The sequence below is a fragment of the Heteronotia binoei genome, chromosome 8 (assembly GCF_032191835.1).
Source record: "Heteronotia binoei isolate CCM8104 ecotype False Entrance Well chromosome 8, APGP_CSIRO_Hbin_v1, whole genome shotgun sequence".
NCBI lineage: Eukaryota > Metazoa > Chordata > Lepidosauria > Squamata > Gekkonidae > Heteronotia > Heteronotia binoei.
Genome location: NC_083230.1, coordinates 68,128,872 through 68,273,050, shown reverse-complemented (window position 1 = coordinate 68,273,050; position 144,179 = coordinate 68,128,872). Strand labels below are relative to the sequence as shown.

General features: G+C 44.3%; 1 protein-coding gene and 1 non-coding gene across 2 annotated transcripts; one reads left to right on the top strand and one right to left on the bottom strand.

The window, feature by feature from the left end:
• Positions 1-21,162: 21,162 nt before the first annotated feature.
• TRNAF-GAA (transfer RNA phenylalanine (anticodon GAA)) lies at positions 21,163-21,229 on the bottom strand. The gene has a single exon. It is a non-coding gene; the product is annotated as a tRNA-Phe (tRNA).
• A 19,840-nt stretch (positions 21,230-41,069) lies between these two features.
• DCN (decorin) lies at positions 41,070-126,953 on the top strand. The gene is made up of 8 exons (XM_060245178.1): positions 41,070-41,352; positions 60,411-60,645; positions 92,474-92,586; positions 113,834-114,047; positions 117,153-117,266; positions 118,659-118,752; positions 124,010-124,148; positions 125,530-126,953. Exons 2-8 carry the CDS (start codon positions 60,447-60,449, stop codon positions 125,722-125,724), a joined length of 1,068 nt encoding a protein of 355 aa, XP_060101161.1. The 5' UTR covers positions 41,070-41,352; positions 60,411-60,446; the 3' UTR covers positions 125,725-126,953.
• The last annotated feature ends 17,226 nt before the right edge of the window (positions 126,954-144,179 follow it).

Genomic DNA, 144,179 nt, shown 5'->3' with positions numbered 1-144,179 from the left:
TCCCACCAGTGGGTGGTGACACAGAGGTAGCCATGCTACTGGTCATTCTAGAGGTCTGCTGTGAAGTGCATGGTTTTGTCTTGTGCTTTGGAGAGCTCAGCCTTTAGCATGGTAACCAAGGCTTGTTAGCTCATGGTCCTTCATCAGGGATGGAGTACCAGGGACCTAGATTTTGCAGCAGCTGATGAAAGGCTACATCCTCCACAAAAAAGAAAGGTTGGCCATCCTGGGTCCTCCATGTAGTCTTTCTGGATGGCACTTTCAGCATCTTCATGGGAATGACCTCGAGGAGGAGGAGATGATATTGGATTTATATGTCACCCTCCACTACCTGAAGGAGTTTCAGAGCAGCTTCTAATCTCCTTTTCCCTCCCTACAACAAACACCCTGTGAGATAGGTGGAACTGAGATAGCTCTCCCATAGCTGTCCTTGAGCAGAACAGCTCTGTGAGAACTTATGACTGACTCAAGGTCACATTAGCAGGTGCATGTGGAAGAGTGGGGAATCAAATCCAGTTCTCCCAGATAAGAGTCTGTGCGCTTAACCACCACGCCAAACTGGCTTTCCCTGACTTGATGTCCCACCTCCCATGGTACCCTTAGCATGGGAAGCCTTTCTTGTAGGGACCTCCTGCTACCCCCCCCCCCAACATCTCTCTGTTGAGGGGGAGTGGGCCTCTTCCTCCCACTGGTCACCAGTCTTAGTCCAGTGGCAACATACTGGGGTGCACCCTTTACAGGTGCCTAAGGAGGATGGAAGAAGACAAGTGTCATGGGCCAGCCAGCTGGTACCTCCTCTTTCTTGGAAGAATTGGGCCCTCCACCAGTAGAACTTGTGCAGTTGGGCCTAGAAACAGATCCAACAGAGGAATGAGCCATGGCCAAGCAGCTCATTCTGGCAGGATTCAAAAGAAAGGACACAGAGGTCAGAGCCTTAATCCTCACTGGGGTCTCCTGAAGCAACAGAGCCTAGAAGAAGGAAGGAACATTTGACAGCTTTAGAGAAAAGATAGCTGACTTGCCTAACCATGCAGCAGTGATCAGTGTTGTTTCCTAGAGTGAAGTTTTTGTAGGATCAGGATTGACATGCTGATAGGAAGCAACAAGGACCTACAACTGGAGGATGGGAAATCCACCAGGAAGAAGCAATGCCTGGACTTTGGGGATGAGTTAAAAGGAATATGCTGAGCAAGGCTTGTTGTGGAAGCAACTTTGTTTGCAACTTGCTTCAACCCACATGTGAACTGACCTGCTTAGCAAACAGAACACTATGCTGCCTTGCACCCTGTTCTGCTTAACCTATGCTTGCTTTTACAGCTAGAGACCTGGGCCCTGAATCCTGCCCTGGTTTCCAAGCCTTGGACCCTGAACTCTGGACCCTCCTTCCCCCAACCTTTGGACTGATCCTTTGGCCCTCTGTCTCCGGACTGGTTTGTACACTGTGTCCTTGCATTTTGTTCTACTGGTTATTGTTGTATTTGTGCATCCCAGAATCTCTGGGTAGAGAAAAAGCACCTGGTTCTGCCCTAAATGTGACAAATTTTGGGGGTTTGTGCTAGTCTGGATGTGGTTGTGGCACATCTGGCTCTCTGATACATAGGGGTCATTGGGGAGGGTGTGGAAATGTTTCCGAAGTGTGGGCTGGAAATGATGCCCTGGGATTGGAGAAAGTTGTTTTTTGGCACTAGACTGGGAGGATCCATGGAAGGTAGGCTTGCCAATCCCCAGATCCCAGCGGGGGTTCTTCCGCTTTCTCAGACTCCTTCCCACCCCCTGTCAGCTGGCCGGCAGGGGGAAGCCCCACCCCCAGAGGACCATTCGACCTCCGGAGGCGTCAGTCTCCAATTGAAAGGCTTCCTCTTGGGATGGTGTGTCTGTGTTGCTGTGAAGAAGTTGGCAGCAACTCGTGAGTAGAGAGGCCAATCCCCCTTCAGAGTCACCAGAAATGGGGTGGGGGGGGAGGGAAACGTCTGCTGAGCACTTCATCATAGGGTATAATGGGGAATTGATCTGGAGGTTTCAGGGGCTCTGGGGGAGCTGTTTTTGGTAGTGGCACCAAATTTTCAGTATAGTATCTAGGGCCTCTCCCCAAAGTACTCCCCAAATTTCAAAACGATTGGACCAGGGGGTCCAATTCTATGAGCCCCAAAAGAAGATGCCCCTAGCCATTATTTCCTATGGAAGGAAGACATTTAAAAAGGTGTGCTGTCCCTTTAAAGGTGATGACCAGAACTCTCTTGGAGTTCAATTATGCTTGTCACACCCTTGTTCCTGGCTCCGCCCCAATGTCTCCTGGCTCCACCCCCAAAGTCCCCAGATATTTCTTGACTTGGACTTGGCAACCCTAATGGAAGGGGTGTACTGGTGGCAGGAACAGCAACAGGAGTTGTATGGAAGGGGAGGAAGCTTTACTCCCTCTGGATCAACATCAGAAAATTCTCCGAAGAGTGTTATCAATTGCTTGTCTTTGGGCAATGCTAACAACTTGTTGTCCTCTGTGGAGAGCCCCAGAGAGCCCCATGGCTGAGCCATCCCAATGTGAGGACAGAGCACATTCCCTTTGCCAGTGAGGCAACTGGATTACCACCCTCCCCCAGTAGCCAGCTGCCCTTCCTCTCCACTGATGTCATGTGGCCTAGGTTACATGATGGGTCCTATGATTCTAGCAGAGAGATCCTCCCATGCTGCCTGGCACAGTGCAGTGCTAGGGAGGGAGTGCTTACGTTGTGCCAGAGTTGGGGTAAGGCAAAAAAATCCAGCCCCTGGACAGCTTGGCCATCCTGCTGATTGTTTGTGGGGCTGCAAGCCCAATACATGGCAATGAGATCTAAGCCATTGGTTATGGATACAATACAGCAGGGCTTTTTTGTTAGAAAAAGCCCAGCAGGAACTCATTTGCATATTAGACCACATCCCCTGGCATCACAATTGTTTCACACAGGGCTTTTCTGTAGGAAAAGCCCATCAGGAACACATTTACATACTAGGTCACACCCCTTAACACCAAGCCAGCTGCAACTGCGTTCCTGTGCATTACTGCTCAAAAAAAGCTCTGGAGTACAGTATTGTAATTATTACCCCTGGCACCCCCTCAAAAAATATTTCTGGCTTCAACAGAATGGGAACCATTGTATTGGCAGCCAGCAGTGCCTGTTAAGCTTTGGAGAGCTCCTATTGGTGTTTCTAAGGCTGGAGAATTCAGCCCCTCTGTGGCACTTGAGATTTGTAAACAGTTAATTTGACCAGTGACAGTCTGTTTGGAAAATGTTGTCATTCACAAACTGCCATGAACAGCACCATAGTTTATGAAATGTTTGTGCCAGGCACTCTTCCACAAACACCCTTTGGTAAAGCACAAACCAGCCAAAATTCATTGTGAACTTTAGTTCATGAGCTGGCTCATGCCTATCCCTAAGTGAGACAGGCTGGGGATTTTTAAAAAAATGCTGTAAGAAACTAAACAAAGAGAGGTGAGGAATGATAGGATGCAAGCTTAGCTCCTTTTGTCCATATGTTTCATCTTTGCTTTAAAATTACCTCTTAAACCCTTGCTTTCATTATGGATAAAGAATCTTATGCATACACAAAGATGCTATTGTCATCTCTTTTTGTCCTTTGTTTTGTTAACTAAAAACGTCCCTCTCTTTCTTTACTGCAATGCCTAATAGTAGTTGGGGAGATGAGGTTTGTAATGGGGAACCAAGTGAGGGAGGAAGACCATACATATGAATAGCTAGCTGCTTATAAAGAAATTTAAAAATATCAATATATCAATCCCTTCTCAACATAGATCACATTATTTTTTTAATATATTAATTTTATTCAGCTTAATAAAGTATTTCTTCATTCATCTTGCCTTGATTCGGCTGAAGTTTTTCTGTCTTTGGTGTTACTGATAGCAATGCTTTCACATTATGGAAAGAGTATGGTAGTGGCTGTCTGGGAAAGAGAGTGTAATATTTGCCATTCTTCTCTTTCCCAGGGACTGCAAGCAAAACATTTATATCAGCTGTCTAAATCTTGTTCCCTAATATTTTTATAATATAGGTCTTTACTTTTCAAGCATTGTCTTTGACTTGCCAACTGTCTGCATGCTATAAATATTTGAAATAAAAGCACACAAAAATGCTGATGTACTTTGCACCTGCTTTCTCAGTCCATACTATTTCCTTTTATGGCTGTATAACATAAATGGTGACCAGATGGGTTTCTTGCCATTTGATACCAAATCAATAGCAGTCTTTGAAAGGAAGGTTTAAATGGTGGTGGTGGGGGGACTTTGTAATGCTTTGAATTCTTCATTTAACCATATGTGATATTTTTATTAAAATATTCTCTTCCATACTGCCCATTCATTTCAATGGAACTTGCTCAGGAGAACTGCCAGTGGATGGTATCTTTGGCATTGGGGCATATTCTTACTCAGGGCTTTTTTGTAGCAGAAACTCCTTTGCATATTAGGCCACACACCCCTGATGTAGCTGATCATCCAAGAGCTTACAGTAGGCCCTGTAATAAGAGCCCTATAAACTCTTGAAAGATTGGCTACATCAGGGGTGTGTGGCCTAATATGCAAAGGAGTTCGTGCTACAAAAAAGGCCAGTTCTTACCTAACAGTTTTCTGAACTCTAGATTACATATTTGTGTGAAGTTTATCAGAACTGCAAGACATATTCCAGGCTCTTCTGTTAGAACAATCCACTACAAAGCTGTAATACGAAATGCAGTTGGAAGCCTCTGGTACATGAGGATTGCAAGACTTGGACATTCTGAATGCAACACAGTAAACCTCTGAAAGTTTTTTGCAAACAAACAGTGATTACTCACATGCCCTCACAGACAGCCTAAAGGGGCTGGCATGAGAGAAAGTGATTGGCAAGTTGCATCCTCAAGTTGAAAGTCTTGGAACCAGCTATGAATGTGCAGGAGCCTAAACTTTGTCTCAAGTTCTGGCCGGGTAAAATGAAAAACACCAAATGCTCTCCCCCCAAAATTCCTTTTTAGAAATGCTTTATTGAATTGAATAAAATTAATACATTTGCACATGTATATAGCCTAGTGGTTGTTAACTGAAGTCATCCTCTTTTTCTTCCAATAGTACAAAGCATTTTGCCTCACACTATTGTCTAGGAAAGGAAATGATGCTGGATCATGCCTCAGTTTTCATATTTCTTGAAGTCTGGAAGCCAATTGGACAATTGCTTGTGGAGACCCTAAAGATCATAAAATATCACAAGAACAGTTACCATCTTAACTAAATCAGTCAGTACACTGTACATGTCTACAAAAGTAGTGCTCATGTACTCCTATGATACGCAATACTTTAATGAACTCTTTATTTCGGACATTATATGAGCCTTTGTAGCTCTGCATCATTGTTAGGTATGTAATTGAAAATGCCACAAAAGACATCTGTCTTTGTTTTATCTTAATAACATACCTAACAATGATTTCTTGCCTTTAGAAGGCCCAGTGTAGTTTAAGAAACTTAAGGGAAAGGATGACTACATTAAAGTCAAAAGAACATGTAGAATTAACAAAGAGTAGCACCTTTAAGACTAACAAATTTTATTGTAGCATAGATTAGAATTAACAGAATCAACCAGCATTTCTGTGAGTATTGTGTATAATAATGTGTGTATAAATATATAGTACATATAAATAGCACATTAAATTGCATGTAAAAGTGGTACCACATGCATATGCAAATAAAAACTAAAGTAAACAACTGTTGAGAACAATATGAGAAAATATAACAGGAAACAAAATAGAGAACATTCGTTTGTTACTAGAACCATCTATTCATGGCAATAGCAAGAAATTTCTAAATACTAGTGATAGGCTGAAGGCAATATGAGGGCAACTGGTTGGTTTTGGTATGAAGAAGCATGTTACTAGACTAAATAGACTTGCTGGCTTGATACAGCAAGGTTCTTATGGAATTATATGTGTTAAACTCAACACACATAGGGCTTTTTCACACAGTCTATGTATTCTGGTATGGAAGCTGGTCAGTTACTGAACAGTAACGGGTTTCTGCTGGCATTTCAGACAGACCCGATTCAGTAACTGGCTGCTACCGGAATACTCTCACCTTTTCACACACTCCCACGGCTGTCCCGGTAGTGAGGCGTGCCTGAGTCGTTACAAACAAAGAGCAGCTTCTTCCACTTTTCAACCCCTCCTTCCGGGTTGAAATCTCTATGGGGTGCTGTGTGAAATGTCCAGTATCTAACCCGGGAGCAGTTTTCGCGCCCTTTTTCGCCCGCCGGCGCGCGCGATCTCCGGCTTTTTTTTTTTTTGGAACGTCGGGCTAAGATCGCTATAGCGTTATAGCGACGTATCACAATAGCATCACCATAGGGATGCCTGGGCTCCATTAAGATGCCAGATATCGCCACCGCTGAAACCTGGTAACTTATCTCAATAGAGCCTAGCCATCTCTATGGTGTTGCTGTTGTGATACGTCGCTATAGCGATCTTAGCCCGACGTTCCCCCCCCCAAAAAAAAATAAGCTGGAGATCGCGAGCCGGCAGGCAAAAACAGCTGGTGCTGGTGGAAGCGAGATAAGAGCGGAACAGTGTGAAATGGCTCGCTTCAATCACGGTACCCTACCGGAAAAAAAAATGTGTCTGAAAACTCCCATCCCTGTCTCGGATTACTGCAAGCGGCACAATACCGACTCCCTTCCGGTTTGCACTGGTAAGTGTGAAAAGGGCCATAGAGGGGAAGCAGGCAAGCTCCATCCCCTGTCTACGTGCAAAACATTTGGAAGTTGTGAGCACAGAGTTTACACACATAAGAAGGGTATATACAGTATGTAGGTTCCCTCTGTGTGATCAGAAAAACTGTTTCTTTGACTATTCCTGATTATGGGAAGAAAGCAGGGATTCCAGGCTGCCCAGCAATTCCCTTTGACTGGCAGAAGGAATTGGGGGGATGGAAGCCTGGTGCACCAGTGTCTCACTTAGGGTTGCCAGCTTCAAGTTGGGAAATACTGGAGATTTTGTGGAGTGGATGCTGAGTGAGGAGGGCAGGGTTTAGGGTAGAGAAGGACTTCCATGGGTGAGCCATAGAGCTCACCTTCCAAAGCGGCCATTTTCTCCAGGTGAACTAATCTTTGTTGCTGGAGATCAGTTGTAATAGCATGAGATCTCCAATCACCACCTCAAGACTGACAACCCTAGACCCACTGGTATGCCTAGGTCACTTCTGGTTGAAACCAAAAGTGACATGGGACTCTTTGGCATTCTGCAAAAAGTCTATGATAAATGTGCTTCTTTGTCACTTCTGGTTTAAATCAGAAGGAGCAGGCCTCACCCCCAATTGCTGCTGGAATCTTCAAACTGTGGCCTGGCAACCCTAGGAGGAAGTGTACATACATTTTTTTTTACATGTGTAGAATCCATGCTGATGAGCCAATAATCATAGATTGGTAGAGAGGCAGGGCAGTGTACTTGTGCGCCCTCAGTATGCATTGATTTTCAGCGCATGCAATGTTATGTGCATAGGAACAGGTTTCAATGGCATTAAAGGGAATTGTACTGAGAATTCTGAAACGTTATCATTCTATTCATGCTGCCATCCTGTGATACTGTGAATGCTTTTTTATTGTTCAAAAAGATTATAGATTTGCTAAGTCAGGAGGCCTGTATCCTTTGCTTTAAAAGAACCTTTTCAGTGCTGCATATGTAATAATTTTTTCTGACCTTTCTCATGATTGTCTCTAAATGGCACCATTTGGACCTGGTAGGAAATGTCAGTGCTAAGAAGCCAAAGGAGCAGCCAACTGCAGCTTTATGGCAAAATCCTTTTTGATGTAGTAAGTATTTTTCTTCGCTGTCTTCTTAAAAACTAAAATATTATTCCAAGGAAGAGTTTTTCCCTTGCTCTCACACTCTTAACACTTACTAAGATGGAGCATAAATCTATGAACATACGTACAGAAAATATTCTGAGTAGTGTTTATCTTGGTTGGTTCAGTTTCTGTAATTGAAAATATAGCTGTTAATTCAGTTTTTCTTTCAACCTGATAAGAAAACATGAAGCAGTAAACTATAATAATACCATAGAGCATAAACTGACATGCTGACATCATGTCCATGTTTTTGCCTGGGCATGAGGTTGACATATGACATAAGATCACAACTCCTTGCCCCTCCCCCAAAGGCCCTGGTGGTCCCAGGCAGTGGCCTGTCATCCCTATGCTTGAGTTAGAACATAAGAACATAAGAGAAGCCATGTTGGATCAGGCCAACGGCCCATCCAGTCCAACACTCTGTGTCACACAGTGGCAAAAAATTTTATATATACACACACACTGTGGCTAATAGCCACTGATGGACCTGTGCTCCATATTTTTATCTAAACCCCTCTTGAAGATGGCTATACTTGTGGCCGCCACCACCTCCTGTGGCAGTGAATTCCACATGTTAATCACCCTTTGGGTGAAGAAGTACTTCCTTTTATCCATTTTAACCTGTCTGCTCAGCAATTTCATCGAATGCCCACGAGTTCTTATATTGTGAGAAAGGGAGAAAAGTATTTCTTTCTCTACTTTCTCCATCCCATGCATTATCTTGTAAACCTCTATCATGTCACCCCACAGTTGACATTTCTCCAAGCTAAAGAGTCCCAAGCGTTTCAACCATTCTTCATAGGGAAAGTGCTCCAGCCCTTTAATCATTCTAGTTGCCCTTTTCAGAGTTACTTCTCTGGGCACTGACAAGCCTGGTGGGGTTGCCAATTCCAATTCAAGAAATATCTGGGGACTTTTGTGGTGGAGCCAGGAGACTTTGGGGGTAGAGCCAGGAGCAGGGTTGAGACAGGCATAATTGAACTCCAAAGGGAGTTCATGTAAGGTTGCTAAGTCTGTCTCAGAAAATAAGAACATAAGAGAAGCCATGTTGGATCAGGACAATGGACTATCCAGTCCAACACTCTGTGTCACACAGTGGCCAATACACACACACACACTGTGGCTAATAGCCACTGATGGATCTCTGCTCCATATTTTTATCCAATCCTCTCTTGAAGCTGGCTATGCTTGTAGCTGCCACCACTTCCTGTGGCAGTGAATTCCACATGTTAATTACCCTTTGGGTGAAGAAGTACTTCCTTTTATCCGTTTTAACCTGACTGCTCAGCAATTTCATTGAATGCCCACGAGTTCTTGTATTGTGAGCAAGGGAGAAAAGAACTTCTTTCTCTACTTTCTCCATCCCATGCATAATCTTGTAAACCTCTATCATGTCACCCCACAGTTGACGTTTCTCCAAGCTAAAGTTTGTAATCCAACACTTGTGTGGTCTCACTAGGGCAATTTATTCACGAGTTGCTGAAGTTCCAAGTTCTAAAGAATAACACAAAGAAACTAAAGGTTCTAGTTTACCCTTTCCTGCACAAATGGTTTCTGAGACTATTATAAAACCAACACCTTCTGGACTCCTTCCCTTCCACCAGGCAAGCTGTTCTGCAGGTTGCCCCACCCACACTCTGGTCTAAGATTTAAAGTCACAGAGCACCTTTCTAGGAAAAAAAGCTGTTCCCAGGGTCTTCTTAAGCCTTCAAGATTTGAAGGCACATGAGGGCTGTAGGGGCAGGGCTTCCCCCTGCTGACCAGCTGGCTGGCGGTGGGAAGGAGCCTGCGAAAGTATGGGAACCCCCACTGGGACCTGGGGACTGGCAAGCCTAAAGCCTGTGCCTTACTGGGCCTGTTCAGAAAAATAACAAATTTGCTAAGTCTGGGGGCCTGTATTATTTGCTTTAAAAGAATCTTTTAAGTGCTGAATATGTAATAATTTTTCTGACCTTTCTCATGATTGTATCTAAATGGCACCATTTGGACCTGGTAAGAAATATCAGAACTAAGGAAAAACATATTTGAAGCCAAAGAGCAGCCACCTGCAACTTTATGGCAAAATCCTTTTTGATTTAGTAAGTAAGGAGTTGTGACAGCTCCAAATTGTCCAGGACCTCAAGTGTCCATGTGTGACCACACACAGTTTCATTAATGCTGAGGTAGCTCTACCTTCATCTTTATAGGCCATTACAGTAAGTGCCTGTAATATCCATGGATTTATGAAACTATGCGGGGAGGGGGGAGAATAAGTGCAGGTCCTACCAGAGCAGAGTAAAGTGATACCATCACTTCACGTGATCTGGACGCTATACTTCTGTTGATACAGCCCAAAATTGCATTTGCCTTTTTAGCCACCATATCACACTGCTAACTCATGTTCAGCATTTGGTCCACTAAGACCCCTGGACCCTTTTCGCATATACTGCTGCTAAGACACGTCTTCCCCATCCAATAACTATGCATTGGATTTTTCCTACCTAAATGCAGAACTTTAAATTTATCCCTGTTAAAATTCATTTTATTGGTTTTAGCCCAGTTTTCCAGCCTGTCAAGGTCATCCTATATCCTGTCTTCTACTGTATTTGCAACCCCTCCCTATTTAGTATCATCTGCAAATTTAATAAGCATTCCCTCTATTCCTTCATCCAAATCATTTATAAAGATGTTGTGAACAAAACAGGTGCCAGGACAGATCCTTGAGGGACTCCACTTGTCACTCCTCTCCAAGAGAATGAGGAACCATTCACAAGCATTCTTTGGATGTGATCAGTCAACCAGTTGCAGATCCACCTAACAGTAACAGGATCCAAACCACATTTTAGCAACTTGTCAACAAGAATAGTATGTGGAACCTTATCAAAAGCCTTATTGAAATCAAAATAAAGAATGTCTACAGCATTCCCCTGATCCAGAAAGGTAGTCACTTTCTCAAAGAAAGAGATCAGGTTAGTCTGACATGACTTGTTCTTGAGGAACCCATGCTGGCTCTTAGTAATCAGAGCCTTCCTTTCTAAATGTTCCAGGACTGACTGACTGATGATTTGTTCTAACACCCTCTACTCCAGTGTTTTTTCAACAAACACAGATCCTTATTTGTGATTCTTTTAATCTGCTAAAAACATTCCCATGATTCCACACTGCCCACTTATATTAAGAATTTCTTAATTCCCATTCCCACTGGTCTGATGAAGTCTGCTTAAGAGCATACGAAAGCTTACATTCTGAATAAAACTTAGTTGGTCTTAAAGGTGCACTTGTCTACTGCTTTGTTCTATTGCTTCAGACCAACATGGCTGCCTACTGGGATCTATGAAAAAAAAACAAAAAGCGGTTCCCCCAGCAACCACACAAACTCAGACTCTCAGCAACTTCCCCCAGCTGTTTAGAAAGCCAAACACTCAGCCTTGCAGCAGCATTCCTTTCCTGCTCTCTTACAGCAGCTATTGGCTCCTTCATACTACTGGCATTGATGATGTTTTGCTGGTGACTGTTATATCTCTCATCAGCCATCCTGAACATAAAGAGATGATAGAGATCAGTTCTAGGGATCATACAGAGATTTTGGTATTTATTTTTAAAACATTGTATGCTACTTTCCCACCCAATTTGGAATCCCCAAAGCAGCAAACAATCAAAATACAGATAACTTCACAGTGTTTACTAAGTCCTGAGATGAGCGTGTTATCTATTATTCTTGCTTCTTAATGGAAGTATGCCTAGCCAACCTGATGCTCCACTCTAATAAGACCTTATAGGTTGCCACCATGGTTAGGCTTTGTCATGTATACTTAGAGGGCACAGCCCAGGGAAAGCCAAAGTATTATTTATTTTACAATATATTGGGGGGGGGGAGATTTTAGAACTGGTCAGGTATTGTGGGTTTATCCCCCGTTTCAACATCACATCCAAACACACACCCTTGTAGAAGTCATTAAAAAGCTTTCTTAGACACTTTGAACCCCTAGCTTTCTGGATGAAAGAAGGACTTGAGTGGACAAAATGCAATCAGATAGTCAATTCAGAATTAATAAATTTTGCCACATCATAACCATAAAGTAAACTTGGCTCAGCTTTTTTCTTCTTGTGGCTAGGTTAAATAAATAAGACTACACATCTGGTAAATTCTCACTTCTCATTTAAAAAGTACATAATTTTGGCTACGGTAGATGTGAAACTAATGCACACCAGAATGGATGATGGTGCTATTCAACCAGGGAGGGAATGAATATAGTTTGGTAGTAACTGGAGATTAATTTCTCTTATAGCCAAGCAAAAAAGATCCTTCCTAGAACTGTGCTACAGAATTATGTCAACTGTACTGATGATACTAATTGACTTCTAACGGCTGCTTAGCAAAAGGTTGGGGTGTTAATAAATAGAGGGTATCTGGAAAAGTTGCAGTGCTAAAATCTGGACTCTTAGTTCATTCTTGATGGTTTATAAAGGTTTTTAGCACAGTTAATTGGAAAGATTTCTGGAAATTACTGGTTAGATTTGGGCTCCGTTCTGAGGCTTTTCTTATTCTGTGATGGTACAATAGCCAGAATTAAGACATACGGTATTTTTGCAGTTGAGAGCATTCTCACCTTGAGGCCATTCAGTACTTTGCTTGAATCTGTATTTATTTATGCCTTCAGAGAGCTGGATAAAGATAGTGATGTTTGCCATAGGGCAGATGTCAAATTGTCTAGCCTTCATTATCAACAGTCCAAAGCAAAGCCCTTTGAAGAAATTGTTCAGAAATGCTTGTTTGGTGATTGCGGTATTCTTGCTGTCTGAACAGAGAATTGCTTCCAGATCATTTCTTTTTCTGATGCTTCTAAAACATCTAACCTTATTGTGAGTTTAAAGGAGACAGTCATGACAGACATGCCTCTTATGGCCCAGAGAATCTATCATGAATAGTTTTCTCAGCTTGAAAGACTGTTTTCATGTGCTGTACTTTTAGACATGGAAGGGCCAGTCCATTGGAAAGGTCTCTTCTTGCGCAAGCTCCAGGTTGGCAAGGAGAAGCAGGCAGGTACAGCTGCAGAAATGGAAGGGAAGAAGGAAGTCACAGCCTGTCAGATTCAGTCAATCACAGGCAAGTCACAAACACATCTGCCAGTCCCACGAGCATCCAGATCAGGTGTACTGAATAGGAGGGAGTGCCTTTTGTAGACAAGGTTGATAAAATGCACCTGAGCCTGTGGAAAATGTTCAGGAATGCTTTGTGATGACATTGTGTAGCTGTATACGAATTTATTTATTTATACTTTAGATTTATGAATTGCCCAATCCCTGAATACACAAGGCTCTGGGTAATTTACATCAATAAAAGAATACATAAATACATCATAATTATTAGTTAAAATATAATAAATACAACATTACAGACTTAAAACTAATCCAAATATGGTGTTAATAGGTAATAAGTAAAAAAAAGTCAAAGAACATCACACAATGTGCAGAAGAAAAAGAACAATCCATCAGCCATTTTGCCAGTTTATACCTTTGGAAATCAGATAACAAGGGTCAATACAAAAAAGTATCTTTAAAAGGCAAGTGTACATGAAACAGAAACCACATAGAAGCTATCTGAAACCATTCTTCATCTGGCATTCTACAGCCCTGTTTGGTGGTGTAGTAGTTGGAGTAGGATATAGGAGTCATATCTTCAAACCTGGGCTTGCCAGGATGACTTTTGGCCAGTCACTCTCTTTCAGTGTTATGAAGAAGGAGAAGGGATAGAACCATAAATGCCAATCTGAATTTATTGGAAGAAGATCAGAATAAAAAAATTACTAAAACAGCAACAAGAGTAACAATAATAATCTGCAACATGAACTAGGTATCTTACTGTTACAGTGAGAGCTGAGAGATTGTGCCTGTAGTCATAAAAGCACTGACTAGGAAGTAAACCCAACTGAGCTCAGCAGGATTATGTCTAAGTAAATGTGCTTAGGATCCCACAACAGCTTCCATAATGCTTACTTTGTTTGGGTCACTATAGCATCAACTCAATAGCATCATAACTGCATCAACTCATTTAACGTAACTGCTCTTTGCTCTAAAGTTCTGACATCTCTTCCTCTTAGGAGTTTTGCAGCGAAGGCAAGCTGGCCATGCCAGATTTCTTCAAGCCAGGAAGTTATAATTTGATTAACACAGTCGATCAAATTGGAAATTCTCCCTTTACCACTATGATGCTGTGTGTTCATATCGTAGCCTTCTGCTTCTTTCCCCCTTTTATATCATATGAGTCCTGTCAGTGATGACTTATCCATACATACTGTTGATTAAATTCATTATGCACTATGTGAATCCTTAGTGCTGGGATAGATTCAGTTCCTTGTATAAAGAGTCCTAATCTGGGGTGTTTTAAAGAAATTAAAACAAACCTTAGAATACAATATATAATATATATAATAAGGAAGATGCCCAATACAAGGAATACAATACAATACAAGGAAGTTGCCCAATATTGGCAACCAGCCCTGTAGCCAGGATTTGGGAAGTTGGGGGGCCTCAAATATTTTTGAGGGAGCACTCCTCCTTCCCCTCCCCGCCCCACCACTCAAATTGTGCCAGAGGGACAGCTGAGGCAGCCTCTGGTGCAATTCCCATCCCTTCCTGCTGCCTCTCACCACCTCCGCCAGAAGGGGCAGGCCATTCCATTCAACCCCCCTTCCATTTGTATGGTTCCTCCATTGGAGGGCTTCCAAGTGGCTCCAGAGCAACAGCAGGAGGAGGAGGCAGGCTGTGGGGAGGGTATGGAGTGTTAGCAACCCTAACAGTAGGAGCTCAGAGCCAGAAGCAGCAGCAGCAAGCCATTGGGAGGTCTCCTTTCTGGATGAGGATCCACCCTCTCCCAGGACAGGTCTGGAGCCCCAGCCTTCACCTTCTTTACCCCTGAGGAACTCACTCCACACGGCTTGCTCCTGGCTACCTTCCTGGTGGATCAGTGCCTTCCTCGGTGGACAGGTGACCCTCCGCACCCCATGTACGCACACGAACAGTCACTGGAGGGATGGGGGAGTCCATTGGGACCTTTATTGCTCTGCAGTGAATCCTGCCCCCCTCCCTGTGCCCAGCATTGCCTCCGGCTGCTGCTGTTTGATCTGGGAAGGTCCAAAATAACAGGACCCCTCCCCCCTCCTGTCAAGCCCCATGCTCTGCTCTGCCTAAGAGAAGCCATGCCAGTCCCCAAACTCTTTCCAGCATGTAGATGGGGCAGAAAGCAACTAGAGGTTGCAAGAATGCTATGGTAACCAATGACATGCACTTTTAAAAAGTCTGTGATGTCATTTTGTGTCACATGGCCCCCCATGTAAAATTTCATTCATGGCTCCCCTATCTAAAATTTCCTGGCTATGGGCCTGGCCTCTGCCCTCCCTTTCCCACCACTCAAATCATGTGCGGGGCAGGCAGCAGAAGCAGCCCTGGCGTCCCCTCCCCCGCTGATTGGCAGGTCCTTTAACTTGCACAGGAGGCCAGGGCTGCTTCTGCTGCTGGCTCCATGTGCTATTAGAGTGGTGGGGAAGGGAGAGTGGCAGCGACAAGGGCAGCAGGGCAGGGCTGCCACTCTCACCACTGCTGCCTCCTCCCTTGACTGCCATTCAAATCACATGTGAGGCCAGCAGCAGAAGCAGCCCTGGCCTCCCAGGTTGGAGACCCGGGGCCTGCCAGAAGTCAAGGGCTGTGCCCCCAGAGGCCGCCTTATAGCTATGGGCCTGATGGTAACGATCTGTTATAGGATATAACCAATGCTCCCACTAAGCAATGGAGTCCTGTGAGCAAAAATTCTACTTTGTGAGCTACCAGCATTTAAGTTGTAACCTAGTGGTTTGGCTATTGCATAAAATTTGTTTGCTCTGGGGCCATCCTTCCTGAGCTAAGACAGAAATGTTTGAGCCAGAGGCTAAAAAGCTATGAGCAAGCTCACACTCAGTTTAGAAGGAACAATGAATATAACTCAGGTTTTCAACTTTTGGTAAGTCCTTTTGATAATTGGAAGTGGGAAGTACACATGTCTAGAGAGCATACTTTTCAAGTGTGAGAAGAGACGTTTTTAATCAAGAAGCTATTGTTTCAAGCAAATCACGCTAGTGTTCAACAAAAGTTCTTCAAGCTGCACAAAGCAAAGTTGTGTGAAGTTTTGTTTTAAAATACCTCTCACTGTTGATACAGAACCAGGTGGGTAGCTGTGTTGATCTGAAGCAACAGAACAAAGTTAGAGTCCAGTGGCACCTTTAAGACCAGCAAAGTTTAATTCAAAGTATTTCATGTGCATGCATATGGTTATATCTCCAGAAGTGTGTGTGCACATGAAAACTCATACCTTGAATTAAACTTCGTTGGTCTTAAAGGTGCCATTGGATTCTAATGTTCTGTTGAAACAGAAGATATCACTAGAACAAAACTTAGCTCTGAAGCGTATCAGTTCAGTTTGACTGTTCTTGATGTTTTAATTATAAACATAAGCTTATGTTGTGGTCTCATTTTTGAACAAGATCTTTTCAGATATAATTTCACAGGAAAAGCCATAAAAATGTTTCCAGACTAAACCTTCCCTTTGAGGCCCAAAGTATACATTAGCCAATATAAAACCTTTCTGCTCTCTCCAGCATACTTAGTGGAAACATTTTGCACACGTTTTACCAGCATCATTACTTTTTTTAAAACAGAAAACATACTGAAAGGGGTTTTTAAAAGGATTTTAAAAGACTGCTAGAGAAAAAGTACTGAAAATTATTATGAGTTTCCTTAAAAGACTCAAAAAAGTAGTTGACAGGAGAGCAGAGAGAAAGTTGCCTCACTGTCACAATGGACAATGAGAAAACATAACTTCAAAGTAAATATTACTGTTGCATACATATTTTAGCATAGTTTTACCTGTTTACTTTTTTAAAAACCTTGAATTGGTTCCATCAAGTACCTGATTAAAGCTGTTATCTTTATTAATTCAGTCCAGGGCTTTTTTTTTTTTTTTGTAGAAAATGCCCAGCAGGAATTCATTTGCATATTAGTCCATACCTCTTGACATCACTATTGTTTCACATAGAGTTTTTTGTAGAAAAAGCCCAGCAGAAACTCATTGGCATAATTGGGCACACCCCCTGATGCCAAGCCAGCTGGAACGGCATTCTTGTGTGTTTCTGCTCAAAAAATGCCCTGATTCAGTCTGAGTTTGTTATTTCTACTGGTTTCAATGGATTGTGAGGAAAAGCCCCCTACTTTTCATACACGTGAACATCATGATTACCATCATGGTTGCCAGGGCGCCTGGAGAAGTAAGCTTGCATCCGCCTGGCCAGTGAATGCGAGTGACGCTACCCAGGAACTACATAAGACTCCCGTGTACCTATTAACAAGTATATAAGCGCTTGAGTCAGGCACAAAGTGTCTGCAGCCGCGCTCTAAAGGTTCCCCGCCATCGCGTGAAACCCGCCATGGTAAGGAGGAGGCTACGCCGCCACGGAGCTGTCCAGGCGAACGGTGTGAAGCGCTAAGCATGGAAACCACTGTGTTTTGCTAACACCACATGTAGCCATCTTCCTGCCTGGATGGGATTCATTCCTTCGATGTGGAAACCTCACGTACACACCTTGAGTCATTCCTAGCCCACAAGCAACCCACCTAGTCTATGAATGGATTAATGGCTCCACTATTAATCCTGATTGCCCAGTGATTTCCTAAACAACTGTCTTCACCCCGGAGAGTTGAGAAAGAGGAAGGATCTCTCCTGATACCACCAAGCCCTTTTGTCTACACCGGAATACCTAGGTGCATATCTGATTCTCTATTGTCCCTTTCCCAGTTAATCCCATCTCCTCCCAATCACCCAGCCATTCCCACATTGATACCAACGGAGCCGCCCCAGGCCCTGTCGCAACCTGGAAGTTTCCAGGATGCCCAGGATGAAGGTGATGTTCATTGGTTGAAGCACACACCCAATCAGGTGTCGCCATTGACCCACCATTGGTCCAGCCGATGTCCAACCTTCCTGGTCATCTGCAGAACCTCCCATTACCACTCCCAGTCACCTCCCATCCCCTCAGGACTAAGGTGACTCTATATAACCTGTGGACTAGCTACCCACAGGTGTGCCTTCTACTCAGTAAACCCCCATTCCCGCTGGGTAGTAACACCCCCGATTCCTGATCAGTTTCGGGACCTTTCCCCCATTTCCTCATTCGTCGCCATCGGAGCCTTCCATTGGAGTCTGCGAGAGGTAGTATTGCCCTGTATGTCCATTCCTTTATGTTCCCCTATCGATCTCTCTATTTTTCCTAGAACTGTATGAATGTGTGATTGATTTTATACCTTGTGTGAACGAACTATTGTTTCAAATAAACCACAATTGATTTTATTAAATTAGAGTCTTTTATTAAGCATTGACTCTCTGATCGGTTGAGCCTCGTATACACAGATAACAAAGATTCCGTTGTGGGGCTAGCTGTCTCTCAGTCTAATTCCCCAACTTTATTTTGAGAGCAGTTTCCCTAACAGGATGGCATGTTGTTGCTTGATGTTAGACCTGAACACAATGCTGAGTTGTTGAATCCCTTAGTGAAGTGGCTAATTTTGCTAAAACGTCGTGAAATGGGTCATGTGTTGCTAGATGAGGTACATTTTTAATTTATATGTTTGTAGCTTGTAGTCATCTTTGCACCTGCACAATTAGCAAATTAAATATTATTTATTGACCACCAAAAACAAAGCAAAAATCCTTCAGGATCGTGGTTGAGTCATTAAAGCAACCTTTAAAGCAACCTACACAAATGGAGTGACATCATACCTCTCTAGGAATCACCAGAAACTTCATGGTAAGCAGGTTTCCCCCAGAACTGAACTAAATTACACTGATAGCAACTTTTAACTTAATTTTTCTCCCACTGGTCAACAGAGCAGCAGTGGACATAATGGGGAGGCTGTTGCTGATTGAAAATTTCCATAGCAGGAGACCTGTTGACCCTTGGTTGGTGGGAACTTCAATTCCCATGAGGCCATGCAAGAATGCACATACATAAATTGATATCGATCTAGACAGCTTGGCAGCCGTTGGGCACTGAGTAATGCACACAGTAAGGTTCTTAGCACACTACAGTTCTTAGGAAGTTGTCATATCCATTGTTTAGATTAGGAAGTTTGTCATATCCATTGCAGAGAAACAAACCTCTCCTCAGACCAGTGAATCAGCCATATGATTGGTGTACATGAAATTTTTTGGAAAGATAGATGTTTCATTCAGCACAATCTTCTCTGATAAAATCTGTCTTTTAGTTACATATTAGCTGCTGTCATGCTCTCTATCTTTTCCTGTGAATTCCAAGACATCTGAGCCACAGCTAGCTGAAGAATAACAACCAGATTTGGTGATTGCCCCCCCAGTCGGAATGAAGAGGCTGACACAGTGTTGGATAAAAACCAGTCTGCTTTATTAAAACATAACTTGAAAGAACTAGAATGGCACGAGGTCTAGGCCTAACAGGACAAGCCCTGGGGTCAAACCCAGGACCTCGCCTTGTCCTGGGATGGCGAGCCACCCTGCCCCCAGCATGAACCCAATATCATCTGGCTGGTGCTGAGCAGCCAGGCCCAAACTCCACCTCCACCTAGGCCAGCATCCATCCCTCTGGAAGGATCCGCCCCGGTGAGGCTTTGTCGTGATCTGCACTCCCAGCATTGAGCCGTAAAGCCCATCTGCAGTTCATACAGACCACCTGCACCAACTGGTGCAGAGCCATAGGTGCTCCCCTGAAAGACTGTAGCCAATACCTCATCCTGTCAAGTGACCAATCTAACAAACTCCTCATCCGACTTCCTACCCTATTGAGCAGTACAAGGTAGCCAAAAAACAAATTCACATAGGCCAATTCAGTGCAAATGAAAAAAATTCCTACCTGGCCCCTAATAAGGCGACCGGTAAAAACCTGTACTGCATAGGGCGGGCTGAGAGCCGCAAAAGAACTGCGCGTCCCAGGGCAGGGCCAGGGCTTTATAGTCCCGATTCCATGCCCCACTCTCCGATCCCCGGATGGCCATGGATGACGACGCCAGCCTTCCCTCCTTCTGGGAGGGCAAACACGGCCCCCAGCCTGTAACTGGCATTGCCAGTCCGGCTGGGAGGGGGCCAACTTTCCTAATATTACTTTTTAAAAAAGATATGTTTTAACAATTTCTTTTGAACAAACAGGATGCTTTCGGATATCCATGGTAGGAGTAGGGGGGCCGACTTGCCCTTCCAGTTGGAATGAAGAGGCTGACACAGTGTTGGATAAAAACCAGGTCGCTTTATTAAAACATAACTTGAAAGAACTAGAATGGCATGAGGTCTAGGCCTACCAGGACAAGCCCTGGAGTCAAACCCAGGACCCCACCTTGTCCTGGGAGGGTGAGCCACCCTGCCCCCAGCATGAGCCCAATATCATCTGGCTGGTGCTGAGCAGCCAGGCCCAAACTCCACCTAGGCCACCATCCATCCCTCTGGAAGGATCCGCCTTGGTGAGGCTTTGTTGTGATCTGCACTCCCAGCATTGAGTCGTAAAGCCCATCTGCAGTTTGTACAGACCACCTGCACCAACTGGTGCAGAGCCATAGGTGCTCCCCTGAAAGACTGTAGCCAATACGTCACCCTGCCACCACCAATGCCAAGCCTCTGCTTAGGCATTTGCACTCACCGGGCGGCCCAGAGCCGACCACAACCCCCTCCTTAGCTCATCCAAAAGGGCCCAGTTCCCCAGCAGAGATAAATGAACCCCATCCGACCTAAACAGGTCGGCATTCTCGACCCATATGGTCAGATGGGGAAGGAATATACCCAAGCCCCCTTCCATGGCCTTTTGCAAGGCCTGATTGGCCTTGCGTCTGGCATGTTCAATCCCCCCAGGATACAGGGTGAACCGCCAAACCCTACGTGGTAATATTGCCAACCATACCAAAAGGACCCCCGGCCATCTCCGCTTAATGGCTTGCATATCCTCCTGTGCTTGCAAGCAAAGGGCCTTCCCCTTCATAAATCCCAGGTCATTACCACCCAGGTGGATGACCAGGATGTATGGAGGAGGCGCCCCCCTCCCATGGAACAACAGCGCATGATACCCAGCCAACGCAGGCTGCGGCGACCAAGCCATTCAACTGCCGCCCACTCGCTGAGATCCAGCTGTGTGCCAATTGGCGATCTCCTGAACATATGAAGCTGCCTTATACTGAATCAGACCCTTGGTCCATCAAAGTCAGTATTGTCTTCTCAGACTGGCAGCGGCTCTCCAGGGTCTCAAGCTGAGGTTTTTCACACCTATTTGCCTGGACCCTTTTTTGGAGATGCCAGGGATTGAACCTGGGACCTTCTGCTTTTCAAGCAGATGCTCTACCACTGAGCCACCGTCCCTCCTGGCCTGGTGGGCTGCCCAGAACACCATACTGTGCCTGCAGATGAGGATTCGACGGCTCTCACTATGAGCCACAGCACCTGAAAAACAGAAAAAAGGTCACAACCCAGAAAAAAACATGCCAGCAGGCAACCAAACTGCTAATATGCCCCCCACGCACTCATTGAAAGACCAACAGGCACACGTATGACCTATAAGCTGTTGACCGCCACTGGCCCATTCGCTGTATAGCAGGAGGGATGTAACCCATTACTGCCGCTGTGGACGTGGCTCCAATTTGAAACAAATGTGTTCCAAATTTGACACCCCCTAATCCCAGCTCTGCCAGCGCCTTACCTGTCACCCCCCAAAAAAGATATTTTGTAAGGGGGGGGCCTCCCTAACAAGGGGCCATTGCCCTCACCCCTGAGCGATATATACTGCTCCGGGGCCTTGACTGGGCACAGCTCAGCTGATGCACATTGGCCGATCACAATGACTGAGCCCTTCTGATGCTGGTTCGTTTTTGACTGCCTTATTGTCAGCCTAACCTGCCCCCCAACAAATTTAACGTCACTGGCGCGCAGCGTCCAGTCAGAATTATCTGTCTTCAACTGCACCACCAACTCACTGATCCAAAGTGCACCAAAAAAGGTGACCAAAGAGGCTGCGTGAAAAAGAGAGGCCTCAAAGGTAAAGGAACATACCTCAGGCCAGATCCTGTAAAGCACTTTCAGCACAGAAGGGGATATTGGTTGACGGGCATCCGCCCTCAGCCCCCGTTCTCTTACCCAGCCCTCCAGCATCTTCCTAACTCTGAAATCGCCAGTGCCCTCAGAAAGGCCCTGCGCTTTACTAACAAAGGCCAGCGCAGCCAATTGACACTTGATAGACTTAAGTCCTAACCCTCTATCCTTCTGGTGGATGCAGAATTGTATAATGTGTGCCACAGGGACCGGCCAGCTGTTTGGAAGTCCAGCCATGTTCCTAAAAACCCGGAACTGTAAATCTGCCCTTTCATAGGCTTTTCGGGTACTAGGTGCCAAAGCTAGTTGCATTGCTCTACTGGCTTCCTCCTCCCAAGCTGCCAAAGTTCCAGTGGCATTCGTGCTGGTCGCAGGTCCGCTTCCGGAGCAAGCTGGTGAAAACGCTCCCATCTGTTGGCGAGATAGAGCGTCCGCCACCCCATTGCAAACTCCCGGGACGTGACGCGCAAGAAATAGGATGTTCAACCAGAGGCAATGCAATGTAAATGACCGCACCAAGTTCATCACCACCACTGATTTTGATGACAATGAGTTGACAACATGTACAACCGCCATGTTATCACACCAGAAGTGGACTGTATGATTGGCCAACTGTTCCCCCCAAAGCCAAACGGCTACTACAATGGGAAAAAACTCCAAAATGGTGAGGTCCCGACATAATCCACTGTCCAACCACGCTGCACCAATGCCCCCTAAAATATAAACCAAAACTGGTGGCCCCCGCCGCATCTGAAGATAACTGGAGCTCTGCTTCTACCTTCAAGTCATCGCGCCAAAATGAAATTCCATTGAAGGAATCCAAAAATTCCTCCCATACCTCTAGATCCATCCACATGCCTGTGGTCATTCGTACTCTGTGGTGAGGGAGCCTCAGGGGCCCAATGGCGTCAAATAGGCGCCTCAAGAAGGCCCTCCCAAGAGTTACAACTTTGCATGCAAAGTTGAGATGCCCCACCAACTGCTGAAGCTCCAGCAGTGACACCTTGCGCTGCCTTTTAAGATAAGCTAATCTAACCCTGAGACCCGTCACTTTATCCACAGGCAGCCGTGAAGCTTGCTGCATGGTATCCAGCTCAATGCCTAAAAAAGTAAGCACTGAACTGGGGTCGTCTGTCTTTTCATGGGCCAATGGCACCCCAAGCTCCCGAGCCAGGTCCTCAAATGACCGTAATAACCTGGCACATTGTCCAGACCTGGCAGGGCCCATGAAAAGGTAGTCATCCAGGTAGTGAACAGTGTCACTCAACCCCGACCTGGCCCGAAGCGCCCATTCCACAAAGGAACTAAACCGCTCAAAAGCAGCACAGGACACTGAGCATCCCATGGGAAGGGCCCTATCCATATAATACTTCCCCTCAAAGGCGAAGCCCAGCAAATCAAAATCCTCTGGGTGTACTGGCAGAAGGCGAAACGCTGACTTAATGTCGCATTTTGCCATTTCAGTTCCAACACCGCAACCCTGAACCACTGTGACCACTTGGTCAAAAGAGGTGTACCTGACTGAACAGAGAACTTCCGGAATGGAATCGTTCACTGATCTGCCCCTAGGGTAAGGCAAATGATGTATCAGACAGTATTCCCCTGGTGCTTTTTTAGGCTCCACCCCTAACGTGGGTACTGGAGGGGTCTCAAAGGGGTCAAGGACCCTCCCCTTCGTACACTCCTTGGCTATTTTTGCCCTGACCGCGTGCTCCATCCCTACAACTGAATGAAGGTTAGGGTCGTTTGGGGCCAGCCTTTGTTTTTAATTTACTGCAGGCTGAGAAGGCATGAGATCCCTTGCACAGCGGGCACTTGTGTTTGAATTTGCAGGCCTTTCTGGAACACACACCCTTAGATGTAAATTCCCAGCAGAGCAGCCGGGGTTGAACTGACTAGCCCGCTGCTCTGCAGGCACCTGCGCTGCTCTGTTGTTTAAGTACCAGGTGCCCGCTATCGGCCCTGTCTCCCATATTGGGCTTCACCGGGGACATCAGCTGGAGCCAGAGCTGTTGATTAATTTGATCCCAAGGGAGCTCTGGGTTGACTGTGGCCCTCATCCTAAAGGCTTCATCATATTGCAACCACGCCACACCAACGAAATCCGTATATGCGTGGTGCACTATGTCACAATATTGAAACAGCGCCACAGCCCAGAAAGGCTGCACCCTTGCTATTACCCGCACATAGATCAAGAAACCTGGCAGCCAGTTGGACCAGGTCCTATCCACCTTTCTCCGTTTCAGCTTCTCTTTCTCCTTATCGTCTAGATCCTCCTTGTCTTTCTTTTCAAGTTCTCTAAAGAGGAGGCTGAACACATCCACGTATTCACCCCTCAAAATCTTATCCCGGGTTGCTACTGCCAGGTGATCCCCCAAGGGCAAAGCAGTGTCGTCGTATGGAAGGACATGGAAGGAAATGGACCCATAAAGATTAGGAGAAGGATGCCACATACCCCACTGAAAACCAGGCCACGCTCCTTGCTGCGACAGCTGCTGTTGTCCCCCCCCCCATGGCAGCACACCTGGCATTGCCGGAGAAGTGGTGGCACCTTGTGACAATGTCGTGGCTGCTGCTTATGAAGGGGGCTATGTAACAGACCCAGCAAAACTCTGGTATTGGGGTGATGCATAAGGCGTACCCCAAGCCCAAGAGGGACCAGCCTGCACCTGTTGCCCAAAAGGCCCCGACTGCCCTGGTGGTGACACTGCTGGACCTGCTGCACTATGGGGTGCACTCAACTGGACGTGACCCCAAGGACAGGTTGGCAACTGGGGTTGCAATGGGGACTTACCCGCTACCCCCAAGGGGCTGACAGCCACTGCCACAGCCGGGGCTGGCTGCACTACTTCCCCCACTGTTCCATGGGTCATGAGCCCCCAACCGAGTACCTCTCCCATATCCGCATCGTCCTCCTGGTCCGGTTCCTGCCGCATGTCCTCCCCAACAGCCCCGCCCTGCAAAGCAGAAAGGTGAGACAGAACCTTTTTTTTGAAAGTTAACCTGGATGACCGATGAGATGCCCGGTGACGCCCCTCCCATGTGGGAGCCCCAGCAGCACCCCTCTGCTGTTCAGAGCATCCAGTTGACCAATAATGGCCTGCTTAAGCTGGGCCTTCTCACCCAAGGCCCCAGGGGTACTATGTTGCTGAGCATGCTTCCTTGCAGACTGCTTCCCTTTGGAAGGGCCCTGACCCTTCTTGGGCACCATGACCCCAACTATGCTCTGCCCTCTGAAAAAATGGCCCTCCCAGAGGTAATCTAGCACCCCACTTCCACTAGATCCTCCCTAACAGGGCCACAGCAACAAAAAAGGGGGGGTGACCCACTGCACCTACCTTACCCCACACTATAAGAAAACAAAAGATGAGGGGGTAGGAGGAGGAGGGTGAGAAGAACCCAGCACATCCTTGACCACCACCCTATAAAAAAGGGGAGGGGGGTCCTCAGGCCTAAATCCCCTCCCTAATGCCCACTACCATAGGCCCTCACAACCCTCTATGTTTAGCCTGGTTTCCCAGGGCTGTACCTAAGCCAACTGGAGCATGCCACTCCCAGCTACCGCTGCTTGTGATATTCTCCCAACACTGCACTGGACGACCCCCAACAGCTGTTGCTCCCAACGTCCGCCCCTCGCACAGCGCCTGCTGCCACCCACGCTGAAGCCGGCTCAACCCCGCTCGCACCGCGCCTGCTTGTCGCACATGCTCCCTGGCTTGGCCCACACCCAGACAAAATGCGGCTCTCCTCGCCGAGAGCAGCAAAAGAACTGCACGTCCCAGGGCGGGGGCGGAGCTTTATAGCCCCGACGCCACGCCCCACTCTTCAATCCCTGGATGGCCAGGGATGACAATGCCAGCCTTCCCTCCTTCTGAGAGGGCAAACACGGCCCCCAGCCTGTAACTGGCAATGCCAGTCCGGCTGGGAGGGGGCCAACTTTCCTAATATTACTTTTTTAAAAAGGTATGTTTTAACAATTTCTTTTGAACAAACAGGATGCTTTCGGATATCCATAAGAATAGAATATGGGCTTACTCCTGCTATACAAAATCATCCCCATGCTTGTTCATGGGCAGTAGCTGAAATGCCATTGGGATCTTCCTCCTGGAGGACATTGAACTTTCTATTTGCCACCAGGTATCCTGATAGAATTCTTTTGCCACCAAGGATCTGGATAGAAGCCTCCTACTTGGTGCCACAGTTTGCTGTTATTTTTATGTGTGTTACATATCATCAAGTCACGTCTGCGTTATAGTGACCTTATGAAGTAATGACCTTCAAAATGTCTTATCATTAAAAGCCTTGCTCAGATCTTACAAACTGACCATATTCTTAGAATTATTGTCTTTTCCAGTGAGTCTTGTCTTCTCATAATGTGAATGAAGTATGATAGACTCAGTTTGGTCATTTTAGCTTCTAGGGACAGTTCAGGCATTATTTGATCTAGAACCCACTTATTTGGACTTCTGGGACTAGGGAAATGGCGAGCTGACCTGTCTCTTTAACGGGGACAGACTGAAGCCTCTGTTCGGGGTAGGAAAAGGCTTTTTCTGGCCATCTACTTACATCTCTCGGCTAGAGATTTGTCCAAGATACGTACAAGAACTCAGAGGGGGTTTACCTTGGCTGATAGAAAGCTCCGTTGGGGGCTCTTTTGAGGCTTTGAGGGGCTCCTGGAGAAGAGTGGCGTTTTCATCACCTAGAGGCTTTCAGAGCCATTCAATTGGCATAAGCTTGGCAAGATCCTAATCTTTTTTGGGACTGGTGAACATCTGATAGTTGGAAAGATCAATGTTAAGCTGGATATCAGCGGAGAGGTACCGATTACAATCTTTTGCTCCGGAACTTTTTAAAAGCAAATAAAATAATTTTGGAAGGTGGGAAGGAGTGATTTAGAGAGAGGAAGAAGAAGAAAAGAAATATTGAATTTTGGACTTTGTTAAAAGAAGGATATTGCTAAAAATAATAATAATAATAATAATAATAATAATAATAATAATAATAATAATAATAATAATAATAATAATAATAATAATAATAATAATAATACTTTTTATTTGTATCCTGCCCTCCCCGCCAGGGCAGGCTCAGGGCGGCTCACAGCATACAAATATAAAAATAAATAAAACCATACATAGTAATTACAGTTACAATTATAAAATCATCATTAAATCATTAACAACTTACATTAAAATTAACATTGTGGTGCTATAACTTAGGTCTTTAATAAAATTCAGTGGCCAAAACATGTCCAGAGAGACTTTCTTGACTCAGTATTAGGTGAAGGCTATTTTGAAGAGGTAGGTCTCACAGGCCCTGCGGAATTGGTCTAAACATTGCAGGGCCCATACCTCCTCCGGGAGTTGATTCCACAGCAGTGGGGCTGCAATGGAGAAGGCCCGATCCCGGGTGGTCTTCAATCTGGCCTCTCTTGGCCCAGGGATATTCAGCTGGTTCTTTCCAGCTGACCTCAGCGCTCTCTGGGGTTCATATGGGGAGAGACAGTCCCTCAAGTAGGCAGGTCCTCGGCCATATAGGGCTTTAAAGGTGATAACCAGCACTTTGTAACGGACTCGGTTGCATACAAGGTTGCTAGGTCCCGGCGCTCCAGGAAGGGGGCCAACTGCTTTGCCCGTCGAAGGTGAAAGAATGCGGACTTGGCAGTGGCCGCTATCTGTGCCTCCATTGATAATGAAGGCTCCAGAAGAACCCCCAAGCTCTTGACCCTGTGGGCCGCTTTCAGCCGCACACCGTCAAAAAACGGAAGGGGGATTTCCTTTCCTGGGGCACCGCGGCCCAAGCAAAGGACCTCTGTCTTTGTTGGATTCAACTTCAGCCCACTTAGCCTGAGCCAACCTGCCATGGCCTGCAATGCTAGGTCCAGGTTTTCTGGGACGCAGTCAGGTCGGCCATCCATTAGTAGATAGAGCTGGGTGTCATCTGCATATTGGTGGCACCCAAGCCCAAACCTCCGAGCAATCTGGGCAAGGGGGCGCATGTAGATGTTAAATAACATCGGAGAGAGGACTGCACCTTGTGGCACCCCACACACTAGTGGGTGCCTCTGGGACAGCTCTCCCCCAATTGCCACCCTTTGTCCTTGTCCATCAAGGAAGGAGGAAAGCCACTGTAAGGCCGACCCCCTAATCCCTGTGTCGGCAAGCCGGCGGGCCAGTAACCGATGGTCGACCGTGTCGAACGCAGCTGACAGGTCTAACAGCATCAGTACCGCCACGCCGCCTCAATCCAGATGCCGCTGGAGGTCATCCACCAAGGCGACCAGCACTGTCTTTGTCCCATGGCCCAGACGAAAGCCAGACTGGTGGGAGTCTAAGGCAGAAGTGTCATCCAAAAAACTCTGTAACTGTAGCGCCACTGCCCTCTCAATAACTTTACCTAAGAATGGTAAGTTCGAGACCGGTCGGTAATTCACCAATTCGGCAGGGTCTGCTGTACTTTTTTTCAAGAGAGGGCGGACCATAGCCTCTTTCAAGGATGTTGGAAATTGCACTTCCAAGAGGGATCTATTTATGATATCCCGTACAGGATATCTAAGCTCCCTCTGGCAAGATTTAATTAGCCAGGAAGGGCATGGGTCAAGATCACAAGTTGTAGGGCACACAGTAGAGAGAATTACATCGACTTCCCCTAAGCTAAGTGCGTCGAAGTGGTCCAAGATAAAATCGGAAGATAGGCACGGAGCCTCGGGTTCTTGTACTGTATCCAATGTGGCGGGAAGGTCCTGGCGGAGCGACGAGATTTTATCTGCAAAAAAATTTTGCAAAAGCCTCACAGCCTATTTCAAATTCTCTCATGTTTGGTCTGCCTTGAGGCAGGGTAGTCAGATTCTCAATTATCTTAAATAATTGTGCCGGGCACGAATTTGCAGATGCAATCCTAGCCGCAAAGTAATCTTTCTTTGCAGCTTTGACTGCCATCTCATAAGACTTCATAAACGTTCTGTAGGATGTTCTTGTCGCTTCGTCATGAGTATGCCGCCACCGCCTCTCTAGTTGTCTGAGTCCCTGTTTCAGCTGGCGTAGCTCTGAGGTGTACCATGGAGCCAGCCTATTACGGGGATGCAGAGGACGCCAGGGTGCAATCTCGTTGATGGCCCTGGATAGCCTGTCGTGGCAGGTCATCAAGGGAATTTGGTCCTAAGTAATGCCCAAGACTTGGTGAGAGGTGTAAAAGTGATTGCACCTCTTGGGAGCAGTGACCATAATGTTATTGATTTCACCGTTTGTATAAATAGGGAGTTGTCCAAAAAGACCGCCACAACCACGTTTAACTTTAAAACGGGTAAATACAGTGAGATGAGGAGGCATGTGAGGAGGAAACTGAAAGGAAAGGTACATACGGTCAAAACCCTTGGGGAAGCTTGGAGACTATTTAAAACTATAATCCTAGAAGCTCAGATAAAATACATACCACAAGTTAGGAAAGGCACAAACAGGCATAAGAAAAGGCCTGAATGGTTAACAAACAAAGTAATGGAAACTGTAAAAGATAAAAAGGACTCCTTTAAGCGGTGGAAAACCAGTCCAAGTGAGATTAGTAAAAGGGAACACAGCCTGTGGCAAATCAAATGCAAGACTGTGATCAGGCAGGCAAAAAAGGACTATGAGGAGCATATTGCAAAAAACATAAAGACCAACAATAAAAATTTCGTCAAATATATTAGAAGTAGGAAACCAGCCAGGGAGGCAGTGGGGCCCTTGGATGACCATGGGGTAAAAGGATTACTGAAGGAGGGTAGGGAAATGGCTGAGAAGCTGAACAAATTTTTTGCCTCCGTCTTCACTGTGGAAGACGAGAACATTTTGCCCGCCCCAGAACCACTAATTTTGGAAGGGGTGTTGAAAGACCTGAGTCAGATTGAGGTGACAAAAGAGGAGGTCCTACAACTGATAGACAAATTAAAAACTAATAAGTCACCGGGTCCGGATGGCATACATCCGAGAGTTCTGAAAGAACTCAAACTTGAACTTGTGGATCTTCTAACAAAAATCTGTAATCTTTCATTGAAATCTGCCTCCGTTTCTGAGGATTGGAAGGTAGCAAATGTCACCCCCATCTTTAAAAAGGGTTCCAGAGGAGATCCGGGAAATTACAGGCCAGTCAATCTGACTTCAATACCAGGAAAGTTGGTAGAAACCATTATCAAGGACAGAATGAGTAGGCACATTGATGAACACGGGTTATTGAGGAAGACTCAGCATGGGTTCTGCAAGGGAATATCTTGCTTCACTAACCTGTTACATTTCTTTGAGGGGGTGAACAAACATGTGGACAAAGGAGACCCGATAGATGTTGTTTACCTTGACTTCCAGAAAGCTTTTGATAAAGTTCCTCATCAAAGGCTCCTTAGAAAGCTTGAGAGTCATGGAGTAAAAGGACAGGTCCTCCTGTGGATCAAAAACTGGCTGAGTAATAGGAAGCAGAGAGTGAGTATAAATGGGCAGTCTTCGCAGTGGAGCACAGTAAGCAGTGGGGTGCCGCAGGGCTCGGTACTGGGTCCCATGCTCTTTAACTTGTTCATAAATGATTTAGAGTTGGGAGTGAGCAGTGAAGTGGCCAAGTTTGCGGATGACACTAAATTGTTCAGGGTGGTGAGAACCAGAGAGGATTGTGAGGAACTCCAAAGGGATCTGTTGAGGCTGGGTGAGTCGGCGTCAACGTGGCAGATGCGGTTCAATCTTGCTAAGTGCAAAGTAATGCACATTGGGGCCAAGAATCCCAGCTACAAATACAAGTTGATGGGGTGTGAACTGGCAGAGACTGACCAAGAGAGAGATCTTGAGGTCGTGGTAGATAACTCACTGAAAATGTCAAGACAGTGTGCATTTGCAATAAAAAAGGCCAACACCATGCTGGGAATTATTAGGAAGGGAACTGAAAACAAATCAGCCAGTATCATAATGCCCCTGTATAAATCGATGGTGCGGTCTCATTTGGAGTACTGTGTGCAGTTCTGGTCGCCGCACCTCAAAAAGGATATTATAGCATTGGAGAAAGTCCAGAAAAGGGCAACTAGAATGATTAAAGGGCTGGAGAACTTTCCCTATGAATAATAATAATAAATTTTATTTCTATCCCGCCCTCCCCACCTCGGCAGGCTCAGGGCGGCTAACAACACTTTATAAAAACATACAAGGTTGATATATGAAGAAAGATTGAAACGATTGGGGCTCTTTAGCTTGGAGAAACGTCGACTGTGGTGTGACATGATAGAGGTTTACAAGATAATGCATGGGATGGAGAAAGTAGAGAAAAAAGTACTTTTCTCCCTTTCTCACAATACAAAAACTCGTGGGCATTCGATGAAATTGCTGAGCAGACAGGTTAAAATGGATAAAAGGAAGTACTTCTTCACCCAAAGGGTGATTAACATGTGGAATTCACTGCCACAGGAGGTGGTGGCGGCCACAAGTATAGCCACCTTCAAGAGGGGTTTAGATAAAAATATGGAGCACAGGTCCATCAGTGGCTATTAGCCACAGTGTGTGTGTGTATATAATTTTTTTTCCCACTGTGTGACACAGAGTGTTGGACTGGATGGGCCGTTGGCCTGATCCAACATGGCTTCTCTTATGTTCTTATGAATTGCTAGGGGGGCAGGGATCCCGCAGAGCCATTTGGAACCGCTCAGGGTCCATCAGACTCCGCGGGCGAGCCAAAATAGGCTCGCCGCACATACAGGGTTGGGACGGCACACCCACACGAGCCTTGAGGGTTAGGTGATCTGACCATGGCACCGCTTCTACAGCGATATCGTCCACCAGAATCCCGGACGCAAAGATCTAGTCTAACATGTGCCCGGCCTGATGCGTGGGAGTGGTAACAAATTGGGAGAGTTCCAGTGTCACCATGGAAGACACTAGGTCCTGCGCCTGATTGGAGGCCACGTCATCCACATGGACATTGAAATCACCCAAGACCATAAGCCTTGGGAACTCCAAGGCCCAGCTTGCCACGGCCTCCATCAGGGATGGTAAGGCGCTGGCCGGTGTGTTAGGCGGACAGTACACCAGCCAGATTGCCATCCTCTCCCCCATATCCCACGCCAAACTGGCACACTCCAGACCGTCGATCGTTGGGGCCGGGAGAGCCCTGAAGGAGTAATTCTCCCGTATGAGTAGCGCCACCCCTCCCCCCGCCTGTTTGTCTGTGATTGGTGAAAGACCGAGTAAATTGGGGGCGCCATCTGGGAGAGAGCCACTGTCTCCCCATCTCGCACCCAGGTCTCGCACACGCAAGCCAGGTCCATATCCTGTTTAAGCAGGAATTCCCTAAGGATTGAGGTCTTATTGTTTATGGACCTGGCGTTACATAACACCAATGACGGAGACGGGCTCCTCTTAGCCCCACTACCTGTCACTGTCGGGATGGGACGCAGGCTGGAAGGAGGCCGAGCACTGTTTTGTCTCCGCCTCCTTCCCTTTTTATTCTGTCTGCTCCCACGGTCATACCTTCCCCTCCCCATGAGCACTGGGATCCCCAGGTCAGACATCCCACCTGCGCCTGGCCCGTATATTCTCCACCAATACTGAGTTGCCTTCTCTTTCCCCCCCACCTATTTTATCCTAATCTTAGCCTCCCTCCCCCCCTCCACTTCTTCTACTTCCTCCCTAAAATTGTCGGTCCACTATAAATTTAATCCGTAGTTAATTAATTTAAAACCCCCCAACCCTTAACTCTCTCCAATCGATTAGCAAACTTTAAAACATCGATAGCACATTAATAAATAAGCCCCCCAATTTCACCCCTCGAATTGATCTGCTAATAAATAAATAAATGACCTTCAGTGCTAAACAATTAATAATCGCTAACTAATTAACTAATTAATTTCAATCCCCATAGTTACCAATATAATGAACTACTTGTCTTAGTGGAGAGTGGAAGTCAGGCTGCCAACTAGGTGGTACTCTTTCAAGTACAGTTCTTAAAGTGCTAGTGCTCATAGATGTTCTTGGTCTGTAGCCAGAGCTTTATAGTCGATTGTTATACATTGTTATAAATAGTCGATTGTGAGTGGAAGGAGGTAGGATGTTAAATAAGGAAAGTGCTGTCATGCAAGTCAGTGCAAGGTCTTCTGAAAATTGGATAAAGTGCTAAGTAAGGTGCTGAGTAGATAAAGTGCGAAGACAGGTGCAGGTATCGAGCTTATACTACGATGTGTGCTACGCTGGGGGCAGCGGTCGCACACCTGGGTGTAGGGTGGGATATGTATCAGGGTCCATGAATCCTCGGCCAACACCCCTGGTGCCACCCAGTCATGCCTCAGGGCTCCACAGTTCCTCCGGTGAAGTTGGCCAGTCCAATCAGGGACCCTCAATCCCCCAAGATGGTCAGTGGCCTAACTAGGAAAGAAGAAGAAGAAGAAGAAGAAGAAGAAGAAGAAGAAGAAGAAGAAGAAGAAGAAGAAGAAGAAGAAGATATTGGATTTATATCCCACCCTCCACTCCGAAGAGTCTCAGAGCAGCTCACAATCTCCTTTACCTTCCTCCCCCACAACAGACACCCTGTGAGGTGGGTGGGGCTGGAGAGGGCTCTCACAGCAGCTGTCCTTTCAAGGACAACCTCTGCCAGAGCTATGGCTGACCCAAGGCCATGCTAGCAGGTTCAAGTGGAGGAGTGGGGAATCAAACCCGGTTCTCCCAGATAAGAGTCCGCACACTTAACCACTACACCAAACTGGCTCTCAAGAACAAAAGAAGTTATTGTTTGGATTACTTGCGGTCACTGAAGAATGTATCATCGTCACAGCTTTGCATTTCCTACAAGCAAAACAGGAAGTACATCAAAGATCGTGAGATTTGGATATCATTGAGAATGGGACTTGGTGCCTAGCAAAGTAGGAAGTAATAAGGGAAGAGAGACTAACAAAGATCGTGAGATTTGCATACCATTGAAAACGTGATTTTGTTCCTAGCAAAGAAGGAAGTAATAAGAGAAGAGAAACAAACAAGAAGAAGGCCTACACTAGGATTTTTTACTATAGAGAAATTGCGTTCGCCATTTTGAAAAAAAATAAAACTTTTAAAATTAATATTTGAGCCTAGGAAGATCAAAGAACAGCGAAATTAGGCTCATTTAAAAGGGCAAGTATTAAGCTATTGAATCTGATATTTGGATTTTGATTTTGAGACGTGTAAATTTTCATGGGTTATTTTAATGTCAGAATCAAAAGCAACACTTACAAAAGCTCATTCCTTGGAAAAAATATAAGACCAACTAGAAGCAATGGAAGCTAGGATAATTAAAGGAGTTGAGGAGATGTTAACAGCTTGTAAAAAAGAACTTTAAAAAGACATTGGAGACCTTAAAAAGGAAATGGAAGACTTTAAAAATGAGGTGGTGGTAGTTAAGGAAAAAGTCCAAGATTTAGAGGAGAAAGTTAAAGTGCATGCTTCTACCTTAAAGCTGCAAGAGAAGGTGACAATCCATGACTGCAAACTGATGGAAACCCAAATTCGTCGGAGAGGAGTACCTGAGGAGGAAGGAACTGACTTAAAGGGATATATTGTGAAAATAATTGCTGACTTCTTGGAGGAAGATCCTGAAGGGACTAGAAATGTGTATGACTTTATGTTTAGATTCAACTCATCATATGCCAAGAACAAAAAACTGCCAAGAGATGTAGTTATAAGATTTATGACAAAAGAAATGGTAGGAAAAATCTTGAACCAAAGTTTTCAAAAGATTTTGACAGTAGGAGAGAGTAGAGTTAGAATAATGAAAGAGTTTCCAAGACAAGTGATAAATGACAGGAAATCTTACAAGAAACTGACAGAGAAACTGCGTGTTAATGGAACAAGATACAAATGGATAATACCTGAAGGTTTGAGTTTTGAGCTACATGGAAGAAGGATTACAATTACGAATGCACATGAGCTGTGTAGTTTCTATGAACAGAATAAAGACTTTGCACCATAATGGATTACAAATTATTATCTTGGAATGTAAATGGACTACATTCACTGCAAAAAAGGAAAGCAACATTTCATTGGATTAAAAAGCAAAATTGTAATATAATTTGTTTACAATAAATTCATATATAACAAAAGGATTACAAATATTTATGGAATAAACTATTAGGATTGGAATTTTTTTCATTGGTGGAACAAAAGAAAAGGGGCATGTTTTTTTATATTAATCAACAATTAGAGCCAAAATTGATATTTAAAGACTAGGATGGAAGATATGTGGCGGTAGAGATAATGATAAATGCAAAGAAAACGTTGTTATTAGGACTGTATGCACCAAATGGTTCAAAAGATGCTTTTTTCAAAGACATTACCCGACAGCTTGATGAAGTGACATGACCAGATATTGATGATGGGAGACTTTAACGGAACAATACAGAACAAAATGGATAGGTCTGGACAAAAAAGTAACAACAAGGAAGGAAAACTGCCAAAATCTTTTTTTTTTTGAACTGGTTAAACAAGAAAATTTGGAAGATATCTGGAGAAAATTCAACCCAGAAGTAAGAGACTATACTTTTTTTTCCTGCAAGACATAACACTTATTCCAGAATTGACATGTTATGGGGTACTAAAGATTTGGGCCTCATAACTAAAAAAGTAGAGATTTTACCAAAGATAAGTGCTGATCATAACCCAATATTATAGTTTACAAAATTGCAAAAAAAAAAAAAAAAAATCAAGAAGATGGAGATTAAATGAAGATTTACTACAGAATAAAGAAATAGTGACATCTCTAGAAAATGAAACTAAAGCTTTCTTCTAAATAAATGATAAAGAAGATATAGAATTTCAGACTTTATGGGATGCTTATAAAGCAGTAATGAGAGGAATATTGATTACTTTGAATAATAAAGACAAGAGGGCAAAAGAAAAACAGATGCTGGACATTCAAAATGAAATAAAGAAAAAAGAAGGGGAACTGAGAAAAAGGCCAGGGAAAATTATAAGGGAGATTACTATATTACAAACTCAAACGAGACATTTGCTGAACAAAGAAATTGAATGGAATTCAAAACAATTGCAACAGAAAACTTTTGAGGGTGCAAATAAGCCTGGAAAGTATTTAGCTTGGCAATTGAAGAAAAAGAAAGAAAGTAAAACTATTAGTAAAATTGTGACTGGTGGAAGAGAGATAGTAGAATAAAGAGAATTTTTTAAGTATTATGCCAACTTATTTAAGAGTGTGAAAATAAAAAAAGAAAAGATTGAAGAGTACTTGCAAAATGTTAAAATAGCACCCTTAACGGAAAATAACGGGATGTGAAGTTACTTCCAAAGTAAAATATTTGGGCTTGGAGATAACAATGAAGAATATTGATTTGTTTAAAAATAACTATGAAAAGCTATGGCATAAAATGGATGAAGACTTGATGAAATGGAATAAATTTAATTTGACATTGTTGGGTAGAATAGCTGCAATTAAGATGAACATTTTGCCGAGAATAATGTATTTGTTTCAAACTATTCAGATTGTGAAAGATAGTAAACAATTCAATAAATGGCATATAAACCTAGATTCATGTTCTATTAGAAAAAAGAAGAACATGAATCTAGGTTTATATGGTTCATATGGTTTAAGGGTATCTTTAAGTGTTAACATTTTAAGTTTATAACATAGATGGGAGTCAAGTAACGGGGGGAGGAGGATTTAGAAAATAGCATATGGGGAAGATAAAAAAAAAGTTATTAATGGATAATGTTACCATATGTTATTAATAAAATTCTTTAAACAAAGAACCCACTTATTTGTCCTTTGGTGGTCCACAATATCCATAAAACTCTCCTCTAACACCACATCTTAAATTAATCTTTAGGCTGATCCTGCATTAAGCAGGGGGTGGACTATACGGCCTATTTGACCCGTATCAGCTCTGTGATTTGATTATTCTGCTCCTGGATCTTTGTTCATACCAGAATGTTACACAGAATATCCTGTTAACTGACTCACCCATCTCCCATGGGCTTCTCTTGCAGTATGAATACTGCATGTATGAATACTGCAGTATGAATCCTTATGCTAATTGGCCCCTCCCAGCCGGGCTGGCAGCGCCGGCAATAGGCTGGGGGCCGCTGTTGCCATCCCAGAAGGAGGGAAGGCTGGCCCCCATCCCGGCAAACTGCTGTTGGGTGCGGTGTCAGGGCTATAAAGGCCCCAGCCCCGCCCAACACTACGCAGTTCTTTTGCAGCTCTTAGGAGGAGAGCCGCATTCGGGAGGTACCTGGTGGTGAGACCGGGCCTTTGGCACTAGCGAAGGGAAGGCGCGGTGCGAGCAGCAGACCTGGGCAGCTGAGAGAGCTGCTTGGGACGCTCATAGGTGGCGCGGTCCTTCGACGCACATGGCAGCGGCAGGCAGTGGCCTGTAGCTGAGGCCAGCTCGTTCACTTGCGTGGAGTGCGGGGTAGCGGGGCAGTTTTTGGGGGGCTGCTAGGAGGGCAAGGAAGGGGTCTGCAGGGCATGGGGTCTAGGCCGGAGGCCCTTCCCCCCCTCTGCTTTGGTCAGGGTGGGCAGCTTGGGGAGTGCTTGGTTTCTTCCCCACCCACCCCTTTTTCTAAATAGGGAGGTGTACGGTTGGGCTCTATGGCTGTCCCCTCCCACACATACACTTTTGTTGGTAAGCAAGGTTAACCGTTGGGGCCTTGTTTAAAGGGGCGGTCACATAAGGGTAGTTATGGCACCCAGGAAGGGTCAGGGCACCTCTAAGGGGAGACAGCCTGCTAGGCCCACTAGGAAGAGGGGCCTCACAGCCCCCTTTGCAATCAGCGGCCACGGCATCGTCGCAATGTGCCCCTGCTTCACAGTCAGTGCTGGGCATGCTGCCATGGGGGGGGGGGCAACAACAGTTGCTGCAGCAAGGGGTGTGGTCGGGTTATCATTGGGGTATGTGGAGTTATCCCCCAAATCCTTACGGGTCAATACCTTTCCAAGTCCTATTTATTATTAATTATTCTATTATTTTAAATTTGCAGAATGTTATAGCATGATTTTGAAAGCTAAGCAGAGTCAGTACTTGGATGAGACAGCACCATGGAAGCCTCCAGAGAGGAAGACAATGGCAAATCTCGATTTCTCACTTGCCTTAAAAGCTCCTTGCTGGGATCACCATAAGTCGGTGGCTCGAAGGTGCCTTCATAGAATACATATTATTTTACATTCAGATGCACAGTTCAATCTAGTTTTAAGACTTTCTCAAGTGAAATTCTTTTTTAAAAAAAAAACATCATGGCCACACAAACCAAAACTATGATTGAATGAATTGTCCAGAGCATTGATAGAATATGGATTTATATACTGCAATACAATTTTTTTTGCATTGACAGCTTCTGTCACATGATCTTGTCCCAACTGGAATGGAAATAAAACTGTAGCAGGAGAGAGTAAGATAATCAAATTACTAGGAAGTTCTCCATATTGCTGAATTTAAGACTTGTTAAAGGGTTACAAATGATTATTTATACGCTTTTAATGGGTCAGAGTATTTTAAATTTGGAATTTGACATGCAAGAGTTATGGTAAACCAAGGACTCTTTATATGTATGTTTTTATGACTCTTTGAATTTCCTATCTCACAATCTGAGGTCTACATAACATGGGATTAATGATCTAATGCAATTTATCATGTAATGTTAATCAAGTCAAAATAAAAATTTGAGTTTTTAAATGATCTACTGCAAGTGACAACACTAAAAGAAAAACCAGTAACTGTATTCCATGAGGGAAAGTGTTCATCATAGCAAAGAGGTATAGAGACATACTGGGTGATACCAGATGGGTGTTTAAAGCCGCCTGGGGGACTGGAGGCAGGCAGACCAAAAAAGTGCATCCACACACGCACATCTGCCTGCCATCCCCATCCCACCCCGGTCCCATCCCAGGCTTGCCAGGAGCTGGCTCGAAAAGGCACCACTTTTAAAATGGTACCTTTTTACTGGGGCACCTCTGAGGCGCCTCCCTGGACATCTGGAAAGCTGTGAGGCACCCGGAGAGTGCCCAGAGAGCTGTGGATGGAACATGAGAGCATTTCAGATGCTCCCTGGGTACCCACAGTCCGTCCCTTTTCTGTGTGCCATCCGGAAGCTCCGGGGCACTCCATTTCCTGCCAGCTCTCTTTGGGATGACTGGAAGCCGACCCAAACTGGCCATCTGGTATCACCCACTATTTCCTTCTCTGTTCTGTCAAGAAGAACTTTGTAAGAATAATATCAGAGGTTCTGCAAAGGCAGAGCTGCCAGGCCCCCCTGGCTTCCATTGCTTGCCACCGCTCTGAGTGACAGCAGGGGAATTTTGTTTTAAATTACACTGGTTGTCACATCATGTTACTTCTGGTGAAAAACCTGAGGTGATAAAAAGTAGTTCTAGGAAATGTGACTTTTACTATAGAGTTTCTGGTGATTCCTAGAGCTACCTTTGTCATTTCCAGGTTTTTTTTACTGGAAGTCAACATTGCATCTCCCCATATCCCCATCCAAAGCTCTTCTGCCAGCTGCTGGCACTGCCTTGCAACCCCAAGCACATGACAAAGTGGCAGTCCTTCCATTTTGAATAACTTTGTTCATCAAAAGATTAGGTTGCTCCACCATAAATTGGCCTTCCCAGCATGAAGAGTCTTCATTTTCCAAGTTTAATCTTTTCAAGAGTCATGGGGGCAAACAAATTTGTATGCAAGAAGGATATCTACCCTCATATTACAAAAGTGACCTTCCTTCTAGCAACATTCTTGTTTCAAAGACATCCAAGCAGCAGGCAAAGTAAGTGACGTGGGTCTGAATACCTGAAATTAAGTCATCATAAAGTCAGTGAACCTAACAGTGACACTTCTAAAAAAGGCTTAATTTCTGCTAAATACTAAAAAAAAAACCCTGGAGCATGAGCAATCATGTGTACCATGATGTCTCATCTGAAAGCATTGCCAACTATTCTGCTCAGTAAATTGTACAAAGGGGACTATTAGCTCTGTACAACTTCTTTAACTTAAACTCCTTAAAGGATGGATAAGTGTTCTTACAATGCTTCTGAAAGGTTCCCAGAAGTAGGTTTCTTTCTTTTACACAAATGCCTTGATTACAATTCTTTGCTGCAGTCAGTAGTGCCAACATTTGAATTGTTCTTAGACCTCTCTATTTGTGAGGGGGATGAAAGGAACTTAATTTTTTTTTAATTTACGTTGGGAGGATTCCAGTCAGGAAAATGAACTGGGTAACATTTCAAAGTTTGTTATAAGTTTAGCATTAGCAACCTCCCCTTCTCCTAAGAAGCCTTTTGTGGGCTCTGCAGTTGCACCTGGTTCGAGCCTGAGGGGATGGAGAACATAGCAAGTTTAAACACAGCATAACAAACCCACACATTTTATCCAAGAAAGACAAAGGGATTACATTTGCTCATGTGGCACTTGCATGTTTACACAAGAAAAAGCTAGTCTGCTTCAGTGGGTTTACCCCAGAAATGAGGATAGGATTGCAGACTGCTAAATTTCAGCTCCTGTTGATGACACCTGAACACCATCTTTATTCTAGATAGCATTATGGATCAAGTTAAAAAAAAAAGGGGGGGGGAGTAATTTTCATTCATGGTTGCTAGTCTGTTCCTTTTAAAATCCATTGCTTGCTTACAAATTAGTTCATGTTTCTATTCTACACTTCTTCAGTATATTTTGAAAAGAACCCATGTAAAACATTTTGATGAGACATTAAACTAATGAATTAAACAATGAGATAATAAAATGCAAGCTGCAGTCTTACTTTCATTGTAGAAGTAAAAAAGCACATATGTTACAAACACCAACCTACTTCAGTCTATCCATTCCTCTTGCAAAGACAATGGCAAGTTATGCTTTGCAAAAATATTTCATTCCCATTTATTTTCTGCTGTGAAATGCTATTTTGACTAACTCCAAGAGACGACTTTTGTTGAATTTTATGCACCACAAAGGAGAAAACTCTCCAGGCATTTTTCTTCCACTAAAGAAAACAACCCAGTTTAAAATCCCTCAAGCTAAATAGGTGATTTTTGAAAGAAAATTGTGTGTGTGTGTGTGTGGGGGGGGAATGACATCAAGCGGCTGTGCTGATCTGCAAAAGTACTTAGGAAACGTGAAAAAGAAATAAGGGAAAGCTGAAAAAAGGGGGCTGATAAAGTTTCTGGCTACAATACAGGAGACATATCATTACCATATGATCTACTGTGGGTGTCAGCCTGGATTCTGTTCATTGAGGGAAATCTTACTTTTTTAACTGTGCTGTGGAATGGAAGAAGCAGGAGGATTTTCCACCAAGTGACAGTCACTGAGCAGTAACCTTCCCCTCCTCCTTTCCACACCTGCATGGTCTGCTGCCCGGGTTGAATATTTTAGTTGAATTGCATCTCAGCTCTGAGGGTGCCTCTTGCAAATCCTTGGATTCAAAGGTATGGCTTTCAAATAACTATCTTGAACTTTTGCTGCAGTACAATAAAACTTCAGGAAAGGCTAGAGGGAATAAAATGAAGCCTGGCAGAAAAGTCTTTCACAAAACCTTTAGTACGGTTCTTATTGCAATATTTGGGAATGCTCTTGAGAATTGTGGAATCTATCTTTTAAAAAACTTCTAGCACTATTTGTTTGTATTTGTATAAGTATTGGTATCTTCCCTAAGACATTTTGCAGCTGTGCATTTTCAGACTGTAATCTAAAGTTTGTAAGGTGATGTTGTAAGAAGAAACAACATAGATTCAGTTTTATAACCTGGAAACTGAAAGGCATTTCTGAAGGAGGAAAGTGCCTTTCCTAGATTAACAGACATCTTTCTAAACATCGCAAAGTGGCATATTACAGATGTAAACAGTGATTACATATTTAAGGCAAGAGGATTCCGGATGGAGTGAGCTAAAGGTAAATAAACACAGCTAGTTATGCACTGGTAAAATTCTACAACTAGGGAGAGCAGACATCCCTGCTCTTTTAAAATTTAAATGAATGTGCTTCCAAAGCCTTGAGTGTGACCAGCAGAATGAGTTCCTCATTAGTTCCTGATGCCTTGTTGTAAGAAACTCCTGTTTACTCAGAAAAAAATCAGTATAATGAATTAATTGCTTTTAAAAAGTAATTTTGAACTGAGATGAAGCTAGCGCTGTAGGTTACTCTCTTTCCAGATTTCCCTGCTAAATGTCTACATGTTTTTAAGGTAATGTGAATGTAGGAAGACTGCATCCTATTAACAACTTAAAGCATAAGCCAGACATATTGAATTTACTACAGGAACTCTGCTCAATTGATTTATGGATCAGGATATAAGCTCCAGTATGCAAATACCATAACATAATTCAGAGTGGAACAAATGGCTCTCCCCCAACCCTGCCCATCTCTGCACAAAATGTGCACTTCATTGTCTTTCCTCATACGGTTTATAGATTTTGCTCCATGTTTATATAGCATTTTTCTATTTGTTTTTAATTTACACTCCATCTCCTTTTATATGTGAATTAACTTGCTAATCTTGGCATGCTGCCTGATCAAATTGATCTAAAGTAGTTACTAAAGGTGCTGAAGGACAAGGCCCATGGTTAGCTGACAGACACAGACACATCAAAGTGTCATTACCATGCCATTTTTTGTGTGCCAGAACTTGTTTACAAATGTTTTATTTTATGCTCTAACTAATACATAGAACTCTTTCTCACAGAATGATAAACATTTGAACATATGAAGCTGCCTTATACTGAATCAGACCCTTGGTTCATCAAAGTCAGTACTGTCTACTCAGACTGGCAGCGGCTCTCCAGGGTCTCAAACTGAGAGTTTTCATGCCTACTTGCCTGGAACCTTTTTAGTTGGAGATGCCGGGGATTGAACCTGGGACCTTCTGCTTACCAAGCAGATGCTCTAGCACTGAGCCACTGTCCCTCCCCTTTAGCACCACAAGACTAAAAGCTCAGATATTAAATAATAATAGGCATATTTCATGTTTCAGTTTAAGATATCCTCTGATTATTTAGTCATACAGTATTCCTCTACAGTAGAATACTAACTATATGTGTAAATATCTTAATCTAGAAGCACATAACAGGCTCTTAACCATGAGTGGAGCAATTTATTTTTGATAAAGGGGAGGGAGGCTGTTGAGATCAAGTGCTAGTGTGGGACAGTATTAGATGACTCCATAGCTCTAGTTTCAGGTGCCTTTGTGAGAAAACTCACTGATGGACAAATTATTAACTTAGATGTCTTCACAAGATGATAAAACAGAATGTGTATAGAACCATATCTGCCATCTGGAGCTCCTTGTATGAAGGGTGAACAAAACACATATTTAAGTCAAACAAAATCTGTTTCTTCTTTTTCTTGTGCTTTGATTCATTTTCAGTTTTAAGCTAAATGAAAAATGCTATAAAATTTATTTTAACTGTCACACTTATGAACATAACTATGTTAGAAGGTAAGTTTGTTTACCTGAAAATTTCTTCTCCCTTTTCCCACTGTTCATAGCACTGCAAATAGTACATAGTAATATACAAGTTCTACTATTTTATTCAATGGCATTCTCATTGTCATAAGTGTTTCAAAGATTCTAACCTGTTGCATTCTGGGATATATGGGAATCAATTTGTTATGGTACAAGGTGAAGCCTATGCAGAATCATGGGGGGGGGCAATAAACTATTGTGAAATTTTATCTCTTTATTTAGAAAATTCATACTCCATCTTTCTGCCCATGACTGGACCACCAAGGCACCCAACAAATCAAAACATATAATACAACATATATAATATACAATAATACACAAGACCTTTAAAACAAAACCCTCATATAATTCAAACAATTTAAACCAAGGTAAGATACACATACAATACAGTAAAACATACAGAAAAGCAACAATTAGAAACAGGGCATAAAGGAGGGATCACTGGGGAAACATCAGACAAAACAAAATGTCTTCACCTGTTGGCAGATGATGACAACAGATGGGGGCTGGAGAATATCTTTGGGAGAGAGTTCCAGGGTTTTGGTGCCATGAGTGAGAAGGCCTTCTCCCAGGTTGCTACCTGCCTAATTCCAGAAGACAGGGGTACTCAAAGCAGGACCTCATCTGATGACTCTAGAAATATCCTAGTCTCCAGGGTACTATAAACTGCTAGGGGTGTGTAGGGCTGCCAGCTCCCCTCCCCCAGGCTGGGGCATCCCCATCCCCAGCCACTCCGCTGCCACCAATTATCTGGCCTTCAGATGGACTAGCAATAGGTGGGATGGATTCCTAGGCTGGTGATGTGGTGACATTGCCAGCAATGCAGCACTGTCACTTCCAGCAGACATGTGAAGAGATAGCATTGTGTTGGTATTTGGGATAAAACTCTATGGTTAAAATAGTCAATCATAGAGTTTTGCTCAAATACCACAGCATCCTGCATTGCAAATGAAACAATGATATCACTTCCTGTGTGTGCTGGAAGTGATGTCATTGTGTCCCTAGTGATGACACTATTTCTGGACTAGGCCTGTCACGGCTGCCAGTAAGAACATAAGAGAAGCCATGTTGGATCAGGCCAATGGCCCATTCAGTCCAACACTCTGTATCACACAGTGGCTAATACACACACACACACACACTGTGGCTAATAGCCACTGATGGATCTCTGCTCCATATTTTTATCCAATTCCCTCTTGAAGCTGGCTATGCTTGTAGCCGCCACCACCTCCTGTGGCAGTGAATTCCACATGTTAATCACCCTTTGGGTGAAGAAGTACTTCGTTTTATCCATTCTAACCTGACTGCTCAGCAATTTCATTGAATGTCCACGAATTCTTGTATTGTGAGAAAGGGAGAAAAGGACTTCTTTCTCTACTTTCTACACCCCATGCATAATCTTGTAAACCTCTATCATGTCACCCCGCAGTCGACGTTTCTCCAAGCTAAAGAGCCCCAAGCGTTTTAACCTTTCTTCATAGGGAAAGTGTTCCAAACCTTTAATGATTCTAGTTGCCCTTTTCTGGACTTTTTCCAATGCTATAATATCCTTTTTGAGGTGTGGTGACCAGAATTGCACACAGTACTCCAAATGAGACTGCAGCATCGATTTATACAGGGGCATTATGATACTGGCTGATTTGTTTTCAATTCCCTTCCTAATAATTCCCAGCATGGCATTGGCCTTTTTTATTGCAATCGCACACTGTCTTGACATTTTCAGTGAGTTATTTACCACGACCCCAAGATCTCTCTTTTGGTCAGTCTCTGCCAGTTCACACCCCATCAACTTGTATTTGTAGCTGGGATTCTTGGCCCCAATGTGCATTAAGTCTCCTTGCTATATGCCAGTTGCAGGTATGACAGACCAATTTCTCCATATTCCTCTATTTTGTCTTCCACTGAGTGTGGTCAGTGCAATGAACATGCTCATTTCTGTCAGAGTATTTCTTTAGGAAGAAGTCTTCGGGCGTTTTCGCACTGACCTTCTAGTGGCGCGACCACCCTCTTCACACCGGAGGATCTGCCCGGATTTCGCACAAGAAGCGCCGGTGCACCCAAAAGAGCCGGCGACTTCCGTCGCGAAACCCGCTCAAACGGAAACCGCCAAGAAGCAGGAAAACTTGTGCGAAATCCGGGCAGATCCTCCGGTGTGAAGAGGGTGGTCGCGCCACTAGAAGGTCAGTGCGAAAACGCCCTTCCTTTTCAATGCAAAGCCTTAATTTTATGCACAGTCTATGACTGGGCACTTTGCACAGATTTTATTATTAGTCTACATACACATATTCCACTATCCCTCCAAATTTCTGTGGATCTAGATTCAGGACAGCCAGTGTGCTTGTAGTGGTTAGTGTGCTGGTCTAAAATTTGTGAGACCCAAGACCAAATTCTTTCTCTGCCATGGGAGCTTATGGGGTGACCTTGGGCCAGTCACACACTTTTAGCCTTGTACATAAGGACTAGAAAACTACCTTATCAGTCACTAAATATTTAGCTGCAGTGATTGGACCTTGGTCTTTTCAAAACCTTTGAGTCAGAAGAACAGTAAGATAACCTCAACCACTTTCAACCTAGGTAATCTATCTAACAGGGTTGTTGTGAGAATAGAGATATAGGAGAACAGTGTTAGCTGTTCTGAGTCACCTTTAAGGAGATAGGTGAAGTAGCAATGAAATAAATAAAATAAAATAAGAGATTTTGACAGGTGATCCTTGTTTCCTCCCTCATAAACTTACTCTGAGCAGATGTCAACATAACAGATCTCATCATACTTTATCTTCTAGAGAATACTTAGTCTTTATTGTATTGTAAATTAACCAAAAGGGGAGGGGAGTTTCATATATTCTGTGGAAAGTCCACATAAGCATACTCCTACCTTATCTGAGTATGGTCTAATTTTACTATGTTCTTGGTTCAAATCTCCCACTTCATTGTGAAATAGAGTATGCAGCAATATATATAACAATACAGGAAGGCATTATGGACAACATACTGTCAAAATACTTTACACACAAAGATATTTCCCTTTGTTTCTATGAGTTCTAATAGTCACATAATACAGGCCTCATAATCCAGACAAGCCTGCTTGGGTGACTTGTACATTATCACCATAGCCTGCCTGCACTGTCAAATATCACTGGTAACATTTATAAACAGAAATAACTTGGATGATATGCTCTCTGTCCTCATCCTTGCAATGCCGATGTATGAAATAATATGTCCTCCATTCAGGGCTTTTTTTTAAGAAAAAGCCCAGCAGGAACTCATTTGCATATTAGGCAACACCCCCTGCTGGCACCATTGTTTTACACAGGGCTTTTTTGTAGAAGAAGCCCAGCAGGGACTCATTTGCATATTAGGCAACACCCATGGCACCAATCCAGCTGGAACTGTTCCTCTGAGTTCCTGCTAAAATAAAAAGCCCTGCCTCCCTTTATCATTATTCTTGTAGGATATATACCTAAAAGTGACAAAATGGTATCTCTGGCAACATATCAATTGGGCTTGTGTACTGACATCAAGAAGTCAACATCTGTAGAGCCACATTGTACTTAACAAGGAATCATAGGTTTAAAAAGTTATGTACCAGTTTATAGATATCAGCCCAGCTCTTTTGTTAGCTTGTGCTATTAAGAGCTAATGATCTCAGCAGGAGCTCTTATATGCCACATCCCTCTAAGCCTTCTCCATGTTGCTCATGATCCATAAGGAAGCTTGTGACAATAATAGAACACATGCTTTGCATACAGAAGATAACATAGGGTTGCCAATTCCCAGATGGGGGTAGGGGATCCCCTGGTTTGAAGACCCTCCCCTTGCTTTAGGGTTAGCAAAAAGTGGGGGTGGGTTGAATGTTTGCTGGGCACTTCATTATACCCTATGGAGACTAGTTCCCATAGGGAAAATTGATCCAAGGCTATTTGTGGCTCTGAGGGGGCTGGGTTTTTGAAGTAAAGCACAACATTTTCAGCATAGCATCTGGTGCCTCACCTCAAATTAACCCCCAAGTTTCAAAAAGATTGGACCAGGGGGCCCAATTCTATGAGCCCCAGAACAGGGTTTCCCCATCATCTATTATTTCCAGTGCAGGGAAGGCATTTGAAAGGAACATGATCCCTTTAAAATAAAGTAGGAGTCCAGTAGCACCCTTAAGATCAACAAAGTTTTATTCAGAATGTAAGCTTTTGTATGCATGCATACTTCATCAGACAATGGAATTAGGGTACAGTGAGCAGAGCTACATATAGCTGGTGGGCAGCGGTTAAAGAATGCAAAGTGGTACAAAGTTAGAATCCAATGGCAAAATAGTGAAATTAACAAACTGAAAGAACATTTAGTCTGGATAGCATTTGCATGGGAAATCAATAAAACAGTTACATGTCCGAATGGGAGAATTGGATATTGGCTGTTTATCTCATTATTATTATTATTATTATTATTATTATTATTATTATTATTATTATTATTATTATTATTATTATTATTATTATTATTATTATTATTATTATTATTATTATTATTATTATTATTATTATTATTATTAAATTTTATTTGTATCCCGCCCTCTCCGCCTAGGCAGGCTCAGGGCGGCTAACAACATTCAAATAAAACATTAAACAGTATACAATAATTAAGAATGACATTAAAATTATATAATAGTTAAATACATATCTTAAAACCATTCCAGTTTATATAATTTATAATTTAACAGCAGCAGAGATGTTCTGGGCGCTATTCTATCCATTTACATATTTACATAATGGCAAGGATCGCTATAGAGTTACTTTGTTGGATCATCAGTTCGGCCATCCTTTGTCAGCAGTCTGGGAAAGCCTGCCTAAAGAGGATGGTCTTACAGGCCCTGCGGAATTGGTCTAGGCTCCGCAGGGCCTGCACCTCTTCCAGGAGCTGATTCCACAGGCACGGAGCTGCCACGGAGAGGGCCCGTACACGAGTGTTCTGTAATTTCGCCTCCCTTGGCCCAGGGACAGTCAGCTTGTTCTTCCCTGCTGACCTCAGTGCTCTTTGGGGCTCATATGGGGAGAGATGGTCCTTTAGGTAGGTAGGTCCTCGACCATATAGGGCTTTAAAGGTAATGACCAGCACTTGGTAGCGAACCCGGTATGTAACTGTATATTGCATAGTATATTACATATACTAAACCTATCTTCCACTATATTTTAATGTATTCTTTTTTTCTAATGGCAAACTAGAATGATATTTATAATGTATGTTACATGTTAAAAAGTTAAGTAGGTGGTCAGAAACACCTCTGGGAAAGACAGTTTAACCCAGACTTACAAGCAATAGAGCAATTAACAGACTGCACTTATTGCTTTATGACAGTCTCACCATCATTCACCCATTCTGACATGTTTTACTGTTTTATTGGTTTCCCATGCAAATGCTATCCAGACCAAATGTTCTTTCAATTTGTTAATTTCACTATTTTGCCTTTGGATTCTAACTTTGTATCACTTTGCATTCTTTAACCACTGCTCACCAGCTACATGTAGCTCTGCTCACTGTACCCCATTCCATTGTCTGATGAAGTATGCATGCATACAAAAGCTTACATTCTGAGTAAAACTTTGTTGGTCTTAAAGGTGCTACTGGACTCCTACTTTGTTCTATTGCTTCTGACCAACATGGCTGCCAACTGGATCTGTGGGCCCTTTAAATGTGATGGCCAGAACTCCCTTCGGAGTTCAATCATGCTTGTCACAACCTTGCTTCTGGTTCCACCCCCAAAGTCTTCTGGCTCTATCCCCAAAGTTCCCAAATATTTCCTGAGTCAGACCTGACAACTCTAGGTTCGATCTAGCTGAAGGATCTCAGAGCTACTGCCAATGAAGCTCAACAGACTAACAATCTAATCTAGTATGAGGCAACTTCATGTATTCATGCATCTGAAACAACTGGAATGTTGTTGGACTGGATATCTAATGGGAACCTCGTTTAAGCATTATTGGGTGAGAGGTCTGATTCCCTCCCCCCCACCCCCCGAACATTGGGCTAAATGCTGATTGATTGGCAAAGAAACCAAGAACAGTGAACCTGAAATTAAAATAAGGAAGAGTCCTTTGACACCTTAAAGACTAACTAATTTCTTATGACATAAGCTTTTGTGAGCCAGATACCTATAATCAGTTAAATCGTTACATTCAACTGACAGTTTTACACCTGATGTTTCAAAGAGTGTGTGTGTGGGGGGGAGTGTACTGACAAAGAGAGGTCAGAAGAGGGGCCTTGTTTCCCCAGAGCAAAGATGAAAATAAGAATGGGTCAAAAGAATAAACCATTCATGGGGTGGTGGTGGTAGTGAACCACTCCCAACTGTTGATGATTTGGCACAGTTGGATTAGTCACTCCACTCTCTAAGATATAAGCTATATCTGAAGAAGGGAGCTGTGACTCACAAAATTTTGTTAGTTTTTAATGTTCTACTAGACTCTTGTACTTTTCTACTTCTAGGATTAATCTGTACATGGCCTTGTAAGGAAGAGCAACTATTTTTTGTAGTGAGCTGATCCCCTTTATTCCTACTGAGTCTAAGTCTGATAGCATCAAAAGAACAGGTGAACTTCAAGCCCGCACCTTATTGCCTGTTTCTCCCTTTGAGACTGTTCTGCTGAAGTGTTTCCTTTCTCTCCCTGCCAACACTCACATGCCTTTACTGGCTCTGGCTCCTGCTTAGGGTTGCCAGGTCCAATTCAAGAAATACCTGGGGATTTTGGGGGTGGAGCCAGGAGACTTTTTGGGTAGAGCCAGGATACATTGGGGTGGAGCCAGGAGCAAGGTTGTGACAAGCATAACTGAACTCCAAAGGGAGTTCTGGCCATCACATTTAAAGGGACCGCACATCTTTTAAATGCCGTCCCTCCATTGGAAATAATGAAGGATAGGGGCACCTATGTTTGGGCTCATAGAATTGGACCCCCTAGTCCAATCATTTTGAAACTTGGAGGGTGTTTTGAGAAGAGGCAGCAGATGTGATGCTGCAAATTTCGTGCTTCTATCTAAAAACAGCCCTCCCCAATGCCCCAGATACCTGCAGATCAATTCTCCATTATATCCCATGGGAATCAATCTCCATAGGGAGTAATGGAGTGACCAGCAGACATTTTGCCCCACACACACATTTTTTGAGGATCCTGAAATCGGGGGAGGGCCTCCAAACAAGGGAATCCCCTATCCCCATCTGGGGATTGGCAACCCTACTCCTGCTTCCTCTTTCTGGGCCTCCTCCTATCCATGATTTTTTGAGAGCCATATTAGATTGCTACTGCAAAATACTTCCTGAACTGTGGCAGCATTTTTAATTTTTTGTGTAACTTCTCCACATGCTGTTGAAGAGACATCACTAGAGTTCAGCCCTTAGTTATTATATATAGTGATTCACAGGGAGGTTGATGTGCTTCTTCCACCCATTTCTGAATTCTTCTGTTTAAAATGTCTGAATTGTGGCTGTTTATTCTTTAATATAGAGGCTGAAATCAAACTTTTCCTATGAAATGCTTTATAAGCTTTGTTTTAAGTAACTAAAATTTCATTTAATGTAATCTTGCAACTCTGGCAGTTGAAAGAAAGCAGGAGACACTAAAAAAATGAAAATATTGTGAAACTGTTCAAACCATGTTCAGTTGATATGCTAGCTATCACTTCCACAAACAGTTAGGTCTGCCCAGTATAGATTATTGTAATATGCTCTACACAGACTTTTAATACTGTTTGGAAAGTTCAGTTGTTCCAGAGTGCAGCAGCCAGTATATTAGGGGTGAGATACAAGGATTAGATCCCCCTGTCTTGAAAGATATACATGGACTGTCCATCTATTTCCATGAACAATGGGCAGCCCAATCCTAACTTACATGGTGGCTGGCTGCTTGAATGTGGGCGTAAGTCAGGCACCACTCGTCCAATTCCTAAGGGCTTTGGCACACCCGAGCGCAGAGAAGGTGGGGAAGGCTTTGCCCCCAAAGTCGGAATAAAGAGTCGGACACAAATGCATTGATATAAATTATGGGCCACTTTATTATAAATCATAACCACCCGGCAAGGACACCCAACTGCGGCCTGGCCAGGGCTAGGGGTCTCAACAGACCGCTCCCCTGCCATTCACAGGTGAGAGACCTAGCCCCCAGCTGGAGCTATGTGACACAGCTCCCACCAGGCCAGCCCAGCAGGGAGGCCCGCCCCAGAGGGTCCAAACCCCAGACGCATGTCTCAGTGAAAGGCACCATCTCATCGAGCCTCCAGGATGGTCTGCATTCTCCCCACCCTGGGTCATCACACCCCAGGGTTGATCATGCCAGACCCCTAATTCCCCAAAAGGGGGATGCTTCATGGTCCTTCCCTAGCCGCATAGTACCATAACCCAGGAAAGCCCGCCAACTAAAGTGACCACCTATTCAACAGCATCTCCCGATAGCCAAATCCACAATCCACTGCATAGCTATGTAGGGTAGGCAATAAACACACCCCAGCAACTGCCAATCATCTGGGGAGTAAAAAATTCCTACCTGGCCTCCAAAAAAGGGACGACCAGCCATTGCTCACATAATCAACAGGTCGGGCGGGAGGGCCGATCTTCAAAGCACTGCAACGGGGAGTGAAGGGCTGGCCGTTATGACCGCCTAGCATCGCCCCCAGAAAAGCGCGCCTGAACGGGCTGTCCTCCTCTCCCCTTACAGGGTGACAAACTGTGCCTCTGCAGCCTAGCAGCTATGCTGCAGGCTGCAAGCACTCCATTGTCCCCCAAATTGGAATAAAGAGTCGGACACAATTGCATTGGTATAATTTATGGGCCAATTTATTATAAATCATAACTACCCAGCAAGGGCACCCAACTGTGGCCTGGTCAGGTCTAGGGGTCTCAACAGACCTCTCCCCTGCCATTCACGGGTGAGAGACCCAGCACCCAGCCGGAGCTATGTGACACAGCTCCCACCAGGCCAGCCCAGCAGGGAGGCCCGCCTGAGGGTCCAAACCCGCCCCAGAGGGTCCAAACCCCAGACGCACGTCTCAGTGAAAGGCACCATCTCATTGAGCCTCCAGGACGGTCTGCATTCTCTCCACCCCGAGTCATCACACCCCAGGGTTGATCATGCCAGACCCCTAATTCCCCCAAAGGGAGATGCTTTATGGTCTTCCCCTAGCCACATAGTACCATAACCTAGGAAAAACGTGCCACCACTAGGCCAAGTCTCTACTTAGGCCTTAGTACCCACCGGAAGCCCCAAGGCCACCCGCAGCCCTTGCCGGAGATCTCTCAGGAAAAGCATATTACCCTTTTCTGAGAGATGCACTCCATCCCCTCTGTAGAGGTCCGGAAATTGTAAAGAAATATCCGGGTGGGGCAGATAGCGGCCCAACCACCCTTCTAATACCTTCTTTATTAGCTTTGTAGTATGCCATCTCAATAGCTGCAGAGTCCCACGCACTACGCCAAATAAGGCGGGAAATCATGGCTGACCAATTATAGTGGTCCCAGGCCATCGCTTTCTAATGTACTGAAAATCCTCATGGGATTGCCAGACTAACGCCTTGCCTTTTACTAGCCCAAGATCATTCCCTCCCAGGTGAATAAATAAAACCTGAGGAGGAAGGCCCATACTCCCTTAATAGGACACTTTATTAGCCCTCATAATAAAAACAGCAAGGGCACTCAAACTGCAGCCTGGTCAGGGCTAGGGGTCTCAACAGACTGATCCCCTGCCATTCATGGGTGAGAGACCCAGCCCCCAGCCGGAGCTGCGTGACACAGCTCCTGCCAGGCCAGCCCAGCAGGGAGGCATGCCCCAGAGGGCCCAACCACCAGACACACGTCTCAATGGAAGGCACCCTCTAGTAGAGCCTCTGGGACGGTCTGCATTCTCCCCACCTCGGATCAGCAAACCCCAAGGTTGATCATGCCAGACCCCCAAATTCCCCAAAAGGGGAATGCTTCATGGTCCTCCCCTAGCCGCCTGGCCACTGAAGGCCCCGGCGCCCCTGCCACTCAAACAAACATATTGGCTGAGTCCCAGCTGAGAGCCAACTGAAGTTCTCCACGCCTGATGAGCGGCCCGAAACACATGGCTATGGCCACAGACAAGAACTTGGCTCTTCTGGCCAGGGACAACAGCATCTAAAAAGAAAAAACAGTCAAACAAGAACATGAACCAATAACATTTCAGCCAAACAAGCAAAGCTAGGGACTTAGGAAAAGTCGAACATAAGATTTGTAGGCCGATGAGTGCCAACGACCCAAGCGCTTAATAGAAAGGGAAGAATACCCCAGGGCAGCAGCTGTTGAAGCTGCCCCAATTCTAAAGGAGTGGGACCCAAACCGCACCCCAGACAACCCCCAGCTCACCTAAAGCCCATGATGTGACAGCCCAAAACTGATGCTTTGTCAGCAGGCTACCATTATTGTAACAGAACAAAAACCCTTCCTTGGGCCCCCAAGCTGCCAGATAAGCAGCCAAAGCAGAAACTGGGCACAGCTCAAGCTCGGAGGAGGTGCTAAGCTCAAGCACGGTACCTCTTTGACCCTGATCCAGCTTAGAACGACGGACAGTAATGACCACTTTGCCTTCAGATAACCTCAGGTTCCATAGCAACAAGGCATTACCAGAAACATTTCCGGAGACAAAAATCAGCTGTTTCCTCCTTATAACCTTACTGGCAAAAGCAAACGCAGACAGGCGCCCCATAATGGATCGCACGGCCAGTCCCCTACCTCATAGAAAAACACAGTAGTGGAGCAATTGCTCCACTGGGAGGGCCAAGCAATGCAATATCCTACCTCAGCCCTAAAGTCTTCAAACTACCGCACAGCACATTGGTAAGACTTCCTGGTGCTAGGCGCAACGGCTAGGCCTATCGCTCAGCAGGCCACAGCTCTCCAATCAGCCATAGCACCTAGGGCATTGATGCCACCTCTCGATCGGCATCTGGGGCCACCTGATGAAACCTCTCCATCTATTTTTGGATGAAAGGGAATTAATGACATGGACTACCGCCATATTATCGCACCAAAAATGAACGATGTGATTGGCCATATCCTTACCCTACAGTCAAACCGTGACTAAAATGGGAAAGAACTCAAGAAACATAAGATCTCGGTCCACTCCCACCTGCTTCCAGGAGTCTGGCCAGCTATCCGTACACCAATGTCCACAAAAATAGACTCCAAAACCCAAAGACCCCGCAGCATCAGACATGACCTGAAGCTCAGCTTCAAGCCTTATGTCCTCTCTCCAGAGTGAGACTCCATTAAATGACTCCAAAAATTCCTGCCAAACCCTCAAATCGTCCCTCATGCTGCATGTAACCCGTGTTCTATGCTGAGGCAGGCGTATCCCTGCCATAGCATCACAGAGCCTTCTAAGAAAAAGCCCTCCCCAGAGCAACCACTTTCCACGCAAAGTTGAGGTGCCCAACTAGCTGTAGCAACTCTAGCAAGGTAACCTTCTTTTTAAGAAGAAAGGAAAAAATCCTAGTCCTCAATTCAACTATTTTTTGAAAAGGTACCCTGGACAGCTGCGCCATGGTGTCAATCTCAATCCCCAAAAAGGTCAGCTTTTGGGTCTCCAGCTTCTGTTTTCTCCAGAGCCAACGGGACCCCAAGCTCCGCAGCCAGCTCTATAAAGCCAGACAGCAGCTGCCCACAACACCCAGTCCCCTTGGGACCCTCAAAAAGGTAGTTGTCCCAATAATGAACGACGTCCTGTAAACCCACTTTCTCCCTCACAGCCCATTCCAAGAATATGCTGAAACACTCGAAAGCAGAACATGATACAGAGCAGCCCATTGGCAATGCTCTATCCATGTAAAATTGCCCCTCAACCCCCCCCCCCCCCAGAAGCTCAAAATCATCGGGATGCACTGGTAGAAGGCGAAATGCAGATTTAGTATCGCATTTTGCCAACTCTGCACCCACCCCACAGTGTCTCACCACAGCTTCAGCCTGGTATACTTAACTGAGCATAAATGCTCGGGAATGCCATCATTCACAGACTTCCCCCTGGGGAAGGAGAGATGGTGAATCAAATGAAATTCACCAGGCGCCTTTCTCGGCACTACACCCAACAGCGAAATCCTAAGATTACACACTGGAGGTTGTGAAAAAGGATCCAGGATGCTACCCTCTGCCAACTCCTTGGCCATCTTGTCTCTAACAACCTGCTCTAAGCCCTTAACTGACTTAAAGTTCCCAGACATAAATGGGACTCTAACAACCTGCTCTAAGCCCTTAACTGACTTAAAGTTCCCAGACATAAATGGGACTCGAGGCCCCTGAAAAGGGATCCTAAAACCAACTTTAAAACCCTCCAACAAATAAAAACTGTCTGCCCATTGAGGGTACCTCGACAGCCAATGCTCAAGAGGCCCCACCTTTATCGGGCTGGGCCCCTTTTCCAGCTTGATAAGATCCTCCACCCCCACCAGGCTTCTTTGAATTCTCATGTCCCCGCACTCTAGGGCAATTATTGAAGGAGTGGGACCCACCGCACATGGGGCATTTGTGCTTGAACTGGCAAGCCTTCCTGCTACACACTCCCTGAGATCCAAATTCCCAACAGAGCAAGCGGGGTTGAACCGCCTGCCCTGCTGAACCGCGGGGAGAGCCTGAGGATGCTGAGGAGTTAGTGGATGACTTGTTCACCTATTGAAAAAGGGGCGGCAGCTCTCCAGGGCTGTAACCATGCAATCACCACAGCGTAAATGAGAAACCCCAAAAGCCAATTGGCCCAGGTCCAATCCACTTTACGCTTTTTCAACTTTTCCTTTTCCTTCTCATCTAATTCTTCCTTGTCCTTCTTTTCCAACTCCCCATAAAGGAGGGAAAAGATGTCCACATATTCGCCCCTCAAAATTTTCTCCCTAGTTGCCGGCAGCAAATGACCTCCCAGGGGCAACGCCACCTTCCCAAAAGGCAAGGCGGTGAACAGAACTGCCCCATAAGGAGAAGGGACACCCCAACCTCCCATAAAGGGGCCCGCCATACCCTGCTGCCCAGCGCCCGGCCACGCTCCACACGGACTAACTTGCCCATTTGGCCAAGTCCAGTTAGACAAAGGACCAACACCTGTGGGTGGAGCAAGACCTGAACCCCCCGCCGAGATGCCCTGCCCAGTAGGGGAAACCTGGCTCCAAGGCCACAAAGACCCAGCACACCCCTGAGAGATGTCACCAGCCTTACCAACCACTCCAGCAGGCACCATCGATGACCCTGCTCCAGCCGACGACCCAGCTCCACCATCTGTACCGCCGAGACCAAGGGTATTGCCACTAAAGAGTGCACCAGACCTGCTCTCAAGAATAGACAGTCTGGTCAAAACATTTGCCTGGAACGCCCTTTTGGTAGCCCTTCCCATGCCTACCCCCTCAGCAGGAGGCACACCCAACACTTCCTCCAGCGCCCTGAACCTCTGAACAATATTAGCATTGACCAGCTCATCAGCGTCATCCTCTGATGAAGAAATCTGGACTGGAGGCCTCTTAGCAGGGGCCTTTGGGGCTTTTGGAGCCAGTTGCTTCCCCTTAGATTTTCCAGCCCCTTTCCTACCTGACATTTTGCAGCACCTGCCGGGCACCTACCTCAGCCACGCTAACTACAAGCCCCGCAAAATGGCCACCAACAAAAAGTTGCAAAATGGCCACCCACTAAGAAAGCACCAAGGGAGTCATAAAATGGCCGCCCCTACCATGGGCCAACAAGCAAACTAAAAAAGGGGGGGGCTTACTAATCCAGATCTACAGGGAGCCAAAAGACCCCTCCCCCAGAAGAAAGTGAGGGGACCTCTCCTTCACACCGGGAGATTCCCTCCCGCACCGACCAAGCAAGAACCTCCCCCCCCCCCCAAATACTCAGGCCTTCTCAAGTGAGGCAACAGCCTCCGATCCGCTCCACCTCCGGATAATGCCGCACACACGAGGAGCTCACAGCTCACAGCCGGCACCAGGACGCTTCCACGAAGCAGCACACTGCAGAGGCAAGGAGCCGATGCTCCCAGACTTCATCCCGACACCTTCTGATGTGCTGCTAGGGCCTGAGGCACAGAGCGCAAAAGTACGCTCCCACCCAGGCACTGGGTGGGATCTTCAAAGCACTGCAACGGGGAGCGAAGGGCTGGCCGTTACGATAGCCTAGCCCCTCCCCCAGAAAAGCGTGTACAAACGGGCTGTCCTCCTCTCCCCTTACAGGGCGGCAAACTGTGCCTCTGCAGCCTAGCAGCTACACTGCAGGCTGCAAGCACTCCATTCCATCCAGACATTGCTCTGGCAACCACATGCAAACAGCCACCCATGCCTTTCCCTGGCGCCACGCGTGGTGGGCACCCTCCCCAATCAGCCATCCCTGCCCAGGCCGGGGGGGGGGAGGCATGCCAGCCACCTTGAGTTCACCCCCACAGGCCAGGCCCCGGGGGGGGGGGGAGGCATGTGACCATGTGTGTTGGTGTTTCCGTTCCAACTCAGTCTGTTCTTAAACCATTAAAAGGGTCCCTCCAAAAATGTAGTACTATGTCGGAGAGGCAGAGGAGAAAAAGGCAAAATGGCAGGCAGAACTGACCTGGGAGGTGGGAAAAAGGATAGGAGGGGGGAGTGGAAGAAAGATACCCCAGTGCAATTTTGGGCATGCCTTTTTCAGGGTGCCCCGTGGGGTTGGGTCACTTGGGAGTGCGGCAGGCTGAGATGATGTCTCTGGCCCAAGATCATCACTGCTGCCGAAGTCTGGTTGGGGAATGGACCATCAGGATCCCTTGACCAGTGTCACGATGGGGTGGCATTTTGGTTCCCACCCCCCCACCCCAGGAGCAACTGAGCTCACCCTCCTTGACATTCCCTGGGGAGCCCATGGACAGAGGGGTGGGGGGGGCAGAGGGGCAGATGGGAGTGTGCAGCAGAAACCAAGCAACAGAGACAAAGTGGAGACACATGTAAAGTTTTTATTGTGCTGAAGCCCTGGGATGGCATCTCAGGTGGGAATTAGAAAGTCCAGCAGAGCAAGAGGCTCCACTCTGAGAGGAGGGCAGGACACCTGTCTGTGTAGAGTGGTGGGGGGGGGGCTGACTTGCCAACAACGGAGGCCTCTCTGTCCAATCCTCACCTGCAAAACATAGAAAAGATCCAGAGCACCTGGGAAAGAGTGCCAAGCCACCTGCAGCCAGGGTCGGCAGAGGGGGGGGGATATGGCAAAACACCCCCCTTCAGCACAGGAGAAAGACAGCCGACACCCAACATTCAGTCCTGGGTTGCAGCGCCCCTGGATGGCTTGCTGTTCATCACCCATGGCAGCACGGGTCAGCGTTTGAGCCGGGGACCATCCTAAAGGGATGGTCACTGACCTGCCTGCCCACTGGCATCAGAGCAGCTGCCAGACTCTCTCCCCTACAGTGCTTGGTCAAGGATGGGAATGAGGTAAGGGGAAGACCATCTCCTCTGGAAGCAGGGGGGGGGGGCTCCAGCAACATGCAGGGACCATGGCAATGAGTTGGATGCCCCGCCCCCCAGCCTCAGGCAAGGGGAGGAGAGAGACAAGGTCAGGGTGAGCATTCACACTTACCTGTCTGTGTTCGACCAGCCTTGTACACTGAGCCTCCAGCGGCTGAGGACCTGTTTGGACTAGGAAATGGGAGAGGTTAGCCACAGAGTGGAGACTTCTCTCTCCTCTTTGCATGTCAGAGAGCTTGCCCTGTGCTGTCTGAGTGCCCTCTCTGTGCAGTGCCCACCATCAGTGCCTCTCCCCTCGTTCTAAGTCCTTGTAGCAGGGAGCTCTGAGACAGAGTCCCATGCAATGCACCCTACCTAAGGAAGTGTGCATGGCTGGGGTTGTGGTTTATCTAGGAGGGGGAAGCAGCAATTGGGTGTTTGGGAGGGGGCTCACTGAGCCCAGGGCATGAGGGGATTGGTGAAGTAATTACACAGCTCCCTGATGAGTTTGTGGGTTCATGAATCGGCAGGGGGGGATGTGTTTTCGGGAACAATGGGTGCCTATGGGATGCGCCAGCATTTTGCAAGGTGTAACTTTGTGCCTCTCGAGGGTGTGTGTCAGGACCTGAAGTTCTTAGGGAGCCAACTAATCCGTGGCATGCCTCTGACGCCACCTCCTCCCGTGCCAGCATGGGCCTCTATACCAGACTTACGCTCCTGCTTGGGCACAGGGCTGAGGTGCCACTGCCCTGAGGTGGGGGGTTGCTTGGGTGAAAGCACGTCCACATAACTCACCCCCACCTGGGCGTAGGTGGACTTGCGCTGGCATAACTCCGACTTATGCCAGCATGCATCTTAGTTCATTTCCAAACGACTTTCAGCTTCCCTCCCCTTAGGATTGTGCTGTTAAAGTGCTTGTTCTTATGTAGAAGACCCTAAAAGGTTTGGGCCTGGGGTACTTGAAAGCAGGGCTTTTTTTGTAGAAAAAGCTCAGCAGGAACTCGTTTGCATATTAGGCTGCACCCCATGGCATCAAGCCAGCCGGAGCGGTGTTCCTGTGCATTCCTGCTCAAAAAAAGCCCTGCTTGAAAGACATCTCCTTCCATATCGTCCAGCCCACTAGGTAAGATCCTCTTCTTAAGCATTGCTCTCTAGGCTCTCAGCAGTAGAGGTAAGGTGGGTGGTGACCAAAGCTGGTAGTGATGGTGCCTCATCTTTGAAATGCTCTCCCTGGTGAGGCTGCTTGCTCTTTTTTTTTATGCACCAGGCCAAAACGTTTCTTTTTATCCAGACTTGTAATTAAAGGGCTCCATCTTTTTAGATCTTTTATGGTCTGCTTCTGCCCTCAGGACCAGTTTATCAACATGATTTTAGACTACTCCCTTTTATGTGCTTTTATGCCTTGGCTTGCTTTTCAAGGTGGTTTTTATTGGTAGGATTTTAGTTAACTTGTATTATTTTATGGTTTTCCTTATGTATTGTTACTGTATACTTGGTTTTATTTCATTTTTCTAAGCCACTTTGAGCTTATTTGGAGAGACAGCATATGAATTTTCTAAATAAATGAGATGCTACCAACTCGTAAATCTGTGTTCTGGTTTTCAGATTCACTGAGACTTCCCAGAGTAGATGAACTAAACCATGAACGTGGCTGTCTTGTTTTTGCTCCTGCCAGTTTGTTTTGCCAAACCATTCCATCAGAAAGGCTTATTTGATTTTATGCTTGAAGACGAACCTGGTTCAGGTGATGAAGTTACAGGACTGCCTCCCCTTGCACCGGACCCCACATGCCCATTCCGCTGTCAGTGCTATCTTCGGGTTGTTCAGTGTTCTGATTTAGGTAAGTTGAATAATAAAGTGACTGCATACAATGGCCGGTTATAACGGTTTACAGAAAAGCTGACTTATGTTAGGGCAGTAACTCTGACGTAGCCATTGACATCTCCTGTCCTACTGTAATTTCATTGTTGCTGACTATGATCATCTCTGTATCATCTTCTTAAACTTCTTTTGACAAGACAGAATTATCCAGAGGTCAGTGGGAAAACAGGCTGGGCCCTTGTGATCATGAAAATAACAGTGTCTATTTGCTTTCTTTACATTTTATCCTTCCTTTCAGTCGAGACCACAGGGAAACTTTTCATTTTCAGTGTTCTATATAGTGTCTTCAGGCATGAACAACATAAACACACACAGCCAGAACAGTACTGAAAACCTAGGGAATTCAAAATTCTATGTCCATATTCTATTATTCTTACTGTTACTCCAATCAAAACATATTGTAATCAGTGAGCCTTTGTGTGTGTAAAGGGCCATCAAGTTGTCATTGGCTTATGGCAATCCCAGCAAGGGACTCGAGGCAGGCAAGGAGCAGAGGTGGCTTGCCATCGCTTTCCTCTGCAAAGTCCTCCTTGGCAGTCTCCCTTCCAAGTACTGCCCCTGCTTAGCTTCTGAGATTTGATGAGATCAGGCTATACCATGCTGCCCTCCATTCCTAATCAATGAGCCTAGGCTGGAGTAAATCTACATAGTATTATACTTATAAGTAATTGTAAACCACAGAGCATTGTGGGTAGGTTGCTAAATGGTTGATGCTGTCATCAATTTGGCATACTGAGCATGTGAAGGGTAATTTCTGCTGGCACTTGATTTCATTGGGGTCAATTAGGAACACTACTTGTTCTGGCATTTTATTCTCCAGTTATAATGAAAAACCCCCATTGTTGTTACACTCTTAATATTGTACAAATATAAAGATGGAGCAAAGTAAGGAACAGAAGAGAGACTTCTAGATGAGGAAGTAGAACATAAGAGAAAGGCCTGCAAAAAAAGAAAGATAAATTTATTTATTTATTTTGTTTGATTTATATCCTGTCCTCCACGCCAGAGCAGGCTCAGGGCAGCTTACGTATTTATGTATATGCATGAAATATAAAAGTGCTTAAGACATAAAAATATAAAATCATAAAAATGAAAACATTTCAAGTGCTATATTACATGGTGTATCATTATAATGCAAAAACAGCTTAGTACCACTATCAGCAGATGAGGGAGGTTCATTGCTGATAGACAGTCAGTAGGTTACCCAGGACTTTTTTTGAGCAGGAATGCACAGGAATGCAGTTCTGGCTGGCTTGGCATCAGGGGGTTTGGCCTAATATGCAAATGATTCCCTGCTTGGCTTTTTCTACAAAGAAAGCCCTGAGATTACCTGTTCCTCTTGTAAACTGAGGAGCACAGTCACTGAAAGCAGACAAGGGGAAACATTAAGAATCTAGAGTTGAGAATAAATATGAAGAGTTTCTGTAATTAGCTTTTAAATCTCCACATGAATATAAATACAAAAACTTGATGGTCAGGACACATTAAAGAACAGAGTCAAGAGAAAATGTGCAGAGAACATGGAAATCTACACAATCAGTACTTCACCTTTACTGCATGCTATTGGAAGAATGGCAGCATATTGGTGCAAGTATTCTTTTTTCCCCAAGCCCTGCTTGCTGTTCAGTATCCATATTCACATTTCTAAGAATTTTAAGAGAAGAATTTTAAGAGAAGTACCTCTTTTGCCATCAAAAAAGCCAATGAGAAATTGGGATGCACAAAACTATACATTTTCTGTTCTTTTATTTATTTATTTTAGAATGTAATTTTCCTTTTGCTTAGTTGGGAATAAGGCAAGGGAATATAGTATGGTATGGTCTGATCTTGTCAATCCTTGGAAGCTAAGGAGGGTTGCTACTTGGGAGACCACCGAGGAAGACTCTGAAGAGGAAGGCAATGACAAACCACCTCTGCTTCTAACTTGTTTTAAAAGCCCCTTACTTGGGTCACCATAAATTCTGTGACTTGACAGTATTTTACATATGCAGACATTGGGAACAGATTTGTTAATCAAATTTTAGTTCATGAAAATATGTTTGTTTTACATCTCTCATTATAAGCATTAGTGCTTTCCCAACTATTGTAATGTCTCCTATTGTGTAAATCGTATCAACAAATTTTGTGTATAACAACTGAAGAAGATACAAAATGTCAAGCTACCTGAAAAGTACTTTCTTTCAAACTTAACACCTCCAAGCTGTAGAATACTTAGGGTCTTAGATCTGCTCTATGGCCAGTAATCTTTGTGCCTGTGAAAATATCTAGTCTGAATACAACCCAATATTTTCTAATAGCTATTCAATAACTGATAGTAGACTGATCAAAACCACCAAGTACTACACCTTCTTTCAGTTTGCAAAAAATATATATTACAAGGATTGTGTTCAACACATAATAAACAATATAATAATGATAGAGGCTGGCAGTGCTAGGGCCTTTTAAAGTAACAGAAACCCCAAGGGGTCAAAAAACCCTGTCCCCAAATGTTCAAACTTGGAAATAGTCCAACTGAAATTCACAAGGTGGATCTCCTGAGGAGTGTAGCTTCAATGCAGCTGCTTTCTTAAAAAGATGTGTCTCTAGATTTTGACGATGTTTCAATTCTTTCTTCAGTTTAACGGCTCAGTGATTTGGGAACTACAATTATAATATTAATTACCAACCAAGGCTTAAATGAAAAAATATAAATTACACTTTAACATATCAGAACAATAATTATATGCAAAGGCTTACCCCTGTTCAGCATTCTCTAATCACAGCATTAAGCTTCTCATTTCAGTGTGAACATCAGGCTCTTTCATTATGGATCCTGCTCCACCTTAGTTTTAAAGGGATATTTGCTGCTGCTTACCAGGTGTAGCCAATGAAATTTAGATAAATGCTGTATATTTTATCTCTTTGTTAAGACCATATAGTTCATATGTTTTAAGTCTAAATATAAATTTCACCTCCATCTGTAATAAAATTTATTCACATCCTCTTTTTTTGTATTCTTTGTTTTTATACACATAAATTACACAGAATCTCATGTCCTCTGGGCTATGTCCCATGCTGATACAATGATCTTACACTGGGGCATTTCCCATGCCCCTGTACACAATCCTTGTAATATATATTTTTTGCAAACTGTAAGACAGTGTATTACTTGGTGGCTTTGATCAGTCTACTAGTTACACCAAGTGCCCTGCAAGTAGCATTCAATAACTGATAGCTGATCAGTAATGTCAAAGGAGACTGATCTGCTAAATGAAATGTATCCTAGTAAAAATGGAATTTAATCCTCAAACCCTGAAAAAAGGCATAAACTGTCAAAGCATCTGCTTTTTCTATGAATCTTGTCTGGAAGTTGAACATGTTTGGGAACTGTAACTTTCCCCCCAGTAAAACAACAACCGTTATTTCATCCCTCAGCAAACAAGCATGTATGTGCGTGTTTGCACGCATACACACACACACGCATGACAATTTTTTGCAGGTATTTTTGCTGGATAAGAATTAGACCAGGGGTCCCCTCCCCAGGCTTTTTGAGCCTATGGGCACATTTGGAATTCTGACATAGCACAGTGGACAAAATGACTGCCACAAAATGATAGCTGAAACTTAACTTCAGTCACACAATGTAGATCCTTGTGCTGTGGTGGCAGCTGCTGATAAAGCAACATTTTAAAAAAATCTGCACAGTCAATTAAATTTCCAATAGTCAATCAGAAACCTTGCTGGGCAAAAGCCTTACCTAATCACTCACTTCCTAAGAGCATGGCAGGTGCCAGAAAAAGGGTTGGTGGGCACCATGGCTCCTATGGGGACCACATTGGGGGGCCTTGAATTAGAATATAATTTTGAATATATATATATATGTATGTATACACACAGAGAGAGACACACACACATATGACTGTGTGAGACACATGCTTATTTAGAAAGCAGACAAATACTGACACATCTATAGATCTCTAGATAAATTAACATTGGAATACATCTACATAAAATGGCATTATATAAGCAGCCAACCATGATCAGTTCATGGCTGTAGCTCTTATTCCTATTTTACAATTGCTTATAGAGAAGCAGCTAAAAGATTTGTTGTCATCCAAAAAGTACAGATATGTGAGAGACCCAAATCTTACAAACGTCTCAGAATCTTAGGAGTTTAGATAATTTGTACTCTTAGTTACCCTTTCCAACATTAACATAAGGACTTCTTTGGTGATTTGTCTGCCTGATGCCCATTTACATGCATTTTAACAAACATTAGTCAAAAACTGAAATTTAAAAGCACCCCTAAATAGAGCTTATATTTCATTATCTCTCTGTGTGCAAAGTTATTTTTGATCTAGCTTCAGATAGGACTTGAAGTTTGCAGCCTATCAAAGTACAGGGGTAAATATCTCCTTAACTCTTTAAAAAGAAAGAGCTAAATTTCACTGCTATTTAAGCCCAAAGATTCTTCAGGGAGAAATTCTGAAGTATAACAAAGGAGTTCTACAATTACTCTACTGGTGTCACATGGATGAGTTATGCCCATCGGAAGGTGTTCATGTAGAATTATTCTTGCAATATGACATGCACTATTCACATCCAGATTCAACATCACTGGCGTTAAAGGATAGACACTTCCTCTGTGGCTGCTTCCCACACTCAACAAATTGCTGCTTTGTGCCAGCTGCTGAAGGTCCAGAACTTTGGCTGAAAACTCTGCTGTGCAATAACAGTTCTAGTTGACTAATGTCCAGAGTTCCTGCTTCCTAGCATACATGGGTGGAACAAGATAACATTACCATATCTTGTCAAAAAGCCTATAACTGCTTATGTTATGCATGTGGAAGCTCCCTCTGGACTAAATGATCAAATGTGAAAACATTTTTTGGAGAGTTCATTTGGCTGTCTTGGGAGTTGATGGTAATACCTACTTAAATGCTTAGCAATTTGGGTGGAGGCTCTATTTTTTTTGTTGGCTTTAATACTTTCAATAATTCTTGCTCCACTTCTTAATTGAGCACACAACTTTAATTCTATCCAAAAGTGCAAGACGTAGAAAGCCACTTTCTCATGCATCCTGTTCATCTGGTTTGAGTCAAAAGCTCTGAATTGCAAGAACCAACCTCAGTCTCCGTGTCTGAGCAATAAAGTTATGTTGTTGATTTGATTTGGGCTGCTTTTGAAGAAACAATTATTATTAGCATTTGAAAGCATATCTTTTTAGAAGGAGTCTCAACAAGGTAGAAATGATTTGCCATTCATATTATTCTGACTTTTAGCACTTGCAGGGATTATTTAGGGAGTGTTCCATGCACTAAGGCTTTTTAAAAAGCTTTTAAAAATATTAATAAATCATGTAACCAATTTAAAAGAGGATCTAAATTATCTGTAAACAGTCTTATGGCCATTAAGTAGTTCTAATGAAATTAAAAACAGAGGTGTCTGTTTTGGTGTTTGTTTAGGAGTGTGCATTTGAGTATACCTAGGCTGAAAATATACTGAAACATTGCTGTTTTGTGGTAGGTTCAGATATACACTCCAAAAATACTTCCCAAATTCTATGTAATAGAGATTAATCTCATAAGAACATAAGCCCTGCTAGATCATTCTAGTGGTCCAGCATCTTCTAATCTAGTCTATCTAGTTAGACACACAGTGACCCATTGGTTCCTCTGGAGGCACAACAGGGCATGGAGGCCAAGGCCTTCTCCTAATGTTGCCTCCTGGTCCTGGGATTCAGAGGATTACTGTCTCTAAAAGTGAAAGTTCCCTTAGTCCCTTTAAAGCTGTCTGTGCTCACGGCCATCCCCATGTCCCCTGGCAGTAAATTCCACATTTTAATCACTCTCTGTTAAAGGAATTATTTCCTTTTATCCATCCTGAATCTACTAATCATTCACTTAATTTGATACTCTTGACTTCTATTTTGGGTAGGGTTGCCATGTCCAACTCAGAAAATATTCGGGGACTTTGAGGGTGGAGCCAGGAGACTTTCTAATTCCCTAAAATAAATAAATAAAAATACAGCATGGCAGTTCCCCTGAACACAGTCTTCATTTCCTCACCCACAGCAGCTGCAATTCTTCTAAATGAAAGTGAACACACCAACTCACACTCACAAAGCAGACAAAATAAACACAGCATGCACACACTTTTGTGATCTCATTGGGGCAATTTACTCATGGGAGTTGCTGAATGTAACCATCTGCTGTATTTCAACCAACTTCTTCAAATTAACAGGGAAATGAAAGCAGAGCAGCCTAGGGGATGGAATTTTCTTCCAAATAAACATAAGTTCTCTGCTCATCTCTATTCCTTTCTCACATTGTTCACAACTCACCAAGAAGACCCATGTAGGAATAGAGGGGATGCTTATTAAATTAGCAAATGATAATAAATTGAGAGGGGTTGCAAATACAGTAGAAGATAGAAACAGGATACAGGATGATCTTGACAGGCTGGATAACTGGGCTAAAACCAATAAAATGAATTTAAACAGGGATAAATGTAAAGTTATGCATTTAGCTAGGAAAAACTTGTCTTAGCAGTAGTATGTGCAAAAAGGATCTAGGGGTCTTGAGTCAACATGAGTCAACAGTGTGATGTGGTGGCTAAAAAGGCAAATGCAATTTGGGGCTGTATTAACAGACGTATAGTGTCCAGATCACATGAAATGATGGTATCGCTTTACTTTGCTCTGGTAAGACCTTACCTGGAGTACTGGGCACCACATTTTAAGAAGGATATAGAAAAATTGGAACAGGTTAAGAGAGGGGCGACGAAGATGGTGAGGGGTCTGGAGACCAAGTCCTATGAAGAAAGGTTGAAGGAGCTGAGCATGTTTAGCCAGGTGAGGAGGCGGCTGAGAGGTGATATGATCACCATCTTCAAGTACTTGAAGGGCTGTCGTATAGAGGATGGCATGAAATTGCTTCTGTATCCCCAGAAGGTAGGACCAGAACCAATGAAATTAAATCAAAAGAGTTTCTGGCTCAACATTAGGAAGAACTTCCTGACCGTTAAAGTGGAACAGGCTTCCTCAGGAGGCAGTGGGCTTTCCTTCCTTGGAGGTTTTTAAACAGAGGCTAGATGGCCATCTGACAGCAATGAAGATTCTGTGAATTTAGGGAGAGGTGTTTGTGAGTTTCCTGCATTGTGCAGGGGGTTGGACTAGATGACCCTGGCGGTCCCTTCAAACTCTATGATTCTATGTGGCTCTGCCTACTTGCCCTGCCCATTCAGCTTTCCTCTTGCTCAGATTTAAAGGGACATACACAGCTCAAAACACAGGGAGTTTACAGGCTTTTTTAAAAAGCCTGCGCAGATTTAAAAGCACATGGTGGCTGTTGGGGTGGGGCTTCCCCTTGCCAGCTAACTGACTGGTGGTGAGGCGGAGCCTGCAAAACTGAGGGATCCCCCACTTGGACCTAGAGGCTGGCAATCCTAATTTTGGGAGAGGGAGGAAAAGTTCTGTTTGTCAATGCTCTCCACTCTTTGCATAATTTTATAAACCTCTATCATATCCCTTCTTAGTAATCTCTTTTGTAAACAGAAAAGCCCCAGACTCTTTGGCCCCTCCTCAAAGGTAATGTACTCCAGCCCCCAATCAGTGTCCTTTCTGAGAGACAGTGAACAGAACTCTCCACAGAACTCCAAATGAGGCCACACCATAGATCTATACAAAGGCATTATAGTATTGACTACTATATTTTTGGGAAGAGCCCCATGGCACAGAGTGATAAGCTGCAGTACTGCAGTCCCAGCTCTGCTCACAACCTGAGTTCGGTTGCGGCAGAAGCTGGCTTCAGGTAGCTGGCTCAAGGTTGACTCAGCCTTCCATCCTTCTGAGGTCAGTAAAATGAGTACCCGGCTTGCTGGGGGTAAAGTGTAGATGACTAGGGAAGGCAATGGCAAACCACCCCATTAAAAAAGTCTGCCATGAAAATGTCATGATGTGACATCATCCAGAGTCTGGTGCTTGCACAGGAGACTACCTTTACTTTATTGCAATCCCTAAGAATCCCATTTCCTAATAATCTCTAACGTAGGGTTTGCCTTTTTCACTATTGCAGCATACTGGGTTGACATTTTTATTATCTACTATGGCCCCCAAACCTTTTCTCCTCTCAGTCTTGGACTCCAAGTTCAGACCCCATTAGTTTATACCTGAAGGTGGGATGCTTTGTTCTAATGTGCATCAGTTTACACTTACTAACACTGAACTTCGTCATATTGCATCCTAGTCACCCAATTTGTGGAAATCTTCCTGGAGCTCTTCACCGTCACATCCTGAATAATTTTGTGATCTGCAAAGCTGGCTATAAAATTACCCCTAATTCAGGGTCATTTATGGACAAATCAAATAGTATCAACCTCAATACCAATCCTGTGGGACCCCACTGCTTACTTTCCTTTATGGTGAAAATTGTCCATTTATTACTACTGTTTGTTTCCTATCATTTAACCAATTTCTAATCTGTCTGACAACCTGTCCGCTTATGCCATCACTGCTAACTATACTCAGGAGTCTTTCAAAAAATCCTTTTGCAAGTCCTAGTATACAGTGTCTACCAGGTCACGATTATCTACATGTTTGTTCACATTCTCAAAGATCTCTAAAAGGTTGGTGAAGCAGGACTTCCATTTGCAGAAGTCATGCTGATTTTCCCTCAGCAGATTTTGTTCCTCTGTCTGCCTAATAATTCTGTTTTTGATAACAGTTTCTACTAATTTCCTTGGGACAGATGTTAAGCTAACTGGTCTGTAATTTCTTTGCTCCCCTCTGGTCCCCCTGATACAGAAGCTGAATTTAGTGATAGGTTAGTAAACAACCTTATATTTGAGTTCCCTAAGGATGCTCAGGTGTATGCCATCAGGTCCTAAAGACTTCTTGATTTTAATCTCCCCAGTAGGTCTACAACTTTGTCAGTGACTACCTCAATTTGACCCAGTTTTTTTCCTGAAAACAGTGGCTGTGGCATTGGTATAGTGAAGACAGAAGCAAAAAATTAATTTAGCTTATTGCCAGTTTCTCCATCTTCCCTTAGCACTCTCTTTATTTCTTGGTTATCCAAAGGCCCAAATGTTTCTCTGGCTGTTTTCCTGTTCCATATATATTTAAATAAATGTTTATTTATTTTTATTCTTATTGCAGCCTGCTCCTCAAATTCTCTTTTTGAAGGCCTAATTATTGACTTACATTACTTTTGCTAGTGCCTGTAGTCCCTTTTACTCAATTCTTTGGGGGCAGAACTTTCACTTATTAAAGAGGTCTATTTATTTATTTATTTATTTATTTATTTATTTATTTATTTATTTATTTATTTATTTATATTTCGATTTATATCCCGCCCTTCCCACCGAGGTGGCTCAGGGCGGCTTACAACATATAAAACTTACATAGGTTTGGCTTAAAACAGTTAAATAACAACAGTTAAAACAATAATTTAGTAGAACGTAAAACATAAAAAGCAGCGGTCTATCAAAATACATTCTAGCTCCATCCAAAAATTCTCAGTGTCAGTTAGTTGTTGTAGGCCAGCCAAAAGAGGACTGTCTTGCAGGCCCTGCGGAACTGCCCTAGCTTCCTTGACTTGTGTTGCTAACCAAGTAGATGGGGTGTGAACTGGCAGAGACTGACCAAGAGAGAGATCTTGGGGTCGTGGTAGATAACTCACTGAAAATGTCAAGACAGTGTGCGATTGCAATAAAAAAGTCCAATGCCATGCTGGGAATTATTAGGAAGGGAATTGAAAACAAATCAGCCAGTATCATAATGCCCCTGTATAAATCGATGGTGCGGTCTCATTTGGAGTACTGTGTGCAATTCTGGTCACTGCACCTCAAAAAGAATATTATAGCATTGGAAAAAGTCCAGAAAAGGGCAACTAGAATGATTAAAGGTTTGGAACACTTTCCCTATGAAGAAAGGTTAAAACGCTTGGGGCTTTTTAGCTTGGAGAAACGTCGACTGCGGGGTGAGATGATAGAGGTTTACAAGATTATGCATGGGATGTAGAAAGTAGAGAAAGAAGTCCTTTTCTCCCTTTCTCACAATACAAGAACTTGTGGGCATTCAATGAAATTGCTGAGCAGTCCAGTTAAAATGGATAAAAGGAAGTACTTCTTCACCAAAAGGGTAATTAACATGTGGAATTCACTGCCACAGGAGGTGGTGGCAGCTACAAGGATAGCTAGCTTCAAGAGGGGATTGGATAAAAATATGGAGCAGAGGTCCATCAGTGGCTATTAGCCACAGTGTATGTGTGTGTGTGTGTATATTGGCCACTGTGTGATACAAAGTGTTGGACTGGATGGGCCATTGACCTGATCCAATATGGCTTCTCTCATGTTCTTATTTTATTTATTTATTTATTTATTTATTTGGGATTTGTATCCCGCCTTTCCCACAAGTGGCTCAGGGCGGCTTCCAACAACTAGTCAACATAAATTTAACAATTTTAAATATAAAACAATTAAATAATTAACATTTAAACTTTAAAACCAGTAACATTTCACTCCATAAAACAATACAGCTTAAAACCAATAACATGTCATTATATATAAACAGATGGCTGGCCAGTTACGTCAAGTTTTATCCCAGCTAGGTGTAGGCTAGCCGGAAGAGGGCTATGTTCATGCAGGCCTTCTTTCAGACTTGGCAGTGCCTTTTCTAATCTGGGGGATGCATTTTATCTGGACTTCAATTAGTGTGTGTAGTGTATCGGCAGCCATACGTGCCATGCGCAGAGGCGACTGGGCTGTCCCAGGCGCCTCCCGTGGGGGGGGGGGCGCGAAATCCCCCGCCAATCACCAGCTGTGGCGGGAAGTTTAACAGGTCAGGATTGGCCTGACCTGTCCAGTAGGCTGTACCGGGGATTGTACATAAGCGGGACCCGGCCCGCGTGTACTCACTCTTGCAACGTGCTCCGAATAAAGAATGTTGCCCTACTCGAGTCTCCAGACAGAGTACGTTACACTGGCGACGAGGATGGGATTCTAGCCTTATCGGCTACGGAGGAGACCAAGGGCACCACCGACCACGACCGCCGCCGCAGCCATCATGGCCAACCAGGGCGGAACCACCGGTCACGTTGAGCCGTTCGACCCAGCAAATCCAGAGGCCTGGGAGTCCTACTTGGAAAGGGTCGAATGCTACCTGAGGGCCAACAAGGTCACGGAGGACAGCATGAAGAGGGACGTTCTCCTGAGCGTCTGCGGGGCGGCCACATTCGAGATCGCCAAGGGTCTCTCGGCCCCCGCCCGCCTCACGGAAAAGTCCTTCGCCGAGGTCAGCAGACTACTCACCGGCCACTTCTTGCCTCAACCTTCACGGGTGGCCCGAAGGTTCCTGTTCCACAGAAGGGACCAGGCTGCCGGGGAATCGGCCGCCGACTACTTGGCGGCCCTCCGCAGGATCGCCGGGAACTGCAACTTCCCCCAGCTGGAAGACACCCTGGCCGATCGCTTCACGTGGGGCCTCTGCGACGAGAGGCTCCAGCAGAAGCTCTTCGCCAAGGAAGAGCTCACCCTCCAGAGCGCTTTCAACGAAGCAGTGGCATTCGAGAGGACCTCCAGGACCTTTCCCAAGGCCCGGACAGACACCGTCCACCACGAGGAGCTGGACCACGAACGCCTGGAGGAGGGAGAAGCCTACCAGCTGCGTCGCCCCGCCGGGCCACCAACAGAGCAGCCCAACGCCCCCGAGCGCCCGATCGACCTCCAGCGTCGGAGAGGGTTCCTGCCACCAAGTGCGCCAGCTGCGGCGACACCCACGACCGGAGAGACTGCCAGTACCGGACCTGGGACTGCCGGAGCTGCGGGAAGACCGGCCACATTGCCAGGGCTTGCCGAGCCAAGCCCAACTGCCGGAGGCCGACCACGCATCATGAGTCGATGGAGTTCCACTCCACAGACTCCACGTCCCTTCAGGTACTGAACTTGCCCCTTGCCACCCCCGACAAAATTAAAATGGCGGTCCTCATCGAAGGGAACCCCTGCCAAATGGAGGTGGACTCAGGTTCCTCCATTTCCATTATAGCAGAGGAGACCCTGAGGAAACTGTGCCCCCGCCAGCGGCTTAAACTAAGTCCGGTGGACTTCATACTCCGGGACTTCCAGAAGAACCCGGTGCAAATCGCGGGGTGGGCGCGGGTGCAAGTCGAGCGGGGGTCCTTCTACGGCCCACTGGACATCCTGGTGGTAAAGCGCCAGCTTACCACCCTGCTAGGACTGGCGTGGTTCAAACCCTTGGGGATCCGCTTGGAGGGGGTGGGGCAAACCCTAACGCCCAGAGGGTTCGGGGAGATATGCCAAGAGTTCCCTGACGTATTCGATGGTTCCCTAGGGAGCTACAAAGGGCCGGCCATCTCCCTACCACTAGACCCCACGGTCAGGCCGATTCGGCTCAAGGCGAGGAGGGTCCCGTTCGCCTTGAAGCCAAAAATAGAGGCCAAACTAGACCGCCTCACGGCCCAGGGAGTCCTGGAGCCAGTGGACTACGCCACCTGGGAGACCCCCATCGTAACCCCAATCAAGACAAACGGGGAGGTGCGGATCTGTGCAGACTATAAATGCACGATAAACAAGGCACTGCAGGATAACCCCTACCCAGTGCCAGTGGTGAGCCACGTCTTGGCTGCCCTCGCGGGGTCTAAAATCTTTGGGAAGCTGGATCTGGCACAGGCCTACCAACAGCTCCTGGTAGACAATAAGACGGCCGAGGCCCAAACGATTGTGACACACAGGGGGGCCTTCCGGGTGAGGAGGCTACAGTTCGGGGTAAGCATCGCTCCGGGGATCTTCCAGAGTATAATGGACGCTCTCCTTAAAGGGATCCCCGGAGTCCAGCCGTTCTTCGATGATGTTTTAGTCGCCGCCCCGGACCCCGAAGAGTTCAGCAACCGCTTACGTGAGGTGCTCCGCCGGTTCCAGGCAGCGGGGATCAAGGTTAAGAGGGAGAAATGCTTGCTGGGGGTCCCACGGGTGGAGTTCCTGGGGTTCGCCGTAGATGCAGCGGGAATCCACCCAACGGAAGAAAAGACCCGAGCCATCCTGCAAGCCCCGGCCCCCACCTGCAAAGCGGAGCTACAAAGCTTCTTGGGGGTGCTTAACTTCTACCATTCATTCCTCCCCCACAAGGCAGCCCTTGCAGAGCCCCTTCACCGGCTGTTGGACAAAAAAGCCCCTTGGGTTTGGGGCAAACGACAAGCCGCCGCGTTTCAGGCGGTCAAAGACGTCCTGGTGTCCAATGCGGTGCTCCACCATTTTGACGAGGGCCTCCCCATCATCCTGGCCTGTGATGCATCGCCTTATGGGGTGGGAGCAGTCCTGGGGCACCAACTCCCGGACGGGATGGAGGTACCGGTAGCGTATTACTCCCGCACACTGACTCCGGCTGAGCGCAATTACGCGCAGATAGACAAGGAGGCTCTGGCAATCGTGGCGGGGGTCCACAAGTTCCATGAATACCTGTACGGCCGGAGGTTCACTATTGCTATGGACCACAAGCCCCTCCTAGGTCTGTTGGCCCCAGACCGACAAACACCCCAAATTCTGTCACAGCGAGTGCTGAGGTGGAACCAGTTCCTCAACTCATACACTTACACACTGGTCCACCGAGCCGGCAAAGCTATGGGTCACGTGGACGCACTCAGCCGGCTGCCACTTCCTGAAGTAGGTCCAGACCCTGCCCCCGCACACCAGGTAATGCTAGTGGAGAGCCTCCCGGAGCAGCCCCTCCACGCAGCAGAGGTCGCCAGGGCCACCCAGAAACACAAGACACTGGCACGGGTGCTCGACTGGGTGGTGAGGGGTTGGCCAGAAGGGAACATGGGGGAAGAATTCAAGCCGTATAAAACCAGGAGGGAGGAACTAGCAGCCCACAAAGGGTGCCTATTATGGGGAAGTAGGGTGGTGGTCCCCCCCCCCCGCTACAAAAGCGTGTTCTGGAATCCCTACATGAGACCCACCCCGGCATAGTCCACATGAAGGCCTTAGCCAGGAGCTACGTTTGGTGGCCGGGAATGGATGGGGAGATCGAGAGCTGGGTCCGGAGGTGCCAGATATGTCAGGAGTCGCGGCCCGAACCTCCCAGCGCCCCCGCCACACGGTGGGAGTCAACCAGGAAGCCGTGGTCGAGACTCCACCTGGATTTCGCGGGGCCATTCCAGGGGCAGATCTTCCTGATAATCGTGGACTCCTACACCAAATGGTTGGAGGTCATTCCCGTAGGGTCCACCTCGTCCGCAGCCGCAATCAGAGCGCTGCGCAGGGTCTTATGCACACACGGTATCCCGGACACCATAGTCTCTGATAACGGGACCGCATTCACCTCGGCCGACTTCCAGGCGTTCCTCCAGAGATATCTGATTAGGCACATAAGGTCTGCCCCCTTCCACCCGGCCACCAACGGCCAGGCAGAGCGGATGGTCCGCACAACAAAAGAAGCCCTGAGCCGAATCGTGCAGGGCGACTGGGACCACAGGTTGGCCGCGTTCCTTTTCGATAATAGGGTCACCCCCAACCCGGTCACAGGGGTTAGTCCGGCCGAGCTCCTCATGGGGCGCAAGCTCATAACCCGACTGGACAGACTACACCCCGACAGGGCTTCGGAGACCCGCGGAAGTCCCGAGGTCCGGGACGCGGCCAGGGGTTTCTTTGCGGGCGACCCAGTATACGCCCGGAACTATGCGAGGGGGCCTGAGTGGGTGACAGGCCGAGTGCTACGAGTAACGGGGTCCCGCCACTACGATATATCAACCGAGGGGGGCCAGGTATTACGGCGGCACATAGACCAGCTACGCCGCCGCATGCTACCGGAGGAACCTGCGGACACGGAAGGGGCGAGATCCGGGGAGGAGCCAACCGAGGGCCGACCAGAGGACGCGGCCCCAACACCGGCTACACCGCCGCACGAAGCGCCGGGACCGACAGAGCCCAAAAGGCTGACGGAACCAGACCCACAGCCTCCAGCCACACCACGGCCCACCGACGCACCAGCAGCGGAAGCCGCGCCGCCTCCACTGGACCTCCCCAGAAGGTCCACCAGGGAGCGCCGACCTCCCGCGTACCTTAAGGACTATGTTCATTAACCGGGGGGGAGGGGTGTAGTGTATCGGCAGCCATACACGCCATGCGCAGAGGCGACTGGGCTGTCCCAAGCGCCTCCCGCGGGGGGGGGCGCGAAATCCCCCGCCAATCACCAGCTGTGGCGGGAAGTTTAACAGGTCAGGATTGGCCTGACCTGTCCAGTAGGCTGTACCGGGGATTGTACATAAGCAGGACCCGGCCCGCGTGTACTCGCTCTTGCAACGTGCTCCGAATAAAGAATGTTGCCCTACTCGCGTCTCCAGACTGAGTACGTTACAGTGTGGATTTAAATAGTTTCCAAGAATCATCTAGGGATTTGACTCTCTTCTGTTTCCCATTCAGCTTCCTTTTAACTATTTCACTCAGTTTTGTAAAGTTACCTCTTTTGAAACCAAGTGTGGCTCTGTTCAACTTTAGGGGGCAATTTTCCATCAACATGAATGCTGAATTTAATAGTATTATGGTCACTATTCCCAATCAGTGCAACAACATTTTGGTGAGGCTGAGGAGGATTCTCTTGCTGTGTCTTCTACTAAACAAATGATGGTCCAAGGCTTGAGAAGAAGGAGAGAATACAGGAGGAGGAAATTAGAGTGCTGAGGCCCAGGGGAGCAGACTTACCCTAAACAAGTGTCCAAGTAGTATCTTAGGCACTGTACCTCCAGCAGTCGCTTGCCCACAATATCACACTTGTGCATGCATATTTTATTTAGAAGGGCAAAGTAGATATGTGTGTCATAATTGTGTTGCCACTGATTTCCTATGAACTGGAGATGGGCTTAGGGGGCAATTAACAACCCTTCCTCTCACATCGGCACTGGCAGTAAGTATTGGCAGGAAGTGATGTTGAACACTTCCCATACCAAAATTTCCCCATACTTTTCTTTCGATATTTTTACTCTCAGTGGAACTTGAAGCCACATCCATGAGAACAAAATAGTAGGGAACAGAAGTTTCAATGCGGGGAGCATGGTGAGAGGAAGGTTGCATTCCCATATGTTTAATACATAATCCAACCCATGCTGCTCCCCGCTCACTAAGAAATCATCACGACATGCAGATGGTGCCACTAGTAGTTTCCTGGTAATAATGAATCCAATGAATGCAAAAGAGAAGGCTATATCAGAAGGCTATATAAAGTGTCATGCAATTGTTTAAAACAAAAAATCGGGAATGCTCATTCAAGAAAGCAGTGAAGCATAAGGAGATTCAGGGCAAGTACAATTTGAATAATCTAAAATTCTGAAACATCTTCCTTCTGGTTCTCTCCTTGCCTGGTTACCTTTAAGTCCTGTAACCACTTCAGAAGCAGACACTGAAAGAGCAGCAGTATGGTTGTCTCCAGGAATCATGATTCAGCATGATGGAAGAGAGACAGAGCAGCAGATGGAATGTGGGAAGCAGCTTAAAACCACATACAGTCTGAGATGAGGCCATTCTGCTCTGGTTTCCCTAATGCTGGGCAAAGTGGGTAAAATATACAGGGTGGTTCCACACAATAACCGTTTTTGCACTATTCAGTTTGTTTTCTGCTTTCAGCTGTAGGTGGAATTACAGTGAAAAACATGCAGCTAGCAGGCATAATGTTCAACCAGGAAATGTTGTCCGTGTTTTCACATCACACACCATCTCTGATTGGCATATCCAGAGGCGTCACTAGGGTGGGTTGCACCCTGGGGTGTAACTGATTCAAGACACCCCCCCCCCATTGGGCATCACCCCTTTTGGAGGGCTGCATCACCTCCTCCGCACACAACCCCGCCCACTTCACATGGCCCCTCCCTCATCAGTAATCCAAGATACCAGTTTTGCAGCATTTAAGTTTCCCCCACTCACCCACACGCTTTTAGCTGAGCCGGCGGCAGCGCGGCCCCGGTTTCAGAATCCCGGCCAGCCCACACACAGCAGCAGCGTTCTAGTCCCAGGGCCAGCCCCTTCCTGTTGGGGGGGACTATGGGTCAGTGCCTGGGGCCAATGAGAATGCTCTGGGGGAGGGCCGATGGCCCCCTTGGCCTCGCCCTAGTGACGCTGCTGGGCATATCTGTGCACAGATTCATTCAATCCCATTGCTATTTCATTGGTTTAGGAAGCGTTCTTATTCTTTATCACCTGGATTGTTTGTTTTCCACAGCCATTCCACCTATTGGGCATTAGCTTGATTTGCAGTTTGGGAGAAGCCAGAGTGGGTGAGGACCAGAGGCAGACAATTGGTTGGGATATGAAAAAGGTACAAATGGCAGTTTCTCATTGAAATAAGCATGAACAGCATCCTAGCACAGTAACACTCTAAAACATTTTATGTAAAGAATTTGAACAGAGGTGGCTTTTAAAAAAAAACAAAAAGAGTGAACTAAACCCAAACAGTACAATTTCTGAGCCTATCTCTACCCTTCATCATCCTAGTCTAACTTTCCAGGAGCACTTCTTTCTGTCTCCTTTCATTCATCATATTATTCCTGTGAAAATGCATCGCAGAGCTTGAGGAGTTGTCTGTTGGTGCAGTTGGATATCTCTCACTTCTCCACTATGGCTTCCAAACAAACCAAAAACCATATGTTTCTTCATGATGCTTTATTTATTTCAGTTTCTCAGTATGCTAGAGAGATAGATAAAGAGAGAGAAGGTTACTTCAAAGTGATGCTTTTCTAAGTAGGATAAAAGTTTTCTAGGACCATTCCAGCCAAAATAATAAAGGCTTTTCCAAATTTAGAAGAAGTCATGTTTTACGCTCTTCAAGGTTTATCCTTAATTCATTTTATGTAATCTACTTTGCCTTAATCCCTAGTGATCTGGTGCCAGGCTGCCAGCCAGTATTAATTTACTCTTTCCTTATTTTATATAATCTGGACACTTTAGCAAACCTAAAGCATTTTCTTCAGCAGATAAACTACAGAGAAGCTTTTCTTTAGGAGCTAAGCAATCAAAAATATCTTTTGCTTTTAATTTCAGGCCTCTCTGCCTATCTAGGCATGGCTTTCTGATTCAAACTTTTGTTGCAGTTGCATGTTGTTTCTAAATATCTCCTTATTATTCAATATTGCTGTAGTCTAGAGTTCCATCTTTAGAAGTTCAGTTTCTATCAGGGCAGGGCCTTTTTAGTGGTGACATCTTCCCTTGAAATATTCTTGCCTGAGAGGTCAGTCAGTCTTCAAGATGAACAGTATGATCCTAACACCTTTCTAAAACCACTGAAGTCAATGGGATTTGTAGGATGTAATGAACTTTAGAATTATAATGGAGTACTACTGATGTTTTTAGGAAATGTGGGGAAACTTCCTTATTTTGCCAGGCATTTGGAAACTGTGTGGTTGATAGGAAACAGGGCTCCAAAAAGTGAGGATGGATCACAGTGTAGTCAAAGTGTCTATGGAGAGAGAAAAGAATACACACTCTGGTAATCTTTCTCAGGGTGGTTATCAAGCAGGACCAAAGCCAGAGTGGGCCAGTGGATATACTGCTCCACCTGCAATGCTGAAACTATAGAGTTTTTTTCTTCAAAAACAAATATATTCATCTGTGAAATTTCCATTAAGAGAATGAGAATTGCTTTTTAGAAAAGGAATGTTTCTGTTGTTAAAAGCCATCTCACCCTCCCTCAATGTACTAAATTTTACTAATCAAGCTTCAGTTCTGACCATCCAGGATTCCCTCTGGTATTTTTCAAGATCATGCTTAAAAGTGATCCTTAAAAATTGGACTTCTGGGGTAGGAAAATGCCGAGCTGAGCTGCTTCTCCTTAAGGGAGCAGGCTGGAACTTCTGTCCGGGGTAGTGGAAGGCAAACTAATGCCTACTGCCTACTTTTCTCAGTCAGAGATTAGTCCAAGATATGCACAGAAAACTTTGAGATTTACTTCGGCTAAAAGGGAGACCGGGGGGGGGGGGCTCCTTTGAGGGATCTCCAGAGAAGAGTTGCATTTTCATCATCTGCAGAAGTTTACAGAGTCATTTATTTGACATAAGCTCGACAGAATCCTAACCTTCTTGAACATTACTAAACATCTAAAGCTATACAAAACCGGTGTGGATCTGGATAACTTGCAGAAAAGGTACAGATTACTATCTTTCATTCCGGGATTATTTAAAGTTAAACAGAATAAATTCAGAAGGTGGGAAATGGAAATCTAGAAATCTTGAAAGAAGAAGGGATGAAGAGGTGAAATTTGGAATTTTTAAATTTAAAGACAGTGCTAAAAAGTGAGAAGGAATTTATTGTTTGGTCTACTTGCGGTTTTGAAAAAAGAGCACCATTGTCACGGACCTGCAGCATACACAGTCAACACAGGAAGTACATCAAGTATCATGAGATCTCTATACCAGCGAAAGCAGGATTTAGTGGCAAGTAAAGCAGGAAGTATCAGATGAAAAAGCCTACTCTAGGATTATAACACCATAGAAAAACATCAGCGGCCATTACAAGGAGGTCAAATTAAAATAATATTTTTAAGGTGTTTGGGACATTAAAAATTGTTGGAAATAATAGAGGGTGATGAAAAGATAAATACTATTGGACATTATTGTTTATTATAGGCTTTAAAAGCTCTTAAAGGAAAAAATAAAATTTTTTAAAGGGAAGTAGAAAGTCACGACTGCCATTTTGAAAGAAATAAAAACTTTAAAAATTAATATCTCAGCCTAGGAGGCTCTGAGGACTGCGAAATTAGGCTTGTTGGAAAAAGCAAGCTCTAATCTTTTGAACCTGATAATTAAATTTTAAATTGGTGAGAATAAAATTTTCGGTGTTTTTAAATGTCAGAGCATAAGCAAACCCATACAAGGGCTACTTCTCTGGAGAAAATGCAAGAACAATTAGAGGCCATGGAGGCTAGAATGATGAAAGGTATGAAAGAGATGATAACTGCCTCTAAGAAAGAAATCATAGAAGAGATTTAAAAAGATATTGAAGATCTCAGAAATGAGACTGAGGAAACAGCTAAGAAAGTGCAGGAGGAAGAAGGGAGAATGAAAGTACATGATTCCACCTTGTTGAAAATACAAGAAAAAGTGGCAATCCATGACTGCAAATTGATGGAGACTTAGATATGTCTGAGAGGAGTACCTGAAAAGGAAGAAAGTGACCTGAAAGAATATATAATAAAGATAATTGCAGAATTTTTGGAGGAAGATCCTGAAGGGTCTAGAAATATGTATGACTATATGTATAGAGTGAACTCACTTTATGCCAAAAAAAAATAATCTACCAAGAGATGTGGTCATAAGATATATGACAAAGGAAATGGTGGGAAAGATCATGAAATTTTTTTTTGAAAAGCCATTGATAGTGGCTGGCAGCAGAGTAAGAATCATGGAGGAGTTACCAAGGCAAGTGATAAATGACAGAACATACAAAAAATTGACAGAGAAATTACAGGACAATGAAATGAGGTATAGATGGATGCTGAGACCCAGCCAGCGGATGTGACATCACCCTGGCCCTTAGGGGCTTTTTTGGGAATGGAGTGGAGGAAAGGGGAAATTACCCACTAGTAAGCTTGGGGCTCAGGGTAGATGATAAGGGGGTGACTGACCCATAGACAGTTGAGATGTGACTTATGCAGCTTCTATAAGTGTGATTGTCTCCTCGAGGCTGCTGCAGTGCTTTAGCACATGCACAGAACAAAAATGGGAGGAAAGAAGAAAAACATTCCTGAAATATGAATCTGAAGGGATTGAAGATTGGCAGGGGAAGACCAAGGGGAAAAAATGTTAGTGTGAACTGATTGCATCAATAGCATGATCACTAGAATCACTGGTACATGACATGACAAAAACATGAAAAGCGGATGCAGTCTGGAAAGGGCAAAACTGTACCAATAAATGCCTCATCAAAACTATAACTATTCTAAAACCACGAGCTCAAGAAACTTTAGATGTGAGAAATAATTTAAGTCAACAATGGAGGGAAGGGAGCATGGCATAGCCCAATCTCGTCAGATCTCAGAAACTGAGCAGGATTGGTACTTGGAATTGCAACCATCAAGGAAGACTCTGCAGAGGAAGGCAATGGCAAACCACTTCTGCTTCTCACTTGCCTTGAAAGCCCCTTGCTGGGCTTGCCTTAAGTTAGCTGTGACTTGACAGCACTTTGCACACACCTAATAAAACAACTGTCCTTTAACAACCTCCGATTAATGGGAGTTAATATTCTGCATCAAAATACTGAAGCAATTTTTTATTCTGGACATGCATAGAATGTTGAGACATATTTTGGCATCCTGTAATAGTTTTGCATTAAGCATAACCCTTAGGTCCAATGACTACTCATGGATGATGAGCTGGGTGGAGCCACCAGTTAAGATTACTAGTGGTGATATATTGGGATGGGAAGGTACAGACATAAGGGGGTTAGAGAATGGAAGGCTTCGATGGTAAGAAACACTTGTGCTCAGTCTAGGAGAAGTAAAGCAGCCAGTGCAAGGATAAAGGTGAGGAGGCTGTGGTGAAAAGAAAGAGCTGAATAGAGAATGGCAGCAGTAGTAAAGATGGGTGATTACAAGAATTAGTTTTCTCCATTCAGTAGAGAGGAAATGCTGCATTTTTTGCTATTTTTGTTGCAAAAATCTTGATCTTGGTAGGCCAAACATAAGGCTCAAAGGAGAAAAGCAAATATGAGGTAAAGCCAATCCTTTGTGCATGATTAACAACAGGCTGCATAATGATGTTGTTAATAGATACTGAAAATATATTAAAAATGTTTGGTCAGTACATATGGGAATTTAATGAGAATACATTCCAGTATGGATGTCTTTTAGGAAATTAAACAACTTTAAGATAATAAGAATACATTCCAGTATGGATGTCTTTTAGGAAATTAAACAACTTTAAGATAAATACTCAGCAGCCTAAAATGATATTCATAAAACAATCTTCAGTCTAGGAGGAGACCATAAAATAGCTGGAAAATTCTCCTCCAATATTACAGCTACTTTGTCTGACAGTTCAGATGTCATGGCAAACTCTGAGTAATATATCAGATATACATAACAACAGTTTTTCATCATCCCAGTTATCTGCTGCTTTTGTTCTTCCCGACTATCGAGCTGAGCCTCTGGATACTACCCCAAGGGCCCTTACATGCCCCACCACTAGCATAACATCAACCATTTTGGTCAGCCATAATAAATGGATTGGAGAAAGAGACAGGAACCTTATGGCAAGACAAGCAGAGTTCGGGGATTTTTAGAATACTCTCAGGCAAGCTGACAATTAAGCATCTTCTCCTCTACATTTTTGTCTCAGTAGAAAAGAATTGCAGATTTATACCCCGCCTGACTCTCTGAATCAGAGCCTCAGAGTGGCTTACAATCTTCCATATCTTCTCCCCCCACAACAGACACCCTGCGAGGTGGGTGGGGCTGAGAGGGCTCTCACAGCAGCTGCCCTTTCAAGGACAACCTCTGCCAGAGCTATGGCTAACCCAAGGCCATTCCAGCAGGTGCAAGTACTTCACTGCATTCCCCAAAGTTCCCTTTTACTATGAAACAAAGTGAACATTTTACATCCCTCAGTCTTGCCCTCCTTTTTTCTTGCCATTTTACATTCTAGAACCTTGTTTACTCTCAGAAATGTTTTAAAAGCTTAGGAATAAATACATGATAATGGCTGATTTATGCACTTACTCCTAAGATGTAAATGGAAGTAGTGTCTCAAACTATCATACAGTGGGGTCAGGCATGATATGGGAAAGAGGAAATTGAGACTATATGGAAATTGAAAGGCAAACATAAGTCAAAGCATATCTTACTCTACACTGTCCCAAAGTGCTCTTTCACTGTCCACATCCCCAAATTTGTATCTTTTTATCCAGTCTCTGAGTTAGCTACATACAGGATGGAGTTGTTCCCACAGTCCTATGTTCCAAAAGTGAACTAGATGAACTTTAGGAAAGAAGTACACATCCTGTTGCCAGTATCATGACTTCAAAACTGTTATTCATTGCACCTCATTCCAAATCAGCATGTGAACACACACCATAGCTTCATGTACCATTTGAACAGGAAAAGAAAGAGAAATTTTACAGGACACCATAAGGTCCCCACATAGATATGAGCAGTCATTCAAGGTATATTGTCTGAGATCAGGTGATGAGAGTGAATGATTGCCAGCATTCAGGCCCATAGCCAAGATTTTTCAAGTCAGGGGGCATTTTAATTTCTTGGGGGCACTAATAAACACTATGCTAAACCACTGCATCATGTTTAGAATCAGGGTATCAGTGCGCCCACTTCAGAAACTTTCAGGTGGGAAAAGTTACAGCAGCAGCATTGAGTGGGTGAGCCCCAGCCAGCTTAAAGTGAGGCTGGGCAGGTGCATGTGCTCATGCCTAGCCAGTTCCTTTCCCAGGCTGGAATGTGAGCCTTGACAATCCCATAGAAGCAGCATGGGAGGGTAGCCCAAGAAACCCATCAACTGTTGAGCAATCCTTAGTGGCTGCAGCACCCCAGTGTGGATCTTCCTGCCTCCCAGCCTGGTGATCCACCTCCTCAACCAGGCTGCCCACAGCAGCCATTAGGCTGGAGAGGCAAACAGTTAAATGCAAGAACATAAGGACCTGCCACAGCTACCTCTCACAGTCCCTTCCTGCTCTGCCGGATCAGAGGCCCTGAGGTGGAGGGCATAGTTAGGAAGCTGAGGGCAGGGCCCCCAGCACCCTTCATAGCTATGGACTTGCCAGCATTCCTTAAGACTATTTTCTGTTATTTATTTATTTCACATAGTGCCGGCCTGAGGGCGCATAATGCCCTAGGCAGGCTTCCTGCCCACTGGCCCCACTGGCCCCTGCCCTCACAGCACTGCAACATGTGACAAGGCTTGGATCCCCCCGCCATGCCCCCCCCTGCTGCCACCCCCTTCCCTCCCTCCCCAGTGCTGCAATGTAGCCACATTCCATTGCCCCCTCAGAGTGTGCCAAGCTGCACTGTGCCGCACCAAAGCTGAGCCCTACCAGCTTCGATGTCCTGCACGCAATCTAATGTTTTGAAGTCCATGCAGGAGAAGGCTTCTCCCCCCTCTTTCCTGGAACCGGAAGTGAGAGGGAGCAAAACCTTCTCCTGCACGGGCTTCAAAGCATTAGATGGCGGGCCAGCTGCATCAAAGCCAGTAAGGTGCACTATGATGGGGGGAGGGTGATGGAGTGTGGCTGCATTGCAGTGCCGGGGAGGGAGGGAAGGCGGGTAGTAACAGAGGGGGCTGTGGGGGGGGGCAGGCAGGCAAACTAGGCAGTTGCCATGGGCACCAGGAAGGAGTTCTATTTGGTGCACCCTCCTCCTGGCACCCTAGGCAACTGCCTAGTTTGCCTAATGGGTGAACTGGCCCTGATTTCACCCTAGCATTCTTCTCACTGGTGTTCTTAAAGAATAGCAAAATGCCTACATCATGATAGGCAGCATGTGTGTGTATACTCCAACTCTGAGCCCCATAATTTGGTCACATTAGAAAGTGAGGGAACCCAAGAATATTATTCTTGTATCTAGAGATACTGAAACAAGTTGAGTATATATTCTCAGTCAAGTACACTTCAAATTGATATTTTAAAAATCATTGTATGATTTTTTTTTAATTGTGCAACTAGGTTTTCAGATTCTGTTGAAATAAGAAAGAATGTATCCTATTGCTATGCAAGCAATACTCCCTCTAAGCTGAGATTTGTGAGCCAAAAACTACTTTGTGAGCTACTGGCATTAAAGTTGTGAGCTACAGCATAAATTAGTTTGCTCTGAGGCCATTTTTCCTGAGCTAAGACAAAAATGTGTGAGCCAGAGGCTAAAACACTGTGAGCTAGCTCACACTAACTCAACTTAGAGAGAACACTGCATGCAAGATGTTTTGATTAGAATGATTTATAGCACAAAAGCAAACTTGGGTGAAGCCAGCTGACGTTATTTAACTCTAAATAGTTATTTCCATTGCTTCATGTCAGTTATCTGAGAATCATCATACAAACAAGTGTTTTTAATTTAAGCTCTTTTATGTTCTTCTGGCAATCATACTAAACCAGAGATTTGTTCTTCATTGTCAATCCCCTTCCTCAGGATATAATTACAATTTCAAAATGAAGAGGTTAGAATTTAGTTATGAAATTTGTTATTTTTACAGATCCAATAAACTGAACATTTTAGTTGGGAATATATATGAGAACACTGAGAGATGAAAAAGTCTAAATTTTAAAATCATGCTAGATACTTTCTTTAATTATACTTGGATATTATACTTATTACACTCACTGATAATTTAGCTGTTTACTGTAATGGGAGAAGGATAAATCACAAGAGGCTTTAACTACTCTGATTATATACAATTTACTCTCTTCAGAAATGTATCTAGAAACTGAATCCAAACATAGCCCTTCTCAAAACAATTCTTACTGGCTGAAGTTAAGAGAAAGCATTTGGAATGTTTCCAGCACCTGGTCCCCGAACATCATCTAGAATTACAGTTTAGGGTCTGACCATAATTAGAATATACAAATATAAATCATTGCATTTAAATCTTGATTTGACATCCTGTTCACTTGTTCGAACAGGAGAAGAGAAACCTGAGAGATATGTGACTGCTCTAAGCAAAGGAATAGGGAGAGAAATATAAGTTGAAATGTTTTCATAAAATACTTCCATAGTGTGAGAACTGAAAGGAAGAAATGCTTTTGTGACTAATAAAACACATTGGCTGGGATCAGATGGGGATTTAGCCATTGCTGTCTCTTGGCTTTGAAAAAGCTGCTCCAGAAAGAGATGTGCTATGGAATTCAGATGGTGCCTGTGATAGCCATGGGCTGCATATGCGTGGGGCAGAATTCACACCACTCCTGCATGTGCACAATATGCCCATGGTGCACCCCAGCCATTCAGAGAGTTGGAAACGCACCATGGAAACACTACAGTCTCTGGGCTGTTGGAAGACAGGGTAAAGATGGGTGGTCCCTGGAGGACAGATATGTGCACCTTCAATCCAGGGGTGGGGGTGGCTATGGTGGCTAAAAAGCCCATCTGATCGCACCATCTGATGGGGAATATTGCAAAAGCAGAGAACTTTAAATGGGCATGTAAGATTTAGTTCCAATAATGGAGAACTGGACTATCGTTGATCGGATGTATTAGCTACAAAAATAGATTTTCATGCTATATTTATGTGATGGAACAACTTTTAATAAAAAAATCTCTCTCTCTCTCTCTCTTGGTAAGTATTTATGTGCACACACAAGTTGGAAGTCATGGTTGACTTCTGGTGACCCCTAGTGGGGCTTGGACATTCAGAGAGGTGATTTGCTATTGCCAGCCCCTGCATCTCAGCCCTGGTATTCCTTGGAGGTCTCCCATGCAAATACTTGCCAGAATTGACCATGCTTAGGTCCTGAGATCTGATGAGATCAGGCTTATCTGGGCTATCCAGATCAGGGCAACTTCTCACAAACTTTTAAGAGATTGGTGATGGTTCATGAATGGATACATTTCCAGACAAACTATCTCCACTTGATCAAACTTCAAAGCAACAGGAGTGGTAATGGAATTCTCCAGCCTGTATGTTTTGTGTGTATTGCTTGCAGGGGGTACATTCTATACACCTTTGAAGCTGTGCCTGACATTTTCCCCAAAAGCACTTTCCAGGGGCATCTAGGGGGCCATAACTCAAACCCCCAACGTTCAATCTGTAGAGGAGCATGAAGGGGAAGTTTCCTGCAATTTGATGTCATTAGCTTACACAGGGTCTGTACTATACATCCCTGAACCTCCTGAACATAGAATCATAGAGTTGGAAAAGACCTCCAAAGTCATCTAGGCCAACCCCCTGCACAATGCAGGAAATTCACAAATATCTCTCTCCCACCCCCCAGTGACCCCTGCTCCATGCCCAGAAGATGGCAAAAAACAAAAACTTTCCAGGATTCCTGGCCAAACTTTCCTGCTCCCTTAGAGGTGATATGATCACTATCTTCAAGTACTTGAAGGGCTGTCATATAGAGGATGGTGTGGAATTGTTTTCTGTGGCCCCAGAAGGTAGGACCAGAACCAATGGGTTGAAATTAAATCAAAAGAGTTTCTGGCTCAACATTAGGAAGAACTTCCTGACAGAGCAATTCCTCAGTAGAACAGGCTTCCTCAGGAGGTGGTGGGCTCTCCTTCCTTGGAGGTTTTTAAACAGAGGCTAGATGACCATCTGACAGCAATGAAGATCCTGTGAATTTAGGGGGAGGTGCTTGTGAGTTTCCTGCATTGTGCAGGGGGTTGGACTAGATGACCCTGGGGGTCCCTTCCAACTCTATGATTCTATGATCCCAGTTTGGCAATCAGCATTTTCCTGGGTGTGTAAGAGAGCCACAAGAACTAAGCACTGATACAAACCTTCCTGCCCTCCCTCTCATGATATGCCTAAATTCACAGAATCAGCATTGCTGTCAGATGACTATCTAGTCTCTATTTTAAAACCTCCAAGGAAGGAGAGCCCACCACCTCCGAAGGAAGTCTGTTCCACTGAGGAATTGTTCTGTTAAGACGTTCTTCCTAATGTTTAGCCAAAAACTCTTTTGATTTAGTTTCAACCCATTGATTCTGGTCTGAAATTCTGAGGCAACAGAAAACAACTCTGCAGTACTTGTACTTAATTATCTCCTCTCCAGGGTAAACATACTGAATGCCTTCAACCTTTCCTCATAGGAATTGGTCTCCAGACCCCTCGTCATCTTTGTTGCCCTCCTCTGGACATGTTCCAGCTTGTCTATATCCTTCTTAAATTGTAGTGCCCAAAACTGAACACAATGCTCTAGGTGAGGTCTAACCAGAGCAGAGTAAATTGATACCATCACTTTGCTTGGTTTGGACACTATATTTTTGTCAATACAGCCCAAAATTGAATTTGCCTTTTTAGCCACTGCATTACACTGCTGACTTATGTCCACTAAGACCCCTAGATCTTTTTCACATATACTACTGCCAAGACAAGTCTCCCCCATCCTATAATGATACATTTGATTTTTTTCTACCTAAATTCAGTACTTTACATTTATCCCTGTTAAATTTTTTTGTTTTAGCTCAGTTTTCCAGCCTGTCTAGATCATCCTGTATGCTGTCTTTGTCCTTCTAATGTATAGAAAAAGCTCTTTCTTTCATGATCTTCAATCTTGCATCCTGGGCTGAGGGAGGCAAGATTGAAGATCATGAGAGAAAGAGCCTTCTCTGTAGCGGCCCCCTATTGCTGGAACCAACTCCCAGAAGAAGTAAGAGCCTTGTGGGGCATTCCCCAGTTCCGCAAGGCTTGTAAGACAACTTTGTTTCAACTCGCCTTTAACTGAGATATGAAGAAGAAGATATTGGATTTATATCCCGCCCTAGGGTGGCCAGATCGTCCCGGTTGCCCGGGAAAGTCCCGATTCTGGCCGCAAATTCCCGCCTCCCAGGCTGGCTATACTGGGACAATTAGAGATCCCGGTTTAGCCAGCCAGAGAGCCGGCGGGCCGCACGCGCGGGCGGGGAAGGCGGCGAGTGAGGGAGGGAGTGTCCCTGCGCGTGCGCACGACGATTTGCGGCGGTGTGGCGGGCTCTGCGCATGCGCGGGGATGCTCCCTCCCTCCCTCGCCTCCTTCCCCGCCCGCGCGCGCGGCCCGGCAGCGGTGGCGGAGGCTGGGGAGGCGGTGGAGAGGCCGGCGCTGGTCTCTGGAGGCCCCCGCGCGTGGCCCGGCGGCGGTGGCAGAGGCCGGGGAGGCGGCGGAGAGGCCGGCGCTGGTCGCTGGAGGCCCGCGGGGGGGAGGCGGCAGCCGGAGCGGGAGGTGGGCGTCTGCGGCGGTGGCGTGGCGGGAGGCCCTGGGTCGGTGGGCTCGGCCGCCTCCTCCTCAGCCGCCGCCAGCCCCGCCAGCAGCGCCGCCAGCAGCACCAGCTGCCGCTGCGCCTCCTGGCCAGCCCTCCCACCCGGAGGGGAGGCCGCCACCCGCCCTGGAAGAAGGTAAGCAGGCAGGCAGGGAGGGAGGGGGCCGAAAGCGGGGGGGGGGGGGGTGGCTGGCGGGAGGGGGCGGCCTTCCTTCCTTCCTTCCTTCCTTCCTTCCTTCCTTCCTTCCTTCCTTCCTTCCTTCCTTCCTTCCTTCCTTCCCTCCCTCCCTCCCTCCCTCCCTCCTCCCTTCCTTCCTTCCCTCCCTCTCTCCCTCCCTCCCTCCTTCCTTCCTTTCTTCCCTCCTTCCCTCCCTCCCTCCTCCCTTCCTTCCCTCCCTCCCTCCTTCCTCCCTTCTTCCTTCCTTTCTTCCTTCCCTCCTTCCCTCCCTCCTCCCTTCCTTTCTTCCTTCTTCCCTCCTTCCTTCCCTCCCTCCTTCCTTCCCTCCCTCCTTCCTTCCCTCCCTCCTTCCTTCCCTCCCTCCCTCCTTCCTTCCTTCCTTCCTTCCCTCCCTTCCTCCCTTCCCTCCCTCCCTCCTTCCTCCCTCCCTCCTTCCTTCCTTTCTTCCTTCCTTCCCTCCCTCCCTCCTCCCTTCCCTCCCTCCTTCCTCCCTCCTTCCTTCCTTCCTTCCTTTCTTCCTTCCTTCCCTCCCTCCCTCCTTCCCTCCCTCCCTCCCTCCTTCCTCCCTCCCTCTTTCTTTCCTTCCTTCCTTCCTTCCTTCCTTCCTTCCTTCCTTCCTTCCTTCCTTCCTTCCTTCCTTCCTTCCTTCCTTCCTTCCTTCCTTCCCTCCCTCCCTCCCTCCTTCCTTCCTTCCCTCCCTCCCTCCTCCCTTCCTTCCCTTCCTTCCCTCCCTCCTTCCCTCCTTCCCTCCTTCCTTCCTTCCTTCCTTCCTTCCTTCCTTGGCTTTCAAATATCCGATGTTCATGTCTTGCGGCTCTCAAACATCTGACCTTTATTCTGTGTTGCTCTTTTGTTAAGCAACTCTGGCCACCCCTGGAGTAGACAATACTGACTTTGGTGGACCCAAGCACTGATTCAGTGTAAGGGAGCTTTGTGTTTGTGTCTTCTGGTGCAATTTTGTTCTCAAATCCTGTATTTACTTCATCAGTATATGGGATAAGGCACTTTTTCAACTGTGCTGCATAATGCAGCCTATTTATTTCGTCCTGTTTGCTCTGTTGGCTCTATCTGCACCACCTTCATCACTTTCGGGGTGTGGATCCCCCAGTGGGGTGGTCTCCCGACTCCCTCCGCCAGCTGTTTCTGATAGCCCTGCGCCCCCTGTTTCATTTGATATGTGTCCCGTGCGGGTGCCACCCTCCCGCCGGGAGATGCCGCAAAATGAGCCCCCTTGAGGCTTATGGCGGCAGGGCTCGGGGGAAGCGAGCTAGACTGCTGTTCTTTTGAGGGGTTATAGAGTGTTTCGAGCCCATCCCTGTGGCATCGGTCCCATCGTTGTGGGACCCAGGGGGCCGGCGCAGCGGCCCGCTGAAGCAGCCTGTCGGTCACTTCCGGGTTCCTGTCCTGCATCTCGACCTGTGTTATTAGTGACAGGCTGCTTCGACGGGCACACACATTCCTTCCCCCCTCAAGGTGTCCCTGGCTGGCCTGCAGATATTATGGCCACCCTACTCCACTCCGAAGAGTCTCAGAGCGGCTCACAATCTCCTTTACCTTCCTCCCCCACAACAGACACCCTGTGAGGTGGGTGGGGCTGGAGAGGGCTCTCACAGCAGCTGCCCTTTCAAGGACAACCTCTGCTAGAGCTCTGGCTGACCCAAGACCATGCCAGCAGGTGCAAGTGGAGGAGTGGGGAATCAAACACGGTTCTCCCAGATAAGAGTCCACACACTTAACCACTACACCAAACTGGCTCTCCACACCAAACTGGCTCTATGAAGATACCTAAAGAATACACTGGAAATAACAGTAGCACCAAATTGCTTTTAATGTTTTAAATTGTTCACTGTTTAATCTGTTTAATGTTTTTAACTGTTAAAGTTCAAAATTGTAAATGATTTTATTGTTGTGAGCCACCCTGAGCCTGCTTCGGCGGGGAGGGCAGGATATAAATCCAATACAATAAAAAAAAAATTGCTACCCCTCTCAATATAGTATCATCTGCAAATTTAATAAGCATTCCCTCTATTCCTTCATCCAAATCATTTCTAAAGATGTTGAACAAAACAGGTCCCAGGACAGATCTCTGAAGTACTCCACTTGCCACTCCTCTCCAAGAGGATGAGGAACCATTAACTGGCACTATTTGGGTGTGATCTGTCAACCAGTTATAGATTCATTAACAGAGGATCCAAACCACATTTTACCAACTTGTCAACAAGGATAGTATGTGGAACCTTATCAAAAGCCTTACTGAAATCAAGATAAACTATGTCTACAGCATTCCCCTGGTCCATCAAGATAGTAACTTTCTCAAAAAAAAAGAGATCAGATTGGAGTTTTTTGCATACTGGTGTGTGTGTGCTCTACCACTTCATGAGCCTCATGAACCAAACCAGTTTGTTTGACATCTAAAAATTCATGATGGTTTGTGGCTCACACACCAGGCATGCCATGAACTGAAGTGAATCACATTTTTTCTGGTTCGTGTCCATACCTAGTGGTTGATCATCTGTTTTGCATGGAGAAAGTCACAGGTTCAATTGCCAGCATCAATTTAAAAGTTCAGGTATTAGCTGATGTAAGACCCTGGAGACCCTGAAAAGCTATTGCTTGCCAGAGTAAATACGATGGCTCTGATAGACCAACTGGTCTGAGTCAGTATAAGACAGCTTCAATTGTTCTTTCAGGCATTTTGGTTTTATTTATGATAAGCTGTTTATCTTTATTTCATAATTACAGGCCTGGATCAAGTCCCAAAGGATCTTCCCTCAGATACTACTCTTCTAGACTTACAGAACAATAAAATAACTGAAATCAGGGATGGCGATTTCAAGAATTTAAAAGACCTACATGTAAGTTCTAACTAATGTCTCTTCAGTGTTGGTTGTTATCTATATGCGTTATAGTTGATTAATCCTACTGCTTGTAAAAAAAAAAAACTAGATTTTTTTTCCTTCATAACTTTTAAAAAAGAAATCAGTGTGCACATTGAAAAAGAATATTCAAAACAAAGCTGTTAGTATACCGTTATGGAATTTCCTCCTCTGAATTTTTAGATGAATTATATTTGAATCAACTTTCAATTGTTACTTAATGCTGTCTTTTTCTTTAATGTGTTTGATACTATTTATGTAGTGAAAATTGACATTGTTATCTAATATTGTATCTATTATTTAATATATTTCTCATTTTTGCTTAGTGGATCCAAAGTGGTTTATTTCACATTTTCCCACTTATATATTACACCCTTCTTTGCTTCTGTTTTGTTTGTTTAAAGAGCTTTCTCTTTTTTTCTTTTTAATACATTATCACCAAGTATATTAACTACAACCTTCAACCCAGCTAGATTCTTCTTTGTAATTTAATTCAAGGATCAAGGAGCTTTCTGCCACTGAGATATTGTACTACTGCAAAACCACCAGGCACTACTACAAAGGCACTACTCCTACTCCTAACAGGCACTACTACAAAGGCACTATTAACATTTCCAGTCTTTCATCTGTGTAATAATATGATTGTTATTATTACTAGAAAATTATGTCTGTGTGTGTGTATTTTTTTCAGTTTATCAATAAGTCATATGACGCAGAGATTGTGGGAATATGAGAGAGACATATGTACTTCATGCTCCTTATAATGGCCCTTTCTAATGCCTATACTTGTTATTTACATAGATTGGGATGATGGGAAATAAGGAAAGCAGGGATTTATTTCTGTGAGATTTTTGTAGTGATGGTTTTGCCTTGGAATCAGGTGTAGACAAATCAAGTTATTCACTGATTCATCAGCACATAAATTGGGTTACTGAGCTCAATCAACTGGAAATGGTTGGAATCCTGGTGTGTTGTTTACAATGTCATTGAGAGGGACAATAAAATATAACTGAGAATGTCCTAACCCCACTTCTCAGACCATGGGACTTCTACTGAGTATGCACAGCAATAGCAGAAGGTAGGGGAAGGGGGGATTCTTCTTTGGTTTATAGTCTGAACTTAAAGGACTACAGCCTTTAGTGGCATCATTAAAATTCTTTGTGAACACAGATTAAACTTTTTTAGCAAGATAAGGCTCATAGTATATTTGACAAAATGGAGAATAATATGCCAGAAAAAATAATGCTGTTCCTGATATTGTTATTAAAATGTCCTTACTTAAAATAAATGGTATCAGGTCAACTAGCCTAACAGGTCAACTAGCCTAACAGACTAACAGTGATAGACTGTGCGATAGCACATGATTATCTGGTGTCTAAGTCTTAAACAGAGTTGTTGTTCAGTTGCACAGTTGAGTCTGACTCTTTGAGACCCCATGGACCACATCATGCAAATCCCTTCTATCTTCCACCATCCTCCTAAGTTCACTCAAATTCATGTTCATTGCATTGATAACACCGTATAACCATCTCATCCTTTGCCATCCCCTTCTTCTTTTACCTTTACCTTCAAGCAGAATTACAGCCTTCTAAATCTATTGACATCAGTGGCCTTAGAAGGGTGCTTCAAATTGCATAGTGAGCCATCAGATGTGCATGTGCTATGATTAAAATGTGAGGGGGTCTATGAGGAGGCATACGCCAAGATTGCCACTGGTGGGCCAAAGACATGTCAACATAGAACATGACATTGATCAAAAAGGGCCAGAACCTTCTGATGCATTAAGTGGGAGTCTATCAGCCCTAAAGCATTATCTGAGTTCGCAGCAAGCAGAATTAGAGTCCCTCTCACATATAATCAAGATTATATGAGCTAAGGGGGAGGGTTGCAGTCAGTGTATTGGCCTTTCTAGGAAGTGCAGGAATTCAGTCTCAGAGCAGTTGCACTTCCAGTTCAGTTTGGCTTTTGCTAGCAGCTAGCTCAGTCCAAGGTTCCTTCCTGTAGTATCTTTGTGGTTACAGTAGTTGCTGGTTGGTTTTGTATCTTGTCTGTGGCTTCATCTTCATGTTCTGTGCATAAAGGGCAATCAAGCCCAGCAAGGGGCTTTCAAGATAAGTGAGAAGCAGAGATAGTTTGCTATTGCCTTCCTTCCTTCCTTTCTTCTTCTTCTTTCTTCTCCTTTTCTTCCTTCTTTGCAAGATCTCCCTTGGTTGTCTCCCATCCAAAAACAGACTCTGCTTAGCTTCTGAGATCTGATGAGATTGGGCTATACCATGCCCCCTTCTCTCCCTCTCTTCTTGTTAGCTAATATATATATTATAAATATATATTTGAAATAAAATATATATTTTGAGCTTCTCAGTCATCCCTTCAGCCACTCCCATCCCATCTACCTTATTCATAATTCCTGTCCCCTTGGACCCAGCACTAGATGCAAACAATCAGTATACAATGACTGTTGGACAGGATACCCATCAAGGGAGACAGAATCACAGTAGACTATGACAGCTCTATTCCCACTTCTGACCACTGGGGCAACTTCTTGAAAGTGACAAAAGTGTGTGTGTGTGGGGGGGGGGGGCGCGTTATCACATGTCAGATGCACATGTAATTTTGTTTTATTTTAAGGCAAAGCTTAAGTAGTCAGACAGAAGTCTGGGACATTTCTGCCTAACTCACTTGTGAAAAACTGTTTCATCTATAATCATTTTCCCAGGGTTCACTTTGAAGGCTGCTTGCTTGCACACACGTAGCTGGTACAGTTGGTCAGTTATACTACAGGATCAGTTTGTGATTCATAGCCCTCTTGTATTTTTAAATGTTTGTTGCCTATGGTAATATTGACTGTTATGGCAGAAGAATTTCTGCATGCCTTTCATGTTCTACTTCTGACAGAATAATTCCCACCAGCGTTGTCTGTCCTGCTCTGTGCAAAATCTGTTTCCAATTATTTATTGCAAAAGCTTCAAGGAGTTGAGGGGGAGGGCAGAGGAGTAGATTTTTTCAGAGTATCCTGCTGGCTTGATAAAGTTTACATTATTCAAGAAAAGAAAATTATTTCTTTGATGAGATATAAAATGTAAATTGTATTTATTCATTCAAATTGTTGTTATACTGTCCTAACCAAAGCATAGTATTAGAAATAGATTCTATACTTTTATCTCATTATTAAAGCACCCACTGGTTCTGTGTGGCTGCTAGTCTGTTGGAGGTAAGCATGATATGTATAGTCATCTGTGGCAAACTATTGCTCCTTCTTACTATGAGATCTAGGAAACCAATATTTTCCAGAGCAACTTCACAGCAAATCTGTGAGTTCCATACATGCCTGGGAAATGTGATCAGTCTGTGTTTCCTAGATGTGTGCACTTGAATGTTTAGCAAATATGTACACATGAATCTTACTGCAGTAGAGGCTGCTTGTGAGCATATACAATTGAACTGCATCAGCAGAAATATACATCTCAGGTCCAAGCACCTGAATGACCTCTGTGAGAATTGTGTTGTGGACTACACATGAGTCATCCTGACAGGAGCAGAAGCATCCTGGAAGGTTCTATAGATACCAAACTGGCTACAGCTTGAGCACAGGCGTTTTAGCACTGATGTTAGCTGATGATGATGTTGGCCCACATCTTTACTAAGGGACTGTTCCACAAGCCAGTGCAGTGCTGGGCATGGAGCAGGTGTCATTGGGTCTCGGGGGGGGGGGGGGAGGTATTTGTGAATTTCCTGCATTGTGCAGAGGGTTGGACTAGATGACCCTGGAGGTACCTTTGAACTCTATGATTCTATGATCCACAGATTATTTCAGTGATTCTTAGCCTTTAATCTACTATAGGTCACCAAAGGAATAACATTTTCAACAAATGTCCCCTAAATCTTAAGTTTTTCTTTTAAAAAAATGATATAAAAAATAACAGCACTGTAGACAAAGCTAATATATTAATCGGTATATTTCTGTTATATGTATATGATTCAGTGATACCCCTGGGCTTGACAGTCAGCAGCCAATTCCTTAATGTTAGGTTTGATCCCTATTTACTAGGTGCTAATTTAAGAGCTTGGGTTGAGAAAGCTAGGCTGTTATCATCAGAGTGAGGCAAACAGTATAAAGTAATTCTCTTCCACTGGCTGAAGGAAGCCATAGCAAGTGGTGTGAAAGGGTTGTACTCTCTGATGCTCAAAGACTAGTAAAGCTAGCTGTACAATTAGGCAAAAGGTTGTAGAACAAGGTTTTCCACAAAAGTTCAAGTCTACCAAGGTCTGGGACCTGTTTTCAATCTCACCTCACTTTTATTCAATTCCCATCCAATAACTTTTACCACCATAATTGGAGCAACATATAACGTTAGGATAAAAGCTTTGATTGAATTATTATTTCAAACAAACATGGTATCATATGTTCCTCCTTAACATGAATATCTATTATAGTAGAAATATTTATAAAGATAAGCCTTCCACAGTTGCACTGATTAGATAATTTGGGCTTGAATCCCACCAAAAATTATCTCTCAGAAGGATTTCTATTAGCAGAGCACGAATGTCTCATCTCCACACTCCAATCTTCTGATGCACCCAATGCTATTCTGGGGGGAGGGGAGGGGTGGGAACTACCCAGGAACAGTATTCGTGGGGATTCAGAAGTCTGCTGTGGGATGATAGAAATCATTATTTCCAACTCTGGCAATATTTCTATCTCTGGCAATTTCCATCTCTGGCAGAATCCAGTTTCTTATCTCTTACTGAGTAAGCATTGTGATTATGTGGTCTGCTGTTTCTTGAATGTTTACCTATATAATCCTGAAAAGATGGAAGTGCTACTGGTGAGCAGAAGGTCTGATCTGGGACTTAAGGTATCACCCATCCTGGATGAGGTTGCACTTCCTTGAAGGAACAGACCCGTAGTTCAGGGGTATTCTTGGACTAAGGTCTGCTTCTGGAGATATGGGTGGTAACTGTTGTGAGAAGAGCCTTTTACCCACTTCAGCTGGTTAACCAGCTGCAGCCTTTCAAGTGTAGAAAAGATCTGGCAACTGTTGGTACATGCAGCAATCCAGACTAGATTAATGTAATCCACTGTACATGAGTCTGCCCTAGCAAATGTTCAGAAACGTTCAATTCTGCAGCTGGGATGTTGACAGGAGTGGGTCATATCACTATCACTATATCTATACTGGTTATCAGTCTTGGCCATTTACTCTGGCCCATCTACACTGGTTTCCAGTCCGTGCCAAGGCACAATTCAAGGTGCTGACGTTGACCTTTAAAGCCTTATATGGCTTGGGATCAGGATACCTGAAGGACTCCCTATTTGCTTAAGAAAGTTAAGGGGTTCAGCCCTTTTTAAGGAAAGATTCTTCAGGGCCAGGTCTAGTAGCACAACTTCCAGGCAACTAGCAACCCCCCAACTTGCATGACTCTTCCAAGCCTTGGTGCTTGCTACTGTTCAGCAGCAGACACCCCATGCAGCAGTTTAATGGTGTAGTGGTTAGGGTCATACTAGGACGTGAGAGACCCAGATTTGAATCACCTTTCTGCCATGGAAGCTAATGGGCAGAACTTGGGCAATTACAGATCCTCAACCTAGTCTAGTTATGAGGACAAAATGTTGTGAGGACAACATGGAAGAAAAACAAAATGATATAAATCGTTTTGGGTTCCCACTGTTGGAAAATGTGGAGTATAAATGAAATAATGAAATAATAAATATAGCTGAAGATGGGTGACAGATAAAAGGTAGATGAGTCAGAGCCATATCTTGCAGGGGGCATGGGGAAGAGATTAAGGAAGATCGAGTGAAGGTGCTGCAGATTCTATAGGGGGCATTGCCCCTGTGCCCTCCACTAATGGCTACAGCCTTGAGATTGGTTGATGGATGGAAAAGGGAGAAAGAAGCAGGGAAAATTCAGGATATGGAAGTTGCCAATAGGAGGGAAAGAGAAAATAGTGTGGAGTGGGGGATACAGGATAAAATAAGATGCCCTCTGCAAGCTCCCACAGCAAAAGTGGTCCAAGCCTGTCCTAGTGGCTGGCACTCTATAACTGGGCCATAGTTTTTTTCCAGATAGAGGCTGCATGGGGAGAAAAGGAGGGAAAGCTAAAGGCAGGGGTACAGATAAAGGTAGGTTGGCTGGTTGGTGAGAAGGAAAGAAGGCAGAATAAGGGAAGGGTAATCCTGCCAGAAATCAGGGTAATCCTGCCAGAACTCAAAAGGACTCAGACAATAGGGTTGCCAAGTCTAATTCAAAAAATATCTGGGGACTTTGAGGGTGGAGCCAGGAGACTTTGGGGGTGCAGCCAGGAGACTTTGTGGCAGAACCAGGAGACTTTCCCATTCCCAAAATAAATACATAAAAATACAGCAGTGCAGTTCATTATCATTTCCTCATTCCCCAATGGCTGCAATTCTAGTAAATGAAAGTGAACATACACACAGCAGCCAAAATGCACAGAATTTGCAAGCACACATTTTTGTGATCTCACTGGGGCTTTACTCACAGGAACTGCTGTTCTTCAGGCTAACACTGTCAAATAAAAAGAGAGAGAGGTGGAGTTTTCCTACAACCCATAAGCAGGTTCCTATACAAAGACTCTGGAACCAATGTAAAACAAGCAAACACACACACACACACACTCTTGCTGGTTCTGGTTCCTCCACAAAGACGTCTGAAAAGTATAGAGGCTGTGCTCACTTTCTCTCTCTCTCTCACACACACACACACACTTACTTGCTCTGAAACAAAAGCAAAACAAACTGAGGGACTGTGCTCTCACATTGCTCTGCTGCTGGTTCTTCTACACGAAGCTTTCACTTCCTGCTCAAATTTAAAGGTGCACACACACATTTTAAAATAAGGAATGTGCAGGCTTTTATATCTGTGGAATTTAAACAAACATTCTGGCTGATGAGGCGGGGCTTTGCCCTGCTGGCCAGCTGGCTGGGGGCGGGGTGGAGCCTGTAAAACCGGGGGATTCCCCACTGGTATCTGGAGACTGGGAAGCCTATCAGACATGTAGAGTACAAAGGTCTGTTAATCTAACTAGAGACTCCAGCTCATACAAGAGAACTCAACAACAACAATAACAACAACAACAACAATAAGAAATTGGATTTATACCCCATCCTTCAATCTGAATCTCAGAGGCTCAGAGCAGCTTACAATCTCCTTTACCTTCCTCCTGCACAACAGGCACCCTGTGAGGTAGGTGGGACTGTAGAGCTGTCCTTGAAAGGTCAGCTTCTGTGAGAGCTGTGGCTGAACCCAAGGCTATTCCAGCAGCTGCAAGTGGAGGAGTGGGGAATCAAACCCGGTTCTCCCAGATAAGAGTCTGCACACTTAACCACTATACCAAGATGGTTCTCTAATAATTACAATTCTATATTGTAACACAAGTATACCATTTCAAATAAATCACTGGAAGAATGTACAGTGGAAAGAGAGATAAAATCTCCTATTATATAATAATATTCATTACCTGCTGTGTTGAGGACAAAACTTCAGTATAATTGGCCACAGTTTTTTGTAATGCAAAGTAGGAAGAATAAACTATCTTGTTTTTGGAGGAAGACTGGACATGTTGGTCGATGTGCGAAATCAAAATTTGGATTGTTCTTTACCCAAATGAAAGTACCCATACAATAGGGATCACTAACTTGACAGCAGTTCCTCAGGTGATTCTGAACAAGATGGATTTGGGGATAATCCTTTCTCTGTATATCACAAACACATTAATCAGGAAATGTACAGAGTCAGACCATTGGTCTTGCAAGGTCAGTATTGTCAACTCTTGGCTGGAAATGGCTCTTCATGATCTCAGACAGAGGTCATTCATATCACCCACCAACTTAGGGTGGCCATAATATCTGCAGGCCAGCCAGGGACACCTTGAGAGGGGAATGAATGTGTGTGTGTGCGCGCGCAAAGCGCGCGCCGCCGCAAACAGGAAGTGATGTCACTTCCGGTGACGTCATGCCACCACCGGAAACAGGAAGTGACATCACTTCCTGTGACATCGTTTCCCCCGTGCCACCTGCCAGAAGCAGGAAGTGACATCACTTCATGTGACATCATTTCCCCCAAATGAGGGAGGGAGGGAGGGAAAGAGGGAGGGAGGGAAGGAAGGAAGGAAGGAGGGAGGGAGGGAGGGAGGGAGGGAAGGAAGGAAGGAAGGAAGGAAGGCCGGCTGCCCCCTCCCGCCAGCCGCCCCGCCCCCGCTTTCAGCCCCCTCCTTCCCTGCCTGCCTGCCTTCCTCGGGGGGGGGGGCTTACCGTCTCGCAGGGCGCGAGTGGCGGCCTCGGCGGCTTCGGGGAAGCGGCGCTGGTCGAGGAGGCGTCGGAGGTGCTGCCAGGTGGGCGCCCTGCGGGAGTGGCGTGGGAAGCAGCGCTTGGCTAGGCGGCTCAGCTGCACGGCCACGGCGGGAGGAGGCCTTCGCACCAGCCGCGTGCGGCACACGCTGCAGTAGCGCCCCCATGCACCAGGCAGTGCTGGCAGAACACGTGGCCGCACGACGCCACCACCGGCTCCAGCGGGAAGCCCCGGCATGCGCTGCAGCCGAAGAGCCCCGCCAGGGCTTCCTCCTCCTCCAACTCCTCCTCCGCCTCCAGATCTTCCTCCAGTCCTCCTCCAATTCCAACTCCTCTTCCAGATCTTCCTCCTCCTCCAACTCCTCCTCGGGATTTTGGCGAACCCGGGATTTCAGTGGTCCCGGGTTAGCCAACCCGTGAGGCGGGAATTTGGGGGCAGGGGCGGGACTTTCCCGGGTGGGCGGGACGATCTGGCCACCCTACAAGTGATACTTTTAACTGGAGATATCAAGGCTAGAACCTGTAACAATCTATGCACTAGGAAGATGCAGATGCTCTGTCATGGAGTATGGCCTCCATCCTACCATCATAGCTTTAGATTAGCCACTTCATAAATATATGTGCTAGAAATGTGAGCATATTTTAATCAAGGTATACTGGCAGGAGCTGAAGTCTTTCCAGTCACACTTATCCTAAATGTAAGAGTTAAAACTCAAGAGAGGCAGAGGGATCATTATTCAAGTACCCTGTCACTTCCAGATTGTAACTATAGTTGTCCAGCAACCATAAAGGTAAAAGTAGTCCCCTGTACAAACACCGAGTTGTTACTGACCCATGGGGTGATGTCACATCACACCGTTTTCTTGGCAGACTTTTTGTTACGGGGTGGTTTGCCGTTGCCTTCCCCAGTCATCCTAAATATGCTTTGAAATTCACAGTAATTGGGGAAATGAAGCATAGGGATTTGTGTGTGTGTGGTGGAGTGAGGATGTAAAACATATGGAGAACAATATTAGTAACCATACTAGTAATTTTCAGGAGCAAGGGCTACAATTGACCAGCCATTGGTTTGTTTCAGAGGTAGTTCTTGTAGTTCTGACTTGGGAGACTGAAACATATGTTCATGGTTTCTAAATCAACTGTAAATGTTTTTGAGACAGGCTTCTTGCTGGTGCTGAACTATGTATGACCTTGTCCTCTCACAAATCCGGTCACTGCTGGCTAGCATGCAAAATTGAAACCATACACATCTATCCTATACACAGAGGAGCCATCTGCAAAGCATACCTCTTATTTTACTGATGATGAACAGGAAATCAAATACACTGGGGAGAAAATACACAACACATTTAGCTGCTCAAAATAACAGTTGCTTCTTTTTTGCTTCTCCTTCAAGCTTTCCCTCCAGAAATGACTATAATTGCAGCTGTTTGTGTATTTTCTGGTTTTCTTAAATGATATTTTTTCCTCTTGCCAGTTCTAACAATAGTTGGCAGAAGTTAAATTATAAAAAGATTTAGAATGGTTAGATATCAAAACACAGAGATATGAGCCATCTGTTTCTCTCCCTCCTCCCATCCTTACAAATAAGATGATGCATTCAGTGACCAAAAAATGCACTGCAGCTGTGCTCTACTAGTCGAAATAATCAATAAAAGTTTGAGTCATGAATAATTACAGTTTTCCAAGCATCTTGAAGCACTTTCCAAACATAAGTGCATTTAAACTCAACATGAGAGAACAGGTAGACAGGAAGAAAGGATTACATTTCATATAATACAGTAAGTTCATATAACATTCTCTGTGCTCCAGTGGCTAAGGAGAACAAGCCCTAAACAGCCAAGAATTCACTTAGTGACAATAGACAAGTTAAAGCCTTTGTGCTTCAGTCCCCCCAAGTTCAAGTCACATTAATAAAATCAGTATTGCATTTCTGTTAAAACTGCATCATGAACAACATATGCTCCAAGAATGGGCAACAGGGCCAAAGAGAAATGAAAAGCAATTTCCTTATGGTCTAAAAACATAAGATAAATCCTGCTGGATCAGACCCATTGTCCATCTAGTCCAGCAGTCTGTTTCATACAGTGACAGAACCAGTTGCTCTGCAGGATAAAAAAACAAACAAAACAGCTGATAGAGGCCAGGGCCTTCTCTTGCCATTGCCTCTTTGCACTGGTACTTAGAAATTTTCTTCCACTGAATATTATTTGTTTATTTGGAAATAAAATTCTACACTGCCTCTCCAGGGAAGGTTACCTTTGGTCACCATGGCTAGTACCCACTGATGGATCAGTTTTCCATGAATCTGTTCATGGACATCACTACATTTACTGGCAGTGAATTCCACAATAATTATCTGTTGAGTAGAAGTGTTTCCTTGTATCTGTTCTGAATTAATTACCTATCAATTTCTTTAGGTGCCCTTGAGTTCTAGCATTATGGGAGAGGGAGAAAAATGTGCTATATCCACTTACTCCATACCATGTATAATATACTACTATCATGTGCCATCTTTTTTTTCTGAGACAGAATTCTTAATCTAATCACTAATTGATTATCTAAGTGCAAAGGAAAAAGGTGTGCATTTTTTAGAAGCAGAACATTTTTTTAAAAAAAATCTCCCTTTGAGTATTGCTGCTTTCTTAGTAGTTGCCCATCTTGGGAGAGCTGTTTTCTCTCCTTCTCTTATAGACAAATAGTCACTGCCACCAGTTCCATCCTCAGGGTCCAACCAGATGTGACATTTAGAATGTGTGCACCTGTAAATAGCTTGGATAAAACATCTCATTTGGTTATGGCCACTAATTTGGATATTTTATTTATTCATTATGTTGATTTATTTACTGTATGTATAGTCCACCTTTCTCATTGAGACTCAATGTGAATTACATAATGTAAGTCAATGAAATAAATAATTATGATTAATAAGCAACATACTAGGATTAGGATCAGAAAAATCTGAACAAGTTTCTTAAAAGCCCTCAGAGGACTCTAGAATCCATCAACAACCATAAGTCTCTGTGGGTAGACCTTTTAACAGCACTTCCCCCCCAAGGGCTGGAGCCTCATTCACTCTTGCCCTGAGTTGACAGTGATCATACCATGGTAAAGGCCAAACCTGGCACAGAAGGAAAGCACTTTCATTTTGGAAAGGATAAAAAAGAAGCATAATTCTGCCACTTTGGGGGAAAAAAAGAAACTTTAATAGGCCTACTGAAGTGAGAGGGAGATGGGGGGAGGCGGAGGGAAGGAAAGAAGGAGGTAATCCTTGCTAGTCTTCCTCTACTTCACTTTTCTCCCCTCTCATTTGTTATGCTGTGGAAGGTGAAATCAGCTCATCCTTTCCTTTGCCCCCACAGATGGAAGGAAGAGACGGACACAAGGGTTTGGGTAACTAAGGGCCACTTTCTTTATTATTAAATTAACAACAAGGGCTGTAAACATAACAGGCAGCATGGCAGGGCCAGTGGATGAAATACCCCTCCCCTGCCACATGACGGGCGAGCCACCCTGCCCCTAGGTATAGCCAAAATGCATGGCTCGTACCCGGCCGGCCTAGCAAAGGTTATGCCCTGGAGTTCCAACCCCCATCTGCACGGCTGAAGGGCTGATCAATCTATGCAAACCCAAGGCAGTCTGCTTCATCACTCAACTAGTCTGCACGGCCCAGGAATGATTTAGCTAGACCCTGTGCCACAAAACTGGGGTGCTATTGGTGCTCACTGAGCTGCATAACGGAAGTTAGGCAAAAAACCCAGCCAACCTGAAAGTGACTAGCCTACTTAAACCAGCCACACCCTAGCCAATTCCACAATCCATTCTACAAGCAGTATGAGGTAGGTGAAAAACACCACTTCCAACAGCCAAACAGGAAGAGATGGAAAAATTCTAGAGTAGGGTAGAGGTATTTCATCCTCTGGCCCTGCCATGCTGCCTGTTATGTTTATAGCCCTTGTTGTTAATTTAATAATAAAGAAAGTGGCCCTAAGTTACCCAAAGCCTTGTGTCCGTCTCTTCCTTCTGTCTGTGGGGGCAATGCGGCTCCCAACCGGAAGCACGCTGCACAACCTTGTCTCCGGGGGCCATTTTGCCCCTTCGTAAGGAGGAGGAGCGGGCAGAGCATTAAGGGAGGTGAGGGCAGAGCAGGCACACCTCAACGACTGTCTCCGCTTCTGCCTCCCAGTCTTCACCTCATGCTTGGCCCACCCTCCTGCCCTTGAGGCAGCGTAGGTGATAGCTGGTTGCTCTTAATTTACAGGAGATCAAACTGCCAGGCCCCTGTGCTGCAATGATACACAATAGTGGAGTAAATGCTCCACTGAAAGAGGCCATTCCATGCTGTAACCTATGGTGCTCCTAAAATTCTCAAACTGGCTTATTGCCCTTGTGTTGGTTTGCTAGTGCTAGGAGCAATAGCGATATCACTCTGCCGGCCTCGACCCACCAATCGTCCCAATCTCCGGGGGCATTCTTGTAGGAAGAAGATCTGCGTCTGGGGCAAGTTGAGGAAACCTCTGCATCTGTTTGCGAGAGAGAGCATCAGCCACCCCATTATCCACCCCAGGCACATGCCTGACAAAAAATAAAATATTCTGCCACAGGCATTGCAGTGTGAAAGCCCAAAGTAACCTCATAACCCTGGGTGATTTAGAAGTGAGGGAATTGATAACATGCACCACAGCTAAATTGTCGCACCAAAAGTGGACTGTGTGGTCCGCCAACTCATTTCCCCACAACCAAATGGCCACCAAGATCGAGAAGAACTCTAAGAAGGACAAGTCCCTGGTCCACCTGGCATCTACCCATTCCATAGGCCAGTCCTCCGTGCACCAGTGACTGTGAAAATAGACGCCAAACCCCAAGGACCTTGCAGCATCGGATGTAATTTGAAGCTCGGCTTCCAACCTCAAATTCTCCCTCCAAAAGGAGACACCATTAAATGAGGACAAAAACTCCTGCCACAAGAAAAGGTCCTCCCGTATGCATCTGGAAATTCTAATTCTATGATGCAGCTGGCGTAGACCAGCCATTGCATCACACAGCCTCCTCAAGAAAGGACGACCAGGAGCGACCACCTTACAAGCAAAGTTTAGGAGTCCCACTAACTGCTGCAGCTCCTTCAAGGTTGCCTTCCACTGCAACAAAAACGGCAACCATCCCCTGGAGCCTCAAATTTTTTTCCCCTGGGAGGAGAGAGGTTTGCTGCAAGGAATCTAGTTCAACACCTAGGAATGTCAATTGCTGGGTAGGGCCTTCTGTCTTCTCATGGGCTACAGGGACACCCAACTCCTCAGACTGCGCTGTAAAGGCCGCCAGCAAGCGGGCACACTGGCCGGAGCCCAAGGGGCTGGCAAACAAAAAGTCATCAAGGTAATGCACCACATTGCTTAAACCAGCCCTACAGCACACACCCTATTCTAAAAAAGAGCTAAAGCGTTCAAACGCCGCACAAGAAACGGAGCACCCCATAGGCAAGGCCCATCAAATTGGAAACCCAGAAATTCAAAATCCAAAGGATGAACAGGGAGAAGGCGAAAGGCAAACTTTATATTGCATTTTGCCAATTCAGCACCCACCCCACAGCACCTTACCATGGGAACCACTGCATCAAAAGATATGTACTGCACGGTACACAATACCTCAGGTATGGCATCGTTCACCGACTCCCCATGAGGGAAGATAAGTGGTGGATCAATCTAAACTCCCCTGGGGTCTTTTAAGGCACAATGCCCAAAGGAGAGACTCTCAGAGAACTCACAGGAGGTGCAGGAAATGGACCAATCATCCTGCCCTCAGCCAACTCTTTCCCTATTTTTTGTTGAACTATATGCTCCATACCTATAACTGACTTCAGGTTATTGGCCATAAATGACTTTCTGGGTCCCTGACAAGGAATTCTGAAACTGAACTTAAAACCATTGAACAAGTAAACTCTATCCTCAACCTTAGGATAATTACGGAGCCAGGCCTCAAGCACTGTCACCCTTATTGGGCAGGGGGCCTTTTCCTAAAGGCTTATTTGTCCCACCAGAGCCCTGCCTGTGCAACCCCCTCCTAGGTTTACCCCAGGAACAATTTGTAAAGGAGTGAGACCCTCCACACAGAGGGCACTTGTGCTTAAATGGGCAGTTTTTCCTTCCACACACCCTCTGCGACCCAAACTCCCAGCAGAGCAAGCGGGGTTGAACCACCTGCTCCGCATTACCATGGGAACCAGAAGCAGCGGCTGTGTGCTGAGCAACATGGCCACTGTCTGACCTATTTCCGAGATTAGGTCTCACTGGAGAAATAACCTGAAGCCAGAACTGTGGCTGAATTTTATCCCATTAAAGGGATGGGTTCAAGACGGCCCTCATTCTGAATTCCTTGTCGTCCTGGAGCCAGGCAGGGCCACAGAAGCTGGTGTAGCTCTTGTATATGATATCAAAATACTGGAAAAGGGAAGTGGCCCTCCATGGATGAGACCTGGAAATTATTCCGGCGTAAATAATGAAACCGGGCACCAAATTTGCCCAAGTCCTATCAACTTTACGTCGTTTGATCTTCTCCTTTTCCCTATCCTTTTTCTCCAGCTCCCTGTAGAGCAGAGAAAAAAGGTCCACAAATTCACCCTTTAATATTTTATCCTTGGTGACTGGCAACAAGTGATCCCCTAAGGGAAGAGCCAGATCACCAAAAGGTAAGGCCTTAGCAGGCACTGAAGAATATGATGGGCCCCAGGGATAAGGGAAACCCCAGCCACCACAAGGGGCCAAGGATAGTCCAGGAAACTAGCCAGGCAGGCCACCCCAAGACGTTAGAGGATTAGCCAAATTAAAACCCCAAGCCCAAGACGGAGGATTAGTAAACGCTGCAGCCTGGCTATTGGCCACAGGCTCAAATGTATCTGACTGTCCCCATGGCCCCCAGGGCCAAGTTATATTAGTGCATTGTACAGACTCACCCCTACCAAACTGCACACCTTGCCAGGCATCCACATCAGGAACTTCCATTGGAAGAGGTGACACTCCATCCATCTCAACAGGGCTGGACCTGCTCTCAAGAGAAGACAAGCGGTTAAGAATCTCTTCTTGCACCTATTTCCTATCAGCAGACTTGACAGCTTTGGATGAAATGCCCTTCTTACCCCCAACCTCTGTAATATGGGGCTTGCCCCTAGAATCCTCCAAAGCAGCCAACCTAGCTAATACAGACTGCTCAAAGGAGTCATCCTCGTCATCAGACAACATAGGCTGAGGCACCGGGCGCTTATAAGAAACTGGCCGGCGAGGCTGGGATTTTGGTGCAGGGCTCTTTCCCTTTTATTTTCCTTGCCCCTTAGGCATGGCTAGCGAACCCAATATCTAGCCTGTAAAAAATGGGGGGGGGGGGCTCTAAGCAGAGACTAACAAAAAATGGCTGCCTCCCTGCCTAGCAACAGGGAAGTAATAAGCAGAGAAAATGGCCGTCGCCCCACCCAGCAACAGGGGAGTAATAAGCAAAGAAAATGGCTGTCGCCTCACCCAGCAATAGGGGAGTAATAAGCAGAGAAAATGGCCGTCGCCCCACCCAGCAACAGGGAGTAATAAGCAAAGAAAATGGCCACCGCCTCACCCAGCAACAGGGAAGTAATAAGTAGAAGAAATGGCCACAGCCCTGCCCAGCAACAGTGCAGACCACCCCAACAATCAGGACGGGGGGAATGAAGAGGGCCCCAAAGCTAGACCCCCCTAAACGGCCAGGACAGCTGGTTTACAAAAAGAGAACATTGGTGGGGAGCAAGGGGCCGAAGAACCCAAGCTGCAGTGCCCACCTCCGACTGCAGATACACCCTCGATATTCCCCGCTACAGAGGGGGAGCAACCCCCCCAAAAAGGCAGAGAAAAATGCTGGCTGAGCTAAAAAAACCCAGCCAGCAGCAAGCCCCCACGCCAAAAAGCGCTCCCGCCACCTCCACGCAGCTGAAAACTGGGTGCTAGCTGTCCTTCGACGCTCAAAAGCGGCTGCAGCCACCAGGAAACCGCCGCCACTGAGCTACAGCCCCTTCCTCTGAAGCTCAGTTGAGGGATCACTGCAGCTGCTTGCGGCGGCACGAAAACCAATGCGCCATAAGGCCCCATGCTGGGCAGGACAGGAGAAGGTCATCCAAGCTCTCCACTCCCTGTGCATGAGGCAAAGACTGGGAGGCAGAAGCGGAGACATCCGTTAAGGCGTGCCTGCTCCACCCTCACCTCCCATAATGTCCTGCCCGGTCCTCCTCCTTATGAAGGGGCCAAAGACCCCCAGAGACAAGGCTGTGCAGCCTGCCTCTGGTTGGGAGCCGCATTCCTTTCCTTTGGTATTTGCAGTTTCCATAATTCCTTCTTTCCAAGGGGTAGGGTTACACCTCCCACCACCCATCAAGTAATCTATTGTACATATGAAAAGTGCCATGCTTGTGCCATGCCTCATCGTTCAGTCTGGTTAGATCCCTCAGCCACTGTTGTGCACCAGAACATGCAGCCATAGTTCCCAGCTTGTATCCTTTTCAGGAGTCTGCCTCAATTTGGGGAAGAACTCAACTTCCTCTGTGGATGAAAAAAAGGGAAAAAGGATTGAGAAAAGGTTTCATTTGTGGAGGGACAGAAGGGAGTGTGGTTTGTGGGTTTAAGGCCTGATATGGAGAACAGATTCCTGGGGTGAGCTCTTGTACAAGACATAGTGAAAATGGGCAAAAAAAATGAAAGTTTATGGGTGGCAGAGAGGAGAAAGGGGAGAGGCTTGTGGGGGCAGGGGGAAGCTGTTTAAAAAGGCTGGTGGAAACTCACAAAGGGACAATATTTTGGAAGGTAATGGCTCAAGTCTGTACAGAAGAGATGTTATTTGCCAGAAATCCTACAAGAAGAGATTTCAGGGTTTGTTGATGGTTTGAGATAGGTGTTGGTTCCCCCCCCCCCCAGTTTTGCACACAAATAACTGTGTGGTTTGGTATTCTTTGTGTTTTTTGGAGTGACTGAAAGACATTTTAATTAATTCTGAATGAAAAATATATCTCAGCTGCTGCATGATCTTTATGTATTAGATTTAACAGATTTGCCCCTATCTCCATCTATGTTGAATAAATTATGGCACAGGACATTTTTCCTTCATGTGGGTGTTTATTTCAATTTATATCCTGCCCTCTCTGCAAGTGGACTCAGGGTGGGTTACAACATCTTTCAAAACCATTAACACAAGTATAAGGAATACATAATTAAAACAATTAAAAAGACAGATACTATAACAATCTCAAATGACTGGAAGCAACTAGGCCCATACAGTAAGAAGCAGTAGAAATATTATTAATGTGGGCAGCATGTGGTTGGAAAGCTTCAGCAAGGAAGGCCAAATAATTGGGCACCCACCACCTCAACTGAACGCCTGGTGGAACAGCTCAGTTTTACAGGGTCTGAAAAATTGTAATAGGTCCCACAGGGTCTTAATCTCAGATGGAAGCATGTTCTACCAGGCTTGAGCCAGGGCAGAGAAAGTGCTAGTCCTGGTCAAGGCAAAGTGGACATCCTTTTGGACCAGGGACAACCAGCAAATGATGGTGCACTGAGCACAAGGTACTCCAGGGCACATATGGAGAGAGGTGATCCCAGGCTGCATGGAGCTTCAAAGGTCAATACCAACACCTTGAAACAGATCCAGTACTCAGTTGGTAGCTAGTGCAATTGGCGTAGCACCAGCTGAACACGCAGTCTGCACAGATGTCGCAATCAGCAGGTGTGCTGCTGAATTTTGCACTAGCTGGAGTTTCCAGATCAGTCTCAGGGGTAAGTCTGCATAAAGTGAGTTACAGTAATCAAGCCTGGAAGTGATGATTGCATGGGTCACAGTAGCCAAGTTCAGGGGAAAGAGATAAGGAACCAATTGCCTGATCTTCTGGAGATGATAAAAGGCTGACCTGGCAACTGTGGTGACTTGGGCCTCCATAAAAAGTGAGAAATCCAGAATCACCCTTAGGCTCCTCACCTTCTGGGCAAGCACCAACAGTGCCCATCCCAAACAGGGAGCCTGATTCCCAAATCCACCACCCACTCAGGTACAGGACCTTCCTCTTTGTTGGATTTTGTTTCAATTGACTCAGTTGAAACCAGCCATGGCATTCAGAGCCCTGTCCAAATTCTCTGGGAAAGAGTCCAGGCAGCTGTCCAATGACAGATAGAAGTGGGTATCATCAGCATACTGGTGACAATGCAGCCCAAATCACCAGACCAACTGGGTGAGGGGGTGCATGCAGATGTTAAACAATAATGTTCAGTACTAGGGGGAAGTCTGTCATGTGTTAAGCATGGCGTGAAAATTTATACTGTGAGTATACTGTTGTCCAGTTTAAAAATGGTACTGGATGTACACACAACATTGACCTATGCAGTGTTTGGAGACAGCTTATCACCATTCTTTGTTTTGACTGGCTACTGCAGTGACATGCTAATACTGCATATGTTATGGCTGAGACTCCAACTTGAAAGTGAAGCTAAGAATGAGGAATGCCAAGTGGGTATATGAGTATGTGTAGATGCACACACTTGATTGTCTGGTATTCAACTTGGCCTGTGAGCACATGTCAGATGGCAAAGACAGATGTATCTCCTATCAACCTTCTCAGATATAAGAACCATGACTCAGCAGGGTTAAAATTTCTCATACCAGTTCCAGTCCTTGCCACTCTACCTTGGTCACAACAGAAATACTGACCAGTTACAGTGCAATTCCTTGCTTTCTGAAACTAGGCAACTAGTAACTAACATTTTATTTGATGGAAAGAGAGGCATAATCAGTAAGTTGATGGCCAATGAAAAAGTGCAGAAAAAGGAAATGACAACATAGCCTTGGAAAAGGCTTCTGAGGTGTTGTTTTAGGGGAATGGAATAATAATAATAGTCAAATTCAGAGGCTATGGGAGCCTAGAAATCTCTGGGAGAAAAAGTGAGGTCTCTTGAAAACATACATTCTCACTTTTTCACTTTCCTTTGACCTAAGTATCTGATAGAGATCTCATGGCAAACAGAATTTTGAGGCCAGGCACTATGATGTGTTTTAATTATGAATGTGGTCCGTTCAATTGTTTTTAATTGTTTTGTAGTATATATTTTAAATATTGTTTTAATATTGTTCATATTTTTTCTCAGATTTAGTCTGAAATTCTAACCACTACACCACACTTGGGTGGCTATTGTAGCAAGCAGCTGGGTATTTAAATCAGGTGGCAGCAAGTTGTTTGATTGCTTCTGCCAGGCCTGGCCCTGATTAGACCTCCCTCAAAGGCCAAGACAGCTCTGGAAAGAGTCTTCCCATCTGCCTTTTTACTGACAGAGACCAAGGCTTATAGGTTGATAATACTGCTGTTGTGGCCTAGCAACAGGCACTGAGGGCACTCATTTCTTAAAGCTACGGGTGCTGCTTGTTTTAGAGGTTTTTTTTTTTAAGGTTTCAAAGATTTCTGCAAACTTAGGGCATTTTTCAGGTTTATAGAAAGACCTGTTTTGTCCTGTCTGTTCATGGCTTCAGTTTCTGGATTTAAGTGACTACAGATTTGGCCATGTTGAGAATTAGATATATTGATAACTGGGGGACCCAAAAGTAGATTCAGGAGGTGTCTCTTCTAACCCTCCCCCACTATTTCCTCTTTTGCTTTCTTGAAAGTCCCAATAGTTACTCTTCTTTTTTTCTCCCCACCTTCCAATTAACCTAATTTTATCTACCCACCTGTTTTCATCTTTCCCTCATACCCTTCCTCAGCAGGCTTCATATGGGAAAACTATGGCCAAGTTGCTTAGTACTGTCTGCTGCATTGTGCCCAGTTGCATCATGGGGAACCAGCAAGGACTTGGAGAAGGCAGCTCATTTTACCCCTATCCCCCCTCCTCACACTATTTTCTTTACCTGTTCTTCTGGCAGCCCCTGTATCGTCACCTTTTCCTGCTTCCTTGTCTTCTTCCCATTCATCAGACAACCTATTTTTTTTAAATCTGCACCCCATCTTCAGCTCTACAGTGGGAGCCAAATGCAGCTTACATCATTCTTTGAGTTCAGTTAGGCTAAGAATGTGTGACTGGCCCAAGGTCCTCCAGCATGCTTCCACTGCAGACTGCGGAACTGAACCTGGGTCTCCCAGGTCCTAGTCTGAAATTCTAACTACTACACAATACTGCCTTTCATGTGGTGGTTGGTGTTGAATACTAGCAAGCAGCCAAGTCTGGACTCATTCATTCATTCTGCCTATATATCTGCCCTATACCAGAAAGGGCTCAGGGTGGATAACATTATAAAAACAATATAAAAAACAATTAAAACATATCATAGAAATAAAACAATACAATTTAATCATAAACAGTTATAGGTGGTGGCTCAGTTGCAACTTATGCAAGTTGGGTTGTTGCTGCCAAACCTGGCCCTGCTACATACTCCCTCAAGGGCCAAAGCAACCCTGGAAAAGGCCCTGCCCCCATTTTTTAATGACAGCAAGGTTTGAGCCAGGAGTAATTTTGTAGAAAAAAAGGTGCAGGAGCTCAGTAGCATATCTCATTTGTATATGCACTGGGATCTGTGTGCAGCGGGGAGAGAACTCCCCACTGCATGCAGACTCTGGCTGGAGGTTCAGGAGCTGTGCTCTTGTGAGCTCCTGCTGAATTCAAGCCCTGGTTTGAACTATAGCAATATTGTTATGTTTGCCTAGCAACTCCCACAATGGTTATTGAGAGGCCATCCATCCATAAACCTGGGTTTACAGAAAGCTCAGTCTTGTCTGTTCTTGGCTCCAGTCTTTATAAATTTGGCCATGTTGAGAATCTGATAGCTTGAAGATCCTGAAGGATAAGTATTTTGTTGCATACATGTATTTCCCCTTTGATACTATATTTCTGAGTGACATTAACAAAATATTTTACTTTACTGTTTCCCTTTTTATAGGCATTGATCCTTGTTAATAACAAAATCAGCAAAATCAGTCCTAACGCTTTTGCTCCACTGAAAAAACTGGAAAGACTTTACCTTTCTAAGAACAGCTTAAAGGAGCTTCCAGAAAACATGCCCAAAAGCTTGCAAGAGCTTCGAGCACACGAGAATGAAATCAACAAAATAAAGAAATCTGTCTTCAGTGGATTGAACAATGTGATTGTTGTAGGTATGCATCACAGCTTATAAATAAAGTTGGTAAGAAGCTTCTGTTACAATGTAAAAAGCCAGACCGATTTCACACTCACCCTACACTACTCTCACGTTCGTCTTCTCACTGTGGCGTCCTTCCGATTTCCCACTATCTGCCCTGGGGTTGCAGCAAAGATCAGTGTTCAAGTGCAGCAAACAGAAACTGGTTTTTAGCGGTTTCTGTTTGCTGTGCTTAAATGCCAATCTTTGCTGAAGCCCCAGGGCAGATAGTGGGGAATCAGAAGGACGCCACACTGAGAAGATGAATGTGAGAGCGGCGTAGGGTGAGTGCGAAATAGGTCTCAGTTTATTATGATAAAGTCCAGCAACCTACCTGGACAGCTGATATAGACACTCTCGGGGGATGGTGCAACAATAGATGGCTGCATGCCCAAAAAAGTGAGCAAGTGTAACTGGCAATAACTGTGTCGTGGTTTATTCAGGGGTCAGTAAGGTGCTAAACTGCTGATATATGGAACCAGGAAAATACTTTCCTTTGCATGTTTTTCTATGTGTCACTTTATGATCCCTTTCCCCCACTACTAGTATAACTATGACTACAACTATGACTACTATAACGATGACTACAACTATTATGGATTTTATAATTTTTATTAATTTTAACTACAAAAAGAAAAAGCATAAGCACAAGTACAGAAACATCAAGAGGGACGGAGAAATACAGTGAGAGATCAGAAACAGAGAAAGCTGCAAATATATCAGTTACATTTTTACCTCAAAACAAAATACCTAATCCTTTCTACTTGCAAGTATTGAGTTTTCCCTTTATATTCTACTGTCTTCCATTGTGCACTTTTTACTAAACTATTACTTAAAATACAAGTCTGAGCTATTCTTCAGCAAACAAAGATATATATATATATATATATATAAATCACCAAGGTCTCAACACAGAACTAACTGGATAAGCTTAACCATATTAAAAATACAAACTGACTTGTTATTTTAACAATGTCATCATTTAGATAGGCATAAAAAACAAATATTTATTTATCCTTCTAACTTACATATTTCAAACGGATAGAAAAAAAGATCAAATTTAAAATAACATAAAAAGTGGAGAGATAAAGAAAAATGGTAAACAAGGAGCATATTAATTTATCTATCTCAATATAAGCAATTTCTCCAAACAATCATATTAAGAGCAGATCTACCAGGTTACAAAATAATTGTGTTGTCTGTCTTCTTAAAAATTAATCCAAGTTAACTGTTTATTTATCTAAATTTCTTTTCAGAACTTTTCAATCCTTTAGCTCTTATGCCCATATTAATCAGAGAGGAACAAACCTATTATGTTCCAAAGATCTCACTTTGCCTTTTAAAATCTCATCTCTTGCTGAGAGTTCCATACTATCCAGTTACCTACAGAGAGGGAAAACAATTTAAAATCCCTTCTTCCTGAAAGTTTTGATTTTTTTGTTGAAATGTGCATCCTCTCTCCTTAATGCAAGCACCCGGTAATGATAGTAAAAATCCCACGCCATTAGATCCTTTCAAAAAAACTTCAAACAGCCTTAACTTCCGGTCTTCTTAGTAACTGTGCCATAAGGTTCCATTTTAGTTTTCTTCTTTTCGTTTCCCGATAGATCTTTTTCCATTTCCAACTCCACAGACATCACCAAGATCTTTTCGTCACTCTGCCCATGTGGATTCAAGTTTTCGCTAGCTTTCAACATAAAAGCTCCCATTTGCTTTTTTATGAACTCTGTTAATAAACCAAGGACCTGCTTTAGAGAAAATATGATATCCATTGTATCTTTTTTATGAAACATTTTGCTTTGTGATGCCATTTTACTCTACAGAATAACTCAGTCTAATAATCAAAGTTGAAAAGTAACTCGGAGATCCAGTTAGTCTATCCTTCCAAATCTCCACCAGCCGTATATCTTGATTGTTGCCATTTCAATTGCACTCAGACGACAAATACCAATCTCTTTGGAACATATTTCATTTATTCAGACCAAACTATAACCAAATAATAGTCTCTTTATCACTTATTCAATCATAATCTGGGTCAATTTAAGTATCTATATTCAGTCAAATTCAGATTGTTGCTGGCATTCAAAGTTGTTCTTTTTATCTTTTGGAAGCTGGATTCACAGGAAAGTGGGAGGGGGGAATTCACCTCTCTCCCTTCCTTTGAACTGACCCATTTGTTGTTATGTAAAACAACCAATTAGCCGATGGTATGAAAAGCAAACTTACTTGCAGAGTAGAATTGCTGTGTTTGAGGTAGGAAAGCAATGCATCAAAGGCTTGTTAGCAGAAAAGAACGCAAGTGGTCGGGTGTTCACCTCTTTCTGCCATAATGGCGATCCTGGCCGTGGAGCACTGGAGCACACAAGAAGGACAGGAACAGCTGCCGCTGTCTCCCTGTCTCCCTGCAAAAGCCCCATGCCGAAAGGAAATTCCTCCAGGGTCTCCCCTAGATGTGCCACATCTGTGGCACCTCTCTAGCAGCCCGATTCAGGGGGGCCGCAAAAGACAAGTTCCACGGACCCCCACAGAGTTCAAGGCGACGGAACCCAGAAGTCTGACTACAACTATTATGACTACTACTAGTGCTACTGCTGCTACTACTTCTGCTGCTGCTGCTGCTGCCACTGCTACTACTTGCTAATAACACTCCACATAGAAAAGGTAGGGGCAGGAATAAAAATCAAATATTAAGTCCATATTCATTTCATTTCTCAAGTATGCCCTGACTTCACATATCTTTCATAGAGTGTGTTTCACAGAATACTGCAAAGAAGAGAATACAATCAAGTAAAGGAAAACTACCGTATACTTCTACTGTCTGTATATAACTGATATTGCAGTCCTAAGCAGAGCTCTTCAATGGACTTTAGAAAAGTGTAACTCTTCTTCAGTAGCATCTTAAACCAATTAAACCCTTCTAAATGCATTGAAAATATTTCCAGAACTCCTACAATTACTCCTAAACACAAAGCTGTTTTTCAAAGTACAATGAAATTGAACAGACTTTGGAGAAATAATGATTTTTAGTTAAATTAAAGTAACTGCTATGACTACAAAGTTCACAGATTTTTTTTCTTTGTAGAACTAGGCACTAACCCACTAAAAAGCTCAGGTATAGAAAATGGAGCTTTTCAAGGGATGAAGAAACTCTCCTACATCCGTATTTCAGATACCAACATAACTTCTGTCCCTAAAGGTAAGAACACTATTTGGAAGACTATGTGAAGCATCATCATTTTAAATATATAAACCCCCTTAGAATAAATTATTACTTTACTTTTAGAACTTGAAAGCACAACATACTTGACCTTATTAGTAAATATATGCACAAGCTGAGAGAGGTTGAATTCTGAATAGTATATCTGTATTCAGGGGGCTGAACTTTCTAGCAATGAAGGCGAATTAGAAATAAATATATGTTTTAAAAAACCCATTTATTTAAAGTTGCAAGAATAATTCTATCTGTATTAATAGTTGCCTTAAATTCTGCTGTTAAGACTTAGGCAGCTATATACTAAAGTGAAATCTGAGGACACTTAAATGCAGTGATCAGAACTGTGAACACAAAAGACAGATCTTTTTACAAAGCTGAAAAGGGCCACAGATTTGCATAACATTTGAAATCTAAACAAACACACAAGAGGTTAAAATGATGAAAGGAGCACCTGTAACTATAAGCAGGCCTTGCACCAGGGTTTCTGGTGCCCTAGGTTCCCATCCCCACCCCGTCCCCACAGCAGTGAGGGCAGCTCAGCAAGCAAGGCTTCAAGCACCTCCAACTGCACATTGTGCTACCCCGCCACTCTCACCTTCCCCAGGTTTGTGCTTCTGAAGACAAAAAGACAAAAGTGGCTGGGCAGTGCATGCACAGTGAGGAGCACATTCTGAGGAGTGCACGCGCTGCCATGGTCCTCACTGCCCCACTGCTGTTGCCTTCCTGAGAGTGGCAGGATGCTGCAGACACTCTGAGGCATTCATGGCAGAACTGGTCCACCCCTATGGCCAGGAGGTACCCTAGGCAGCTGCCTTCTTAGCCTACTGAGATGCACTGGCCTCGACTATAAGTGATAGATTCCTTCAGTGGCTGTTGCTAGGCAACCACAGATTCCAGGCTTAGTTCTATCAGTAAAAGGCAGTAAAAGAGAGAACTCATCAGGACCTGACCTGGCCAGGATTGCCAGCTCCAAGTTGGAAAGTTCCTGGAAATGTTGTAGTGGAGTCTGAGGCAGGGTTGCCAGGTCCAACTCAGAAAATTTCTGGGGACTTTGGGGTGGAGCCTGAAGACTTTGGGGGGTGGAGCCAGGAGACTTTCCCATTCCCTAAAGTAATTAAATATACACACACACATCTCAAGGCACTGGAATATTGGAAGGCACTGAGAAGATTTCATGGGTTAAATTTGTATCAAGACTATACCAAACTTTACAATAGCACTGCCTGTTAAGCAAATGCATTACTGACATCTACACTTTTGAGGCAACGCAAACCAACTGTACAGTTCTTCTAAGCCAAAGTGTAAGCCCAGTGCCAGTGTAAAATATTATAATTAGGACCAGTATTCCTTTATTGTCACAATATTTTATTGCAGGTCTTCCCCCATCTCTGACAGAACTTCATCTTGATGGCAACAAAATCAGCAAGATTGATGCAGATAGTCTAAATGGACTTAACAATTTGGCTAAGTAATAATGATTTTATATGACTTCACAATATTATGTAAAATGTTCTTTCCTACCTCTCCTCCCCACCCACCAGCTAACCTACCTTTTTCTCCTTCCTCCATCTTCAGTTGCCCCTCCTACTTTATCTCTGGTAGTGTGACGGACAGCAAGTAAATGTAGGCTTTAAGCAGTACTGCTTAAAGGGTGAGCTAGCTGAAAAAACTTACATCTCATGGAGCTCATTCTGATTGGGTGAAGGCTGCTTACTGTAAAATGGAACACTGAGTTGTTTAAACAAATTCAAGTGGGAAGGAGTTGGTGGGAAACAGTGGGATCCTGGGAGGAGGGTTTACAGTGAGAAAGTGTCTGATGATGATGATGATGATGATGATGATGATGATGATGATGATAATAATAATAATAATAATAATAATAATAATAATAATAATAATAATAATAATAATAATAATAATAATAATATTTAATTTGTATCCCGCCCTCCTCGCCGAAGCAGGCTCAGGGCGGCTCACAACACAGGTACTTCAACAATTAAAACAATATATATTATAAGTACAGCCATTTATAAGCCATTTATGCATGGGGGGCTGAGATTGAGAAGGCTCTTTCTCTAGTAACTTTCAGTTTGGCCTCCTTTGGCCCGGGGACTATCAATAGATTTTGAGAACCAAATCGCAGTACCCTCTGGGGAATATATGGGGAGAGACAGTCCCTAAGGTAGGCAGGTCCTTGGCCATATAGGGCTTTAAAGGTAATGACCAGCACCTTGTACTGAATCTGGTACACTATTGGCAACCAGTGCAGTTCCCGCAGCCCCGGCTGTATGTGCTCCCATCTAGGGAGCCCCAATAACAGCCTGGCTGCTGCATTCTGCACTAGTCGCAGTTTCTGGGTTCAGCACAGGGGCAGCCCCATGTAGAGGGCATTACAGTAGTCCAACCTTGAGGTGACCATCACATGGATCACCATTGCTAGGTCACCACGCTCCAGGAAAGGGACCAACTGCTTCACCCGCCTAAGATGAAAAAAAGTGGATTTAGCAGTGATTGTATCTGGGCCTCCATTGTCAGGGCAGGCTCCAGCAGCACCCCCAAGCTCTTGACCTTGCGCGCCATTTGCAATAGTGCACCATCAAATGCTGGTAGGGGGATTTCCCTACCCAGACCGCCATGACTCAGGCAAGGGACCTCTGTCTTCACTGGGTTCAACTTCAACCTACTCAGCCTGAGCTAGCCTGCCACAGCTTGCAACGCCAGGTCTAGGTTTTTGGGGACACAGTAAGGCCATCCGTCCATTAGTAGATAGAGTTGGGTGTCATCAGCATATTGGTGACAGCCCAACCCATACCTCCGGGCAATCTGGGCAAGGGGGCACATGCAGATGTTGAATAACATCAGGGAGAGAAACGCCCCCTGTGGCACCCCACAATTAAGCGGGTGCCTCTGGGACAGTTCACCCCCAATTGCCACCTTTTGTCCCTGACCATCAAGGAAAGAGGAAAACCATTGCAAGGCCAACCCCTGGATCCCCGCGTCGGTGAGGCGGGGGTTCAGCAACTGATGGTCGACCGTATCGAACACAGCCGATAGGTCTAACAACATCAATACCACCTAGCTGCCTCAATCCAGATGTCGCTGGAGGTCATCCACTAGGACAACCAGCACTGTCTCTATCCCATGGCCTGGACGAAAGCCGGACTGATAAGCTCTGTCTGTAGCAGAGCAAGTGGGTTGTGGCTGCTGCAAATAACAGACTTAGCATGGAGATGGTGAGTTTGGCAAAAAAAAAAAAAAGAGAGAGAGTCAGAACCACACCTATTCAAGTAGTGGAAAGAAATATCATTGTGTGAAACACATGCCTTTTCTGAACCTCTGTTTCCTTTGCGTTCACTGTGCATCACAATTGTGAGTCCCCCCTCCTTCTACATTCCCCTGTGCATTCCAATCACAGTTTGTTTTTCTTTCTGCATTGATTCCCCCCACCCACCCCTTCAGCTCTGAGCCCACTTTCAATTTGCTTCCCCCTTGCCCTGGGCTTCTCAGAGTCCTTTTGTGACAATTTATGCTTTTAGTTCACTTCCAAGCCTTCAAAAGCATACACATTCTGCACTAGTTGCAGTTTCCGGGTTTGGACTTTTCCTTCCCTTCCCCTCACGGACTAGTTAGTCTCTCCTTACTGGTCAGTTTTGCACTAGGCATGTCTTTTGAAATAGTGGAGATTAGGAAAGTAATTGCATTTGACTGACTTGTTTGGAGGAATAGCCAGTTAACCGTGCTATTAACAGCAAGGTTGTTTGTTTGATTCCCCTTTGGGGCAATTTTGTTTTCTGGAGAGAAAAGATTTTATTTTAAATTTACTCTCACTACAAAATTTAAATGTGAGGATAATGCTGTGGAACCTGCTCTGGGGCAGTAGCAGCCTGTTTTTTTTTAAAAAAAGTCTGATCCATCTCAACATCTGATCTTCCCCTTTTGTCATAGGGTTCACAATACCAGTTGGGGGCAGATGATCCCCTTGGTTTGGAAGCCCTCCCCCCACTTCAAGGTTATAAAAAAATGAGTAGGGGGGGAGGGGAATGTCTGCTGGACACTCCATAATCCTCTATGGAGACCAATTCCCATAGAGTATAATGGAAAATTGATCTGTGGATATCTTGGGCTCTGGGGGGTGGTATTATTTGAGGTAAAGGCACCAAATATTCAGCATGGAATCTGGCACCTCTCCACAAAACACCCCCACAAGTTTCAAAAAAAATTGGATTAGGGGGTCCAATTCTATGAGCCCCCAAAGAAGGTGCCCCTATCCTTCATTATTCCAAATGGAGGGAAGGCTTTTAAAAAGAACATGGTCCCTTTAAATGTGATGGCCAGAACTCTCTTCAGAGTTCAATCATACTTGCCACACCTTTGCTTCTGGCTCCACCCCCAAAGCCTCCTGGTTCTACCCCCAAAGTCCCCAGATATTTCTGGAGTCAGACTTGGCAAGCCTATTTTGTCATCTCATTTCCAAAACATTAATGTCTCCATATCCACTCTCATGAACCTCCTCCACCAAGTGGCTGCTGTCTCCCTGCTGCCTCTCTGGCCAAGTGGTCGGCATCTCCTCTCACCAAATTTTTAAAGCAGTCCCTGCCAATGATTTTTTTTTCTCTAGCCATTCTGGATTAGTGTTAAACTTCTTGACTACTGATAAACTGGTTGTGGTGGTGGTGGGGAGAACTCTAATGGCAGCCTCATTGTAAATGCAGCTGGAAGAATCTTGTATTTCAAAAGACATGTTCAGTGAGAAACTAACCAATCAGGAGAGACTACCCTGCAACACTATCTGGTTTTTCTCATTTTTATGAATATATACTCCACAATTCCCAACAGAAATTGGAGAGAAAATAAAAGATGCAGAGTGAAGTAAACCCCAACAGACTTGAATTTAATGAAAATCAAAAGTAAGCTGTGTATGCAGAAAGGGCCAAAGAAACATTACTTGAGTGGGGAATTAGTCATTCTCAGTATGGAAGCCTATTAACCAGTTTACAGAGACTGTTCTGAAAGACAGGAATTAGATGAAAGTTTTGAGGAGGCACAGAAGTTCCTCAAGCAAGTCAAAAGAGGTTATAGCTCTTAAGGAGAAGAGAATAACAGTCTGGGCAGAAGTAGAGAGGGCAGAGAGAGGAAAACCCCAGTCTAAAAACATAGGGTTAAAGTATAATAAAATCTCAAATGTGTGTGACCATCCAGGAACAAGTTAAAAAGAAGATATAAGGGACTCTAGTAAACTCTGTATCACAGTAAAAGTGGTGACACGTCTATAACAACATCAAACCAAAATAAACCAGATAAAATAACTCTCTAGCATTGTATAAAAGCAGTTTGGATATATATTTGAACCTACCAAACCTACCAAACCTAACCAAATTTCACTTGTAAATATAGCTTTCGAACCCTTACCAGTTTATTCCAATAAATTTATTTCTGTTTCAACTTTCAGTGTCCCTAGGTGAGCCCACTTGTGGGGAGGGTGGGATATAAATTTAATAAAGTAAAATAAAAAATAAAATTATTTCTGAGGGAGAATTCACAGAGGTACAAACCCTCCTCCATCACTGTTCTTTATTTGGGGTGTAAGCTGCCAAAGTATTAAACAGTAATATTTTGGGACAATGGCATTATAATGAAAGTTGATTTGCCGCATAGGAAGAGTGACGCACTACCTAAAGGCTACCTGGTTATCAGATGGGAAACAGAAAATTCATAGGGAGGTTGGAGGGAAAATTTGAGACCTTATAAGGGCGATTGTTTGACAGAAGTGCCCATCTACCACATGAAGCATCTCTCTGAATTATTCAAAAGGGCTTTCTACACATGAAATACGGTTGTGGTGTAGAAAAAATTGTTAGGGACTATGGTCTATCCTGCTGTGTATAGTTACTATACGTAGGTCCTATTATGTAAATTTTGTATTGCTTATTGTGTCCTGTTAACATTTATACTATGCTTCAGTTCTTTCTGGTGGTTCCATACTTCTGAAATTCAAATGCATTGGTTATTGAATGCTCCATTTTATTGATTGTACTGATGCACTATGTGTAATCTGCTTTGAGTCACTATGAGAAAGGCAGACTATAAATCAATCAAACAAACAAATAAATAAATGCCAGCTGCTGGTCTGGGCACAGTTGCATAATTGGGAAGCCACAAGGGCTTGTATAGTTGACTTCATTTTCTCCTGTATCCTCCCCCCCACCCCGGGGCTTCTTCTTCCTGTCCTTTTCGCAATCCTCATATCCTGACTATTCCCTGTTCTATTATGTGCGCTCTGAGTGATTCCAATACCATTGAAAGTTGACTTGAAGACTGATAGGCTTGCTGCTGCCTCCCCAGGCTGGGTTTCTGTGCCCCCCCCCCTTCTGAAAATATTGATTGTTAATTTCTTGGTTCTTGAAAAGAGCTTTGGGGAAATCTGCAAATTGAGAGTTGCAGAGCACCTTTCAATTCATCTTCAGAATATGGAGGATTAAATTCAGCCATGAGGAAAAACTGTAATGGAACTGAGTAGCCCATGTTTTCAGTATAGCATCTTGTGCATTATCTTGCCATATTTTTATATCATGGATATAGAATACAAATAACACAAAATAAATAACTCCAGAGAAGCCATACTTACATTACAAGGCATAAAAGTATGTTTTATGAATCTGTAAGAACAAACTGCTGGTGATGAAAAAAGTTTCTGGAATACAGTTTGTGCATTTTTTCTTTTGTAGACTTGGCCTCGGTTTCAACAGCATCTCTAGTGTGGATAATGGTACCTTAGTTAATGTGCCTCATTTGAGAGAGCTCCATTTAAACAACAATGAACTTGACAAAGTACCAGGTGGACTTGGAGAGCACAAATATATACAGGTAAAGTAAAACATATCATTTTAATCAGACATATTGGTTTTCTAACACATAACAAACACTACTAGCAGTTATACAAAAATTTAGAGGAAGTTTTATTAGGCAGTAAACAGTACTTTATAGTTCACTAATTTACAATGTAAAGCTTCAGTTATACACCAAACAAATGGTTCATGTGGGAAGAGAAGCAACAAAAGACAGCATATAGTAATTTTACAATATATTTTATATTGTAAGTTATTTAACATTTTAGAATTTATATTTTAAAAAGATATTATATTCTAATAGTGAAATGACCGCATTTGTAGATATCAATATCTTTGAATAAGGGACCACAAAGGGGAAAAAAACAGTTCTGCAAACATGAGGGACCTGTCAGGTTTGCAGAAAGATTTGAACACAATCAGCATTGTCTTTGCAGACAATGTATGTACCTGCTTCAGGTGGTGGCTGGGTGCTGCAGGGGCCCCACTGATGGCAGCAGAGATTGTTAGGAGAAATTGCATTGGGCTTAGCAAGGGAGAGTGGGGAGCCAAGCCAGGCCCAACAGCAATGGTGAGCATCTTCTTCCCCACTTTTCTCACTTTCAGAAAGTATTACACAGAAATAATAGAAAAAGCATTTCTCAGTGATGAAGAGAATAGGGTCACCACCAGGTTATTCAGAAATCTTTGTGTGCATTGAAAGGCTATGGACCTTTAAATTTCTTTAAATTTGTAATGTCACTCCATTCCATCCCTCAACTGGGATAAGATTTACAGGCAGCCCAACAGGTGGAATGGTTTCCTAGTGCTGGAGGAGTGGGGTGAGACCTTTGGTTTCAGGTTATCTTTTAATTTATAATGCCACTCCATTCCACCCCTCAACTGGGGTGAGATTTCAGGTGGAGCCCAGCAGGTGGGGTGGTATACTAGTGTTAGGGGGATGAGAGGTTAAAGGCCTCCTGGGGCTGACCCTCACCCCCTTTGTCCTTCAGTTTTCAAACTTATTATCTTTTTTATCCCAACCAATGATTTCTGTTTCTGCCTGTTCAAAGAGGCTTGAAGCAACTGATTATTAAGTATTTAGCATTTAGAGGTGTGTGGAAAACTGAAGACTCATTAAGGATAGATGAGAACATCTGGGAAAGTTCTGCATCCTGGTATTTTGGGATAATCACATTGTGACAGCAGAGACCAACATAAAAAAGAAAGGTGGGGAGCTTACCTTTTGCTGTGTGGACAGAGTGTGGCTGAGTGTAGTGGGAACTCATGGGATAAAGCTTCAAAGTGTTTTCAGCACAAACATTTGGAAATCCATGTACAAAACATATATATATTTCCTGCAAGCTTATTGTCATATAATAGTTCAATTTCCTGATTTCTATAATGTTTATAACTTTCAGGTGGTGTACCTTCATAACAACAAAATTGCTGCAGTTGGCCCCAATGATTTTTGCCCTCCTGGATACAACACCAAAAAGGCTTCTTATTCAGGAGTGAGTTTGTTCAGTAATCCTGTACAATATTGGGAAATCCAGCCATCCACTTTCCGATGTATCTATGAACGGTCTGCAATACAAATTGGAAATTACAAATAGATGCACAGATGCATTTCAACTATATATGACCTGTTACCTGTTAAAATTGTTGCAAACCATTAAAGCCAAATACTGGAAACTTAACTGCAGAGTGGATATCGTTATATATGTAAAAGACATAACAGATCAGTTCAAAACAATAATGCCTAATGTTCTTTCTCTTCACTTCATTGCCCTCATGTGGCATACTTCTGTGGAATCTCTCAGTTACTGAGTGTGATTGATTTCAGTCTTTTACTTTGTACTGCATTTGGGGTAAATATTTTTAAATCTTTTCATATACTTAAAAATGATATAGGGAATAGTATTTACAGCAATTAATTTTTTTTTAAATCTTGGGTAAATGTAACCCACTGAAGCTTTCATCAAACTCCACAAATCTGATAAGATCTACAAGTTAAGTCTGAGAGTATTTTCTGGTGTTTTTATATGACATAAGCAAAACCAAAATGTTGCTTTAACAATTTTTTTTGTAAACAATGACCTCTTAATATATACCCTTTAGTTTCTGAATAATTTTAAAAAGTTTTGCCTGATCACTCTATGCAAGATTAGGAAAAAGCTGTACAGAACAAAGTAATAGTGCAAAGTGTTACATTATTATTTTAGTCCTGGATGCTGCAATTTTTGAATTACAACAACTCATTTCTAGAGGATGAATTTGTCTTGTTACATGACCATTTCCATTGCTCATAATTCACTGAGCAATATTTCAATTCGATTTTCGTTCATTTCAACAGGATTTACATATTAAACCTCTCAATAGGCACGAGTAAATTAAATAGGAATTAGGGACTGCATTGATTTGTTTCTCTTAAATGCAAAAAAAAAATCATTACCTCTCTTCTGTGTTTGAGTTTTAACAATATTTTAAAATACGATGCAGGAGACATGTAAGTTATTTGTTTAGCAATAAACACAAGGCTGTATGCTGGGAACAAGGAAACATAAGCTTGCCAGAATCTAAAAAGCATATTTTAAAAGCTTTACTCTTATAAAAGTTATCCAGAAGAAAAACTTATACACGCATCACTATTACTGGTTTTACTGGTAGTGAGCATATCAAAAGAAGGCTGTACATTTCTAGGATCAATACCTACAGAATTAACTGTATATCTTCACATGTCACACTAAAAAAAAAAGTTTTGATACCTCTCAATTGTCCACAATACAATCTTTTCAATGTATGCATATGGTTTTATATTAAACAATAATGGCAAACTCCAAAATCTTGGTGTGTGTTATGTAGGTTCTGTCATCCAAAGCAATGCCAGCATAGCTTCAGAAAGTTAACCTATATTAAATATAACAAGTGTCAGTTAACTGAATATGCTAATTGTGTTTTTACATATAGAGAAAAATTATGAAGATTTTTTTTCTGATCAGCAAATTTTATGGAAAGAAAATGTTCACTATATAGCTAGTACAGTCCTAAAGCACATCTGGAGGAGGGGAATCTTGAGATATGTGGGAAAACTACTGTTTCATGCTTGCATAATCTGTTACATGTTTGTAACAGATTATGCAAGACCACTCTTTGGGGGTATTTTCCTTGATCTGCACTCAAACTTCAGTGTACCTTTCAACAGAACACAAATATTAGCTTTAGAAATCAACCAAGACACTTACCTGAACTGAGGTCAGGGCCATAGCCAGAAAACTTTAGGTGGGGGCCCCCAGAGAATAAAATTTTAGGTGGGGGGAAGAGAATAAAATTTTAGGTGGAGAAGCCCCCTGTTCTGGCAGCCCCCACTCCGCTGCCGCTGCTTTGGTGGCCCCCGATTTCTTCACCACTCTGTCCATCCTGCCCTCCTCCATGCGCCTCCTCCCTCTCACCCACCCACCTGGTAAAGCACCAGCTTCTGGGGCTCTTTCAATGAGCCCCCCTCCAACCAGTTGATCAGCAGGAAAAGTGCGCTGAGGCCAGCAGCTGCTATGCCAGCTTTCCGGCATTCTCAGCTGGAGCACCAGCGGTGGGAAGGACAGTCAGTCCTTCCTGCTGCCAGTGCCCCAGTGCTGAACAAGCTGAGAGTGCACCAGGATAGTGACGGCGGAGAGAGCAGGCGCTGCAAGAGCAACAGGGAGAGCAGTGGTGGGGATAGCAGGGCTGCAAGAGTGGGGCAGTAAAAGAAGGGGACAAATAGTTGGAAGAGGATTTGGTGGAGAGCCCCCCCCCCCCCCCGTGGCCATAGGCCTGAGTGAGGTCCTTATTGGGGAGACTAGCTTTCTGTTTCTGAGCAGAAAACTGAGCCTGCACACAAGGCACATTTATGCTCCAATTAAAATGACAGACTGGTCACCAAAATCCTGTCCAGCCTCAAAGTTATTTTATAGAATCATAGAATTGGAAGGTACCTCTAGGGTCATCTAGTCCAACCCCCTGCACAATGTCCAAGGCTTATCATGTTCACTCACATGCAGCTCTCACAGCCTCTATAATTGTAATGTTCTAGAGACTTTGTTGAACCATTTTGTAGCTGCTGCCCTGAATGAAAGACCAGGAAGTTTGTAGAGGAGCAGGAAGAGATGGAGGTTAAGGGGGAAAGGATTTTTCATTATGACTTTTAAAAAATGGGAGAAAACCAGGATGGTACTCTTAAGGTATACTAATATATTTTGCAGGACAACCATCTCTGAAAACAGTAATTTGCAACTAAAAAGGCTTCAGAAGCATTGTAGTGCTATTAGGAATGGGAGGATAAATTTCTAACCCCTAAGCCTAATATTAACACAGCAATTGTGTGCAGAATTACCCCAGTCGAAGTCATTCCACATAGGATTGCACTCTTAGTTACTTAGGAGTGTTTAATATCCATATTCATGATTGTTAATTTTTCTTGAGTCTCAGTTAAGAGGAGACAACTGCTTTAAAAAAACAAAACACACACAAAGATTTACACATGCTTAACTGCTACACAAACTTTATAAGACCTGCAAAATTGTGGTATCAACTGCTGGTTACCAAAAGCTGAGAAAATCTGTATGTTTGTATGTTGAAAGTAAGAAAGGGAGGAATCTGGGATAAAAGAATGGTAGATCTGAGAATGTAAAATTTATACTTGATAGAGAGAGTCAAAGAGTCACATGTTCATGGTAGAAAAATGGGAACGATTAAAAGAAAAAAGAGCTGGAAGAATGGTGAGTTTGTTGATCTACATATGTCCTTATCATTTGTCTCCAGTCTGTAAGTAGACCAGACAGTTTAACATCTTGCACTGTAAGAAGCACAGTGGCCTCTAGCGATCAGCAGTTGTTCATGCATTCAGTTCCAGCTATGTGGGAGAAAGTACTTTGAATAGGCATTATAAGATCCAAATGTTGGATGTTATCATGCTAAAAGTTCAAGCAATTATAACAGAAGTACTTTCAATTTCTAAAGATACAAGCTCTAGAAGTGTCAAACTTTAGCAAAACTTAATATATTTTCTATTGCCAAAAACAAATGTTTTAAACTAAGAGCAGACAACAGAAAATGTGCTTTTCACATGTAGAATCATAACATTCACAATATTCACTACCAACCCCTTTTGGTAGTCCCTGGTCCAAAACATGTCCACCTAGCCTCGACCAGGACCAGGGCCTTTTCAGGAACACACTCTCACTTGAGATCAAGGGCCTGAGGGATTTATTACAATCCCACAGGGCCTGCAAGACAGAGCTGTTCTACCAGGCCTTCTGATTAGGTGGTGGCCGTATGAGCCTCCCCTGCTCATACTACGTACTCATATTGCCCTACTCAATGCCCCCTTGGTGTTATAAAGATCTGCACAGCACTCCCTGGCAAATTGGATGTTCACTGATCACCTAGTTGTGCCCATACAGGAGGCACTCTGGACTCTCACTAATTGGTCTGCCATCTTATTTGAATTAAGAGCCCCGTAATGCAGCGTGGTAAAGCTGCAGTACTGCAGTCGGAGCCCTCTGCTCATGACCTGAGTTCGATCCCAGCGAAAGCTGGTTCAGGTAGCCAACTCGAGGTTGACTCAGCCTTCCATCCTTCCGAGGTTGGTAAAATGAGTACCCAGCTTGCTGGGGGGAAAGTGTAGATGACTGGGGAAGGCAATGGCAAACCACCCCGTAAAACGTCTGCCATGAAAATGTTGTGAAAGCAATGTCACCCCAGAGTTGGAAACGACTGGTGCTTGCACAGGGGACCTTTCTTTTCCTTATTTGAATTGGTTTTAATCTGGTTTTAAATAGTATGTTTTAACACTGTTATTATGATACTGTTTTTGTGACATTGTTGTGATATGACTGTTGTGACCACCCTGAGTCTGTTCACAGGGAAGGGCAGGATATAAATAAAATAAATCTGGATGATAAGAAAGATGACTAGTAATTTCCCCTTCCCTTACTTATATGTTTAAGATGCTAGTGGGAGGCAAAGTAACAGTCAGAGATAACCTAGTGAATTGTTCCTGCTTTCCTTTTTTCAGTTTCTTATCAAACCCTGCAACTTCAGCACAATTCATTGTTAATACTGACATGTGAAGCATAACCATGTACAATACACGGCATAATATACTGGTAAACTGAAAAGTGGATAAGTAAGTGCATTATGGGCAATTTTATTTATTTGATTTTTAGCCCACCCTTCCCTTAGGACATGCAAGAGTTAAATATGCTGTTTATCTCTCATGTCCACCCTTAGTAGTCTGTTTCGCCCTCTAATGAAACTATAACAACACACACACACCACAATGTGTTAGCATTTCTTCATACAACAACAACAACAACAATTTTTATTTGTATCCCGCCCTCCCCGCCGGAGCAGGCTCAGGGCGGCTAACATTTCATACATCAATTATACAATCATTAAACTACTACATTAACAGTGTAATTAAAACTCTAGTTAAAATTCTAAAATTAATAAAAAATAATAACATATATACTGGTGCTATGATTACGTTTATGTTTATGATGGCGAGTTCTTTAGCAGTTCCCCCTTATTCGGTGAAGGCCAACCGGAAGAGGGTAGTCTTGCAGGCCCTGCGGAACTGTTCAAGGTCCCGCAGGGCCCGCATTTCCTCTGGAAGTTGGTTCCACAGGCGTGGAGCCATAGTAGAGAAAGCTTGGTTGCAGGTGCTTTGCAACTTCACCTCTTTCGGCGCGGGGATGTTCAGCAGGTTTTTCCCAGCTGACCTCAGTGCTCTCTGGGGTTCATACGGGGAGAGACGGTCCCTAAGGTAGGCAGGTCCTCGACCATATAGGGCTTTAAAGGTGATAACCAGCACTTTGTAACGAATCCGGTATACAACTGGCAGCCAGTGCAATTCGCGCAGCCCAGGCTGTATGTGGCCCCACATTGGGAGCCCCAACAGCAATCTAGCCACCGCGTTCTGCACTAGCTGCAGCTTCTGGATTTGGTACAGAGGCAGCCCCATGTAGAGGGCATTACAGTAGTCAAGTCTTGAGGTGACTGTTGCATGAATCACCATTGCCAGATCTTGACGCTCTAGGAAGGGAGCCAGCTGTTTTGCCCGCCTCAGGTGGAAAAAGGCGGGCAAAGCAGAAGGGGCTCTAACCCCTTGTCCTAGTTACTCTTTTCCAGGGCTTTTTTTTCTGGGGCAATGCAGCAGAATGGAGCGCTGGAACCTCTTTGTGAAAACAACATTTTCAAACAAATTGTTAAAAGTTCATGAGGGGCCTCCTTGTGTTTCTCCTTCATTCCCCTCCTGAGAGTTCCAGCACCTCTTTTTCCAGAAAAAAATGTGTTGTCTTTTCTATATCTTTTCCAGTTTTGAATGTTTTTCCTGAGATGGAGCAACCCAAGTCATGCTATAAATAGGAATAATTGCATTATGGTTCAATTGCATATGCAAACGGCAGGAAGCAATATCAATATTACCTGTGTTTTAGAAATGTGCATTTGCAGCTGTTTCTCTAGTCAGTAAAAGATTTGGAGTGAAAACATTAACCCCAAGTCCCCCTCCCCCCCACACACATATACTGTTATTTTCAAAAAGGCTAATATTCTTACATAACTCTTGAGAGTTACAATAGAAAACAGGTGCTTAACTGATGAAACGCCAGTCTTGAAATAAGTTAGAAAGGGTGGTATTTTTAGCCCTCCCCTGTTTAGTCTTTATACATGAAATGAACAAAGAGGTGCAAGAAAAGGGTTTCTTCTCTCTCATGTGTTTTAGATACAATGTGGTCCTAGCATCCCATTCTCTATCAGACTCTTCTTGATCACAATCAATGAACACTTCAAGATACATCTAGAGATCACATAAATCAAAGCAAGTATATTTATTTTTGAATATCATCCACCAATTCAAAAGCAGAAATTGGATAAACATTGGCTTAGTTTATTTTCAGTACAATTCTAAATTCCACAGACTTCAGTAGACTTAGATTCAGGGATTTTATTGAGCAGGAATGCACAGGAACGCAGTTCTGGCTGGGTTAGTGTCAGGGGGTGTGGTCTAATATGCAAATATGTTCCTGCTGGACTTTTTCTACAAAAAAGCCCTGTGTGAAACAATGGTGATGTCAAGGGGTGTGGCCTAATATGCAAATGAGTTTCTGCTGGGCTTTTTCTATAAAAAAGCCTTGCTTAGATTGATATAAACTGTTTAGGGTTGCACTGTAAATTACCCAGTTCAGTGTTTCTATATGAATTCAGAGGAAGAATAGCTAAACTTGACTTCTATACAAGTTTTTTTCTCATGCTAGTCAGATGACAAAATCTGTAAGGCCCAAAGCATTGGGACAAATGTACTATACATAACAATGAGAGAAACAAGAAGTTAAAGATGCAACAGATAAACCACCAGATTTGTTCTGAACTTGTTATAGTCATTCTGAGTGTTCCTTCTCCACAACTAAGTACTAAAAAGAAAAGTATTGTCAAAGATTTCAGGTTTTCACGGCTGGTAACATCATTAGGGTTTGTAGAATCTTTCGGGCTCAAGTGCCGTGTTCTACTGGAGAAAGTTTTTCTTCCAGACGTTTCATTCTCGGCTGTGGAGAACATCCTCAGTGGCGTTGCAGCCAGAGCAGGCGCTCTGACCTTCTTGGCTGCTGTGCACTCAATGCACAGCAGCCAAGAAGGTCAGAGCGCCTGCTCCGGCTGCAACGCCACTGAGGATGTTCTCCGCAGTCGAGAACAAAACATCTGGAAGAAAAACTTTCTCCAGTAGAACACGGCACTTGAGCCCGAAAGATTCTACAAACCCTAAAGAAAAGTATTGGTTTCTTTCTGCCATGGTAAACATAAATATCTTGAATTATTGAAGTATTTTTCATGGCAAAAATTGTTTTTGAGAATATTTTCAGTCATGTTTTATAACCTCTTGGCCTAACTTTCTATTAAGGCCCAAACTGGGCATAAAGTAAAATATATTGAATAGCACAGTAACTTGGCAGCAGCTTAGGTCCTAAACATCTGCCCCTTATACAATATGAAAGTGGATTTAGAAAATATTTTGCTGACTTGAAGTACAGCTGGCCTAGGCGGGCTTTTACTGCCTAAATAGAATTGGCTTCAGTGAATTCAGAAGCGTGTAGCTGGTTTAGTATGGGGTATGAAGGCCTTTTTCACTAGTAACCTAGTGAACCACATACATTAAATGTACATTGGGATCTTACTTGCTGGTCTATCTTACTCCTACATGTATTCACCCTAATGTTGACACAGAGTCTAGGTTCTCGGCATATAATCATAAACCCTGAAAAAGCAGAGTTCGTAATCACAGGGACAAAGCATACACAAGTACAGATTGCACATTCATAGACGGTGTTGCCTGTTGCTCATTTCTGGTGAAGGAACTTCAGCTGGCACTCCCCATCCCCCTTCCAGTGGCAGGAAGAAACTGGGGGGTGGGGGGGATGATGTCATGCAATGCCATGTCATTTCCAGCCAGAAAACTACTAGGTTTTCCCCAGAAGTGATGTCACACTGTATGCAACACCATCATTTAAAAAAAAAAAAAACCCTTCTCCCACCACCCCTCAGAACAATGGTAGATAAAAAGGGTTGCAGCAAGAGGTCTCCCACCATAGCAGGAGACCTGGCAACCCTATATCAGATATCCACTAGAGTTGACAAGTCCAATTAAAAAAAATATCTGGGGACTTTGGGGGTGGAGCCTGGAGACTTTGGGTGTGGAGCCAGGAGACATTAGGGGTGGAGCCAAGATCAAGGCTGTGACAAGCATAATTGAACTCCAAAGGGAGTTCTGGCCATCACATTTAAAGGGACGGCACACCTTTTCAATTCCTTCCATAGGAAAAAATGAAGGATAGGGGCACCTTCTTTTTGGGCTCATAAAATTGGACCCCCTGGTTCAATCTTTTTGAAATGTAGGGGGTATTTTGGGGAGAGACACTAGATGCTATACTGAAAATTTGGTGCCTCTACCCCAAAAAACAGACCCCCAGAGCCCAAGATACCCGCAGATCAATTCTCCATGGGCGTTTTTGCACTGACCTTAATCAGCAGCGACGCCCCTCTTCACCGCGCAGGATCGGCGCGGATTTCGCACTAATTGCCGCGGAGCACCCAGAAGAGCCGGAAAGTCCTGCGGCTTTTGCAGCGCAAATGGAAACTGGTTTTTGGCGGTTTCCGTTTGTGCCGCAAAAGCCGTGGGACTTTCCGGCTCTTCCGGGTGCTCCGCAGCAATTAGTGCGAAATCCGCGCCGATCCTGTGCGGTGAAGAGGGGCGTCGCTGCTGATTAAGGTCAGTGCGAAAACGCCCCATGTTTTTCTATGGGAATAAATCTCCATAGGGAATAATAGAGTTCCCAACAGACATTTCCCTCCCCTCCCCCTGCTTTCTGACAACCCTGAAGCAGGAGGAGGGTCTCTAAACCGGGGAATCCCCTGCCCCCACCTGGGGATTGGCAACCCTAATATCCACAGCTATATATCCTATATCCTATAACCCTATATTCTGTATCCACAACTCTGTGAAATAGTCTAGGACAGCTGAAGAGGGTAGCTGAAGAGTATGATTGGTTCAGGTTCCATTTCCATGGCAGAGTGGAGATCTGAACCTGGACCTCTCAGATTAATGCCATGCTTGCTCAAGTTGACTTTCCTGTTAAGTCCTTTCTGCCTGGCCCACTGCTTGGAACATTTTGTATACAGTCCTGTCCTCTTAATGATCTAGCATTTCACTGGCTATCATACATACATATATGCCAGGCCTGGCCAATACACTTCTAGTTAACCCAGCAGCAGCACTGTGGGCTCTGCTGACTTTCCCTGAGAGATATCAAAGTTGGTTGTATGATAGCCAAAGTCACTATTCAAATCTGAAAAGGCATCAGATGGCAGAAGGGCCAACGAGCAACAGCATTTCAACTGCCACTTCTACGAACACCAGTCATTAGTTCCTGATGTGCCTTTGGTCTATTTACCAAGGAAAGTTCCCTCTGATGGGTTATATATTTATTTTAGATATCTATAGGATGCCTTATTTCCTGTTCTGACGGCTGCTAATCAATTTGCACAATATACAGCATATAAATCCATTTAACAAATAAAAATAACCCACAAATTAAAAAAAAAATCCCTAAATTCTTCCTCCAAATGCCTTCTGAAAAATAACTGAATTGAACACCTAGACCAACTGCAGCCAGTAGAATAACCATTTTGGATGCAAACTGGTGAAGGTAGAATTTTGAGGAAATGTATTCCTAGAGCAGTATGAAGGATGCAATGTCATTTCTGGGTGGAGAGTCAGTGAATGTGATGTTACTTCTGAGAGGTGTTCTAGGAACACCCCAATCTCTATAGAAATTACCAAAGGAATTGGGTGACATTTCTAGAGCATCACAATCCATGCCATTTCCCTTCCCCCATCCCCCCCCCCATAACCATTCTAGTAGGTTGTTCCAGAGGACTAGTCCTATTAAAGAAAGCTGTTGTTGTACAGGCAGTTCTAACAGGAGACACCATAAGAAGAAGTATAACTTGCTAGGAGCATAACTTGCTAATTTGACTGTATTGTTAATACATAGCTATACTGTCTCATTTGTGGTACCAACCATGGCACTCAAACCTCAGATGGATTTGTGAGTATATCATCATCCTCTGGAAGCAGTTCAATCCATGAGGCTGGCAAGAGGATGAAACTGGGAATTGGAAACCTGGTGTATACCCAAGAGAGCAGGCAAGTGAGGAATATGTACAAATCTTACCATTCAGCTGGCAACATTCTATTGATATCACATTGGTTCATGTGAAAAAGAAACCTCTGCAAGAAATCTAGATATTATTTCCCAGGTACAAAGCAGTTATGGTTGAGATTTGGAGAAATGTGGTTTCTGAAAAGATTAATCTTGAGCATGTGGCAATGGAAGTGCCACTCACCTTTTCCTCCTTCCCTCCACCCTCCTCAGGCCTCAGAGTTGTTCTTTTTGGAAGGAAGGGGGTTATTGTTACCCAAACCCTCCTCTTCCCAGGCTTCCCTCAGTGGTCTCACAGACTGCCAGTCAGCCAGCCTTAGAGCTTCCAGAGAGATCATCTCCTCACTTGCCATCCTCAGAGTTCTGCCTTGTATTCACCTTCCCCTGGCCCATTTGTTGCCAGCCTTGTCCTCATCCATCGCTGACACCCATCTGTTTATCTTCCCCATACTCCTTCCCCTTCCCACCCTGTTTGAGCTCTCTCCCTCTGGATGGTGTTGAGGAGGGCATTGGCTCAGGCATCTTTGCATACTCTCTTCCTTCCTGGCTCCTCCCTATGGCTGTAACTGAGTATGATTGCAAGATGGTCTATTAGACATCCTGACTGTTTAGTAGTGGAGCAGGATGGGCACAAACTGCATATTTGCAGTTCAAATCATGGTTGAACTACAAACTGATACATTGCTTCACTAACTAACTGGTTTGTATCAGTTAATGACTCCTGATTTCTGTTCCCCGCTTCTTTTGGTGAGGAGCAGAAAGCAGGGGCTTAAATGGTTCTGAGCCATTTAAACCAAACAGCTGATCAGAGGGGAACAGAAAGCAGCTGTTTAAAGAGCTCAAAATAATTTAAACCCTTACTTTCTACTCTTCACAAACCACCATGAACTGCCTTAAAATTAATGGAAGTTCATGGCAGCTCTTCAATTCATGAGCATCACTTTGTAAACCATGAACCAATTCAAAATTCAAGGGGTGCAGTCAGACGTACCATTAAAAGCGGGTGTGTAGCGCTCAAATTTGAACCACTGAATATTGATTCGATGCAGGGCCATTCAGACGAGCATCCAAGAATGCGACTCATTCTGTTGTTGAGCGATCAGACATCCAATACTATCACACTCTTTTCTTGGAGCATGTGTGATCAGATGGTGATTTCTGGGGGGGGGGGGGGGGGTCCATTGAACATGCGCCCAACTGTTTGGAGGTGGGAAATCAAACATTGCTTCAGAGGCGGGGGGGAGGGGGGAAAGTTTCTGGAATTAATGTTGCCGATTCAAACCAAGGAACTGCCAGGAATTACTTTCCTGGACATTGGCAGTGACAATGATATCTGGAAATCCTCCACATTGAAAAAAAAAAAGATTTTTTCCCCTGTTCTGAATGTCCCCCCCCCCCCCCCGATCCTGTGTTGATTGGAGAAGCAGAAGCGTCACCTCAGATTCCTGGATGATCTGGCAATGCGCATGTCTGCTGGGGCTTTAAAAAAAAAAAAAAGTGGGAGGGGCAGTAAACATTCCAAGGGGCAGTATCGCGCGTGAGCTGTCCAAACAGGAAAAAGCTGTTTTGAAAAAGGGCCAGACTTTCTGCGCTGTCAAATTAATGCGGCATTGAGGCGCAGCAAGCTGGGATGACCCTGGATGACGCTCGATTGCCAGATGTGGATGTCTGAATGAACACATTTAATCCATCAGCGAGACGGAGCTGTGTCGCCACTAATGGTACGTCTGAACGCACCCATGATGAACTTTAGTTCATGAGCTGGTTCATGCCCATCCCTAGTAGCAGAGCCAGGCAAACCACTGACTACCTAGTACCTTGGAGTTTTAATGTTAAACCAAATTTCAGTCTTTTAAGAGGAAAATAGAAATGCCCTTTAGGGGAATGCTATAAGAGGCAATGTGATAAAAAGCAATAAAACTGGAAAGGAGAATAACATTAAGCTCCCAAAGGATGGCAAAGGAAACCAGTACCTAACTTGCTTCAACCTTTGTCCTAACATTCTCCCAGCAAATCAGGCTGATGAGTATTACCTGGAGACATGCATTTGAGCAGAGGAAGCTATCAAAATGAATGGTTATGCCTTATGTCTTGCTTTTCCAATCTTTCTGGTATCTGCTGAAAAGGAACAATAAAATTGTGGCTTCTTTCAACTCACACTAGTTTGTATTGCTCTTACTGTCCTGTAAACATTGGACCCATCATCCCCCCCACTCCCAATTTTGTTTGTATGCAGCACCGAAATTCCCCCCCCCCTTTTTTTTTGCACTGGGGACACTGCTCATTGCCTCCTCTCCAATTTCCCTTTCAAGATAATAAGAAGGAGGAAAAAAAGAAGTAATCAATACCAGCAGAGAACTAAGCCTTGTGCAGCTTCTTTTAACCTTTTTTTCCATCATTTTAATTTATTTATTCAGCAATCCAACACTAGCAATATCACTACACTCATGACACTTGTCAAAAAAAATTAAAATATAATTTATCTATTTGTATATACTATAAGAGACAATGGGATAAAAACAATAAAACTGAAAAAGGAAAATAACAATAAGCTTCCAAAGGATGGCAAAGGAAACCAACACCTCACAAACTTCAACCTCTGTGCTAACATTCTCCTAGCAAATCATGAAATGAGGGGAAAATGGAATTTGTACACCAATGAAAGGGGGAGGTCGGTGGATGGTGCAAAGTAGGTGGAATGACCTCAATGTGAGTGGGGAGTGACCTGTGAGGAGTAGCAAAAGGATGGGGGGGGGGGGGAATTCAATGGAATCTGTACACTTCTGAATTACCTTCATCTTGGAAGTGAAACAAGGGGAAATTGGCACAAAAACCTGGAGAAAACAGTAACCAGAAAGTGAACTGAGCATTGAAGGGAGGGACATAAATGCAGAACAACAAAGAAAACCTATCAGATGTGCACAGTAAAAGCACAGAAAACACTCGTGCATGATAGGCCTGTGAGTCTTTATTTCATCCTATTTTCTTGTTCCTGTGAAATTTAATGCATTTTAAAATTATTCTTGAATGAATTGCATATAAATGGCTTATAACATATAAATAGTGCAAACCATATAAGTGGAAAACACTAGCAACAAAATGAACAAAATGGAAATGCTTACAGCCAGGCCTTGAATTCAGTAGAAGCTCACAGGAGCGCAGCTCCTGAGCCTTTCTGAGGGTTCCCCCTCCTCCTCTACACCTACCTACCTTGTCCATTGAATAGTAGGTGCAACTGTATAACAATCCCTGGATGAGCTCCACCACCTATTTTTCTACAAAACAGCCCCTGCTTACAGCATACAAAAATAAATAAATAAATGCATATTAGTAGATCCCTAGTTTAAGTGTGAAATACCGTACATACAGGTGTGACTTCCCCTGCCTCATCTGGGTGGGATGAAGTACTCAGGAACTGCAACACTCACTCATCCCAGACTTCAGATAGATAGAAAGCATCTCAGTTCTAGAGACAATTAATAGTACAATCTTAAAGCAGAGTTATCATCTATTTCTATCCAAGTACTTACATCCCAAATTTCAAATAGATGGGACTCAAACCACCTCAGTTCTAGAAGCAATTAATAGCACGGTATTAAGCAGAGTTATCATCTGTTTTCCAGTAGCCAACTCACCCAAATCTGGGGATACAAATTTGGAGACAGGCCCATGAGCAGAAGAGACACACCTTCCTATGAACCTGAAAAATGCCCCAAGTTTGCAGAAAATGCTGAAATGTGTGTGTCCTATATAGGATAGGAGCCAGGCCTGTAGCCAGGAAATGCCAGATGGGGGGGCCCACGGGAAAAATTTTGGATGGAGGGCCCCCCTCTGGCAGCCCCCACTCTGGCCCTGATCTCTGTGCCACTCTGGTGGCCCCACCCCACTCACACAGCACCTCCCCCTCAGCACCTCCATCCCAACTCAGCAACACGGTGAAACAGGGAAGAGTGGGCTTCAGGGGCTCTTTCAAGATGTCCCCCCTGCCCCAGTGGTCATGTGACTGGTGGGAAAAGCTGCTCCGAGGCCAGCGATTCATACGCCGGCTTTCCAGCATGCTCAGCAAGTTCAATGCTGGGGCTACGGGCCTGATAGGAGCACCTGTAGTTTAAAGAAATGGTTGCCCTCAGTCACTGTTGCTTGGTAGCCACAACAGGCTTGGTATTTGCCAGTAAAAAGCGGAGGGGAGACCCCTTTTCAGGGTTGTTTTGGCCTTTGAGAGAAGAGTCATTGGGGTTGGGCTCAGCTATCTACTTTACCTGCTTGTCAGCGGATACAAATGATACCTTTCTTTTTCATACCTAGTATGTATGCAGTTTCAGGTAACAGAGTAGTTCAGGCAACCAAGATCCATGTTTATATATAATCAAAAAGTCTTCCCAAAGTCAGTGGGTATGGGTTGCTAGTTTTGTGATATAACTGCAGATGGCCCATACTTACAACTCATCTCCAAACAGAGATCAGTTCCCCTGGAGAATGTAAGAGAAGCCATGTTGGATCAGACCAATGGCCCATTCAGTCCAACACTCCGTGTCACACAGTGGCCAAAAACTAGGTGCCATCAGGTGTTCCAACAGTGGGGCCAGACTCCAGAAGTCTTCCCACTGTTGCCCCCAAGCATCAAGAAGACAGAGCATCACTGCCCCGGACATAGTGTTCCATCTAAACCTTCATTTCATTTCATTTCATATCATCATCTTCTTCATTTAATTTTATTTATTTAATTTATACCATGCCCTACTCCAAAAATGGGCTCAGGGCAGCTTGTGGTTGATAGCCACTGGTGGATCTCTGTTCCATATGTTTATCTAATCCGCTCTTGAAGCTGTCTATGCATGTAGCTACCATGTTAAATACTCTTAGGGTAAAGAACTACTTAGTTTTATCTGTTCTAAACCAAAGGCTCATTAATTTTATTGGGTGCCTATGAGTTCTTATATTGTGAGAATAGAAGAAAAGGACTTCTTTCCCTAGCATCTGTATTCCATGTCACCCCTCAGTTGTTGTTTCTCCAAGCTAAAGAGCCCTAAACTCTTTAACCTTTCTTCATAGGGCAAGTGTTCCATCCCCTTAATATTTTTAGCTCTTCTGCCCTTTTCTCAATGCTATATATCTTTTTTGAGGTGCGATGACAAGACGTGTACTGGGGCATTATGATACTGGTTGATTTGTTTTCAATTTCCTTCCTAATAATCCCCAGCATAGCATTTGCCTTTTTAAAAAATTCCTTCTCATACTGAGTTGACATTCTCAGTGAGTTATCTACCACAACTCCATGATCTCTCTCCTGGTCAGTCTCTGCCAGTTTGGACACCTGCTGAGTGACCTTGGGTCAGCCACAGTTCTCAAAAGACCCATTCTCAAAAGAGCTCTCTCAGCCCCACCTACCTCACAGGGTGTCTGTTGTGAGGAGGGGAAGGGAAAGGAGATTGTAAATTGCTCTGAGACTCTGAGTGAAGGGCAGTGTATAAATTCAATCGCCCCCTCCTCTTCAGATTTTTTGCTCCAGTGTGCATTACTTTGCACTTGCCCATGCTGAACCTCATTTGCCACATTGATGCTCACTCACCTAGCATTGACAGATCCCTCTTGAGCACCTCATAATCCTCCCTGGTTCTCACTACCCTGAACAATTTAGTGTAATCTGCAAATTTAGCCAATTCATTGCTTACTCCCAACTTCAAATCATTAACGAACAAGATAAAAAAGCACTGAACTTAATACCAAGCCCCACAGTACCTCACTGCCTACTCCCTTCCACTGTGAAAATTGCCAATTTTTACTCACTGTTTCCTGTTAATTAATCAGTTTTAATCCACAAAAAGACTTGTCTTCTTATCCCATGACTACTGAGTTTACTTAGGAGCCTTTGATGAGGAATTGTATTAAAAGCTTTCTGTAGTCTAGGTAACAACATATATTGGGTCACCCTTGTCCATATGCTTGTTTACCTCCTCAAAGAACTGTAACAGTTTAGTGAGACAAGATCTTCCCTTACAGAATCCATCCTGATTTTCCTCAATAACTTTCGTTCATCAATGTGCTTACTAATTCTATGTTTAATAAAGGATCCCACCAACTTACCTGGTATCAATGTTAGATTGTAATTTCCCAGATCACCTCTCAACCATTTTAAAAGATAAGGGTTACATTAGCTTGGGAATGGGGGGGGGGCAGATTTTAATAAAATAGATTGGATATTTTTGTCAAAAGGTCCACAAGTTCACACTTGAGTTCTTTCAGAGCTCTGGGTGAATGCCATTTGAGTCTAGTGATTTGTCAGTTTTTAATTTATCCATCAGTTGTAGGACCTGCTCTCTCATCATCTCAACCTGACTCAGATCATTCAACAGCCCTCCCGAAATCAGCAGTTTGAGTGGGAAAGCACCTCCCATCTTTGACAGTAAAAGATTTTATGGCATTATACTCTACTGAGATTCCTCCCCTCCCCAGCCTTTATGCACACATATCTAGGAATTTTGTAACCTGGAGTTGGCCACCTAATCAATGAGACAGGGCAGCAACTAGTAGAAACTAGGTAATGCTGCCCATTAAACCACTGACTGGGACAATTTTGTTCAGTAGGAAGTCTTTTGGCTGGATCCTGTCCCTGAACTTTGATACAGTATATGTATAAATACACATACACTGATGTAGAAATTCTCAGCCGCTTTGGTACCCAGGAAATCTGTCCTCCCAAATCTCAGAATTTTGTAAAAAAAATATATGAACACTGAAAATGTTTTTTAACTTGAGCCATTCTTTGGTCATATGTTGAACTGCACATCCCAGAAGTACAGTTTTTATTAGACCATCATTCACCTCATCTCAACCTCTCTTTCTTCTTGCCTGTACCCCTCACTCACCAGGTTCCTTTCTGCATGTTCTGCATATTTTAGGGAGGGTGGGGTGTGCTGAATCACCTCCTGAATTTCTTCCACCTTGGTCATATTGAAAGTATATTCTACAAAAATCATTTTCTTTTTTGTTTTCCATGCCCTTGTTTTTCTCAAAAAGTAGCAAACAAGAAAGCCTCTTTTTACAATCACTGTGAAACTAGATGTTAAAAAGCTATGAAAAATGGGAGCATGCTAATGAACCCTGGACATTTTCAAGAAGGAGCGCAATGCAATGAGTAATTCTTTTGAACTACCTTAATAATGATCCAGGGATCAGATAAATCCTCTTGTGGTCTGTTAATAGGTTGTACCAGGACTACCACTCTGTAAATCTCTCAAACTACCACTTCCTTTTTAGGAATAAAAAACAAGCATGAGATTACCACAAATTTTGTAATGCTGATATTATGTGCTAATACTTTCCATTTGTAATGCAAGTACATGCAAAATTACAGATTTGGAGCTATCAAATAAAAATAATGAATGTCTTACACTAAATTCATTTTCTATGAATCAGAGTTAATATAAAGCTTTAAAAATAACAGGGTTACAAAAAAATTGAAATGCCTGTGTCTATACAATGTTGGTTTTTAATATCATGCATATGTACTATCTCTTAGTAAAAGCTAAAAGCAGTGGTTTACCACTTTCAACAGACATCCCATTTATTTCAGTGGGTCCTCACCAGTATTTCTGAAACACTTACTGCATTTTAACTGTTAGATCAGGGGTGTCAAACTCATTTGTTATGAGGGCCAGATCTGACATAAATGAGATCTTGTTGGGTGGGCCATGTGTGTATCTACTTAAGATTAGGTAGCAGAGATATAAACTTTATAAAGGACACAGACAAACACAATTAAATATTTTTTTTAAAAAAAAAGCTTAAAACATGCTTAAAATATTAGCACTCATTGGTCTTAAAGGTGCTTCTTTGTATTTCTCCCATGGGATCCAGATAACTGGGCAAAGGAAGCTCTGGCTCTTTCTTTCCTTCCCCAGGGGACCAGGATGGGGAGGAGCCTCAGCCAATAGAAAGAAAAAAGTCTTGGCTTACTAGTTCTGCTGGGCAATTGAGAGAGCCTGGCAAAATAAACCAGCCTTCCCTCCCTTCCTCCCTGTTATGTATGGGGACTCAAGTGAAGACTTTGGGTGTTCCTGCCTGGCTCAATGGAACCATATGGACAGAGCTTGGGGACTTGGGAACAATAGGCTGCAGGATCCAAATCCCTGCCACCCAGGATCAGTCACAAGCCTCCACTTGTTTGAATGACCCAATAACGTGTTTGCGCAGGAACCCAGAGATGTATATAAGTTTGCCCCCTTGGCCTACCGGCAGTCTTGATAAAACAGCCATATACTATGCTGTACCTAATAAAGAGCTTGTTACCACTCATACCTCGACTCATTGATGCATAG

Bases quoted from the DNA above. Each gene is read 5' to 3' on its own strand.
- DCN (XM_060245178.1), top strand. From the start codon at position 60,447: ATGAACGTGGCTGTCTTGTTTTTGCTCCTGCCAGTTTGTTTTGCCAAA. The intron at 114,048-117,152 runs GTATGCATCACA...TTTTCTTTGTAG, and splicing joins GAACAATGTGATTGTTGTAG to AACTAGGCACTAACCCACTA. The intron at 118,753-124,009 runs GTAATAATGATT...TTTCTTTTGTAG, and splicing joins GGACTTAACAATTTGGCTAA to ACTTGGCCTCGGTTTCAACA.